This window comes from Bufo gargarizans, chromosome 2 (assembly GCF_014858855.1).
Source record: "Bufo gargarizans isolate SCDJY-AF-19 chromosome 2, ASM1485885v1, whole genome shotgun sequence".
In the NCBI taxonomy this organism is placed as follows: Eukaryota; Metazoa; Chordata; class Amphibia; order Anura; family Bufonidae; genus Bufo; species Bufo gargarizans.
This window is the reverse complement of record NC_058081.1, coordinates 691,326,635-691,470,813: the sequence shown is the minus strand read 5'-3', so window position 1 is coordinate 691,470,813 and position 144,179 is coordinate 691,326,635.

Genomic DNA, 144,179 nt, shown 5'->3' with positions numbered 1-144,179 from the left:
TAGTCTTCTATTTCAGGGTTTCTGTCATGAGAAATAATGTTATGTAGCTGACCCACATTAGCGATGTGCTAATATCAGCAGTACATAACAGTATGCTTTATAACTCCCTGCCTGCCGTCGTTCTCTTAAAATAAAGACTTTTAAAATATGCTAATGAGCCTCTAGGTGCTATTAGGGCGTTGTGTCAGCACCTAGAGGCTCGGTCTACGCACCCTTTGGCACGCTCAGGTCCAGTTGATTGACTTTCGAGTTCTCCTCAGTGTCCCTTAAATCCCGTGCCTGCGCTTTTGTTGCAAATCAAAGTTTTCCTAATACTAGATATAAATAAATGCCCATAAAACTAGACTCCAAAGACCCCATGCCTCCATGACGTCCTACTGTCTCATTGACATTTACAATTTAGAATCATGGACTCAGCTAATTATAAAAAAAACGTTGTAGATGTTGAACTGCCTTCCAACTACAACCACAGAACTGTGACTCATTTGTATGCATCAATGGTAATTTATTACTTACAGTTATGTGATGGGTCCTGACTCCTGATCATAATAACGCCACATGTTATATGCTATCAAAATCAAGGGATCAAGTGATCCAAGTGACTGGAATGTAAAAATAAAATGCCACATTTTATAAGACTGCATAAAACTACATGAGAGTGCATACAGAAAAGAGAACATAAATGAACAAAACAGAATGTCAAGTTCCTCACATCTCATTAATTTTAAATGACAGTAGATAAATCATTATCAGAATTCAATCCCTGAGAATGTAATGCATCAAAACTAATGATCCATCGTAATTCCTTTCTCTTCAATGGTTTTTCTCTGTCACTTCCACAATTTAGCAGAGCTAATCAATCAATAATGCTGTATCTCCACTGTCTCATTTAATGATTTGGATCTTATGTGTAAGTGTCATAATATGGAAGACATACTGTATATAGTTTTGAACATAGTACGTTGGGTTATCCTCCATAAACCTATGTAAACAATGTATGTTGATCATCAGATCAACTTTCCAGTCCATCAGATCCATTCCTATTACAGGGGTTGTCCAACTTCAGATGGTTTTTGAAATATCCCCCTTCCCAGGAGGACCAGTTAAGGGAAGCACACTTGCCATACTTTTCACCCCATAAAATGCATTTTCCCCCCATAATAGAAGCGCTCATTAGCACCGGAGGACCGGGAAGCGGTGAAGCCTCTGTGCTCACCGCTTCCTGGTCCTCAGCTGTTGGCTGTGCTGTGGCTGTGCACAGGAGGAAGAAGATTGCGCTGGAGGTGAGGAGTGGCGGTGTTTGGAGCAGGAGAAGTGTTTTTTTATTTATTTTATTTTATGTCTTCTGAGGCTGGGGGCTGGAGAGAGGCATGGGGGGGGGGGTGATATGAGGCAATGGGGCTGATGAGAGGCATGGGGGCTGATGAGAGGCATGGGGGCTGATGAGAGGCAATGGGGGCTGATATGAGGCAATGGGGGCTGATATGAGGCAATGGGGGCTGATATTAGCACATCGCTAATGTCAGCCAGTTCAATAGGGTTAATTCTGGTGACGGAAACCCTTTAAGTCACTGTTTACAAGCTGAAACTGTGTCTCTTGAATCTCCATTCTCTTACAGTCACAGGAATATGGAGACACAAAGAAAACAGCACCTTGTGCAGAATCATTTACTGAAGTTGGACAATCCCTTTAAGATCATTTTGTGATTAATTCCCTAAGCTTGAGAGCCTAATAGAGGAAACAGGTTCTCCTAATGTTCTCCAGCATGAGCCACGAGTCTCATCCCTTAGTTTAAAAGTAGTGGAAAAACCACAACAGCCAGGTATGGAAATCTTGGGGTTCTCATGTAGGTTCCCAACCCTAATAAATATGAAAACACCACATTCTTCAAAATGTAACACAAGATCTTTTCATTAAACATTGCAAAGGACATTCTTCAGACCATCAAAATTGTCCTTATGTCACACCATGTTTGAAATAGCCTGCTGGAATTCTCCAGATCCGGCAATTTGAGCATGAAGAGTACAACAGCTACTTAAAAAGATTAAAATAGACAAATCAGATGGCATACACCCCAGTATCCTAAGAGAATTAAGTAATGTCATAGCCAGACCCTTATTTCTGATAAGTAATGTCATAGCCAGACCCTTATTTCTGATATTTACAGACTCTTTACTGACAGGGAGTGTTCCACAGGATTGGCGCATAGCAAATGTGGTGCCAGTATTCCAAAAGGGTGCAAAAACAGACCCCGGAAACTATAGGCCGGTAAGTTTAACATCTGTTGTGGGTAAACTGTTTGAAGGTTTTCTAAGAGATGCTATCTTGGAGGATCTCAATGAAAACAAGCAAATAACATCATATCAGCATGGCTTCGTGAGGGATCAGTCATGTCAAACTAATTTAATCAGTTTCTATGAGGAGGTAAGTTCTAGACTTGACACCGGCGAATCAATGGATGTCGTGTATCTGGACTTCTCCAAAACATTTGACACTGTACCACATAAAAGGTTAGTATATAAAATGAGAATGCTCGGACTGGGAGAAAACGTCTGTATGTGGGTAAGTAACTGGCTCAGTGATAGAAAACAGAGGGTGGTTATTAAAGGGATTCTGTCACCAGGATTAACGAAATAGCGATATTTATATGTGCCCATTAGTCTACATGCAGTGTTTAAAATGATCCCACTGTTTATGCTCTGTGTGTGTTAGATTCTTATAAAAATCTTATTGATATGTAAATTACCTCTGTCAGGAGCCCAAGTGGTTGTCTCACGATATGTTGGAGCCCAGCCGCGCCCATCGATCCAGAAACCCTATTCACTCCACTATCCCTGACATCATGTCATGCCCTGCTCTGACTATGTGCGGAGGTCGGCCAGAATAGCAGCACGTGTTTAGTGTTTTGTTTTGGAGTCGTTCTGGATCCGCCTCCCATCAGGTGCACTGGGTGGGGTCATTAGTTTAAATAGCTCTCAATTCCAGTGCTCTGGGCGGGTTATAGAAATCAGTCTGGCCTTGAAAGATAAGTGTGGTTTCAGTTTTGGTTGTTTGCTGTCTAGGTTGTGTTTGTGTCATCTCTCCCATCCAGGTTCTGTGTGAGCAGGCTGCTCCTATTTCCCCTTTTCACCATCTCAGGGAATCTAGGGTGTTTTAGCCCAGGCTCGGGGACACATCATTCCTACCACCAAGGTCTGAATGTGGGCTGAGCAGTGCAGGGAGAGAAGTCAGGGATTATCTAGGAGGTGACCCTTCCCCTGCTTCTCGCCTAGAGCCTGGTTGTCGGTTTATCTGTGTGTCTGAGTGCTCGTCCGTCGTGACACATCAGTTCTTCTCAGTGCCGCAATCTTGCGCAGGTGCAGTGGACACTGTAGTCTGCGCCCGTGCGGACTACTGGCACCGGCTTCGATGAGGGAGCTGGCGCATGCGCAGTTGCGCCTGCACGAGATTACGGCACTGAGAAGAACTGACGTCAGGGATAGTGGAGTGAATAAATTAAGTGGTAGGCGGTGCTGGGCTCCAATATATCGTGGGACAACCCCTTGGGCTCCTGACAGAGGTAATTTACATATCAATAACATAGATTTTTATAAGAATCTAAAACACACAGAGCATAAACAGTGGGATCATTTTAAATACTGCATGGAGACTAATGGGCACATATGAATATCGCTATTTCGTTAATCCTGGTAACAGAATCCCTTTAATGGTACACACTGAGATTGGGTCACTGTCACTAGCGGAGTACCTCAGGGGTCAGTGTTGGGCCTTATCCTCTTCAATATATTTATTAATGATCTTGTAGAAGGCTTGCACAGTAAAATATAAATTTTTGCAGATGACACTAAACTGTGTAAAGTAATTAACACTGAAGAGGACACTATACAGCTACAGATGGATCTGGATAGATTAGAGGCTTGGGCAGAGAAGTGGCAGATGAGGTTTAACACTGACAAATGTAAGGTTATGCACATGGGAAGGAATAATGCAAGTCACCCGTACATACTAAATGGTAAAACACTGGGTAATACTGACATGGAAAAGGACCTAGGAATTTTAATAAACAGCAAACTAAGCAGTAAAAACCAGTGTCAGGCAGCTGCTGCCAAGGCCAATAGATGCCCGTGATGAGAACATAGTCCTACCACTTTACAAATCACTAGTCAGACCACACATGGAGTACTGTGTACAGTTCTGGGCTCCTGTAAACAAGGCAGACATAGCAGAGCTGGAGAGGGTCCAGAGGAGGGCAACTAAAGTAATAACTGTAATGGGGCAACTACAGTACCCTGAAAGATTATCGACATTAGGGTTTTCACTTTAGAAAAAAGACGACTGAGGGGAGATCGAATTAATATGTATAAATATATCAGGGGTCGGTACAGTGATCTCTCCCATCATCTATTTATCTCCAGGACTGTGAATGTGACGAGGGGACACCCTCTGCGTCTTCATAAAAGATGGTTTGTACAAAAACATAGAAGAGGATTCTTTATGGTAAGAGCAGTGAGACTATGGAACTCTCTGCCTGAGGAGGTGGTGATGGTGAGTACAATAAAGGAATTCAAGAGGGGCTTGGATGAATTTCTGGAGTGTAATAATACTACAGGCTATAGCTACTAGAGAGGGGTCGTTGATCCAGGTAGTTATTCTGATTGCCTGATTGGAGTGGGGAAAATTGGCTTGTACCTCACAGGTTTTTTTTGCCTTCCTCTGGATCAACTTGTGTTATGCTATGCTATACTATGTTACTATGTTAAGAGGCCGCCACGGACATCTTGATTTGAAATCCCACGAAAAATCTTGTGCATGCTGGCCAGCGTGGTGACGTCACATGTCACCACGCCCACGATTTTGTGTGGGATTTTCAATCAAATTGGCTGTGGTGGCATCTTTGCGCTCAAATGGATGAAGTGAGTATGGTTTTTTTTACCGCCATTCCAGGGAAAATGTATCACAAGTGATAGAAATTGTCCAGGCTTACTTACTCTCTGGAGCTCAATTTGCCTATTACAGAGCTGCAAATCTCCAGCATATACATAAAGTTAGCGGTTATTACAGGCAAAAATGCATCATGTACAGTACTTTATGGGGGGGGGGGGGGAAGCCATTACTACAGTATTTGGCTGGGATACTAAAGATAGTTCCACCTGAAGCGCCCTGGTGGCAGTTCTGGCAATAAGTGTAAGCAGTGGTAATGTATTTTGTTTTTGTGCCTAAGGCCCATTCAGATGAAGTCTTTTGCCAGAGGCCAGCAGCCAAACTGAATCTGTCTTCCATTGTTTTCATGTTGCCATAATGTCCTTTCTTGGAAAAGTTTCCAGTCACAGTTTTGCTCCATTCAATGGATGATTCCGATTATTGTTCATCGAGCTTGCTCGGCCGAACACCAGTTCGGCTCGAGCGTCCCGATGCTCGGCACATCGCGGTGTTCGGCCGAATACCGCGTGTGCTCGAGCACGATGCTCGAGTCTCCTCCCTGCACGTAGGTAAGTACTACCACTCACTGTAAGGCCGTAGCCATGTTGGTTACTGGCATTATAGTGATTGGCTGTCCGGAACGCGTCAACGGGTGCTATAACGTGCTTCGGCTCAGTCTTAGTCAGGGAGAGCTGTGTTGTAGAAGGGACAGACAGTGTAGGGAATTTTATTTTTTTGTTAGGCAGTGTTGGTGTTAGAGACCCAAAAGTCCTTTTAAGGACTATAGTTTTGACGTCATATCAGTGCGACCAGGTGGTCGGTTGGATTGCAGCAGATAATGCTTCCAATCGGTTAAGCACCACCCTGTCTTCCACAAAGTCCAGTCTCAGTATCCAAGAGTGTGGTCAACAGAATCCTCGCCCTGATCCTCCTTCCTCCCACCATGGAGAGTCTTTGCAAACAAGTGATCCCACACTAGGATATTCAAAAGAACTCTTTTCATGGCCATTCCTTAATTTGGGCCTCTCGACAAGCCCGCTTGAAGAGGGACATGAGGAGATCTTGTGCCCTGATTCCCAAACTCTTGAGCATCCACAGTCAGAAGTATGGCAACGGAGCGAGGCGCAGATGTAGCGCAGTGGAAATTGACTGGAAGGGGGAAGTTTCCAGGCAGGTTAGGGTTAATGTGGTGGGGAAGGGGTGTAGTGTTTCAGGGGAGGGTTTGTGGGGGTGGCAGGGCAGTTCGCGCGCCGTATATAGTCTGGGGTTAGGGGCGGGAACGGCACCAGTGTCCGTTGCGCCTTGACGAGTTGCCCACCCACCCGCCCTGTTTTAAGTTATTTTGGGGGGCTTTTTTCATGTCATAGCAGGGGGCAGGTTAACGGGGGGTCCTGGAAGGCAATTCTACGTTTTATTAGGTGCATGACTCGTTGGAACGTGCATCTTATGTGGTTTGGTAAGCTGAAAGCTGGGGGGCTCCTGTTGGGCTAAAAGGCCTACAGGGGTAGAGAAAGATATTGATTCTGGAGGATTCGGTGCCCTTGGGTCGGAGAGTGCGGCCGAGGGTAAAAGATAAGATGTGTGGAGTGAAGATAGCAGCTTGCTTGGGTTGCCTTCTAGGATCCTTCCGCAAAGTGATTGTTGGGACATTGTATTGTTGATGTTTGCATGTATGTATATCTCATGTTTGCATTATAATGATGTTGGATAATAATATTGTTGTTATTTAATAAACGGCTGCTATGGCCTTTCCACCAAGAATTCGGGTTTTGTGTGTTTACTGGGGGTAGGGAGGAGTGGTTGGTGGGAAGGGTCTGGAATGATCTTACCTCCTTAACTCAGAAGTTGACGGTGGGGAATGGCAATTAGTGTTTCACGAGGTGGATGATGATGATGATGAGATACAGTTGCCAATAAGTCAACCGCAATTAGTGTCTCAAGAGGTTCATGATAAGGATGAGTTGTCAATAAGTGAGGTTGTTAGGTCAACAAGTCAGGAGGATGACCAGAGTGAGGAAGCGGAGGTGGTGGACGGTGAAATCACTGACCCAACCTGGGAAGGTGGCAAGCTGAGTAAGGACAACAGTACAGAAGTGTAGTGATCCGCAGCACTTTAACAGGCTGAAAGAGGCAGTGGGGTGGCAAAAGGGAGAAGGCGGGCTACAACTTGCAGAATAACAGGCCGAACTGGAAGGACAAATGTCTTTTTTAGGCCTTATATACTATGTTACTATGTTACACCAAACAGGCCACACCTGTTCCCCGCCCCGGAGCACCCCCTTGCAGAAATCTCCATTGCCAAGGGATAGGTGTTCCGCAGTCTGGCACTTTTTTGATGAAAGTGCGGACGATAAAAGTATTGTCATTTGCAACCTGTGCCGTACCAAAATTAGCAGGGGCGTGAACACTAGCAGCCTCACCACCACCAGTATGATCCGCCACATGGCATCAAAGCACCCTAATAGGTGGGCCGAACGCCTGGTTCCACAATCAGTGTCTGCGGGTCACACCACTGCCTCCTCTTCCCCTGTGTTACGTGCTGGCCAATCCCCTGTCCAAGACGAAGGCCCGGATGCCTCCCGCCCTGCACCTGGACCTTCGCAAGCACCATCAGCTAGCACATCCACTTCTGTGTTCTAGCGCAGCGTACAAATGTCCATACCCCAGGCCTTTGAACGAAAGCACAAATACCCAGCCACTCTCCCACAGGCCATAGCACTAAATGCGCACCTTTCCAAATTGCTGGCCCTGGAAATTTTCCCCTTTATTCTTGTGGACACTGAGGCTTTCCGCAGCCTGATGGCGGCAGCTGTCCCTCGTTACTCAGTCCCCATCCGCCACTATTTTGCCCAGTGTGCCATCCCCGCCTTACACCAGCATGTGTCCTGTAAGGGTACTTTCACACTTGCATTGTGAAGATCTAGCAGGCAGTTCCAGCGACGGAAATCCGTGTGCAAACGGATAGCATTTGTAGACAGATGTGGATGCAGATCCGTCTAAGAAATGCATGTATACACTGGATCCGTCTCTCCGGTGTCATACTGAAAAACAGATCGGGTTTTTGTTTTTTTTTGCATTTTTAAAGGTCTGCGCATGTGCAGAGCGGAAAACCGGATCCGTTTTGCCAAAACACTTGGTGTTGGATCCGGCATTAATGCATTTCAAAGGGAAATAATGCAGGCAAGTGTTCCGGAATTTTCTCCAGCCAAATACCGTAAGAGTGACTGAACTGAAGATTGCTCTCCATTCAGAATGCCTTAGTATAAATACCGGAAAACAATAACTTTAGTGTGAAAGTACCCTAACATCTTCAATGCCATGACCAGCGCAGTTATTGGGAAAGTCTACTTAACGACTGACACATGGACAAGTGCTTGTAACCAGGGACGCTGCATTTCACTGACAGCCCACTGGGTGAACGTTTTGGAGGCCGGGAGCGATTCGTACCCTGGGATGGCACAGGTGCTACCGACGCCAAGGATTGCGGGCTCTAATTCCATCAGGATTTCTGCCACCACCTACTTTAGTGGCTGCAACTTCCCCCCTTCTCCTTCTCCAACTTCTCCTCCACTTCCACCTCTGAATTGTCATCTTGCAGCACCAGTTAGCCATCAGTCAGTAGTTGGAAGCAGTGTAGCACTGCAGTGGGGAAGCTGCAATAGGCCATGCTGAAACTTATTTGCTTAGGGGACAAACAGCACACCGCTGCAGAGCTGTGGCAGGGTATAAGGGACCAGACTGAGCTGTGGCTCCCTCCACTCAACCTACAACCAGGCATGGTTGTGTCTGATAATGGCCGTAAGTTGGTGGCGGCTTTGGAGCTCGGCAAGCTCACACATATACCATGCCTAGCCCACGTGTTCAACTTAGTGGTTCAGCGGTTTCTCAAAACTTACCCCAATTTTCCTGAGCTACTGGTGAAGGTGAGCCGCGTGTGTGCCCATTTCCAAAAGTCATCTACAGCTGCTGCCGGTCTGGCAGCGCTGCAGCTGCGCTTGCAATTGCCAGCTCACCGACTGTTGTGCGACGTGAGCATGCGCTAGAACTCCACGTTTCACATGTTGGCCAGGCTTTGTGAGGAGCAGAGGGAAAAAGCAGAATACCAGCTGCAACATGGTCGTCGCCTTTCCAGTCAGCTTTTGCTCTTCACAAGCGACAAGTGGGCATGGGTGTCTGACCGCTGAGGTTTTACGCATGTCTGAGGAATCAACACAGATGGTGAGCAGCGATGCCGCTATTTTCAGCGTAACCATCCTGGCTGAACATAAAGGCACTTTAAATGTGGCTTTTATGGTGTATTGAATACACTGTATTCCCATGCACCCCTTCCACCACAAAAAAGGGTATATGGTTCAATCTTCATTTTCTCGTTCTCCTCCTTCATCATATCAACATGCTTATTAGGCTGCCCTCGCTCCTAATGTTTTAGAGGGTCAGCTCAGCAGAAGACCCTCAGCCATAATGTTTTATGGTCAGCTCAGCACCAGGCCCTCGCCTATAATTTTTTCCATGGTCAGATCAGCAGCAGCCACTCGCCCCTGAAATCTGTAGGAGGAAATTGCAAATGTATATTCCAGATTTTAAAAAGCCAGTGAAGCTGACCATGCGGTTCAGATAACTGTACTATTCCTTCCTGTCCTACATACATGTTTAGCTCAGTCTGTGTTCTGAATGAGGAGAGGGCAGTAAGCTGATGCCACACTCCTCTGAGGAAACTGCTCAGTAAGGGCTCATGCCCACGGCCGTTGCTCCACTGTGGCCGTATTGCGGCCCGCATACGGTGGGTCTGCAATACATGGGGCACGGGTCGTGTGCATTCCGCATCACAGGTGCGGACCCATTCACTTGAATGGGTCCGCAAATATGGAGATGCGGTGCGGAACGGAACCACGTCAAGTGAATGGGTCTGCGATCCGCATGCGGCTGCCCCACAGTCATGTTGTGCATTGTGGACCACAATTTGCAGTCCGCAGCACGGGTGCTGAGCGCTTACTCTCGTGAGCATGAGCCCTAAATGCGACAGACTTTCCGGAAGGGGAATTGCGTGCAGAAAATCCACAATGTTTATAGTAAGAGCAAAGTGGAGGAGATTTTCTATTCCATACCGGAATCTGCACATAACGTGACTTTATGTTGCAGGTACCGTATCTGCTGTGGATTGCACCCTTTGCAATGCAGCAGGAGATATCCAGGGGCGGACTGGCTATAGACCTTACAGGGAAATTTGCCGGTGGGGCCGATGACCAGGGGGCCACTTGATCCCTCCTCACCCCCATCAGCTGAGTAAATATGGATCTGATGCTCAGAATTAATTAATGCTAGGAGCATCAGATACTTATGCACATAGTGGTGGCTGCAGGTGCCCTCCTGAATTCAACTGTATCACTGCCCTCAGGATGGTAGTAACGTTGAATACTGCAGCAGGGGTGGCAGTACTTTGTGTTGCACTGTGGTATTTGGTTTTGCTAAAGCAGTACTTTATGCTTCACTGTGGTATTTGGTTCTGCTTGGGCATTGGTGCCCCTCACTTCTGTTGTCCCGCCATCTGTCAACTTGAGTCTACAGCATGGGGACACTTTTAGGTTATTTTTCCAGGGCCACTTTAAGTTCCTGGTCTGCCCCTGGTGATATCTGTGGTAACCCTACAACGTATTGGCAATACGTTTTGCAACAAAGTCCCCACGCTTTGGTGAGGATATTTCTGCTGCAGATTTTCCGCAACAGACTCTACGTGTGGCCTAACTCCCTTCAAAACAAAGCCCAAGTTTTGATGACATTCAACATGGCCGACCCACCTTTACCCTGTTATTTGCTCTTAGGGCCGTAAGGAGGCCCCAATGCACATCAGATGGTTGGGAGGTTCCATGGAAATGAATGGGTTCTGCCAACATGAATCTAATGTGTATGGTCACCTTTAATATGATATTCCTTTAATGTGTCACTTTGCTTGAAAGTAGGCTAGGCTGACATTATCAATTATTCAGCTGTAGACATAATCAAGATTTCACATTCTCCTTCACATCTTCCTTAAATGTCTATGCAAATGCCTCATTACTCTAAGTAACATCTTGGGATTGTTCCAGGTGGCGCAGGTTATATACCTTCATAGGCTCTTTTGTTTTTCTTTTGTGTCCCTGTCAGTGGTCTGTGCTCTCATGTTCATGTGTGGATGAAACAAACGAATAGGAAAAACGGAACAATCATTTATTAGACTGGTTATCAAATGAATGCGTCCATTGTCATTTCATTATAAATACTGATAATCAGAACTAGAGATGAGTGAATTTCATATTTTGAAATTTGCTAACACTTTGTTTAGTGGTAAAAGCAGAATTGCATTAAAGATTCCGTTACCACGGACCATAACGCAATTCTATGGCGGAATCCATAACGGAATGCCTTTAGATGCATTCAGTTATTCATTCTGTCATAATAGAAGTCTAATGGCTGCAAAATGGATCCGTCCCGTTTCCGTTATGAAGGGGAGTCCTCTCCTGCATAACGGAAACGGGATCGATCCGTTATGCAGCCATTAGACTTCTATTATGACGGAATAAATAACGGAATGCCTCTAAAGGCATTCCACTATGCATTCCGTCATAGAATTGCGTTATGGTCCGTGGTAACGGAATCCATAACACAATTCTGCTTTTACCACCAAACGAAGCGTGAACGAATTTCATAACATGAAATTCGCTCATCTCTAGTCCTCACCACAGGCCAAGGTAGCGCATTATTCCATGATTGGAAAACTATTGATGTGTGAACAAACACATTAAAGTCAATGGCTACATGTGCTGTCCATGGAAAATGCGGATAGCACACTTCCGTGAAAAACGGAAATATGAAAGGGTTCTAAAGATCTAATGAAGTCTTACTGGTGATGAAGACCACTGTGTTTGCACATGAACACATAGAAGGATCTCTAAGCAGAGTTGTTTACGTGCATACTTCAATTTCTCAGCTCTCTGATGTGTTACTGTACATTTTGAAAGGGCACAAAAAGTCACACTACAGTGTTTAAAATGTAAAATATGAGGTGACATGGATTAATGCGTGTGATCACACCTTTTCATCCTCAATTTTCATCTTCTCTGATATCACACGGACAGAATGCGGTGGCCCCACTTCTGACAGGCATTGCTTAACCGTGAGATAAAACTCTGTCAAGGCTTAATTGTTCGATTCTTTGAGCTTTTCATAAAACATCAAATAAAATAATCATCCTAGGGTGTTGTTGCATGAAGAATTTGAGGCAAATTGCAAATTTGAGCGCCGTAATCTAATTATAAGTATGGCTAATAGGCATCCAAAGGAAAGTGCACCGCTAATTATTTGGTCTCCTTAGATAATCTCAAATCAGGGTTTTTCAACACTTTTGCAATATTATGTTTGAAGTAGCCTCTTCAAGTCCTCTATGTAATTTATTGTTTTCTGTTCTAAAGAAAAATTGTGTTTATGTGTGTTATTAAATATAATAACTAAGTGAATTGGGGAATAGCTGCATTTTTTCTTATAGGGTTTGCACATCCATTTGAATGGCGTATATTAGAGATGAGCGAATTTCTCAAAAATTCGATTCTGCCGGTTCGCTGAATTTTTCGAAAAAATTTGGTTTGATCCAAACTTATTTGTGGTGAATAGTGTTAAAAAACTGCTTTTTCCTGGATGCAGAAAGCCTTTATAGTGATGTAGAACACCGTGTCTTGCAGTAACATGCATAGGGAATTCTGCTGTGGTAGTGAAACAATACTGTGAGTCAGTATCGGTGAGCATTTGGTGAGTAGTCCATCAGTATTGCTAGTAAAGACAAAAAAAACAGGAGTAGATCCAAAACAGAAATGACAAGTAAATGAAATATTTGCATGTCTTCTGTGTTTTGCAACCACTCCTGCTTTTGGCTACCAAATCATAAGGCAATTCTGATGCAAAATAGGGACCATATAATGCAGGCCTTACAGCTGTTACATAGACAGGATTCATTGTGCGTCTCATTTTTCCTTCCTTCTGACAGATCAGAAGGGTCACATAAATGATGATGTCAGTCAGGCTGAAAGGCATAATAGTGGTCCAGTCATGAAGTGGGGAGGATGGGAACAGCATCAGAAGTCCACTGAGTGGCTCTATGACATAGTGGTGTGGTGGAAGTAGCATGAGGAGACCACAGAGTGGCCCAATGACAGAGTCTGGAGGTTGCAGCAGCATCAGGAGGAGGCCACAGAGTGGAACAATGACAATGTGGAGGTGGCAGCAGCAGCATCAGGAGGCCACAGAATGGCACAATGACAGAGTGTGGAGGTGGCGGCAGCAGTAGCATCAGGAGGAGGCCAGAGAGTGGCACAATGACAGTGTGGAGGTGGCGGCAGCATCAGGAGGCCACAGAGTGGCACAATGACAGTGTGGAGGTGGCATCAGCATCAGGAGTCCACCAAGTGGCACAATTACAGAGTGTGGAGATGGCAGCAGCAGCAGAAGGAGGCCACAGGGTGGCACAATGACAGTGTGGAGGTGGCAGCAGCAGCATGAGTAGACCACAGAGTGGCACAAAATTAAAGTGTGGAGGTGGCAGCAGTAGCAGCATCAGGTGGAGGCCACAGGGTGGCACAATGACAGAGTGTGGAGGTAGCGGCAGCAGCATCAGGAGGCTACAAAGTGGCAAAGTGACATAGTGTGGAGGTGGCAGCAGCATTAGGAGACCACAGAGTGGCAAGGTGACATAGTGTGGAGGTGTCAGCAGCATCAGGAGACCACAGAGTGACCAGGTGACAGAGTGTGGAGGTGGGTGGCAATACCTGTACCAGTTGATGATGGTGGGTAAAAGAAGGACCACTTGGCATCAGATTTGTGGCATCAAGCGGGTGGCAGCTTCAGAATAGTAGGCTGAGGCAGGTAGCCAGAAGAAACCGGTCTCTTTTGTCAAAGTGTTGGTGTGGCACCATGGATGATCTAGTCTGATGCATCAGGCATTGGTGGGTGGAATTCCAGGCTTGATAAAGGTCAGTCTCTCCACATTTTTGGGTGGACAGACAAATTCTTCTTGGGATAACTATGGCCCCTGCCACACTAAACACCCGCTCTGATGCCACACTAAGGAACAGACAGGACAGCTTTTCAAGGTAAAACTCTGCCAGTTCAGTCCAGCGGATCTTCAATGTGGGGTGGCAGGGTGCTGTCCAAGTATGCCGCCACCTGCTGGTTCAGGTCCTGCTCCAGGTCTAGCTGCTGCTGGTGAGTAGTTTCTTCACTAGGCTCATCAGCTGCTCATCAGTGACTCTAGACTCAAGTTGCTGCTTATAGAGCTGGAACTGCTCCTACCTCACCACGCTGCCACAGCAGCCATGGCAGAGGAACGTGAGCACAGAGGGCGCCCTCGGTCAGACTTGCGAGAGGATGGACAATGGCCAAGATAGGCAGCGGCCAACTGACTACATAGGATACACAAAATTCGCAAAAAACAATAAAGGAATGGCTCACTGTGGACAATCACGCCTGGTGCTCTGGACAGGAAGAGCCACGCCTTGCTCTCATTAAGGTGAATGTGAATATAAAGATTGGACTGGCACTCAAAACATTAAGAGAGATGTGGAACCAAACACATTTATTTGAACACAATAAAATAAATCTAGGTACTAACATCGATTATACAGTCTATCGATAGAATACATGGAATAAAAATCTACATAAAATACAATATTCTAAATCGATTACTGATGAATTTCTTCTGGAAACCTATGTATATCGGTGGAAGTCCGAGTACAAAAGACCCATATATATCGGTAAGTCCCAGTGGCAAATATCGAGATATATAGGGCTCTCAATCCTTGTATAAAGGGCACAATTTTGCCTAAGTTTCAGGCCTGCACAGTTAATATCATCAGCTTTCAAAAGTGAATATATATTTTTGGGTTACTCACAACCCTTTGCGCTGATCAAGAGATTATTTTTCTGCGTGTGGAAGTTATTTCAGGTGGCATACCACCATTCACATCCCAATCCAGCAGTGTTGGTTTCTCTTTGCAGCGACTCTCAGGATCTCGTCTCAAATCTCGTGGGACTTGGTCCATCTGTAGGTTTTCATTAGTCAAGCGAAGTTTTTATCCTTGGTAATAGAGTTTAATACATGGCCACTTATAGTTCGTAGTCGAATTCACGCACAGGTATTCCGCCCAGACGTGTTTCGAGATAACTTATCTCTTCCTCAATGGGTAACCTGTGATCTGAACCTCTCGACTTTTAAACTCTCCTCATCCTTCCTTAATTATCCACATTGGGTTTCAACATGTGTTAGTCATTTCATTGAGTGGTTGTAGTACCCGATTTTTTCAAAGCGAGGGTCTCCGAATTTTCAAAGATATACGATTTTTTATTTATTCATTCTCTGTACTTACAGGTAAATAAAAAATCGTATATCTTTGAAAATTCAGAGACCCTCGCTTTGAAAAAAATCGGGTACTACAACCACTCAACGAAATGACTAACACATGTTGAAACCCGATGTGGATAATTAAGGAAGGATGAGGAGAGTTTAAAAGTCGAGAGGTTCAGATCACAGGTTACCCACTGAGGAAGAGATAAGTTATCTCGAAACGCATCTGGCTGGAATACCTGTGCGTGAATTCGACTACAAACTATACGTGGCCATGTATTAAACTCTATTACCAAGGAAAAAAACTTCGCTTGACTCATGAAAACCTACAGATGCACCAAGTCCCACGAGATTTGAGACGAGATCCTGAGAGTCGCTGCAAAAAGAAACCAACACTGCTGGATTGGGATGTGAATGGTGGAACGCCACCTAAAATAAATTCCACACGCAGAAAAAAAATCTCTTGATCAGCGCAAAGGGTTGTGAGTAACCAAAAAAATATATTCACTTTTGAAAGCTGGTGATATTAACTGTGCAAGCCTGAAACTTAGGTGAAATTGTGCCCTTTTATACAAGGATTGAGGGCCCTATATATCTCGATATTTGCCACTGGGACTTTCCCATATACAGGTCCTTCTCAAAAAATTAGCATATTGTGATAAAGTTCATTATTTTCTGTAATGTACTGATAAACATTAGACTTTCATATATTTTAGGTTCATTACACACCAACTGAAGTAGTTCAAGCCTTTTATTGTTTTAATATTGATGATTTTGGCATACAGCTCATGAAAACCCCAAATTCCTATCTCAAAAAATTAGCATATCATGAAAAGGTTCTCTAAACGAGCTATTAACCTAATCATCTGAATCAACTAATTAACTCTAAACACCTGCAAAAGATTCCTGAGGCTTTTAAAAACTCCCAGCCTGGTTCATTACTCAAAACCGCAATCATGGGTAAGACTGCCGACCTGACTGCTGTCCAGAAGGCCATCATTGACACCCTCAAGCAAGAGGGTAAGACACAGAAAGAAATTTCTGAAGGAATAGGCTGTTCCCAGAGTGCTGCATCAAGGCACCTCAGTGGGAAGTCTGTGGGAAGGAAAAAGTGTGTCAGAAAACGCTGCACAACGAGAAGAGGTGACCGGACCCTGAGGAAGATTGTGGAGAAGGACCGATTCCAGACCTTGGGGGACCTGCGGAAGCAGTGGACTGAGTCTGGAGTAGAAACATCCAGAGCCACCGTGTACAGGCGTGTGCAGGACATGGGCTACAGGTGCTGCATTCCCCAGGTCAAGCCACTTTTGAACCAGAAACAGCGGCAGAAGCGCCTGACCTGGGCTACAGAGAAGCAGCACTGGACTGTTGCATGTCATTCGGAAATCAAGGTGTCAGAGTCTGGAGGAAGACTGGGGAGAGGGAAATGCCAAAATGCCTGAAGTCCAGTGTCAAGTACCCACAGTCAGTGATGGTCTGGAGTGCCATGTCAGCTGCTGGTGTTGGTCCACTGTGTTTTATCAAGGGCAGGGTCAATGCAGCTAGCTATCCGGAGATTTTGGAGCACTTCATGCTTCCATCTGATGAAAAGCTTTATGGAGATGAAGATTTCATTTTTCAGCACGACCTGGCACCTGCTCACAGTGCCAAAACCACTGGTAAATGGTTTACTGACCATGGTATTACTGTGCTCAATTGGCCTGCCAACTCTCCTGACCTGAACCCCATAGAGAATCTGTGGGATATTGGGAAGAGAAAGTTGAGAGACGCAAGACCCAACACTCTGGATGAGCTTAAGGCCGCTATCGAAGCATCCTGGGCCTCCATAACACCTCAGCAGTGCCACAGGCTGATTGCCTCCATGCCACGCCGCATTGAAGCAGTCATTTCTGCAAAAGGATTCCCGACCAAGTATTGAGTGCAGAACTGAACATAATTATTTGACGGTTGACTTTTTTTTGTATTAAAAACACTTTTCTTTTATTGGTCGGATGAAATATGCTAATTTTTTTAGATAGGAAATTTGGGTTTTCATGAGCTGTATGCCAAAATCATCAATATTAAAACAATAAAAGGCTTGAACTACTTCAGTTGGTGTGTAATGAATCTAAAATATATGAAAGTCTAATGTTTATCAGTACATTACAGAAAATAATGAACTTTATCACAATATGCTATTTTTTTTTAGAAGGACCTGTACACTACGTGCAGAATTATTAGGCAAATGAGTATTTTGACCACATCATCCTCTTTATGCATGTTGTCTTACTCCAAGCTGTATAGGATCGAAAGCCTACTACCAATTAAGCATATTAGGTGATGTGCATCTCTGTAATGAGAAGGGGTGTGGTCTAATGACATCAACACCCTATATCAGGTGTGCATAATTATTAGGCAACTTCCTTTCCTTTGGCAAAATGGGTCAAAAGAAGGACTTGACAGGCTCAGAAAAGTCAAAAATAGTGAGATATCTTGCAGAGGGATGCAGCACTCTTAAAATTGCAAAGCTTCTGAAGCGTGATCATCGAACAATCAAGCGTTTCATTCAAAATAGTCAACAGGGTCGCAAGAAGCGTGTGGAAAAACCAAGGCGCAAAATAACTGCCCATGAACTGAGAAAAGTCAAGCGTGCAGCTGCCAAGATGCCACTTGCCACCAGTTTGGCCATATTTCAGAGCTGCAACATCACTGGAGTGCCCAAAAGCACAAGGTGTGCAATACTCAGAGACATGGCCAAGGTAAGAAAGGCTGAAAGACGACCACCACTGAACAAGACACACAAGCTGAAACGTCAAGACTGGGCCAAGAAATAGCTCAAGACTGATTTTTCTAAGGTTTTATGGACTGATGAAATGAGAGTGAGTCTTGATGGGCCAGATGGCTGGATTGGTAAAGGGCAGAGAGCTCCAGTCCGACTCAGACGCCAGCAAGGTGGAGGTGGAGTACTGGTTTGGGCTGGTATCATCAAAGATGAGCTTGTCGGGCCTTTTTGGGTTGAGGATGGAGTCAAGCTCAACTCCCAGTCCTACTGCCAGTTTCTGGAAGACACCTTCTTCAAGCAGTGGTACAGGAAGAAGTCTGCAAGGTAAGAAAAACATGATTTTCATGCAGGACAATGCTCCATCACACGCGTCCAAGTACTCCACAGCGTGGCTGGCAAGAAAGGGTATAAAAGAAGAAAATCTAATGACATGGCCTCCTTGTTCACCTGATCTGAACCCCATTGAGAACCTGTGGTCCATTATCAAATGTGAGATTTACAAGGAGGGAAAACAGTACACCTCTCTGAACAGTGTCTGGGAGGCTGTGGTTGCTGCTGCACGCAATGTTGATGGTGAACAGATCAAAACACTGACAGAATCCATGGATGGCAGGCTTTTGAGTGTCCTTGCAAAGAAAGGTGGCTATATTGGTCACTGATTTTGTTTTTGTTTTGTTTTTGAATGTCAGAAATGTATATTTATGAATGTTGAGATGTTATATTGGTTTCACTGGTAAAAATAAATAATTGAAATGGGTATATATTTGTTTTTTGTTAAGTTGCCTAATAATTATGTACAGTAATAGTCACCTGCACACACAGATATCCCCCTAAAATAGCTAAAACTAAAAACAAACTAAAAACTACTTCCAAAAATATTCAGCTTTGGTATTAATGAGTTTTTTGGGTTCATTGAGAACATGGTTGTTGTTCAATAATAAAATTTATCCTCAAAAATACAACTTGCCTAATAATTCTGCACTCCCTGTATATGGGTCTTTTGTACTGGGACTTCCACCGATATACATAGGTTTCCAGAAGAAATTCAGCAGTAATCGATTTAGAATATTGTATTTTATGTAGATTTTTATTCCATGTATTTTATTTGATTTTATTTGATCGATTCATCACAATCGATTTTTTATAATCGATATTCTATCAATAGACTGTATAATCGATGTTAGTACCTAGATTTATTTTATTGTGTTCAAATAAATGTGTTTGGTTCCATATCTCTCTTAGTGTTTTGAGTGCCAGTCCAACCTTTATATTGACTACATAGGATGTCTCTATATTAGCTCAGTTTGTCCTCCCTCTCAGCAGGTGTAAAAAAAGGCCCTCATTTTGGACCGGTAGCGAGGGTCCAACAAGGTGGAGAGCCCAAAGTCATCCCTCTGCCTAATGGTGACAATTCAGCTGTCACTACACAAGCAAGTGAGCATGCATCGGGCCATTTGTGCAAGTGACTCAGAGGGACTCCCTGCCTCCATCTCTACTGCATACTGCCACGGTGTGTCTGTGTCCTCTGCATCCTCTTCCTCATCGCCCTGTAGGTCCTCTGGCTGCTCTTGCTCCTCCTCTCCTGTCACCTGTGTAGAAAAACTACCCATTTATCTACACGTTGCTTGTGCTTCAATGTCCTCCTCCTCCTTCTTATCCAGTTCAGCCCCCACAGGTCTCATGTGACTGTGAGATCTAGGTGCCACGTCTCCAGTCCCCTGACCAGCCAGATTTACCAGCATCTGTTCCAGGACATGAAGCGGTGGAATGACGTTCTTAATCCCGTAGTCCTGGCGACTGACAAATTACGCAGCCTCCTCAAAGGGAATGAGCAAACGGCAGGTGTCACGCATGAGCTTCCACTGGCTGACATCGAAGTTACACAGGGGAGTACTCTGTCCGCTTGGATCATGAAGAAATCATTTATAGCCTTTCTCTGTTCGTATAGTTTGTCCAACATATGGAGGGTGGAATTCCAATGGGTGGAAATGTAGCATATCAGTCTATGTTGGGGGATGCCGTTCTCCCCCTGCAGCTCAAGGAGAGTGTGCTTTGCGGTGTACGAGTGGCTGAAATGCATGCAAAGTTTCCTGCCCATTTTTAGGATGTCTTGGAGATGGGTGGAAGACTTGGATGGAACCGCTTGACAACCAGATTGAACACGTGTGCAATGCAGGGCACATGGCTCAGCCCTCCTTGCCGCAATGCTGACACCATGCTCTTCCCGTTGTCAGTCACCATGGTTGCGATTTTGAGTTGTCGCGGAGAAAGCCAGGATTCGATTTCCTAATGAAGGACGCGGAGCAGTTCCTCCCCTGTGTGACACTACCATGCCATGCACATGTGGTATGCTGGAGGCGCACTGTGAATTGTCCCTGCAGTGGAGGCTGAGGACACGGTGGAGGATGAGGAGGCAGAGGCGGACATTGTCGCAGGACCAATGGCATGAGAACGTGGAGGCGTCACCTGGCTAAGTTGCTGGTGTGTCTGTGCAGGAACTACATTCACCCAGTAGACAGTAAAGGACATGTATTGTCCCTGGCCATAGTTAATACTCCACACATCGGCGCTGCTGCGCATTTTGGCAGACACCAACAGGCTCAAGGATTGGCCCACCTTTTGTTCTACATACATGTGCAGGGGTGGTACTGCCTTTTTAGCAAAGAAATGACGGCTTGGGACTCTGTACCTTTCAGAGAAATGATGGCATGTGCCGAGCTGAGGTGGAGAGTCCACCACTTGGAAAGGGAGGGACTGCAGCACCAGCAACTTGGACAGGAGCACATTCAGCTTCTGCGCCGTTGGATGAGTGCATGCATACTGTTGTCTTTTGGCAATTGCTTCAGTGATCGATTGGTGATGGAATGACTGGCAAGGAGTAGGAGGGCGAGGAGAAAAAGCATCAAGACTAGCAGATGATGGGGAGGACAGACAGCTCCCTTGACTGCCTGAAACCAGTTGCGTGCCACCACATCGGAGCCACGGTTCTCCCAGGCCAGTTTATGGTGACGCTGCATATGTTGACGCAGGGCCGTGGTGCCAACATGGCAACCTGGCCTGTCTTCACCTTCTGCCCGCAGATTCTACAAAATGTTCACCTCATCCGGCAGCTTAACAAAAACGGCCATACCACAGAGTAGGTGATTTTACCCCCAACACTCCGCACTGACTGACTGCTACCGCCACTTCTTTCGTGAACTCCTGCACCACTACTTTCCTGGCAGGTAGGCTCCTGCGAAGCAGGTGGTCTACCCGGGCATGTTCGGCTCCCAACCTCCCACTGCTGCCACCCTGCTGGCTCCGCCGCTGCCTCACAGGCAAGCTGCCACCCTCTTCTCCCGATAATGATTAAGCCCCTAATTCACCCGTATCCCAAGTGCGATCAGCTACATCATCATCATCGAGTACTGTCTGCACGTCACTGATGTCCTCTTCAACGGTCTCTGGTTAGAAGCCTGACTGCTCGGAACACATCACTCTCCTCATCACTACTTGCCCGCCTAGTGGAGGAAGCGGCGGATGTCTACTCCACATCTTGGCTGACCAGTAGCTGCTGACTGTCCTCTAGTAGCTCGTTCTCACTGTATAGTGGAGCTGAGCCCCCAGCATATAATTATTTTCTGGCTGAGGGAACGGAAAAGGACAGAGGCAGGTTGAGGACACCTGAGGGCACTGGCCTGCTTCCGGGCTTTGCCAACTAAGGGTCGCATCTGACGAACCCACCGACCCTTGGCTGGTGGTGTCTGATGTGACTTGGGACAAAGTGGATGACTGAGTCAACCATTCAAGAACTGCTAGGTTGCTCGTCAAGACACGACCGCTAGATGACCCCGGGAGTTCAGGCCTCTCGCTGCAACTCCTGCTGCCACGCTACCTTACTCTGCTGCGACCTGTGCCTGCATCAGAAACATTTAGGCCTCTGCCACTCCCCTGTGCAGATCCTGGCACTTCTCTGTCTGACATACGGTTAGATCAAATAAATAAATAAAAAGGAAATTAAAACAACCCAAAAAGTCTATAATTTTCTCACTTCACCACACAACGGCTAATAAGCCCTTTTTATCTACTTATACACGCCAAAAAGGGCTTTAGAACTTATAACTGCACCGCTGAACGGCAAATAATATATTTTTTTCCTCTAATACACGCCAAAAAGGGCTGTCATTTTCTCACTTCACCACACAACGGCTAATAAGCCCTTTTTCCCCACTAATTCAAGCTAAAAATGCTTTAGAACATATCACTACACCGCATAAGGGCAAATAAGACGTATAAATATTTCCTTGTAATACAGCACTTGCACCCCACTTTGCTGGAATTACAGAGCTGTATAATGTTAATTTGGATCCCCAGTCAGTGCAGCAAGATGTAATAGGATGGTTCCTATTACCCAGGCTGTAACCTCCCCTACTGAACCCTGTCTGCTTCAATACTGTGGAATTATTCCTCCCTATCCTTTCCCTGAACTACTATACAGCAAAATAAAAGATTTAAAGTATTTTCTACCACTATCCCTAGCGCCTGCTGACATCTCTCCCTGCACTAAGTACACTGGAAAATGGCTGAATCCAAGATGGCTGAGGGTATTTATCGAGCTGTGACATCACATGGCTTCCTGGCTACTGATTGGCTGCATGCATGGCATTGTGGGTGATCCCTTGTTTCCAGAGTTCCTTGCTCCATTTCCTAACACGTGCAGCAGCCATTTTAAAATGTGATTTGTTACCATGAAGCGTGTGGAAATTCGGATTCGGTGCAAATCGAATTTTTCATGAAATTCGGATTGAACTCTACTTGGTAAACTTCGATTTGCTCATCTCTAGTATAAGCCATTAAAATATTAATAAAAATTTCATGGGCACTGATCTCGATTATGGAAAAAAATTAAACACATGACTTTTTGTCAAAGTCCCCCTACCATAAATTTGAATAACAGTGATCAAAAAGTCGTATGTACCACAAAAATGGTCCTAATAAAACCTAAATTTCATTCCACAAAGACCAAGTCCTCAAATAGTTCTAAAAAAGTTATGGATGTCAAAAAATGGTGAAGCAAAGAAAGTTTTAATTTTTTCAAAGGTTTAAGTAGTACACAAAAAAAATGCAAGTTTTGTATCGCCAAATTCATATTGAGCCGCAGAATAAGGACGTAATGACATTTTTAGAGCACATCATAGTAACATAGTAACATAGTACATAAGGCCGAAAAAATACATTTGTCCATCCAGTTCGGCCTGTCATCCTGCAAGTTGATCCAGAGGAAGGCAAAAAAAAACCTGTGAGGTAGAAGCCAATTTTCCCCACTTTAGGGGAATAAAAATTCCTTCCAGACTCCATTCAGGCAATCAGACTAACTCCCTGGATCAACGACCCCTCTCTAGTAGCTATAGCCTGTAATATTATTATGCTACAGAAATACATTCAGGCCCCTCTTGAATTCCTTTATTGTACTCACCACCACCACCTCCTCCTCAGGCAGAGAGTTCCATAGTCTCACTGCTCTTACTGTAAAGAATCCTCTTCTATGTTTGTGTACAAACCTTCTTTCCTCCAGACGCAGAGGATGTCCCCTCGTCACAGTCACAGTCCTGGGGATAAATAGATGATGGGAGAGATCTCTGTACTGACCCCTGATATATTTATACATAGTAATTAGATCTCCCCTCAGTCGTCTTTTTTCTAAAGTGAATAACCCTAATTTTGATAATCTTTCAGGGTACTGTAGTTGCCCCATTCCAGTTATTACTTTAGTTGCCCTCCTCTGGACTCTCTCCAGCTCTGCTATGCCTGCCTTGTTTACAGGAGCCCAGAACTGTACACAGTACTCCATGTGTGGTCTGACTAGCGATTTGTAAAGTAGTAGGACTATGTTCTTATCACGGGCATCTATGCCCCTTTTGATGCAACCCATTATCTTATTGGCCTTGGCAGCAGCTGCCTGACACTGGTTTTTGCAGCTTAGTTTGCTGTTTATTAAAATTCCTAGATCCTTTTCCATGTCAGTGTTACCGAGTGTTTTACCATTTAGTATGTACGGGTGACTTGCATTATTCCTTCCCAAGTGCATAACTTTACATTTGTCAGTTTTAAACCTTATCTGCCCAAGCCTTCAATCTATCCAGATCCCTCTGTAGTAGTATACTGTCCTCTTCAATACAGTGAGCACTGTATTGTCAAAACTACAGAAACTTGCGGAATTTACATGGTAAATTGAATGGTGCCCTTAAATAGTACAACTCCCCCCCCCCCCAAAAAAAAAAATAAAAAAAAAATAAGCCCTCCTATGCCTATATGAATGGAAAATAAAAAAGTTATGGCTATTGGAACATTGGGAGGAAAAAACTAAAATGCAGGATCAAAAATGGACCCTGTACTATATGCTCTGAAAACAATACAAGCAATGAAGAACTTTCAAAAAGGGACTGAGAATAAATATAAAAATGTACACATTGAAATTATAAATGTCTCTGACTTCTCTCAAATAGAAAACTACTGAAAGAACCGATTTTTTTTTAACACTGTAGACATGAACATGAATCCTTTTAAAAAAATAATGATTTACATATTCCAAGTGTAAAATAGAAAACTATACAAATATACACCATGAACCGGATGGTATTTCATTTTAAACATGTATTACAGTTAATACCAAATAGGCCAAACATGGTGGATAGATCGAACAAGGCCGCAAGATTATTGCCGTAAGAGACCGGAGCCTGAAAACTAGTAGCTGCCGTATAATATTTTGGCCAAACTGAGGCTGTTGCTGTTAAGGGGTTTGGCACAATATGCAAATTTTTGCTGTTGTGGCCTGCAATCTCCTGAAAATGCCCCTTTTGTATGAGAATTACATAAAGGGGCCACATGGGGCCAATTGTTGACCACTATATACATTTTACCTAAAAATGAAAATTATACTTACCTTTAAACCAGCACCGGGAAACTACATATGAAAAGTACCTTGCGGCATAGTAGGTGACCGCCAGTTGGATCAAATGAACTGGAGTGACACAAAAATAAAGCAAAGAGCCACTACCACCCCACCCAGTTGCAAACCACTTCTCCAAACCTAACCGATCTCCTGACCTATATGCGAAAGAAGCCTTTTTCTGCCATCTGCTTTTCCTTCTTTTCCACATAATCTAATACCGATGATATGTCATTAGGAACATCTAGCTCCTCACTCTGCATTCTGGAGACTTTTCTAGAACATGGGGACTTGGAAGGATGATTTTGAAGAAGTAAAGCAAGAAAAAGATGAGGATGGTCATCATTAAGACCTGCCCACCAAGGGGTGCGTAAAAAAGATTGATTTCCATATGCTACTACATACTACTTCCATAGTCAACTACATGGAAAGTGAGGGACTGTATTACCAGTACCTTGGCAAGGTGCACCTTTAGTTTCTGCGCCATTGAATGAGTGCATGCGTACTGTTGTCTTTTTGCAATCACCTCAGTGATCGATTGCTGTAAAAACAAGTAACAAGCATCATGAGCAACAGACAACATTAAAGTCAATGTGAAGGAATTACAGCGTTCTTCTGCTGCCAGCCCTGACTGCTGGATAGGGGATGTGGGCCGGTGGGAGATGTAGCGTTTTCTTTGCATGGCCAAGGCAGCTTTCTGTTGGCTAAAGTTTACAGTAACTGTACCACTAATATAACGGATTAACTATGAATGTCACAGCAGTTAAACAAGATGCACGCGGTGATATATTAGACCACCCTTTAATACTGAGGCACTCTAATTTTATATATAAACTTAGAGATGTGCCAGCAGTTCAACAAGATGAAGACTGTGATATATTAGAATGGCCTTTAATACTGAGACACAGTCAGTCTATATATAAACTAACAGAGTAAATGAGATTGTGTCAGCAGTTTAACAAGATACAGACAACAATATATTAGACTGTCCTTTATTACTGAGGCACAGTATTTCTTTATAAAGACTAACAGAGTAATGAGATTGTGGCAGAAGTTATACAAGATGCACACAACGATTTCACTCAACCTTCACTGTCCCTGTAGTATCCCTTTGCTCTCCCTACAGTGTCTAAAAACTTTCCCCACGATCTCCGTGCACTTCCTCTGCACTGTCCCTGCACTCTCCATGTCTGATTTTCTACAAATGTCCCTAGTGCATAAGCGTTTGTCACGTCTCTCCCTAAGCTTAGATCACGGTGAAATGGCGGAGACCACACAGGATGAGGCTTTGTATTGGGCTGTTATATCATTATATATCATTTTAGAAAAAAAATCATATTCGTTACCACAAAGCACGAGGAAATCGAATTCCGCTTCGTATTTTTCAATTCGCTTAACGGTAATTGCAACCATTCCCGTAGAAACATCGGTATCAAATTTGATAACTGAGTAGGGAAGCCAACAGCTTGTGTTTTCTGAACTATAGAGAAGATACAGGTTGTCCTACTTGGTACTTTGAAGATTTATGTGTATTACCGATCTGTATTACCATACTCGGAGAACTCTGTGAGGTCTAATTTTCTATTTTATACACATGAATATGAAACTGTTTTTCTGTCAGATTCATGTGGAATGATCATTTGGTTGCCATATTATTCAGCTATTTTCTAACAGTGGTTATGTTTGAGAATATCTGCAATATGGTGCTATAAGGAGACATCACACAGTGACACACACAGTGCCTATAGTTTTTTAATAAAGACTAGAGTTGAGCGAACACCTGGATGTTCGGGTTCGAGAAGTTCGGCCGAACATCCCGGAAATGTTCGGGTTCGGGATCCGAACCCGATCCGAACTTCGTCCCGAACCCGAACCCCATTGAAGTCAATGGGGACCCGAACTTTTCGGCACTAAAAAGGCTGTAAAACAGCCCAGGAAAGAGCTAGAGGGCTGCAAAAGGCAGCAACATGTAGGTAAATCCCCTGCAAACAAATGTGGATAGGGAAATGAATTAAAATAAAAATTAAATAAATAAAAATTAACCAAAATCAATTGGAGAGAGGTTCCATAGCAGAGAATCTGGCTTCCCGTCACCCACCACTGGAACAGTCCATTCTCAGATATTTAGGCCCCGGCACCCAGGCAGAGGAGAGAGGTCCCGTAACAGAGAATCTGTCTTCATGTCAGCAGAGAATTAGTCTGCATGTCATAGCAGAGAATGAGGCTTCACGTCAGCCACCACTGCAACAGTCCATTGGCATATATTTAGGCCCAGCACCCAGGCAGAGGAGGGAGGTCCCGTAACAGAGAATCTGTCTTCATGTCAGCAGAGAATTAGTCTGCATGTCATAGCAGAGAATGAGGCTTCACGTCAGCCACCACTGCAACAGTCCATTGGCATATATTTAGGCCCAGCACACACACAGGCAGAGGAGAGAGGTCCCGTAACAGAGAATCTGGCTTCATGTCAGCAGAGAATCAGTCTGCATGTCATAGCAGAGAATGAGGCTTCACGTCAGCCACCACTGCAACAGTCCATTGGCATATATTTAGGCCCAGCACACACACAGGCAGAGGAGAGAGGTCCCGTAACAGAGGATCTGGCTTCATGTCAGCAGAGAATCAGTCTGCATGTCATAGCAGAGAATCAGGCTTCACGTCAGCCACCACTGCAACAGTCCATTGTCATAAATTTAGGCCCAGCACCCAGGCAGAGGAGAGAGGTCCCGTAACAGACAATCTGGCTTCATGTCAGCAGAGAATTAGTCTGCATGTCATAGCAGAGAATGAGGCTTCACGTCAGCCACCACTGCAACAGTCCATTGGCATATATTTAGGCCTAGCACACAGGCAGAGGAGAGAGGTCCCGTAACAGACAATCTGGCTTCATGTCAGCAGAGAATCAGTCTGCATGTCATAGCAGAGAATGAGGCTTCACGTCACCCACCACTGCAACAGTCCATTGGCATATATTTAGGCCTAGCACACAGGCAGAGCAGAGAGGTCCCGTAACAGACAATCTGGCTTCATGACAGCAGAGAATCAGTCTGCATGTCATAGCAGAGAATGAGGCTTCACGTCACCCACCACTGCAACAGTCCATTGGCATATATTTAGGCCTAGCACACAGGCAGAGCAGAGAGGTCCCGTAACAGACGATCTGGCTTCATGTCAGCAGAGAATCAGTCTGCATGTCATAGCAGAGAATGAGGCTTCACGTCAGCCACCACTGCAACAGTCCATTGGCATATATTTAGGCCCAGCACCCAGGCAGAGGAGGGAGGTCCCGTAACAGAGAATCTGTCTTCATGTCAGCAGAGAATTAGTCTGCATGTCATAGCAGAGAATGAGGCTTCACGTCAGCCACCACTGCAACAGTCCATTGGCATATATTTAGGCCTAGCACACAGGCAGAGCAGAGAGGTCCCGTAACAGACAATCTGGCTTCATGACAGCAGAGAATCAGTCTGCATGTCATAGCAGAGAATGAGGCTTCACGTCACCCACCATGTCCGACCATGTCCACGACCATGTCCACGTCCGCGTCCCTTACTAGATGTTTTTCTCATTGTTATGGTTCACCACAACAACAAATATATTATTTGGCCCAATGTATTGTATTCAAATTCAGCGGGATATAAATTTGAGGCCTAGTATTTAGGCGCTGGGTGACCGGTATGGATTTAGTGACAGAATTAGACTTGGAAATGCACAGAAGCGTGTGTGTGTGAAGTTATTCTGAATGACCCAATGTGCACCTTGAATATTATATACCCTTTTAGGGATAGATTTCAAATAGCTCTGATATAGCAGAAACCACTAAATTATGAAATTGCTAAATTGGGAATTGTATTTCAACCCAGAACAAAAAATGTGCTTTGACGGACACTAAATAACTTTCCCAGCCACAACAGGACAGCGGTAACGAGAGATTTAGCAGGATATAAATTTGAGGCCTAGTATTTAGGCGCTGGGTGACAGGTATGGGTTTAGTGCCAGAATTAGACTTGGAAATACACAGTAGCGGGTGTGTGTGAAGTTATTCTGAATGACCCAATGTGCACCTTGAATATTATATACCCTTTTAGGGATAGATTTCAAATAGCTCTGATATAGCAGAAACCACTAAATTATGAAATTGCTAAATTGGGAATTGTATTTCAACCCAGAACAAGAAATGTGCTTGAACGGACACTAAATAACTCGCCCAGCTACAGCACTAAGGACAGATTTAGCGGGATATAAATTTGAGGCCTAGTATTTAGGCGCTGGGTGACAGGTATGGGTTTAGTGCCAGAATTAGACTTGGAAATACACAGTAGCGGGTGTGTGTGAAGTTATTCTGAATGACCCAATGTGCACCTTGAATATTATATACCCTTTTAGGGATAGATTTCAAATAGCTCTGATATAGCAGAAACCACTAAATTATGAAATTGCTAAATTGGGAATTGTATTTCAACCCAGAACAAGAAATGTGCTTGAACGGACACTAAATAACTCGCCCAGCTACAGCACTAGGGACAGATTTAGCGGGATATAAATTTGAGGCCTAGTATTTAGGCGCTGGGTGACAGGTATGGGTTTAGTGCCAGAATTAGACTTGGAAATACACAGTAGCGGGTGTGTGTGAAGTTATTCTGAATGACCCAATGTGCACCTTGAATATTATATACCCTTTTAGGGATAGATTTCAAATAGCTCTGATATAGCAGAAACCACTAAATTATGAAATTGCTAAATTGGGAATTGTATTTCAACCCAGAACAAGAAATGTGCTTGAACGGACACTAAATAACTCGCCCAGCTACAGCACTAGGGACAGATTTAGCGGGATATAAATTTGAGGCCTAGTATTTAGGCGCTGGGTGACAGGTATGGGTTTAGTGCCAGAATTAGACTTGGAAATACACAGTAGCGGGTGTGTGTGAAGTTATTCTGAATGACCCAATGTGCACCTTGAATATTATATACCCTTTTAGGGATAGATTTCAAATAGCTCTGATATAGCAGAAACCACTAAATTATGAAATTGCTAAATTGGGAATTGTATTTCAACCCAGAACAAGAAATGTGCTTGAACGGACACTAAATAACTCGCCCAGCTACAGCACTAAGGACAGATTTAGCGGGATATAAATTTGAGGCCTAGTATTTAGGCGCTGGGTGACAGGTATGGGTTTAGTGCCAGAATTAGACTTGGAAATACACAGTAGCGGGTGTGTGTGAAGTTATTCTGAATGACCCAATGTGCACCTTGAATATTATATACCCTTTTAGGGATAGATTTCAAATAGCTCTGATATAGCAGAAACCACTAAATTATGAAATTGCTAAATTGGGAATTGTATTTCAACCCAGAACAAGAAATGTGCTTGAACGGACACTAAATAACTCGCCCAGCTACAGCACTAGGGACAGATTTAGCGGGATATAAATTTGAGGCCTAGTATTTAGGCGCTGGGTGACAGGTATGGGTTTAGTGCCAGAATTAGACTTGGAAATACACAGTAGCGGGTGTGTGTGAAGTTATTCTGAATGACCCAATGTGCACCTTGAATATTATATACCCTTTTAGGGATAGATTTCAAATAGCTCTGATATAGCAGAAACCACTAAATTATGAAATTGCTAAATTGGGAATTGTATTTCAACCCAGAACAAGAAATGTGCTTGAACGGACACTAAATAACTCGCCCAGCTACAGCACTAAGGACAGATTTAGCGGGATATAAATTTGAGGCCTAGTATTTAGGCGCTGGGTGACCGGTATGGATTTAGTGACAGAATTAGACTGGGATATGGCCAAAAAATAAACAGACTATTGCTGGTTAAATGCACTTGGTGTGACAGCTTCACCCTGATGTAGGCTTTAGCCAAAAAACAACCACACCATTGAGGGTTAAATGCACTTGGTGACAGGCGCAGCTTGCCCCTGATTTAGTATATGGCCAAAAAATGAACAGACTATTGCTGGTTAAATGCACTTGGTGTGACAGCTTCACCCTGATGTAGGCTTTAGCCAAAAAACAACCACACCATTGAGGGTTAAATGCACTTGGTGACAGGCGCAGCTTGCCCCTGATTTTGTATATGGCCAAAAAATGAACAGACTATTGCTGGTTAAATGCACTTGGTGTGACAGCTTCACCCTGATGTAGGCTTTAGCCAAAAAACAACCACACCATTGAGGGTTAAATGCACTTGGTCGCAGCTTGTGCTGGCGCACCACAAGACACAAAATGGCCGCCGATCACCCCAGAAAAATGTGACTGACAAACGGTCTGTGCAGCCTAAAAACAGTGAGCAATTGAGGATCAGCAGCTCAATGATCCACAGCTGCAGATCGATCAGTTAATCAAGTCCTTTGGAGGAGTTAATCTGCCTAATCTCGCCCTACTGTCGCAGCCGCAACCTCTCCCTACGCTAATCAGAGCAGAGTGACGGGCGGCGCTATGTGACTCCAGCTTAAATAGAGGCTGGGTCACATGGTGCTCTGGCCAATCACAGCCATGCCAATAGTAGGCATGGCTGTGATGGCCTCTTGGGGCAAGTAGTATGACGCTTGTTGATTGGCTGCTTTGCAGCCTTTCAAAAAGCGCCAAGAAAGCGTCACAAAAGCGCGAAGAAAGCGACGAACACCGAACCCGAACCCGGACTTTTACGAAAATGTCCGGGTTCGGGTCCGTGTCACGGACACCCCAAAATTCGGTACGAACCCGAACTATACAGTTCGAGTTCGCTCATCCCTAATAAAGACTCTTAGAAGCATCATTTGCTGGAAAACAGGATGCATGTTCTATTTTACAGGATCTGTTCACCTAACACTGCCTTGGAGCTCCAACTTGCTTCACCTTTGCTTTATTATCTCTCTGTGCAGTCTGACTTTATGTTTGGCACCTTGACTTTACGTTTGTTTTGGCTGGCTTGCAGCAGTTTGATTTGCAGGTCCAGATTCTTTTAGTTTCATATGCCAAGAATTGTTTTCTAATTTCTTGCAATACTCTAAATGTATCCCACTTCTGACACCATATGTGAAGCATGGGATTTTTCAAACTATAATAGACTTGATGAAAATGATGCACACTTTATTCATACTAAAACACAACCCCTAAAATCTATAAAACTTACAAAGGGCTCAAATTTCATTTATCGACACTCCGATCTCCCCTCCCTGTCGGACAGCTCCCCCTGTACGGCATTCACCGCATACATTCATCCATCATACCCGGGGACCCAGGGTCTCCATATCTTGTGGGCACCAGAGACATCATATCAGTTGACCTGGGGGTCTAGCCATGTTAAAGGATAAGTACAGGCACAAATCGCATAGAAAACGCATATGCGTTTTCGATGCGTTTTTTGTGCGTTTCCCTGATTGGGGACAGCATGACCTTGCAGTTTTCTCCACATTCTATGTTTTATGAACGTAATCACTGTTGCACGTATTTTATGTCATTATGATTTTAATATGTGGGAATATTTATGGTTTTAAAGATTTAGGTAGGAAAACATTGGGACTCTATATATAGGATGACCATGTAAAAGAGGAGTCAACAAGAGCCTATCCCACTCCAGAAATTAGGGAATACACTCCAGAAATTAGGGAATACACAATAGTGTGAAGCACCATGGGAATAGGGGTCCCATTTATAAGTGGTGAGGACACGCTCACTCAGTTGGCCACTGAGGAAGGGGTACAGCACCTCAAAACGCGTCTGGCGTACAGAGTGAGCGTTATATGCACATCCGTGACAAAGAAAAAGGAATAAAACATCTCCCAGGTCACAAGCAACAAGCAGAAAGACTAAGGGTCCATTTACACGTCCGTTGTTTCTTTCCTGATCTGTTCCGCAAAATACGGAACAGATCTGGACCAGTTCTGTACCCATTCATTTTCAATGGGTCCTGAAAAAAATCGGACAGCTCAATGTCAGATTTTTTTTCAGGACCCATTGAAAATTTATGGGTACAGAACTGGTCCAGATCTGTTCCTCAAAAAAGGGAACAGATCAGGAAAGAAACAACGGACGTGTGAATGGACCCTAAAGGGAATTATCTGGATCATGTGCCGGAGGAAGCAGTCGCCTACCAGTGACGTCAGTACAGCTTCCAGTCGGTCTCCCAAGCAACCAGGTCACGTGGGACGCCACACTGAGGTCGAGCACACCACGTGGGACGCCACACTGTGGTCGAGCACACCACGTGGGACGCAACGCTGCATTCAGGCAGTGAAGACGGGTAAGACCCGACTCCTGTGGAGTCTACATTAACATACCAGGAGATTTTTCTGCTGTGCAGTCAAAGGTGGAGCAGTGCTATACAATTGAGCTAAGCTCCCTGACAGCTACGATTGTTACAAACATACGAAATCTACTGTGGCATACTGCGTTATCCCTAGTAGTATATTACTGATGTACAGTATATGGACTAAGAACTTTATTCCAAGTACTATACCATTGATGTGGATGGACTAATGGCTTTGTGAATTAACGTGGCAAGTGCCAGCATTGAAGGTGTAGCCATCATCATTTTGGGATAGGAGTATCTGCATCTGTATATTGGACTTGCGCATTACACAGAACTGTGCGGCTTTTATCGAGTTGTAGCAATCACCATGGCAAAGGTGTTTTGATATATGGGATTCCTTTCTCACAGTATTAGAGGGCATCTATGTCATTTGAGCCCTTTGTAAGTTTTATAGATTTTAGGGGTTGTGTTTTAGTATAAATAAAGTGTGCATCATTTTCATCAAGTGTATCTCTTTTGAGTGTGCCCCTTCTTTTCCGTTTGGCATTTACGTGGTGATTTTGGTCCTGAGGGTGGGACCTGAAGGTGAGCACCTTATCCATACGGTGAAAGGGTGAGCCGCTGAGTCTTTCAGATTTATAATAGACTTTGGCTGATGAAAAATTACCCAGAGAAGTTTATTTTGTGCATGAAGAACAGGTGGTTTTCAGGATACATTTTTTTTTAAAGTCACTCCATGTATTTAACTTCCTGTCCTATCTCTTTAACGTCTTCTTTGTTTGGACCTTTAGCATGGCTGTCATGCCTCCAACAGCTATCTGTATGGTAAATCTATTGTGGCAGTATTCGTGTTGATTTAGCTCCATCTAATGGCCATGCAAGCAAACTGGTTCTAGCTATCTAACATTTAATCATTGGAGTGGCCTAACCTTGCCACTGTATTTTAATACCTACTAGCTAAAGGACCCGGCTTCGCTTGGGTATATTTCATCTATTTCATTTAATGTTTGTGTGTGTCATTAAAATATATCGGCAGTATCCACTATAACAGCGACATCTACAGCACCCCACCGCCTTAACAGTGACCTCCTCAGCCCCCCACCACTTAACACTGACCCCCTCCACAGTGCCCCGTCTCCTTAAAATGGGACCTCCACAGCAGCCCAACCCCTTCACTTTGACCTTCATAGCAGCCTTCCGCTTTAACAGTGAGTTTCACAGCACACCACCCCCTTGACAGTGACCTCCACAGGGGCCCGCCCCCTTAACAGTGGCCTTTACAGCAATCTGCCCCTTAACACTGACCTCCATAGCGGACCATCCCCTTAACTGTGTCCTGCACAACAGCCTGCCCCTAGGGTAGCCAGAAGTACAGTTTTAGGCCGGACAGTCCTGCTTTCAGAATCCCTGTCCTCCGTCTGGAGCAGGGTCTGGACGGACACACGGATGGCCTTTTGAACAGCTCACTCTCAGACAGCAGCACTGTGCTGTCTGAGCATGAGCTGTAGGGAGTCACCCTAACTCCCACCCCTACAGCTGACAGAAGTTGATTTTTAAACTAATTTTTTCAATCCCTGTCGGCTGAGGAGTGAGAGGGGCGTGGCCTAACCGGATCGGAGGCATGACTTAGTTGGACCTGGGGGCGGGGTTTTAAGTCTGTCTTTTCAGGGTGGCCTCAATAGCCACCCTACCTGCCCCCTAAACTGTGACCTCCACAGCACTCCGCTCCTTTAACAGTGTCATCCACAGCTATTAGGCCATGGCTTTACTTCAATAGCGATTATACTGGTGCCAGATTTCCTTTAAAGCTGACCTACACCAGTGAAGAAAAATGTCTGGGTTGTTATGGAAACCTGGAGTAAAACTGTGTATGTGGAGGCCAACGTCCTGCGAGATTCTATTGGCTGATAAGGGTCATGTGACCAAGCTTCAATTGGCTAATGCATTTTTGGGGGGAATATCTCAGGAACAGTATGTCATAGAGAGCTAAGACCTGTTCTAAAACCTTCCCAGACACCTGATGTACCTGTATGCCAAATTTCGTGATTGTAAATGCGACCGTGCAGAATCTTTTAGCGGACATTAGTGTTGAGCGCGAATATTCGAATTGCGAAATTTTTTCTCGAATATCGCAATTTCGAGATTTCGCGAATATTTAGAATATCGTTCTATATATTTGCGAATTCGAATATTCGTCTTTTTTTTTTTTTATTATTATAATTTTTTCCTTTCCCACTTCCCTAAAGTTGTTCTTACCTGTCCTTTGGATTCCTGGCTTCCTGGCTGCTCCAGTCAGTGGCGTTTTCAACTTAGCACTGCTATTTTCAATATTAGCTAAATTACAATCTAATCTATATGTGTATTTTACGAAATTTCGCAAAAGCCGAAATTGCGATGCGAGTAATATAATACGAAATAATCGCATGAAGATTTCAACTTAGCACTGCTATATTCCATATTCTAGCCTAATATGGAATATAGCTGTGCTAAGTTAGCACTGCTATATTCCATACTAGGCTAGAATATGGAATATAGCAGTGCTAAGTTGAAATCTTCATGCGATTATTTCGTATTATATTACTCGCATCGCAATTTCGACTTTTTCAAATGTTCTTATTATTGCACTAACTTTGTCTTTTAGAATATTCGTAATATTCTGAAAGACGAAGTTAGAGCAATATTACAAATATTCTAAAAGACGAAGTTAGAGCAATATTACGAAATTTCGTAAAATACACATATAGATTGTAATTTAGCTTATATACTGCTATAATCCCTTTTTTTTCCTCTAATTTTTTTTTGCCTCTTCTGAACTTAAGTTTTGTAAAATATGTACACTATTAAAAAATATTACTATAGCAGTATATTAGCTTAAATACAATCTATGTGTATTTTACGAAATTTCGTAATATTGCTCTAACTTAGTCTTTTCGAAATTTCGTAATATTGCTCTAACTTCGTCTTTTAGAATATTCGTAATATTCTAAAAGACGAAGTTAGAGCAATATTAAGAACATTTGCAAAAGCCGAAATTGCGATGCGAGTAATATAATACGAAATAATCGCATGAAGATTTCAACTTAGCACTGCTTTATTCCATATTCTAGCCTAATATGGAATATAGCAGTGCTAACTTAGCACAGCTATATTCCATATTAGGCTAGAATATGGAATATAGCAGTGCTAAGTTGAAATCTTCATGCGATTATTTCGTATTATATTACTCGCATCGCAATTTCGGCTTTTGCAAATGTTCTTAATATTGCTCTAACTTCGTCTTTTAGAATATTCGTAATATTCTAAGAGACGAAGTTAGAGCAAATCACGAAATTTCGTAAAATACACATATTAGCCTAGCCATTGTCAATTAGCATAGGAACGTTGCCTTATACTATCAAGATAAATAATCGCAATACGCGAAAAATTTTATTCGTATATTATTCGCGATAATTGGAATAATTACGAATATTCGATTTCGACGAATATAACACGAATATTCAATCGAATATTCGCGAAATATCGCGAAATCAAATATGGCACCTCCCGCTCATCACTAGCGGACATACATACATACACACATACACTCAGCTTTATATATTCGATGACCAGGGTGAGATCATCACCTCAGCTTATAGTAACCATCTTTTCCAGGATCAGCTAAAGGACAAACCTTCATCAATTATCATCCTCCACATCCAGACATTAGTGATGAGCAGCAGGGGCAATATTTGAATTTGTGATATTTTGCAAATATTTTGGCGAACATTCGTCATAAATTAGCGAATTCGAGAATTCGCCATTATTTTCTTGATTGCGAAAATCGGCCATGTAATATGCGTGTATTGCGCACGCTTTTGGTACATTTTTCAAGCAGCTATAAGTTTCCTGAGACTGGAGAAAATGGTTGGCACGGCAGAACATCACAATAGCTTTATATGCAGATAGAGTGCGCCAATATATTTGCGATGGCGCAAATCGGCAATTAATGATTAGCATATTTTGGTGCAATATGTGCTTCTTCACATTTTAGCAGGTCTGACTACTTATTAGTGATTGGTGCACTAAGTATTGTTGTGACTTGTGACATCACAGCACTATGTCTGTAGCATGTACGTATGGACAGCAGAACCTATCACACTACCTAACACCCTGCACAGCTACACTATATCAGGATCTAACCTACACTGACTATCTCCCACTGACTATCTGTATTATATATATAAGCTAACTAACTAACTAACTAACTATCTAATGTAATGACACTGCAAAGCACAGAGTACAGCGGTGACACTGCGGTCTCTCTCAGAACTCCATAAAACTACAGAAAATGGCTGCTGGGGAGGTTTTTATATAGTAAGGGGTAGGCAACTTTCCTATTGGTTGCTAGGGATGTTGCTGAAGTGGCGATATTCGGCATTAAAATTTGCGATTCAAATATTCGCGCCCAACACTACCAGACACAATATGGCATCACAGGTACATTTAGACTGGTATCATTGCCGGATTATACATTCATACATATTGATATTCTGTACTCAATGTATCCGGTATTCATGCTCATGTTTACAGTGAGAAACAGAAGTATTTGAACACCCTGCAATTTTGTTAGTTCCCTCACTTAGAAATCATGGAGGGGTCTGACAGTCACATTGTAGGTGCATTCCCACTCTGAGAGACAGAATAAAAAAAAAAAATCAGGAAATCACATTGTACGAATTTTAAAGAATGTATTTGTCTTGCACTGCTGAACATAAGTATCTGAACACCTGAGAAAATCTGTGTTAATATTTTGTACAAAAGCCTTTTTTTGCAATTACATAGGTCAAATGTTCCCTGTAGTTCTTGCCCAGGTTTGCACACACTGCACCAGGGATGTTGTCCCACTCCTTCACATAGATCCCCTCTAGATCTGTCAGGTTTCGGGGCTGTCGCTGAGCAACATAGAGTTTCAGCTCCCTCCAAAGATGTTCTATTGGATTTAGGTCTGGAGACTGGCTAGGCCACTCCAGAACCTTGATATGCTTCTTACGGAGCCACTCCTTCGTTATGCTGGCTGTGTGCTTCGGGTCGTTGTCATGTTGGAAGACCCAGCCACCACCCATCTCAAAATCTCACAATAAATGGCCCCATTCATTCTCTCCTTAATACAGTGCAGTCGTCCAGTCCCCTTCGCAGAAATGCACCCCCATAGCATGATGTTACCACCCCCATGCTTCACAGTAGGGATGGTGTTCTTCTTTTTCCTCCAAACACGACGAGTGAAGTTTACACCAAAAAGTTCTACTTTGGTCTCATCTGACCACATGACTTTCTCCTATGCCTCCTCTGAATCATCCAGATGGTTATTGGCAAACTTCAGACGGGACTGGACATGTGACGACTTGAGCAGGGGAACCTTCCGTGCAATGCATGTTTTGAAACCATGACGTCGTAGTATTCTACCGACAGTGACCTTTGAAACTGTGGTCCCAGCTCTCTTCATGTCATTGACCAGCTCCTCCCTTGTAGTTCTGGGCTGATTCCTCACCTTTCTTATCATCAGTGATACCCCACGAGGTGAGATCTTGCATGGAGCCCCAGTCAGAGTGGAGACTGACAGTCGTCTTTAGCCTCTTCCATTTTCTAACAATTGCTCCAACAGTTGATCTATTTTCACGAAGCTGCTTGGCAATTGCCCCGTAGCCCTTTCCAGCCTTGTGGAGGTCCACAATTTTGTCTCTGGTGTCTTTTGACAGCTCTTTGGTCTTGCCCATGGTAGTAGTTGGTGTCTGACTGACTGTGGGGTAGACAGGTGTCTTTAAAGAGCTCAGACAGATGCTACTAAGTTAGATTCATGAGTGGAGTAGAGGTGGACTTTTTTAAAGGCACAGGAACAGGTCTTTGAGAGCCAGAATTCTTGCTGTTTCTCAGGTGTTCAAATATTTATATTCAGTAGTGCAAGACAAATAAATTCTTTAAAAATCATACAATCGCATTTCCTGATTTTTTATTTATTTATTCTGTCTCTCAGAGTGGGAATGCACGACAATGTGAATTTCAGACCCCTCCATGATTTCTAAGTGGGAGAACTTGCAAAATCACAGGGTGTTCACATACTTCTGTTCCTCACTGTATGTTTGCATACAGTAACTTTGTATTATAAAGTGTCATGGTATATTTCCACATGCTTATTTACTACATTAAGTACATCTTTGTGTTCTCAGTTTCACCCTATCCTTGCAATAAAAGTGGAAGTTGGATTTACTCCTGTAACAATGAGTTGCTAGGGCTCATTGATACAGCTGCCTGAGCTGCAATTTATGCCCCACTCACACATAAGGAGGAAAGAACAATAGCAGACAGTTCTGATTAACTTCATCAGTCAGGCCATCACTGCAGTCAGAGAGAAAAGAGAGGTGAGCATTGCATATTACACTAATCAATGCAATGCTTTTCCATGGGCATCTTTATCTAGAGCTATCAACAGAACAAAGGAGCTATTATACTGTCATCCCAAGTCTATATCTAATATTATCATGAGCACTGCCCTTCTGATATATGCCCCTTGTAACAGGAGTAAAGTGATAATGGATTACCTATCTATAAAGGAAATTTATATTTCTGTGCTGATTGCTACATAAGGACAATATTTTCTATTTATAGGCTATGTACACCTTCAGGGAATTTTTTTTATGATTTCATTTTACTAATTTTGGGCTTAAATATATTTTTCAATAGGTCTTTATTAAAAAATATTCAGCAGCTTTGTCATAAAGGGTTAAATTATGCCTAGTTGGGAGAATCATGCTTTCATTTTGTGCCGGTAATCTAAAAAAAAACCTTATCTCTAAATTACTAATAGCTCAAAACCACTTATTTAAGCAACACTTATCAGTAAGATAAGAACTGAGATATAATGAGCATTTATAAGGTCACAGATAAGGAGCTGTCATGGAGCTGCCTGACAGAACACAGTAAAAACATAGAGCATACTACTAGAGAACCTCAAGGTTGTACAGAGAAAGAGACTTAACATTTTTAATGAAGACCATTTAAAAAAAAGATTTTTAGTTTACAAAAAAATCCCCTTTCTGACGGAAGTGTCCCTTTAAGGTCTGCTGTTGCTGTTGTACAGAAAAGTTAAATATTTACACAGAGACACTAATATCATAACATATTGTTTTGCGCATGTCCTCAGTTTTGGTACATTGGGACATATATATTAATTGTTTGTGCATTTTCAGCCCCCCAAAAAGTTGTGTATACTTCACATTTAATAACTGTTTTACAGATTTCTCTAAGCTTTATACACCTTCCCCAGCCATGGGCCAGGCTTTGTGTGAAAGAGTCATGACTTAATAGGAAAGGGGTATGGCCCAAATTTGCCCCAGGCACAAAAAAAATGTGCCAAAATTTGGGAATATTTCTGGAGTAAAACAGCTCAACTAACAGGTGGTATAAACTTAGAGTAGACAGTTTTTGTTTTGGCCCACAGATTTTTTATGGTGCACAGACAGGTTTTTTGGTGCATAGACAGAATTTTTAGTGCACAGACAAAATTCTGACACATGGACACATTTTTGCCACCCAGACAGACTTTTAGCATAAATCCGGCACAGGATTTACACTACTCCTAATTTACAAAGGTCCGTGCACTAGAATAGTACATTTGTTAATATTAAGACTTGGCTTTGTATTTCTAGACAGTGTAAAGTCTGACACTATTAGTAAATCTGCCCGAATGTGTCACAAAAGATCCCTGTTTGCAACACAAGGCACCATAGGGCTTTATACTATCAAACTGTTATACCACTTTTTATACAACCATAGAGCAGATATAGTGCCAAAATTATGCCAAAAGAAGGTGCAAAATAGGACTAAACAAACATTTTGCACAAACACATCTAGCATGTCGTAAGTGAAACAAAATTTGTGTTGCAGACAATTCATGTATTTGGTGCAGCTAGTGTGTGTATATAACAGTATAGATAACAATTCTAGACCACCTGAGTCATACAGAAAATTGAGGTAAGTGATGAATTATTTAAAACTTAACTTCTAATAATCTAATCATAGAAAATTGGTCCCAAGATAAATAGATAACAATATAGAAAATACAAAAAAAGGAGGCAATGCGGAAGGTCACCACACAAATAGTTGTGGCACTCAGTGACCAGAACACACTTAGATAACAAGAGGTGCTCAGCGGCACCAAAAAAATAACCAGGTGGTCCTACTGCTCTGATGAGATGCTCCTTGGTACAACGAATGCCTCACCAGTGTTGGATGATGTACATACACCGTTGCTGGAGGCAGTTGTCAAACGCAGAGTTAGGGATGCTAGGCTAACTGGCCCTAGTGATGCCCTAGGGACCTACACTGGCCTAAGTGACCTGATCACGGATCCCCGTGACCAGGCATAGTCAGGAACCTAACCCTGGAATTAGTGCGCCCATTTTAAAGCCCTCTCCTGCCTAGTCCCTACACGCATGTTTCGCGTGTTGGGCTACATTAGCCCATGCGCCAGTACTTTGGTAGTAGGAGAGGGGTCCAGCATCAGGGGTCCTCTTCCTTTTCTACTGTTAGTCTGTCCACTCAAATCTACATCAGGATCTTGGACATACTTTGTTTCTGTTCAGGGGACACGGCTGATATCTTTGTCAGTGTACCCGGTTCAGTTTAATAGCCTAAGCTCTCTTGTTTCCCCTGATGAGCTTTACACTCATCTTTATAGCGAAACATGCGTGTAGGGACTAGGCAGGAGAGGGCTTTATAGGGCGCACTAATTCCAGGGTTAGGTTCCTGACTGTGCCCGGTCACGGAGATCCGTGATCAGGTCACTTAGGCCAGTGTAGGTCCCTAGGGCAGCTAGTGTGTGCCACACATTCTGCTCCAAATCAATACACTTTCCAGATGCAATGAAATTGATATATCTGCCTCATTGTTTTGGGAATAAATAGAGCATTAGTGTCCATACACGTTGCAACCAAATGGCGGTGGCTTACCACAACTTATACTTGCGGATTTGCGGAAAGTACAGATGAAGCACTTGCTTTGTAGATGCATCACCTGTAGGTTTGGCCTCTTCATGTACAGGCACCGTTAGATGGCCAGCCTAATGAGAAAAGCCAGGAATAAAAAGCATTTGCAGACATTGACAAATGAGTTTTGTCTGGAGAACTTAAGTACTATAACCAAGGTTGCAAACATAAAGCAAAACATTTTACTTCTCCACAAGACTATTATGTGTATCTGTGATTAAATAATGACTTTTATCTTCTAATTACAGTATATCCACAGTCAGTGGCTTATGGCAACACAAAGACATTTATAAAGTATGTTGCTGAGAACTTGAATACAATGTTTGTTTGTTTTTCTACATTGTTACGATGTAGAAACTATTGAGGGTATAATGACTTCTATATTCGCAACAGGGGTCAATTATTGTATTTTGTGGCATATAATTGCAATGAATATTGAACGCTTTGCAGAGATTTGCTTACATTCTTGCATTCAAATGTCAACATCTGTTAACTAAACCTACATAATCATTGGGACTTTATAGGTGCTAGATTATCAGATATTCTGGAATATCAGGTGCAACAAGTAAACTATCACTGAAAATCAGGTTTAAAAATTACCTTATGTAACATTTGTTAAAAACTTCCAGGGTATAAATCTGATCAACATTGACAAAAAATAGAAACAAAAGTGAGTATACGGTATATTACAAGGAAAAGATAAACATTCACAATTAGGGTGGGTTCACATATGCATTGTATATTCCATTATACCGTTCCATTATAACAGGCGTATAACAGAATATGTGGGGGGATTCAGCCCGCACAACTCTGTATGCAGGTGCTCATTGCTATGGCGAAATACAGATACAAACGCAAAAGCACAAAATGCAATCACACTCTGCAACCAGCACTCTGCCCTGCCTTTATGCTGGATGTTGAATAAGGCATTGGTGTACATTTTGGCCAAAGCGTAATAAGCCACTCACCACGTCAAGGTCGCCTTAATGAGTGGTCCCTAACACTAGTTCCTACCTGTTGTGGGCCACGGCAGCCACACAAAGTCCAGGGAGTGTAGGTACAGCATGCACGCCAAGCACACTCTGCTTTTAACCCCGTCCGGTGCCATTACAGCTTTCATCGGATCCAGGGATGCAAGTACCAACATGCATGCTGAGCCCACTATATACTTCTCCTGGATCCAAGATGGCTAGTGGTAGGTGCTGTATAAGCAGACTCAGTTTTATACTGACTTTAAAACCAGCCGCCAGGGCAAATTAACTGGTCAGGTGTGCATGGCTGCATGGAGATCGCCACGCCTCCAATATATACTACAAAGAAAAAAATGTGATGGGTTTCAGCCCGCACAACCCCTAGCAGGTGCAGATTGCTATGGCAAAATACAGATACAAACGCAAAAACACAAATGCAATCGCACTCTGCAAACCAGCACTCTGCCCTGCCTCTATGCTGGATGTTGAATAAGGCATTGGTGTACATTTATAGAATATAACAGAATTTCAGGGAATGCAAAACGGAACCCATTTTGTTTTGATCCGTTCAAATAGAGTTCTACGGGCACAAATAACGTATACGTCTTGTTCTGTTATGTAAGACGGAAAAAACAACAACTCCTGTCGACACTGCTGGGTTCCCCACTAATCAAGAGAATATGGACCCTGTAAACTGTTGGCCCTCCAAAATAAACTGAACAGCAGGTTAAGCTTGCAAACAGCCACACTATTCATCTCTATGGGAGTTCTGGATATATTTCTGGAACTCCCATAGAGAGGAATAGCGTAGCAGTGCGCATGCTCAACCTTCTGTTTTCTTCATTTTAGGGTGGACCTGCAGTGTACAGGGTCCCTGTTCTTATGATCTGTTTGGGTCCTGTGGATAGGGGATAATTTGCTACAGTCATAATACCCATTTAAAGCACCCATATACAGGGCAAGGATAGAACCGGGAACAATTGTCCTAATATTCCTTTTGCTATTCTATAATTAGCCAAAATATTACCAAAATAGGTGGTCCTGTCCGAGACGCCTCTCCTTGCTATGCCCTAGTATACCTTAATAACAAGTGAATGAGGAATGAGCATAGACAATATGAAACACAAGGCAATCACTAACCTTGCAATATAGAGTCAGGATAGCAATAAACGTAAGCCGTATGAAAAAACAACAACTATGTAGTAGTTTAATTAGAACTAGATATGAGTGAACTTCTTGAATTTAGTTTCATGTCTGCTTTATCGACGTTTAGAAAAAAAAAATCAATTGTGACTAAATCAATTCTACATGCATCAAAATTACTCTAATTGACCTGAAAATTGGCATATGACACTCTGAGATCTCTTATCATATGTTGCCATTCTCTGCTTTTCAATTTTTTTTTATGAATTTGTGCTTTCTCCCCCCGCCCCTTTTTAAACTCTTGAATGTAAAGAGCAATAGTAAATAATGTCAGAGTTACACTGACATATGCAGAGCTATGGGTCAACCCACAGTTGATGATGTTAACAAACAGCATATTTAAAAATACTCTGTTGCATGTGCTATGCTTTTTCATATTAGAAAGCTTCTAAAAATAGTCCCTTAATGGAGAAAGATGGTGGTTAGGCACATAGTATTATGGGAAGAAGAGAAAGGCTTGTTGGGACCAAGCATCCCAAAATTAACCCTTAAGGGGGGCAGATCCCACACACATACACATGTTACTGTAATGAAAAAACTGTGACTTGTTCTGCACAAGCACCCAAAAGTTATACATTAATAGGGTCAGAATGCCTGCCCGTGTTTCTATGTGGACAAGTGTTAATTTTCAGTAGGAACAGTGGCTTGTTCTAAAGTTGAACAAGCCTGGAAAAATTCTCCCTTTTACTTGGGAGCAGCAGCAGAATGGAGTGGATGTAGAAAGGGTAAGGTGTGTAGAGGTAATAACTGACAGCAAAATTAGCACCAGAGGTAGCAGCGCAGCATGGAACAGACAAAACAAGAAATGTGTGTGCGTCTGTGTTGTGGTAGTCATTGTAGTAGTGGTGGCTGTGTAGGGGAAACGGTAGCGGCAGTAGGAGTAATGGAAGTGTCAGTAGGGGGTTTAGCTGTGACAGTTGCTGCAGCCATACTAAAATGAACATGATGGCAAGCAGGCAAACAGCAGCAGAGGCAACATGGAGCTGGTGATAAATAGCCACTGTCAGCAATGCCTCATTCATTTTGACAAAGGTGATGCCATGTTGAAAACCATCTCTGAGATGGCACTGTAGGTTGGACAAGACAGTACAGAGACCAAACTGCGCTTGCTCTGGCCACTGACTGTTCCAATGTGGTTTCCCATAAGTCTAGGGGTTAATCAACATGGTATGTGTCAGAGAAAGGCCACAGCCCAGGGAACCTGTCAATTTTATGCTCTCAGAGCAGCGGTAGTGACAGACACGCTGATTTCAGCTGTGTGTCACTCATGAGCTAAAAGTAAGTGGCTGTGGAGAACCAGCATCATAATCATTGTAGTAGAAGCCTTAAAAAGAGTCAAATCTACCTGAGAAGAGTCAGAAGAGTTATTCATAAGCTCCTGCTGTCCCCACCCATCTGCTGCTTATTAGCGTTTTTTCCTTACTGTTCTCCCTAGAAGAGAACTGCCAATCATCAGCAGATGGGTAGGGATAGCAGGAGCTTATGAATAACTCTGACTCTTCTCAGGTAGATTTGCCTCTTTTCAAGGCCTGTGCTGCAATGATTATTATGCTGGTTCTCGGCAACCACTGACTTTTAGCTGAGTGATACACTGCTGAAATCACCGAGTTCAGCATAAAATTTATGACAGTTTCCCTTTAATCTGGTTGTTCAGGTGGTACATCTAAATATGCTAATTTATATCAGCCTGGTCTGAAAAAAAAAAAATGCTCCATTACGCTCATAAGCCAGAACGAGTTGCTACAACTTCTACTGCTTGTTGTAGCGGAGACGGTGTGAAGTCTATGACTCGGTGGGGGGTTGGAGAAGGCTTCCTGGTAAAACACAAGGGAGGCAGGCCTCAGCTCGCTGAAAGCTATGGCAAACTGCATATACAGTGTCTTCTGGTAATAAAGCAATTTGGTGTCTCTTTCGGCAACAGGAAAACATTCCCCCATTTTATTTTGATAGAGAGAGTCTAAAAGCATGGCTATCCAGTAATCATAAGATTGCATCTTGCTAATGATACGCCTGTTAGTACATAAGCAAGAAAGCATACAGCTTGTCATGCGCCAGTGTGCCTGAGGATCTGGAAATTCTTTCCAGTTCCGCCTCCACTGAGATGATTGGTCATCATGGCCAGTGTTATTTTCATTCTCATCCTCAGCCTCGTCCTCCTGAACAAGTGACTCCTCATTCTCCCTTTCTTCTTCCTCAAGTGGTAGCTCTTCATCCTTGACTCCTCCATGAGACTTTGTCAGTGTGGGTCCAATGTTCTCTGCCATGGGACATCACAAAGTAGGGATTGCTTTTTGAAGAAATAATGATGTCTAGGTATTCTCCAGCAATACTGAACACACACCATCAGTTCCTTAAAGGCAGCAGAATCCACTAACTTTTTCTGCAGCTACTATGGCACCTATTGGAAGCCAGGGAGGACTGTGGTCTACTATTTCTACTACTGGTTGGACGGTGGGTGCTGCTACTGCAGGTTTGTACTACCACCCACATTCTGACCCTTAGATGATAAGGCATATTTTTTTCATTTTGCACTCTTTCATTTAACAATTACCAGGCCTATAAATGAAAAGTGAAGGGTTTGGTACACAGATTATTAAATGGTACTAGCAAAAAAAAGTTTGGCGTAAATTTAATGTCAAAGGCACATTTAAATGTCCATCCGTTTTACATACACACTGCACACTGGTATTGACAATATACAATGGTAATAATACAGTTTTTAACATAACATGCTTTTGCTGTAAATGAATGGTAATGTGAAGTAATATAACACACTTACTAATGTGGGTACTGTAATGCAGTTTTTGCAGTAAAATGCTTTTTTTGTAACTGAACGATATCCTGAAGTAATCTAACACATTTACTAACAGGTATAGTAATGCAATTGTTGCAGTAACATGCTTCCATTGTAACAGAACAGTATCTTGAAGTAATACAACACATTCAATAACATTTTTTTAGAAGAAAAAAAAAAAGAGGGCAACTGCTCAGCGTTTGCAGCAAATGTATGTTATTGAGCTGCTGGCAATAAGGCTATGAACAGTAGAAACTTGAGATTTTAGGTTTTACAAAAAAATATAAAAAAAAAATAGCTGGCTGTTCATACCGTATACAGAAAAAAAGATATTTTACAGGAAAGAACTTGTATGAAACTATATAACTAGATATGAGCGACATTTTAGAAAATTTGATTGGTCTGCTTTGCTGAATTTTACAAAAAAATCATCACAAAGCAAATTTTTTTTTGTAAGGAGTCGGTGCAATGACAGGGAGCTGTGATAGCGCCGCTCCCCATCATTGTACCCCTCAGATGCAGCATTCATACATGATTGCGACATCTGAGTGTAAAAACTGTGTAAAATGAACATTAAAATTTTTTAATCAAAATGACTGCCTCCATTTACCCGTGATGGGCTGGCCTCCGCCATCTTGCTTGAAGATCTGGCACGAAATCTTGCTCGCTCAAAGATGACATCATCAAGCAGACCATCATGATGTTGTCATATGTCACCACGTGCGGGATTTCGGACGAGATCTTTAGTCAAGATGGCGGCAGCGGCCAGCCCATCGCAAGCAAATGGAGGAGGTAAATATGATTTTTTTTTTGTTTTTTAGACTAGTTCAGGTTAAATTGATTCGCTACCACAAAGCATGAGGAAATTTGGCTTCGAGGCAAATCGAATTTATCCTGAAATTCGGATCGAATTCCACTTCAGTGGATTTGATTCGCATATACAGGTCCTTCTAAAAAAATTAGCATATTGTGATAAAGTTCATTATTTTCTGTAATGTACTGATAAACATTAGACTTTCATATATTTTAGATTCATTACACACAACTGAAGTAGTTCAAGCCTTTTATTGTTTTAATGTTGATGATTTTGGCATACAGCTCATGAAAACCCCAAATTCCTATCTAAAAAAATTAGCATATCATGAAAAGGTTCTCTAAACGAGCTATTAACCTAATCATCTGAATCAACTAATTAACTCTAAACACCTGCAAAAGATTCCTGAGGCTTTTAAAAACTCCCAGCCTGGTTCATTACTCAAAACCGCAATCATGGGTAAGACTGCCGACCTGACTGCTGTCCAGAAGGCCATCATTGACACCCTCAAGCAAGAGGGTAAGACACAGAAAGAAATTTCTGAACGAATAGGCTGTTCCCAGAGTGCTGTATCAAGGCACCTCAGTGGGACGTCTGTGGGAAGGAAAAAGTGTGGCAGAAAACGCTGCACAACGAGAAGAGGTGACCGGACCCTGAGGAAGATTGTGGAGAAGGACCGATTCCAGACCTTGAGGGACCTGCGGAAGCAGTGGACTGAGTCTGGAGTAGAAACATCCAGAGCCACCGTGTACAGGTGTGTGCAGGAAATGGGCTACAGGTGCCGCATTCCCCAGGTCAAGCCACTTTTGAACCAGAAACAGCGGCAGAAGCGCCTGACCTGGGCTACAGAGAAGCAGCACTGGACTGTTGCTCAGTGGTCCAAAGTACTTTTTTCGGATGAAAGCAAATTTTGCATGTCATTCGGAAATCAAGGTGCCAGAGTCTGCAGGAAGACTAGGGAGAGGGAAAAGCCAAAATGCCTGAAGTCCAGTGTCAAGTACCCACAGTCAGTCATGGTCTGGGGTGCAATGTCAGCTGCTGGTGTTGGTCCACTGTGTTTTATCAAGGGCAGGGTCAATGCAGCTAGCTATCAGGAGATTTTGGAGCACTTCATGCTTCCATCTGCTGAAAAGCTTTATGGAGATGAAGATTTAATTTTTCAGCACGACCTGGCACCTGCTCACAGCGCCAAAACCACTGGTAAATGGTTTACTGACCATGGTATTACTGTGCTCAATTGGCCTGCCAACTCTCCTGACCTGAACCCCATAGAGAATCTGTGGGATATTGGGAAGAGAAAGTTGAGAGACGCAAGACCCAACACTCTGGATGAGCTTAAGGCCGCTATCGAAGCATCCTGGGCCTCCATAACACCTCAGCAGTGCCACAGGCTGATTGCCTCCATGCCACGCCGCATTGAAGAAGTCATTTCTGCAAAAGGATTCCCGACCAAGTATTGAGTGCATAACTGAACATAATTATTTGAAGGTTGACTTTTTTTGTATTAAAAACACTTTTCTTTTATTGGTCGGATGAAATATGCTAATTTTTTTAGATAGGAATTTTGGGTTTTCATGAGCTGTATGCCAAAATCATCAATATTAAAACAATAAAAGGCTTGAACTACTTCAGTTATGTGTAATGAATCTAAAATATATGAAAGTCTAATGTTTATCGCATACATTACAGAAAATAATGAACTTTATCACAATATGCTAATTTTTTTAGAAGGACCTGTATATATAACAACACACAGCTACCAGTCCCTCACTTTCTTTGCTATGCTTTCCTTTTCACCTTAAAATCTACTCATTTATATCAACCTATAGTGTCCCTAATACAGCTAGAGTACCTGCTTTCATCTTTAAAGGGTATGTACACCTCATAAACACTCATTATAGCTCTCAATTCTTATCAAATTACTAAGAATATGGCATAAATATGTTCATGATGTCAGGAGATCAGAGATAAGAGCTACACATGGAACCATCAGATAGCGAGATTTAAAGAAAACAGATTCCAAATAAACTGTATTTTAACCCATGTTAAGGCAGGTTCGCATTGCATTACTGAATTCCATCATAGGTTCCGTTATAACAGAGTTATAACTGAATTTTAGGCCAGAATTCAAAACTGAAGCCTTTAAGACGCATTCCATTTTGCTCCATCCTAATACATGTCTATGGGGCCAAATAATGGCTCATAAAGGTTTCTTTTTTGCATTACGGTCTAAAATTTCATTATATTCTGTTATAACTTTTATAACAGAACCTATAACGGAATTCAGTAACACCAATGTGAACCCGACCTTAACGGCTGATTTGATTTTTAATCAAGACCAATTGAAAATAAATATTTTTAATTCCAAATAGTAAAAAGCAATCATCGTTTAGCCTGTGAGCCAATTAGGAGCCACCCTTCTCCTCCCTTACAGTGTCATGTGATCCTCTATTTTCATCCTACCTGTCATTTTCCCCACTTTTCACAGTAAAATGACACTGGCACTATTTTAGCGCGAGTCGACCAAAAAGAGTCAGCAATATTTCATATACATTTGGAAGATAATTTTTTGTGAATTTGCTTAGAATCTATTTGCTTGTCTCCATTAAAAAAAATTATGGCTATCTATCTATCTATCTATCTATCTATCTATCTAACTAATATCTATCTATCTAATATCTATCTATCTCTATTTATCTATCACAGGCATGCTTATTCTACTGAATTTGCTTCTCATTGAGGCAGCTGGTTTTGCAAAATAAATCAAATAACAGGAAGGGCCGCCATATTGCTTGTAACCCGCTTAAAATTTTTGCAACCTAGAAAATTCTTTGAAGGTGCCATTAACTACTCCCCTGTCTTGGAAACACAAACAAGTAAATTACTGTGCCATCCTTAAAGGGGTTGTCCATGTTTTTTAATTGAATTCCTAACACACACACACACATAGCAGTACCTGTGAAAACAATCTAGAATTACTTGCTCCTCATCGCGCCATTTCAGCTCCGTGGATCCATTGTAGACTTCACTGGATTTTTGGTTCCTGCCTATAAAACTCTGAACAGATGGTTAGCCAGTGAATGGCCTCAGTAGTGGCATGTCCCAAAGTGGCACATGCCCCAGACTTAACTTGCCACTTGGGGACAATTCATACCGGAGGTCATTCATTGGCTGAAGCAGCACGTGACTCTGTCCGTTTATACATTGACAAGCGGGGACAGGAAGTGCAAGGAAGACAACCGTGGAGCCAAAGTGGAGTGGCAGGGAGCAGGTAAGTGATCAGCACTTTTAATAGGTAAACACTATGGAGCTTATTTATGAACTTATATGTCACTTTTGGGCGTAAATCAGTTGCAGATTTTGTTTCACGCCATTTTGCTGCAAAAATCTGAGACCTTTTCCGTTCACACCACTTTTCCGACAGATGGCACGGCGTGGGTGGGGAAGAGGGCTGGTGGCAGACCTGCCTCATTCATTTTGGCTTAGGAAATTGCCTAAACCTACCCCAGCAAAGAAGCATAGAACAAAAATCTACACCAGCAAGAGAGCATAGAAGAACCTATGAATGTAAAAAAAAAGTAATCAAATTATTTAATATGGTGCCAAAGTTTTATGTTTCCAATTTCATACCATAGGTGAGACACATTAGCCTCACCATCAGATTAGATATTTAGTTATGGACCATGTCACAATTGCAAGACAAGAAGATAATAGAACAAAACATCTTAAACATTGCAAATCCTATTAGATTCACATTATACAGTCTCTTTGAATAAGGTGTAACAGCGGGGAAATCCACTTTTGTAATTTTTGATATACCATTCTCAACTTCACTGGATTCGAGCTAACTCTAAGGTCGTTATCCTGGTGGTCTCCTGGTTTTCACCCTTTAACCCTTATACGGGGATCTGGTCTTTGCTACAGGGGAGCCACCAGACCTCTACCTCTTGATATAGTCCTGAATAGTTGGCAGCTGACCCGTGGGGTCAGACACACTGATGCAGAGCACAGAGGGGTCAGGCAATATATCTAGTCTGGATGAGGTCAGAGCAGGTGGCTAGAGGTCAAAGTTAGGAGTCAGGTAGTCAGAAGGAGAGAATAACACCTTAGCTGGTTACTAGATACTAGGAAACCTGAAGCTCAAACACCTTCAATCTGGGAAAAGACATTGAATACACACTAATGTCCAGCCATCGGCTGGAAGTAACTATGTTTGTGCGCTGGCCTTTTAATAGTTGGGAAGTGAGTATGTGATAGAGACAGGCCATGGGGTCTTGACTGAGAAGCGCAGGGCACAGGCTACAGAAAACACATGGGACGCCAGTAGCTTGGATCGTCGCTGGTGAGTAGCAGAGGGTTGGCTGGTCCCGGCTGCTAGCCCAAGGAGAAAGGGGTGATTAACATGGTGCCCATGTCCACCCGGTGACATGGCGCCCATGCCCACTCGGTGACATGGCGCCCATGCCCAACTGGAGAAGTGAGGCCATGACGATTACGGTCCGCAATTATAGCACAAACAATAGAGTGATGAGGTCTACAGTGTGTAATTTGAGGTTACTTTCCGGTAACACTGTGCAGGTTACTTATTATACAGCTGTCATTTTCATGCCCTTTTACTGTTAAACATTTCAGGCAGATGTAATATACATGTAAGATTTTTTTTGAATTGAGAAGGCTTAAATTAAGTCCAAGAAAACGGATTTAAAAATACAATCGACTGAATTTTAATATTAATATTAACATATTCAGAGCAGCAGATTTGAATGATTCTCTTGAGGCTGCGCAAACCAATATAGGTTCATCCAACTGTAACAAAGAGTTCTTAGTGTTCTAGAAGGGTATTAAACAATGTACGGTAGTCTCGCATACATGAAACTTTTCTCTTAATGGGAGCCTGTCACAGGCTGCAGGTTATAGAGCAGAGGGAACTGAGTAGATTGATGCAGGGGCAGACTGGGAACTTAAAGTGGCCCTGGTAAAAAAAAAAAAAACTGAAAGTGGCCCCATGTTGTAGGTGGGTCCAAATTGACAGGGCAGGGCAACACAAGTAGACGGGGCATACAATACCATATTGTGCCGCAAAATACCGCCCCCGCAGTGCCAAAGGTCCTTTTGCAGGTCCTGAAAGAAGAAGAAAGAAGACGATGCCGGCTGCGCGAACAAGAGGATGAGGTAAGTTATACATGGTGATGGATTATGTGACGGACCATGTGATGAGTGCAGTGACGTCACCACAGGTCATTTTCCTCCTGCACAGCAAAGAAGAAGACAGAAGAGATGCCGGCTGCGCGAACAAGTGGAATAAGGTGAGTTCATTTTTATTTTTATTTTTTTTATCCCCTCCAGTCCTATTTTGCTAAGCATTCTGTATTAAGAATGCTATTATTTTCCCTTATAACCATGTTATAAGGGAAAATAATATACTGATCGGGTCCCCATCTCGATCATCTCCTAGCAACCATGCGTAAAAATCGCACCGCATCCGCACTTGCTTGCGGATGCTTGCGATTTTCACGCAGCCCCATTAATTTCTATGCGTGAAAAAATGCACAAAGTAGAGCATGCTGCGATTTTCACGCAACGCACTAGTGATGCATGAAAATCACCGCTCATGTGCACAGCCCATAGAAATGAATAGGTCCGGATTCAGTTCACCTCACGCATTGCACCCGTGCGGAAATCTCGCCCGTGTGAAAGAGGCCTTAGTGTCTCCATAGTCTGAGAGCCATAGCTTTTTTATTTTTTGACCGATTAGAATCTAATTTTTTGCAGTATGAGATAACGGTTTGATTGGTACTATATTGGGGGGCATACTTTTTTTTTTAAACGCTTGGTGATGCACTTTATTTGATGTTAGGTGACAAAAAATTGCTTTTTTGGCACTGTTCATGTGATATTTTTATAGAGCTGGTTATTACAGATGTGGCAATAACTAATATGTATACTTTTTTTATTTCACTTTAACACAATAATAGCATTTTTGAAACAAAAAATGATTTTTTAATGTCTCCATGTTCTGAGAGCTATAGTTTTTTATTTTTATTTTTTTGCGATTTTCTTATGTGGGGCTCATTTTTGGGGGATTTTTTTGTGTCGGGGGGTGGCTCAGTGGGTAGAGGCATGTATGTTATTTATATTACCCATATTTTGTTTCTTTAACCCCTCACGTTCCGCCACACGACTATATACATTGGGGCGGTAGCCAGTGGCGTAACTACCGGGAAAGCAGGGGAGGCGGCTGCTTCGGGGCCCAGCACTTGGCAGCGTGTCAGTCAGATTATTTAAAGAGGACCTTTCATGGGTCCGGACTTTGTTAACTAAGTAGCAGGACATGTAGAGCGGCACCAAGGGATCTCTCTGCACTTACTATTATATCTGGCGCCGCTCTGTTCACCCGCTGTGGCCCCCCGTTACCCTCTCCTGGACTGTATGATAATTACTACTATCGGAGCAGGGAGGAGGAGACTGCCCTTTTTCTCAATGGGCATTCCTTCTCCCTGGCTGTAGCGCTGTCTAGTCGCAGCGCAGAGCGTCACATTTTTTGCGGGCTTTATTGGTACCATTTTGTGGGACATACGCCTTTTTGATCACTTGGTATTGTACTTTTTGTGATGTAAGGTGACAAAAATGGCTTTTTTGACAGTTATTATTTTTATTTTTTATGGTGTTTAACAGACAGGGTGGATCATTACGGACGCAGTAACACCAAATATGTCTATTTTATATTTTTTTCTATTTTTAACATTTTATTTTTAATTACTTTTATTTACTTTATTTTTTTACATGTGAAACCTTTTTTTTTTTTAACACTTTATTTTTTATTTTTTTTTATTTTACACTTTGCATCCCCCATAAGGTCATACAAGACCTCTGGGGGACATTTAACTTCACTTTTTTTTTTCGCTATTGATTTCTCCTGTAACTGGGGCTGACATAGTAGCCCCAGTTACAGGAGAAATACAGCCCCCAGAGAGGCTGTACAGCAGGATACTGTGCATAGCGTTTCCTGATCTGTATACACAGCGCTTGTTGAGCACTGTGTATACAGTGATCTAGAAGGCAAGGACACCTGGGAACTGTCCCTGCTTTCTCGCTGGGGTGCCCTGCTGAAGCTCAAAAACAAGCAAATTACTGTATGCTGCAAATATGATCTGCTCTATAATTTGCAACTTTTTTGCCATTCTTTTTTGGCATAAAACATTTAATAAATGTGCCCTTTCTAGTTAATTCAATGCTACACCTTCAGATAAGAATACTATTTTTATAAACAACAAACCTGCACCTACCTAGTCCTTTTCTCAGCTGAGAAGTGGATACAATAGCATCCAGTCAAGGTCTGTAAGCTAAACACATCAGCAAAACATCTCTCTGCTAGTTGACTACCATGTATCAGTCTTTCACCTAGGCTGTGTAGCTTACAGAGCATTGTCTAGCCTGTATACAATCATATTCACCACTCAGATGAGATTACGAAGCCAAAGCCAGGAGTGAATTAAAAAAAGAGGGGACATTGTATCTGTCCTTTATACTTTCTCTCCTTTTATGACCCACTCCTGAATTCGGATTCCAAAACTACATGCAGAAAACTGTCTGTGTGCCAGTTGCAGAACTTTCATTTATAGGCCTCATGCACACGACCGTTTTTTTTAATGTCCGCAAAAACGGGGTCCGTAGGTCCGTGATCCGTGACCGTTTTTTCGTCCGTGGGTCTTCCTTGTTTTTTGGAGGATCCACGGACATGAAAAATGAAAAAAAAATCTAAGTCAAGTTTGCCATTGAAATGATAGGAAAAAACGGACACGGATCACGGACACGGATCACGGACACGGATGACAATCTTGTGTGCATCCGTGATTTTTCACGGCCCCATTGACTTGAATGGGTCCGTGAACCGTTGGCCGTGAAAAAAATAGGACAGGTCATATTTTTTTCACGGCCAGGAAACACGGATCACTGATGCGGCTGCCAAACGGTGCATTTTCCGATTTTTCCACGGACCCATTGAAAGTCAATGGGTCCGCGAAAAAAAACGGAAAACGGCACAACGGCCACGGATGCACACAACGGTCGTGTGCATGAGGCCATACACCGAGTAGATGTTACACTAAGGATACTTTCACATCTGCATTTTTGCTGGATCCATCGGGGGATTAGCATAAACACATCTGATATATAATACAACTGTCTGCATCCGTTCAGAACAGATCCATTTGTATTATCTCCCAAATGAACAAGACTGATTTGGCACTAAATCCATTGTAAGTCAGAGCGAACCGGATCAGTTTTTTTTTCCATGTCCGAAAAAATGGATCTGGCCCTATAGACTTACATTGTGTTCCATGCCAGATCCGTTTTGATCAGTATCCCATGTCATGGAAACGCAAAGAAACGGAACGGAATGCATTCTGGTGCACTCCGTTCAGTTTTGACTCCATTGACAATGAATGGGGACAAAACTGTTTTCCCTCTTATTACAGATCTCAATACTGGAAAGGGAAATACAGATGTGAAAGTAGCCTAATGAAGCTGAAAGAAATCTTCTAAAAAAATTTTGCAAAAGTATACATACAGTTAGGTCCATATATATTTGGACACTGACACAAACTTTGTTTTTTTTTACCTGTTTACTAAAACATATTTAAGTTATAGTTATATAATGGACATGGACATAAAGTTCATACTTTTAGTTTTTATTTCAGGGTATCTGTCACAAACCATCTGGGGTGAACCCACTGTGCCACGTGTCCTACTGTCACACCGGTGACAGGTTTGAGAAGGTCTGAAAGATTATCTGCTCATTAGTGATCTGACAGCAGCTTTTAGTTTCACTTTGTCTGTGTGTTGCTTGTATGTCCACACCTCCTGTTCAGGTGTGGATCATGTGACCTTTACCTCCCCCTATTTAGTTTGACTTCACCCATCACTCCTTGCTCTGGATAGCTTCATTTGGTGTTGGAAGAGCTGGAGTGTGGTTCTAGTTGAAGTCCTGATCATCCATAGAAGTTAAGTGTTCCGCTTGTTGTGTTTCGTATCCCCCCCCCTCTGTTGTTTACTAGGCCTCAGTGAGACCCTGGTTCCTTCACCAGGGAAGGAGCGGGTTGTCTCTGCCCTGTCATTAAGTCTAGGGCATCTGAGGGCCACCAGGGTTTTCTAGGTTCCTGTGTATGGGCATCTCCACCATCGAGAGGTGCCCATACCGATAGGAGTTAGGGCCAGGAGCAGGGTTTCGTAGGTGGTGACCCTTTTCCTTCCCTAGCGGTGAGGCCTAGTGTCTTTTCCCTTCCGTCTTGTTGTCTTTTGGTGTCCTCCCCTGCTACATCCGTGACATTATCCATAGCCAATACCGCCATTTTTTGTTCTCATCTGTGCAGCTATAGATGCTATGACTGCACTGGTCGAACAGATGCAGAATCTGACTTTGGAGGTAGCAGACCTCCGTGCGATGGTTTTGCAGATTCAGAGCCCATCGGCTGCTGGTTCCGGTGGTGGGTTCCAGGCCTGCCCTGAACCGAAGGTAGCTCTCCCGGACAGGTTTTCTGGGGGTAGTGACAATTTCATCCGGTTCAGGGAGTCATGTAAATTATACTTTAGGCTTCGTCTATACTCTTCTGGTAATGAGTGTTAACGTGTAGGTATGATTATTTCATTACTTAAAGAGGACGCCCAATCTTGGGCTTTTTCTCTGCCGACTGGATCACTGTCCCTACGGTCGGTAGATGAATTCTTTAGAGCCTTAGGTCTTATCTATGATGACCCGGATCAGATCTCTCAGGCCGAGACCAAGTTACGGGGTTTGCGGCAGGGAGAACGTTCTGCTGAGACCTTTTGCTCTGAATTTAGGAGATGGGCTACGGATGCAGAGTTGAACGATTCTGCTCTACGTAGCCAATTCTGCCAGAGTCTCTCTGAGAGACTGCAGGACGCATTGGCTTTTCATGAAAATCCTGAGTCATTGGAAGCAGCTATGTCCCTTGCTGTACGTCTTGATAGACGCCTGAGGGAGAGATCTAGGGGTCCTCACCTTCAGAACGTACTGTCCAATAAGGGTACTGCTTCCTTTGGCACTTATGGTGGAGAGACTTGGGTGGTTGTGCCTTGTGATGAGCCTATGCAGTTAGAAGGAGCTACTCCTGGAACTACTGGCAAAAGCTTGGGTCATGTGAAAGGAGTCTGCTTTTGTTGTGGCAAGAAGGGACATTTTGTGAATATTTGTCCGTACTTGCAGCATTAAGGTGTAAACTAAAGGAGAAAAAAGTTTAATCCCCAAATTACTATTGGTAGTGTGGGTGGGCAGCAAGAAAACCTACTTTTGTCTTTTACTGGTAGTACCAGATTTCTTCTGTCAGCCGAGGTGGCGCTAGAGTCCAAAACTGTGAAAATCGAAGCTTTTATCGACAGTGGGGCAGGAGTTAACTTGAATGATGAACAGTTTGTACGCATTCACAGGTTGACTACTAATGCATTAGAGAATAGTATTTCTGTCTTTGCAATTGACTCAGCACTAGAGTTGAGCGAACACCTGGATGTTCGGGTTCGAGAAGTTCGGCCGAACATCCCGGAAATGTTCGGGTTCGGGATCCGAACCCGATCCGAACTTCGTCCCGAACCCGAACCCCATTGAAGTCAATGGGGACCCAAACTTTTCGGCACTAAAAAGGCTGTAAAACAGCCCAGGAAAGAGCTAGAGGGCTGCAAAAGGCAGCAACATGTAGGTAAATCCCCTGCAAACAAATGTGGATAGGGAAATGAATTAAATTAAAAATTAAATAAATAAAAATTAACCAAAATCAATTGGAGAGAGGTTCCATAGCAGAGAATCTGGCTTCCCGTCACCCACCACTGGAACAGTCCATTCTCAGATATTTAGGCCCCGGCACCCAGGCAGAGGAGAGAGGTCCCGTAACAGAGAATCTGTCTTCATGTCAGCAGAGAATTAGTCTGCATGTCATAGCAGAGAATGAGGCTTCACGTCAGCCACCACTGCAACAGTCCATTGGCATATATTTAGGCCCAGCACACACACAGGCAGAGGAGAGAGGTCCCGTAACAGAGAATCTGTCTTCATGTCAGCAGAGAATTAGTCTGCATGTCATAGCAGAGAATGAGGCTTCACGTCAGCCACCACTGCAACAGTCCATTGGCATATATTTAGGCCCAGCACACACACAGGCAGAGGAGAGAGGTCCCGTAACAGAGAATCTGGCTTCATGTCAGCAGAGAATCAGTCTGCATGTCATAGCAGAGAATGAGGCTTCACGTCAGCCACCACTGCAACAGTCCATTGGCATATATTTAGGCCCAGCACACACACAGGCAGAGGAGAGAGGTCCCGTAACAGAGGATCTGGCTTCATGTCAGCAGAGAATCAGTCTGCATGTCATAGCAGAGAATCAGGCTTCACGTCAGCCACCACTGCAACAGTCCATTGTCATAAATTTAGTCCCAGCACCCAGGCAGAGGAGAGAGGTCCCGTAACAGACAATCTGGCTTCATGTCAGCAGAGAATTAGTCTGCATGTCATAGCAGAGAATGAGGCTTCACGTCAGCCACCACTGCAACAGTCCATTGGCATATATTTAGGCCTAGCACACAGGCAGAGGAGAGAGGTCCCGTAACAGACAATCTGGCTTCATGTCAGCAGAGAATCAGTCTGCATGTCATAGCAGAGAATGAGGCTTCACGTCACCCACCACTGCAACAGTCCATTGGCATATATTTAGGCCTAGCACACAGGCAGAGCAGAGAGGTCCCGTAACAGACAATCTGGCTTCATGACAGCAGAGAATCAGTCTGCATGTCATAGCAGAGAATGAGGCTTCACGTCACCCACCACTGCAACAGTCCATTGGCATATATTTAGGCCTAGCACACAGGCAGAGCAGAGAGGTCCCGTAACAGACAATCTGGCTTCATGACAGCAGAGAATCAGTCTGCATGTCATAGCAGAGAATGAGGCTTCACGTCACCCACCACTGCAACAGTCCATTGGCATATATTTAGGCCTAGCACACAGGCAGAGCAGAGAGGTCCCGTAACAGACGATCTGGCTTCATGTCAGCAGAGAATCAGTCTGCATGTCATAGCAGAGAATGAGGCTTCACGTCAGCCACCACTGCAACAGTCCATTGGCATATATTTAGGCCCAGCACCCAGGCAGAGGAGGGAGGTCCCGTAACAGAGAATCTGTCTTCATGTCAGCAGAGAATTAGTCTGCATGTCATAGCAGAGAATGAGGCTTCACGTCAGCCACCACTGCAACAGTCCATTGGCATATATTTAGGCCCAGCACACACACAGGCAGAGGAGAGAGGTCCCGTAACAGAGAATCTGTCTTCATGTCAGCAGAGAATTAGTCTGCATGTCATAGCAGAGAATGAGGCTTCACGTCAGCCACCACTGCAACAGTCCATTGGCATATATTTAGGCCCAGCACACACACAGGCAGAGGAGAGAGGTCCCGTAACAGAGAATCTGTCTTCATGTCAGCAGAGAATTAGTCTGCATGTCATAGCAGAGAATGAGGCTTCACGTCAGCCACCACTGCAACAGTCCATTGGCATATATTTAGGCCCAGCACACACACAGGCAGAGGAGAGAGGTCCCGTAACAGAGGATCTGGCTTCATGTCAGCAGAGAATCAGTCTGCATGTCATAGCAGAGAATCAGGCTTCACGTCAGCCACCACTGCAACAGTCCATTGGCATATATTTAGGCCTAGCACACAGGCAGAGGAGAGAGGTCCCGTAACAGACAATCTGGCTTCATGTCAGCAGAGAATCAGTCTGCATGTCATAGCAGAGAATGAGGCTTCACGTCAGCCACCACTGCAACAGTCCATTGTCATAAATTTAGGCCCAGCACCCAGGCAGAGGAGAGAGGTCCCGTAACAGACAATCTGGCTTCATGTCAGCAGAGAATTAGTCTGCATGTCATAGCAGAGAATCAGGCTTCATGTCAGCCACCACTGCAACAGTCCATTGGCATATATTTAGGCCTAGCACACAGGCAGAGGAGAGGTTCATTCAACTTTGGGTAGCATCGCAATATAATGGTAAAATGAAAATAAAAATAGGATTGAATGAGGAAGTGCCCTGGAGTCCAATAATATATGGTTATGGGGAGGTAGTTAATGTCTAATCTGGACAAGGGACGGACAGGTCCTGTGGGATCCATGCCTGGTTCATTTTTATGAACGTCAGCTTGTCCACATTGGCTGTAGACAGGCGGCTGCGTTTGTCTGTAATGACGCCCCCTGCCGTGCTGAATACACGTTCAGACAAAACGCTGGCTGCCGGGCAGGCCAGCACCTCCAAGGCATAAAAGGCTAGCTCTGGCCACGTGGACAATTTAGAGACCCAGAAGTTGAATGGGGCCGAACCATCAGTCAGTACGTGGAGGGGTGTGCACACGTACTGTTCCACCATGTTAGTGAAATGTTGCCTCCTGCTAACACGTTGCGTATCAGGTGGTGGTGCAGTTAGCTGTGGCGTGTTGACAAAAGTTTTCCACATCTCTGCCATGCTAACCCTGCCCTCAGAGGAGCTGGCCGTGACACAGCTGCCTTGGCGACCTCTTGCTCCTCCTCTGCCTTGGCCTTGGGCTTCCACTTGTTCCCCTGTGACATTTGGGAATGCTCTCAGTAGCGCGTCTACCAACGTGCGCTTGTACTCGCGCATCTTCCTATCACGCTCCAGTGCAGGAAGTAAGGTGGGCACATTGTCTTTGTAGCGTGGATCCAGCAGGGTGGCAACCCAGTAGTCCGCACAGGTTAAAATGTGGGCAACTCTGCTGTCGTTGCGCAGGCACTGCAGCATGTAGTCGCTCATGTGTGCCAGGCTGCCCAGGGATAAGGACAAGCTGTCCTCTGTGGGAGGCGTATCGTCATCGTCCTGCCTTTCCCCCCAGCCACGCACCAGTGATGGACCCGAGCTGCGTTGGGTGCCACCCCGCTGTGACCATGCTTCATCCTCATCCTCCTCCACCTCCTCCTCATCCTCGTCCTCCTCGTCCTCCAGTAGTGGGCCCTGGCTGGCCACATTTGTACCTGGCCTCTGCTGTTGCCAAAAACCTCCCTCTGAGTCACTTCGAAGAGACTGGCCTGAAAGTGCTAAAAATGACCCCTCTTCCTCCTCCTCCTCCTCCTGGGCCACCTCCTCTTCCATCATCGCCCTAAGTGTTTTCTCAAGGAGACATAGAAGTGGTATTGTAACGCTGATAACGGTGTCATCGCCACTGGCCATGTTGGTGGAGTACTCGAAACAGCGCAACAGGGCACACAGGTCTCGCATGGAGGCCCAGTCATTGGTGGTGAAGTGGTGCTGTTCTGTAGTGCGACTGACCCGTGCGTGCTGCAGCTGAAACTCCACTATGGCCTGCTGCTGCTCGCACAGTCTGTCCAGCATGTGCAAGGTGGAGTTCCACCTGGTGGGCACGTCGCATATGAGGCGGTGAGCGGGAAGGCCGAAGTTACGCTGTAGCGCAGACAGGCGAGCAGCAGCAGGATGTGAACGCCGGAAGCGCGAACAGACGGCCCGCACTTTATGCAGCAGCTCTGACATGTCGGGGTAGTTGTGAATGAACTTCTGCACCACCAAATTCAGCACATGCGCCAAGCAAGGGATGTGCGTCAAATTGGCTAGTCCCAGAGCTGCAACGAGATTTCGCCCATTATCACACACCACCAGGCCGGGCTTGAGGCTCACCGGCAGCAACCACTCGTCGGTCTGTTGTTCTATACCCCGCCACAACTCCTGTGCGGTGTGGGGCCTGTCCCCCAAACATATGAGTTTCAGAATGGCCTGCTGACGTTTACCCCGGGCTGTGCTGAAGTTGGTGGTGAAGGTGTGTGGCTGACTGGATGAGCAGGTGGAAGAAGAGGAGGAGGAAGCCGAGAAGGAGGAGGTGGCAACAGGAGGCAAAGAATGTTGCCCTGCGATCCTTGGCGGCGGAAGGACGTGCGCCAAACAGCTCTCCGCCTGGGGCCCAGCTGCCACTACATTTACCCAGTGTGCAGTTAGGGAGATATAGCGTCCCTGGCCGTGCTTACTGGTCCACGTATCTGTGGTTAGGTGGACCTTGCCACAGATGGCGTTGCGCAGTGCACACTTGATTTTATCGGATACTTGGTTGTGCAGGGAAGGCACGGCTCTCTTGGAGAAGTAGTGCCGGCTGGGAACAACATACTGTGGGACAGCAAGCGACATGAGCTGTTTGAAGCTGTCTGTGTCCACCAGCCTAAATGACAGCATTTCATAGGCCAGTAGTTTAGAAATGCTGGCATTCAGGGCCAGGGATCGAGGGTGGCTAGGTGGGAATTTACGCTTTCTATCAAATGTTTGTGAGATGGAGAGCTGAACGCTGGCGTGTGACATGGTTGAGACGCTTGGTGACGGAGGTGGTGGTGGTGGTGTTGGTGGTACATCCCCTGTTTGCTGGGCGGCAGGTGCCAACGTTCCTCCAGAGGCGGAGGAAGAGGCCGAGGCGGCAGCAGCAGAATAGGCCGAGGCGGCAGCAGCAGAAGAGGTAGCAGGGGGAGCCTGAGTGACTTCCTTGGTTTTAAGGTGTTTACTCCACTGCAGTTCATGCTTTGCATGCAGGTGCCTGGTCATGCAGGTTGTGCTCAGGTTCAGAACGTTAATGCCTCGCTTCAGGCTCTGATGGCACAGCGTGCAAACCACTCGGGTCTTGTCGTCAGCACATTGTTTGAAGAAGTGCCATGCCAGGGAACTCCTTGAAGCTGCCTTTGGGGTGCTCGGTCCCAGATGGCGGCGGTCAGTAGCAGGCGGAGTCTCTTGGCGGCGGGTGTTCTGCTTTTGCCCACTGCTCCCTCTTTTGCTACGCTGTTGGCTCGGTCTCACCACTGCCTCTTCCTCCGAACTGTGAAAGTCAGTGGCACGACCTTCATTCCATGTGGGGTCTAGGACCTCATCGTCCCCTGCATCGTCTTCCACCCAGTCTTGATCCCTGACCTCCTGTTCAGTCTGCACACTGCAGAAAGACGCAGCAGTTGGCACCTGTGTTTCGTCATCATCAGAGACATGCTGAGGTGGTATTCCCATGTCCTCATCATCAGGAAACATAAGTGGTTGTGCGTCAGTGCATTCTATGTCTTTCACCGCTGGGGAAGGGCTAGGTGGATGCCCTTGGGAAACCCTGCCAGCGGAGTCTTCAAACAGCATAAGAGACTGCTGCATAACTTGAGGCTGAGACAGTTTCCCTGGTATGCATGGGGGTGATGTGACAGACTGATGGGGTTGGTTTTCAGGCGCCATCTGTGCGCTTTCTGCAGAAGACTGGGTGGGAGATAATGTGAACGTGCTGGATCCACTGTCGGCCACCCAATTGACTAATGCCTGTACCTGCTCAGGCCTTACCATCCTTAGAACGGCATTGGGCCCCACCATATATCGCTGTAAATTCTGGCGGCTACTGGGACCTGAGGTAGTTGGTACACTAGGACGTGTGGATGTGGCAGAACGGCCACGTCCTCTCCCAGCACCAGAGGGTCCACTAACACCACCACGACCATGTCCACGTCCGCGTCCCTTACTAGATGTTTTTCTCATTGTTATGGTTCACCACAACAACAAATATATTATTTGGCCCAATGTATTGTATTCAAATTCAGCGGGATATAAATTTGAGGCCTAGTATTTAGGCGCTGGGTGACCGGTATGGATTTAGTGACAGAATTAGACTTGGAAATGCACAGAAGCGTGTGTGTGAAGTTATTCTGAATGACCCTATGTGCACCTTCAATATGATCTACCCTTTTAGGGATAGATTTCAAATAGCTCTGATATAGCAGAAACGACTAAATTATGAAATTGCTAAATTGGGAATTGTATTTCAACCCAGAACAAAAAATGTGCTTTGACGGACACTAAATAACTTTCCCAGCCACAACAGGACAGCGGTAACGAGAGATTTAGCGGGATATAAATTTGAGGCCTAGTATTTAGGCGCTGGGTGACAGGTATGGGTTTAGTGACAGAATTAGATTTGGAAATGCACAGTAGCGGGTGTGTGAAGTTATTCTGAATGACCCTATGTGCACCTTGAATATTATATACCCTTTTAGGGATAGATTTCAAATAGCTCTGATATAGCAGAAACCACTAAATTATGAAATTGCTAAATTGGGAATTGTATTTCAACCCAGAACAAGAAATGTGCTTGAACGGACACTAAATAACTCGCCCAGCTACAGCACTAGGGACAGATTTAGCTGGATATAAATTTGAGGCCTAGTATTTAGGCGCTGGGTGACCGGTATGGATTTAGTGACAGAATTAGACTTGGAAATGCACAGAAGCGTGTGTGTGAAGTTATTCTGAATGACCCTATGTGCACCTTGAATATTATATACCCTTTTAGGGATAGATTTCAAATAGCTCTGATATAGCAGAAACCACTAAATTATGAAATTGCTAAATTGGGAATTGTATTTCAACCCAGAACAAGAAATGTGCTTGAACGGACACTAAATAACTCGCCCAGCTACAGCACTAAGGACAGATTTAGCGGGATATAAATTTGAGGCCTAGTATTTAGGCGCTGGGTGACAGGTATGGGTTTAGTGCCAGAATTAGACTTGGAAATACACAGTAGCGGGTGTGTGTGAAGTTATTCTGAATGACCCAATGTGCACCTTGAATATTATATACCCTTTTAGGGATAGATTTCAAATAGCTCTGATATAGCAGAAACCACTAAATTATGAAATTGCTAAATTGGGAATTGTATTTCAACCCAGAACAAGAAATGTGCTTGAACGGACACTAAATAACTCGCCCAGCTACAGCACTAAGGACAGATTTAGCGGGATATAAATTTGAGACCTAGTATTTAGGCGCTGGGTGACAGGTATGGGTTTAGTGCCAGAATTAGACTTGGAAATACACAGTAGCGGGTGTGTGTGAAGTTATTCTGAATGACCCAATGTGCACCTTGAATATTATATACCCTTTTAGGGATAGATTTCAAATAGCTCTGATATAGCAGAAACCACTAAATTATGAAATTGCTAAATTGGGAATTGTATTTCAACCCAGAACAAGAAATGTGCTTGAACGGACACTAAATAACTCGCCCAGCTACAGCACTAAGGACAGATTTAGCGGGATATAAATTTGAGGCCTAGTATTTAGGCGCTGGGTGACAGGTATGGGTTTAGTGCCAGAATTAGACTTGGAAATACACAGTAGCGGGTGTGTGTGAAGTTATTCTGAATGACCCAATGTGCACCTTGAATATTATATACCCTTTTAGGGATAGATTTCAAATAGCTCTGATATAGCAGAAACCACTAAATTATGAAATTGCTAAATTGGGAATTGTATTTCAACCCAGAACAAGAAATGTGCTTGAACGGACACTAAATAACTCGCCCAGCTACAGCACTAAGGACAGATTTAGCGGGATATAAATTTGAGGCCTAGCATTTAGGCGCTGGGTGACAGGTATGGGTTTAGTGCCAGAATTAGACTTGGAAATACACAGTAGCGGGTGTGTGTGAAGTTATTCTGAATGACCCAATGTGCACCTTGAATATTATATACCCTTTTAGGGATAGATTTCAAATAGCTCTGATATAGCAGAAACCACTAAATTATGAAATTGCTAAATTGGGAATTGTATTTCAACCCAGAACAAGAAATGTGCTTGAACGGACACTAAATAACTCGCCCAGCTACAGCACTAAGGACAGATTTAGCGGGATATAAATTTGAGGCCTAGTATTTAGGCGCTGGGTGACAGGTATGGGTTTAGTGCCAGAATTAGACTTGGAAATACACAGTAGCGGGTGTGTGTGAAGTTATTCTGAATGACCCAATGTGCACCTTGAATATTATATACCCTTTTAGGGATAGATTTCAAATAGCTCTGATATAGCAGAAACCACTAAATTATGAAATTGCTAAATTGGGAATTGTATTTCAACCCAGAACAAGAAATGTGCTTGAACGGACACTAAATAACTCGCCCAGCTACAGCACTAGGGACAGATTTAGCTGGATATAAATTTGAGGCCTAGTATTTAGGCGCTGGGTGACCGGTATGGATTTAGTGACAGAATTAGACTGGGATATGGCCAAAAAATAAACAGACTATTGCTGGTTAAATGCACTTGGTGTGACAGCTTCACCCTGATGTAGGCTTTAGCCAAAAAACAACCACACCATTGAGGGTTAAATGCACTTGGTGACAGGCGCAGCTTGCCCCTGATTTAGTATATGGCCAAAAAATGAACAGACTATTGCTGGTTAAATGCACTTGGTGTGACAGCTTCACCCTGATGTAGGCTTTAGCCAAAAAACAACCACACCATTGAGGGTTAAATGCACTTGGTCGCAGCTTGTGCTGGCGCACCACAAGACACGAAATGGCCGCCGATCACCCCAGAAAAATGTGACTGACAAACGGTCTGTGCAGCCTAAAAACAGTGAGCAATTGAGGATCAGCAGCTCAATGATCCACAGCTGCAGATCGATCAGTTAATCAAGTCCTTTGGAGGAGTTAATCTGCCTAATCTCGCCCTACTGTCGCAGCCGCAACCTCTCCCTACGCTAATCAGAGCAGAGTGACGGGCGGCGCTATGTGACTCCAGCTTAAATAGAGGCTGGGTCACATGGTGCTCTGGCCAATCACAGCCATGCCAATAGTAGGCATGGCTGTGATGGCCTCTTGGGGCAAGTAGTATGACGCTTGTTGATTGGCTGCTTTGCAGCCTTTCAAAAAGCGCCAAGAAAGCGTCACAAAAGCGCGAAGAAAGCGACGAACACCGAACCCGAACCCGGACTTTTACGAAAATGTCCGGGTTCGGGTCCGTGTCACGGACACCCCAAAATTCGGTACGAACCCGAACTATACAGTTCGAGTTCGCTCATCCCTACTCAGCACCTCTCGCCCAAAAATGCCTGTCGCAGGTAGTGAATGACATTAATTTAAGAGTGGGTGATTTGCATCAGGAATCTATCTCCTGTTATGTGTTGGAGGGTCTGCCTGCTCCGTTGGTGTTGGGCTTACCATGGTTAAGCAAACATAACCCTAACATCAATTGGCAAGCGAGACAGGTTCTCCAGTGGAGTGATTTTTGCATGGACAACTGTCTTAATGCATCGTTCTCTATGGTTACCACTAAAACTGTACCCTCGTTCATTTCTAAATTTTCTGATGTGTTTTCTGAGAGTGGTAATCAGGAGTTGCCTCCGCATCGGGAGTATGACTGTCCCGTCAATCTTATTCCCGGAGCTAAATTGCCCAAATCTCGGTTGTATAATCTTTCGGAACCCCAAAGAAAGGCTATGCGAGAGTATATCACCGAGAGTTTGGCAAAGGGACATATTAGACCATCCAAGTCCCCAGTGGCTGCTGGATTTTTCTTTGTAAGGAAAAAGGATGGTACTCTGAGACCATGTCTGGACTTCCGTGAGCTCAATCGTATTACCGTCCGTGATCCTTACCCCCTTCTTTTGATTCCAGATTTGTTTAGTCAGATTGTTGGTGCCAAGGTGTTCTCTAAATTGGATCTGAGGGGGGCATATAATCTGGTAAGGATCAAGGAGGGGGATGAGTAGAGGACCGCATTTAATACCCCTGAGGGTCATTTTGAAAACCTGGTCATGCCCTTTGGGTTAACCAATGCTCCTGCGGTTTTTCAACACTTTGTCAATTACATCTTTCATCATCTGGTGGGGAGGTTTGTCGTTGTATACCTTGATGACATACTAATTTATTCGCCTAATATGGAGACTCATCAGGATCATGTGAGACAGGTATTACAGATCCTAAGAGAGAATAAGTTGTATGCTAAGATGGAAAAGTGTGTATTTGCTGTACAGGAAGTGCAATTTCTGGGTTACCTGCTCTCATCCTCAGGTTTTCGTATGGATCCTGAGAAGGTCCGTGCAGTGTTGGTCTGGGATCGACCAGAAAATCTGAAAGCACTTATGCGGTTTTTGGGGTTTGCCAACTACTACCGCAAAATTATCTTGAACTATTCATCGGTGGTTAAACCTTTAACAGACATGACTAGGAAGGGTGCTGATATTTCTACCTGGTCTGATGCGGCATTACAGGCCTTTTCTGCTGTGAAAGAATGTTTTGCTTCGGCCCCTATTCTGGTGCAACCGGACGTGTCTCAGCCATTTATTGTTGAGGTTGACGCGTCAGAGGTTGGGGTGGGAGCAATATTGTCACAGGGTCCTTCACCCAGTAAATGGCGCCCATGTGCATTTTTCTCTAAAAAACTTTTGACTGCTGAAAGGAATTATGATGTGGGTAATAGGGAATTGCTGGCCATTAAGTTGGCGTTCGAGGAATGGCGGCATTGGTTGGAAGGAGCAATTCATTCTATTACGGTAATTACGGATCACAAGAATCTGGCCTACTTGGAGTCGGCTAAGCGACTAAACCCAATGCAGGCCAGATGGTCATTGTTTTTCACCAGATTTAACTTCATCGTCACTTACTGCCTTGGGGTTAAGAACGTCAAGGCGGATGCTTTGTCACGTAGCTTTCCTGGGGAGGGGGGGGGGGGGTGAGTCTAATGTCCCTAGTCCCATTTTATCTGAAGGGGTAGTTATTTCCACTCTTTATCCTGATCTCGAGGCCAGGGTGTTGGAGTCACAGGAGGATGCTCCGGACTCTTGTCCTCAGGGGAAATTGTTTGTTCCCCCTGAATTACGTCACAAGGTGTTCGAGCAACATCACTGTACGGTGCTTGCTGGGCACCCTGGGAGCAGATCGACTATCGATCTCCTCTCTCGCAGATTCTGGTGGCCGGGGTTGCGTAAGTGTATTGAGGACTATGTGTCAGCCTGTGGTACCTGTGCACGTGCTAAGGTGACACATACTCGGCCTTCCAGATCTCTGCTTCCCTTGCCCATCCCGTCCAGACCTTGGACCCTTGGTCCATGGATTTTATCACAGATTTACCGAATTCTTCAGGAAAGACCGTGATTCTGGTGGTTGTCGATCGTTCTAGTAAAATGGCACACTTTATTGCATTACCTAGTCTACCCAATGCTAAAACTCTTGCTCAGGTGTTTGTCGACAACATCGTGAAACTACATGGCATTCACTCTGATGTGGTGTCCGATAGAGGGACTCAGTTTGTTTCCAGATTCTGGAGAGCGTTCTGTACTCATCTGGGTGTACAATTGTCCTTCTCTTCGGCTTTTCATCCTCAGTCGAATGGACAGACGGAGCGCACTAATCAGAATCTGGAGACTTACTTGAGATGTTTTGTTTCAGAGAATCAGGAAGAGTGGTCTTCATTTTTGTCGTTAGCTGAGTTTGCTATAAATAACCATAGACAGGAATCAACTAATAAGTCGCCGTTTTTGGGGGCATATCGGTTCCATCCACAGTTTGGTACATATTCTGGTGCTCATAATTCCGGCATCCCCGAGGAGGAACGATTTTTCTCTTATTTGTCTTCTATTTGGCGGAAAATCCAAAATAACCTGGAAAAGATGGGCAACAGGTATAAGCGTGCGGCTGACAGGAGATGTATGAGTGGTCCGGACCTGAGAGTGGGTGATTCTGTGTGGCTGTCTACAAGAAACATTAAACTTAAGGTACCTTCTTGGAAGTCGGGACCAAGATTTATTGGTCCATATAAGATCACTGCCATTGTTAACCCTGTAGCCTTCGGTCTTGAACTTCCTCAGGCATTAAAAATCCATAATGTATTTCATAAATCGTTGTTAAAGAAATGTGTTGAACCTGTTGAGTCGTCCTGCTTGCCTCCCGCTCCTGTCATGGTGGACGGCAATTTGGAATTTCAGATCAGCAGGATTGTGGACTCCCGAGTTCTCCGGAGATCCCTCCAGTATCTCGTTCATTGGAGAGGGTACGGACCAGAGGAGAGGATGTGGGTTCCAGCGACCAATGTTAATGCTAGTCATCTGGTGAGAGCATTCCACAGAGCTCATCCTGATAAGGTTGGTCCTGGGTGCCCGGAGGTCACCCGTTGAAGGGGGTTACTGTCACACTGGTGACAGGTTTGAGAAGGTCTGAAAGATTATCTGCTCATTAGTGATCTGACAGCAGCATTTGGTTTCACTTTGTCTGTGTGTTGCTTGTATGTCCACACCTCCTGTTCAGGTGTGGCTCATGTGACCTTTACCTCCCCCTATTTAGTTTGACTTCACCCATCACTCCTTGATCTGGATAGCTTAATTTGGTGTTGGAAGAGCTGGAGTGTGGTTCTAGTTGAAGTCCTCATCATCCATCATCCATCATCCTTAGAAGTTAAGTGTTCCGCTTGTTGTGTTTTGTATTCCTCACCCCCTCTATTGTTTACTAGGCCTCAGTGAGACCCTGGTTCCTTCACCAGGGAAGGAGCGGGTTGTCTCTGCCCTGTCATTAAGTCTAGGGCATCTGAGGGCCACTAGGGTTTTCTAGGTTCCTGTGTATGGGCATCTCTACCATCGAGAGGTGCCCATACGGATAGGAGTTAGGACCAGGAGCAGGGTTTCATAGGTGGTGACCCTTTTTCTTCCCTAGCGGTGAGGCCTAGTGTATTTTCCCTTCCGTCTTGTTGTCTTTTGGTGTCCTCCCCTACTACATCTGTGACACCTACCTCCTCTAAGGGCGTTGTCTAAGTGAACCCCTCGATCTTCACAAAACCCCAGATGGTTGGGATAGACTTTCCCGAGGGGGACACCAGGTCACTACCTCTTGAGGAGGATTGGCACACGAGGCAGCTGGTCCAGGAGGCATTGTCAGGCATTGTAACCAGGAACAACAGTGCAGGACCGAAGGATGAGGCAGAAGTGAAGTCAAACAGGCAATAGGTCATGGCAGGCGGCACAGGTACAGTTCAGGCAATCGGCAACAGGAGAGTCAAGGAAATCAGGCAGGGATCAAACAGGTAGCAGCGTCACGGAATACATGACCTAACCCATAAAGCACAGGAAGTGATGAATGAGAGCTGGCCCTTACAGAAGTGTTGCAGGGAACAAGAGGGCTGAGAGGAAACTGTGGAGCGGATCCCAGAACAACAGTGCCTACACAGACAGAGCCCAGGACTGCAGTGGTGAATTGATAGCACTGGCAGCAGATCACTACTGAACACGGCATCTGGGACCGCGGCTGTAAGCAGGGGAACAGCGGCGCACAGCAGATACTGTTTCAGCTCCCTTACATGTGGCACCCTGTTTTTAAAGGGACCAAAAGTAATTGGGCAATTGGCTCAAAGGCTGTTTCGTGGTCAGGTGTGGGCAATTCCTTCATTATTTCATTCTCAAGCACATAAAAGGGCTGGAGTTGATTTGAGGTGTGGTGCTTGCATTTTGAAGAAATCATCCGAGAAATTGCTACACTACTAGGAGTGGCAAAATCTACAGTTTGGTACATCCTGAGAAAGAAAGAAATCACTGGTGACCTCAACAATGCAAAAAGACCTGGACGCCTACAGAAGACAACAGTGGTGGATGATTGCAGAATAATTACCATGGTGAAGAGAAACCCCTTCACAACAGCCAACCAAGTGAACAACACTCTCTAGGATATAGGTGTATCAATATCCAAATCTACCATAAAGAGAAGACTGCATGAAAGTGAATACAGAAGGTTCACTGCACGGTGCAAGCTACTCATAAGCCTCAGGAATAAGAAGGCTAGATTGGACTTTGCTAAAAAAAAAAATCTTAAAAAAACAGCACACTTCTGGAAGAACTGTCACAGACATTTCCGTGACAGGTGAAAGGAGATCGGTGAGACTGGCAACACGGGGTTTGATCTCACATGTTTTCCATTTGGATCAAATGATGTCTGTGCTGTTTCCTATGCTTGGTGTGGTGTTTCCCTCCCACACTGAAGCGTGACATTATAAACCGCACAGCATTGTGCGAGAAGCAACTATAAATAAAGAAGGTTAAATTACCCTAATAGCCACACCTGGGGAGAGAAGGTATGGCAAGCACCAGAAACAACACAGACGTCATTTGATCCAAACGGAAAACATGTCAAATCAAACCACGTGTTGCCAGTCTCACTAATCTCCTGCCACCTGTTGCGGGAACGTCCGTGACAAGAACATTCTTTGGACAGATAAAACCAAGATCAACCTCTACTAGAATGATGGAAAGAAAAAATTACGGCGAAGGCACGGTACATCTCATGATCCAATACATACCACATCATCTGTAAAACATAGCGGAGGTAGTGTGAGGGCCAGGGCATGCATGGCTGCCAGTGGCACTGGGTCCCTAGTGTTTATTGATGATGTGACACAGGACAGAAGCAGCCGGATGAATTCTGGGGTTTTCAGAGACATACTGTGTGCTCAAATCCAGCCGAATGCAGCCAAACTGATTGGTCGGCGTGTCATAATACAGATGGACAATGACCCAAAACATAAAGCCAAAGTAACCCAGGAGTTTATTAAAGCAAAGAAGTGGAATATTCCTGAATAGCCTGATCTGAACCCAATAGAGCATGCATTTCACTAGTTAAAGACTAAACTTCAGAGAGAAAGGCCCACAAACAAACAGCAACTGAAAACCGCTGCATTAAAAAGGAGGAAACACAGCCTGGTGATGTCCATGAGTTCAAGACTTCAGGCAGCCATTGCCAACAAAGGGCTTTCAACCAACTATTAGAAATTAACATTTTATTTACAATTATTTGTCCAATCACTTTTAAGCCCCTGAAATGAACAGATTGAGTTTCAAAAATACTTTAATTTTGTTCAACCCACTGAATTAAAGCTGAACGTCTTAACTTTAACTCCATCTGAATTATTTTGTTAAAAATCCATTGTGGTAATGTGCAGAACAAAAATTTTAAAAATGTTGTCTCTGTCCAAATATATATGGATATAACTGTAAATTCAACACTTGTCCATGCATCAATAGAGACACTTTACTAATTTATACTCTGTGGCTTTCCTAAGACAATACTTGTTTGATACCATATGTATGCCCTAGCGGATGCCTGTGTATTTTATAAAATATTCCAAGGTACAAAAATTAATAATAAGTGTGCTGTGGTGGCATAACAACTATGAAATAAAATAAAGTTAAACAAATTAAATGAAAATATAGTAAATATAAGTAAAAAAACTAAATAAAACACAGGTTAGTTCTTCTTCCTTTCCCGGTAGCTAGTACTGCTATGCACAGCAGGCATTTTAATAGCTATGATGCTCACAGTTTCTTTACAGAAAGATGGATTTTTCTCTTTTCTTCATCCTCACCTTTCTCAGTGCCATCTCTCGTAAGATTTTTATGCTGAATTCACCACAGTGCCTTGTATCTGGCAGTGTCAGAAAGAAAAGCTGAAAAAAAGGCATATATTTTCCATAACACTGTACTACAATTTTATATGAAACAATCTACATTTTTTGTAGTAAAAATGAAAGGAAAAGCACAAAATACACCAATGGGGTCAAATTAGCTGCAAAAAGACTAAACTGGGTTTTGTAAAAAAAAAAAATATTATGTCATGTCATAAAACAAATTTTCACAAAATTTGGATTTGTGTCACAAAAACAAATCCTGTGATATTTTGTGCTACAACAAATCTTTCATTAGTTAATGAGGTAGCCCAGTAAGTTTAACATCCATTGTGGGAAAAATGTTTGAGGGACTTTTGAGGGACTATATACAGGAGTATGTGACTGTAAATAATATCATGAGTGATTGCCAGCATGGGTTTACCAAGGACAGAAGTTATCAGACTAAACTAAATTGTTTCCATGGAGAATACAAGCTCAGACAGAGGGGTTTCTATGGATATAGTATCTTCAAACCTGATGCATCCTCCAGGTGACAGATGGGCAGAGAGTCAGCTGTCATATGTTTTTTTTTTTTTTTTTACTTTTCTAAGGATTTTGACACTGTCCCACATAGAATGGTTAGAATCATGTCTATAGACTTAGAAAGAATAGTTTGAAACTGGAGTGAAAACTGGCTGAAGGACCATGTCCAGAGAGTTGTGGTTGAGTTGTGGTTGATTTCTATTCTGAATGGTCCCTATTATAAGTGGTGTACCTCAAGGTTCAGTGCTGGGGACTTAACTTATTCATTAATAATATAGATGATTAATAGCACTATTTCTGTTTTTGCAGATGACACCAAGCTACACAGCAGGAAGATGTCCATAATCTACAAGCTGACTTGGACACTCTGAATACTTGGGCATCCTGTAACAAGGGGCCGGCGACGTGTGCTTCCTTCGCAGCACCGCTGGCACCCTGTGCGTCCTCGTCTCCAGGTGAGCTGCAGGAGAGCCGAGTGCCAATAATGATGATTGGTGCTCGGCTGACTTGGGCTGCTGCGAGTCTCGTGACGTCGGCCACGCCATGTGACTCACCAGCCAGGCCTATTTAAACAGTCAGCCGGCTGGCCACAGGTTGACTGTGAATAAGGTCTTTTCATTTACCAAGTTCTCTGTATTGGTTTGTACCTTGACCTTGGCTCTGTTTCCTTGCCCCCGCTTCTGCTGTTTCATCTGTATTGACTTGACCTCCTGGCATTCGGACCTCAGCTTGTGTTTGTTGTGATTTGGTTATTCCTTTGTACTGACGTGAGCTCCTGGTACTGACCTTGGCTTGTTTTGACCTTGCTTACTCTTTTATATGTATCTTTCGTCCTGTATTTTGACCGCTGCTTATATTTGCATTGTGTGTATATTTACCCCTCTGTGCCTGCCTGTCACTTTGTTTATTATTTTCCTCCAGTTTCATTGTTCCCTTTAAGGCCCAGCACGTACTCAGTTTAGGGAACGTCGTCCAGTTGTACACTGTCGCCTAGGGCGGACCGTGCAAGTAGGCAGGGACAGAGGTGTGGGTTGAGCTTAGGGCTGTGCCCCCTCTCCCCATTCGTGACACATCCATTTGGCAATTGAGATTCAGTTGGATAAATATACATCTGGGTGCTAATATCTATTCTAAGTCCATCATATGTTCTAGGGCAGTGATGGCGAACCTATGGCACGGGTGCCAGAGGCGGCACTCAGAGACCTCCCTGTGGGAACCCGCGCCTTGGAAAAAGTCTATGGCGTACCAATATGCTTTAGACTTTTCCTGCCATTCATTAGCACAGGACGCACTATGAACAGCACAGGCAGCACACTGAATGTAGGCTATTAAGCTATTATAGCTAAATGATAAAGTACATGGAAGATATACTATATTCAGGTTAAATTGCCGTGTTGGCACTTTGCGATAAATAAGTGGGTATTTGGTTGCAGTTTGGGCACTCGGTCTCTAAAAGGTTCACCATCACTGTTCTAGGGTAAGTAACACTGGGAAAGTCCCTTGTAGAGAAGGATTTAGGTGTACTTATAGACTACAGTAAATAACAGCATTCAATATCAGTCAGCTGCTTCAGAGGCCAGCAGAATATTGTCATATGTTAAAATAGGCATGGACTTGCTAGACAGAAATGGAATATTGTCACTTTACAATGCATTGGTGCGGCCTCATCTGGAATATGCAGCTCAGTTCAGGGCACCAGTCCATAGAAAGGATGTCCTGGAGCTGGAAAGAGTACAAACGAGAGCAACTAAACTGATAAGGGCCCTGGAGGGTCTTAGTTATGAGGAAATATTAAAATAATTACATTTATTTAGTCTTGAGAAGAGATGTCTAAGGGGGGACATGATTAACCTATACAAATATATAAATGGGCTATACATAAATATGGTGGAAAGCTGTTCCATGTTGAATCCCCACAAAAGACAAGGGGGCACTGCCTCCGACTGAAGAAGAAAAAGTTTAGTCGCCAGAGGCGACAAAGCTTCTTTACTATAATAACTTTAAATCTGTCGAATAGTCACCTCAGTACATGGTAATGGCATGAACAGGTGATGACTTCTGAAAAAAGGCTTACATGATTTCTTAGAACAAAATAACATCAAAACTTATGTGAATGTGTAAAATTATATATTCCCACTTCTCTTCATGCATATCCCATCTCATCCCTTGGCTGAACTATGAGCTTCCATACATCTTCAATAGCGTTGGCCCAATAATCATTTGGCAAACAGTATTGTTACTTTACTGACATCAAGCAGATGATAGACGATAAAGCAAGTTTAATGATACATTAACATGTTTGAAGATTTGTATTCTGGATTTTTGGACTCCAACCAGGTTGGAGCCAGATTCAGCAGTGATAATAGAACAGAAACATGAAATTAACACAGAAAAACCAGTAAGACAAAAAGGCACTCCAGGAACAAGCAGGAAAGCCTCAGTAAAGTCATATCTGTGGAGTAACAAAGTTTTTTCCGTAACTGTTCAATAGTAAATTTTAGTTTGGAACATTGTAATTGTGGAGTAGCGGAGTAACAGGACACAGGCTGGTATTGGGTAGCAGTACACAGACTGGAAGCAAATAAAAAGGATAATGGCTGGAAGCGGGTATCAAAGTTGGAAGTGGGCTTTTGGACACCGTCATGGCTTACAGATGTAGCCAAGCTAAACTTGACTCTAATAATACATGGCACAGTGTTATATTGGTTAATAGAGATGGCCTTGCGGTTCGCCCGGCGGTTGTTTCGCGGCAAACTTTGCTCGTTCGCGATTCGCCAAACATGCAAACATATTGCGATATTCGCACGCGCCATATTTTTTTTGCATAGCACCAAACTTTGACCCATGACACATCCATCAGGTGCGAGAGGACAGCCAATTGAGATGTTTCAGCACATGGACACTCCCCCAACCCTATAACAGAACCAGATCTGGCAGCCATTTTACATTATGTGTTTTGGGACAGTTAGGGACACCAAATGCTAACTAACAGGGCCACAAAAGTCCTTTTAAGGACTGGTGTAGGTGTGCTATTGATAGGTGTGATATAGAGGGGGGTAATATACTTATAATATACTTTCTAAAATAGAAATTATACTATAGTGTATTTGTATTGTGCAGCAGTTGTGTGCGGTTCTGCTGCCATACCTCAGCTAGATAGAGGGACAAACGCTATTGGAGTAACTAATTGCAACGGGTGTGATATACCTGTTGCAAAAAAAAAAAAAAAGTAGCTTGAGGGCTGCGATATACCTTCTTCCACAAAATCCTGTTTGAGGGGTGCTATATACCTGTTTCAGCCAAATACTGATTGAGGGGTGCTATATACCAGTTTCCGCCAAATACTGATTGAGGGGTGCTATATACCTGTTTCTGCCAAATACTGATTGAGGGGTGCCATATACCTTCTTCCACAAAATACTGATTGAGGGGTTCTATTGCTATATATCTTCTTCACCAAATACTGATTGAGGGCTGCGATATACCTGCTTCCACAAAATACTGATTGAGGGGTGCTATATACCTGTTTCTGCCAAATACTGATTGAGCGTTTGCCATATACCAGTTTCCACCAAATACTGATTGAGGGGTGCTATGTACCTTCTTCCACCAAATACTGATTGAGGGGTGCTATATACCTTCTTCCACAAAATTGTGATTGAGGGCTGCGATACACCTGCTTCCACAAAATACTGATTGAGGGGTGCTATATACCTATTTCCGCCAAATACTGATTGACGGTTTGCCATATACCAGTTTCCACCAAATATTGATTGAGGGGTGCTATGTACCTTCTTCCACAAAATCCTGATTGAGCGGTGCTATATACCAGTTTCCACCAAATACTGATTGAGGGGTGCTATATACCTGTTTTCGCCAAATACTGATTGGGGTGTGCCATATACCTGTTTCCGCCAAATACTGATTGAGGGGTGCTATATACCTGTTTCCGCCAAATACCGATTGAATGGTGCTATATACCTGTTTCCACCAAACACTGATTGAGGAGTGCCATATACTGTACCTTCTTACACTAAATACTGATTGAGGGGTGCTATTGCTATATACCTTCTTCCACCAAATACTGATTGAGGGCTGCGATACACCTGCTTCCACAAAATGATTGAGGGTGCCATATACTGGTTTCCGACAAATACTGATTGAGAAGTGCTATATATTTAGTTCAGCCAAATACTGATTGAGGGGTGCCATATACCTTCTTCAACTGAATACTGATTGAGGGGTGACATTGCTATACAGGGAGTGCAGAATTATTAGGCAAGTTGTATTTTTGAGGATTAATTTTATTATTGAACAACAACCATGTTCTCAATGAACCCAAAAAACTCATTAATATCAAAGCTGAATATTTTTGGAAGTAGTTTTTAGTTTGTTTTTAGTTTTAGCTATTTTAGGGGGATATCTGTGTGTGCAGGTGACTATTACTGTACATAATTATTAGGCAACTTAACAAAAACAAATATATACCCATTTCAATTATTTATTTTTACCAGTGAAACCAATATAACATCTCAACATTCACAAATATACATTTCTTACATTCAAAAACAAATCAGTGACCAATATAGCCACCTTTCTTTGCAAGGACACTCAAAAGCCTGCCATCCATGGATTCTGTCAGTGTTTTGATCTGTTCACCATCAACATTGCGTGCAGCAGCAACCACAGCCTCCCAGACACTGTTCAGAGAGGTGTACTGTTTTCCCTCCTTGTAAATCTCACATTTGATGATGGACCACAGGTTCTCAATGGGGTTCAGATCAGGTGAACAAGGAGGCCATGTCATTAGATTTTCTTCTTTTATACCCTTTCTTGCCAGCCACGTTGTGGAGTACTTGGACGCGTGTGATGGAGCATTGTCCTGCATGAAAATCATGTTTTTCTTACCTTGCAGACTTCTTCCTGTACCACTGCTTGAAGAAGGTGTCTTCCAGAAACTGGCAGTAGGACTGGGAGTTGAGCTTGACTCCATCCTCAACCCAAAAAGGCCCCACAAGCTCATCTTTGATGATACCAGCCCAAACCAGTACTCCACCTCCACCTTGCTGGCGTCTGAGTCGGACTGGAGCTCTCTGCCCTTTACCAATCCAGCCATCTGGCCCATCAAGACTCACTCTCATTTCATCAGTCCATAAAACCTTAGAAAAATCAGTCTTGAGATATTTCTTGGCCCAGTCTTGACGTTTCAGCTTGTGTGTCTTGTTCAGTGGTGGTCGTCTTTCAGCCTTTCTTACCTTGGCCATGTCTCTGAGTATTGCACCCCTTGTGCTTTTGGGCACTCCAGTGATGTTGCAGCTCTGAAATATGGCCAAACTGGTGGCAAGTGGCATCTTGGCAGCTGCACGCTTGACTTTTCTCAGTTCATGGGCAGTTATTTTGCGCCTTGGTTTTTCTACACGCTTCTTGCGACCCTGTTGACTATTTTGAATGAAACGCTTGATTGTTCGATGATCACACTTCAGAAGCTTTGCAATTTTAAGAGTGCTGCATCCCTCTGCAAGATATCTCACTATTTTTGACTTTTCTGAGCCTGTCAAGTCCTTCTTTTGACCCATTTTGCCAAAGGAAAGGAAGTTACCTAATAATTATGCACACCTGATATAGGGTGTTGATGTCATTAGACCACACCCCTTCTCATTACAGAGATGCACATCACCTAATATGCTTAATTGGTAGTAGGCTTTGAGCCTATACAGCTTGGAGTAAGACAACATGCATAAAGAGGATGATGTGGTCAAAATACTCATTTGCCTAATAATTCTGCACTGTAGTGTATACCTTCTTCCACCAAATACTGATCGAGGGCTGCGATACACCTGCTTCCACAAAATACTGATTGAGGCGTGCCTATACCGGTTTCTGCCAAATACTGATTATGGGGTGCTATTGTTATATACCTTTTTCCACCAAATACTGATTGAGGGCTGCGATATACCTTCTTCCACAAATACTGCTCTTCTCTGCGGACATTTAGAAAATGACAGGCAGAGGAAGAGGCAGACCGTTCCGCAGGGATAGTAGGGGTCGGGCAGGTGCACCAGGCCTGAGCCTAAGTGGGAAGTTGGAGAAGGCATGTGCAATAACTTCAAAGGGCACACCAGAGTTGGTTGAGTGGCTCACTCAGCCTTCCGCTTCTGCACCCTCATCATCCTCTGTATCTGCACCCTCCTCACTCTCTGCTGTGTGCACCCCCAAAGACACCACCACCACCATAGTCCCTCCACTCGAGTCAGAGGAATTATTTCCCATCCATTCCCAGACCTTACCAATGCGCAGCTATTTTTGGCATCGGATGAAGAAGGGGAGGTAGCAACGGCCGCCACCCAGCGGTCTGACGACAGTACCCAGTTCAGCCCAAGGAGGGTGGTCCACTCTGTTGCTGCCTACTCTGAGATCTCTAATGTCAGTGGTGGTGAAGTTGACGATGATGATGTGTCGATGGACGTCAAGTGAGTTTTCACAAGAGGAAGAGGAGGGAAGGAGGAGAAGCAGGCAGAACTTGCAGTGCACAGGAGGAAAAAAGCAGACTGCAAATGTATCTGGAGTGAGCCATCCACCATGCACGGTCACATCTTGCGCTCCCAGGACGCCGGCACATGGCTCTGCAGTGTGGGCTTTTTTTAACTTGTCAGCTGCTGATAATAGTGTTGCCATCTGCAGCCTGTGCTGTCAACGCATAAATCGCAGTAAGCCCAACACTCACCTAGGGACTACTGCCTTAAGAAGGCACCTGGGCTCCCATCACTGAGCCGAGTGGGAGCAACACCGTCAGACCCCACACTCCCGGTGCTCCACGTCCTGCCTCTTCTCCTCTCTCCTCCCATTTGTCCTCCACTCCACCTTCCACCGTGCTGTCATCGCGTTCATCTGGCACAAGGCAGTCTTCCGTGGCCCAAATGTTCGAGCATAAAAAAATGATGACGCTGGATAATCCTCTTGCCCAACGGTGGACCGCTGGCTTGTCGGAACTTTAGAAAATTTGTGCCCATTGGCACACCGCAATGGAAGGTCCCCCGGAAGGAAATATTTCTCCCAGAAGGTCATCCAAGAGCTATATGGCCACGTTCTGCGGCAAGTTAATATATCTCTGGCACACAGTCTCGATGCCAAGATACATCTGACCAGACACGTGGTCTAGCAAACACGGGCAGGGAAGTTACATAACTTTTACTGACCACTCGGTGAACCTTCTGATGGCCATCAAGCATGTAACCCGTGGGACCCGTGTGGATTTGGTGTTACCGCTACAGATTTCATGCAGGCCTGCCTCTTCTTCTCCTCCTACTCAATCCTCTGTCTCCTCCTCAGCTGACTCCTCCTTCTCCACTGCTAACACCTCTTCTGCTGCACCCCCAAGGTCCCTAGAACCTATTCGACGTACCAAGTGAGATGTTGCCATGCTGTGCTGCAGCTGTTGTGCCTGGAAGCTAAGAGCCACGCCTGTCCTGCATTACTTTCATCTCTGCAGTCACAGGCCAATCAGTGTCTAACCCCGCTCAATTTGACAGTTGGTAAAGTGGTGTGCGACAATGGTGCCAATCTGCTGAGCGTGCTAAAACAGGACAAAATTACACACGTGCCGTGCATGGCACACGTGACTCCTGAATTTAGTCATGCAGCGATTTGTTGCCAAATGCCCCGGGGTCCAGGACGTTTTGCGGCAGGCCAGGAAAATCTCTGACCCTTTTAGAGGATCTTACACGGTCATGGCTCGTCTTGCTGACTTTCAGTGGCGACACCACTTGCAGTCAGACGTCTGATTTGTGACTGCCTGACACGCTAGAACTCCACCTTGTATATGCTTGATAGGCTGATCCAGGAGAAATGTGCCGCTAACGATTTTCTGTACGAACTCTGCGGCAGGACAGGTTCTGGGGAGCTTGTTTTTTTTCACTGTGCCAGTGGCTGCTGAGGCGTGACGCATGCAGACTTCTGCGGCCATTTGATGAGATCACCAAACTGGTCAGTCTCAGCCAGGGCGCCATCAGTGACATCGTACCTTACGCCTTCTTTCTGGAGCAGGCATTGCGTTGTGTCATTGATCAAGCTGTCGAGGAGCAGGAGCTGGAAGATGAGGAAGTCGCAAAGCTGAATGAATTCCCAGGGGGGGCTACTCCATCTGAGACAAGTCTGCAGTTGTCTGAAGAGGAGTCAGAGGAGGATGGTGGCTGGGGGGAGGAGGAGGATCAAGAATAGCAGGCTTTAAACTTTTCGGCGATCCCTGGTGTTGTCCGTGGCTGGGGGATGGAGACCGAGGACAACATTCTCCTGGGTGATGAGCAGGAGCCAGGGCGCTCCACCACTTCCAATTTAGTGTAAATGGGGGCCTTCATGCTCTAGTGTTTGACGAGGGACCCCTGTATAAAAAGCATAAAGGTCAAGGACCTCTACTGGGTGGCAACGTGTGGTACAAACACAAAATGGCGGACATGTTACCAGCATCACAGAGGGCTGTCAGAATGCAGCATTTCCAGGCCTTTCTGCGAGAGATGCTGCATTCTGCTGTTGCAGGCACTGGCAGAGGAATTTCCACCCACAGCGAAACAGGTGCTGATACCAATCCTACCACGCCTGCAAAAAGACGGCGGTTTGATGATGCGTTGGTTACTTCGGAAATGAGATAATTCTTGCAGCCAACCCATCGACAGCGGCCCTCCAGATCCAGCCTCAGGGAACGACTAGACTGACAGGTGTCCGACTATATCGTGTTAACGGCCGATGTGGGCGCTCTGAGAAGCGAGGAACCCCTGGACTACTGGGTGTGCAGGCTTGACCTGTGGCCAGAGCTGGCACAATTTGCCATGGAACTCTTGGCTTTCCCCTCGTCGAGTATCCTGTCCGAAAGGACTTTCAGTGCAGCAGGGGGGATCGTGATCGATAAGCGCACTTGCCTAGCTCATGACAGTGTGGACTACCTCACATTTTTTAAAATGAATAAGGCATGTATCTCGGAGGAATTCAACACCTGTGATGACCACGTGTAATTAAATTTACTGATACCAGCCCACACATATCCGCCACCACCCAGAACAAAGAATGGTCCTTGCCTTATGTATATACAGCGGCATAAAAGGCCTTTTATGTCAGGTGAATGCCTAATTTTTGGGGCCCGTACTGACCGGCAGTTACATATTTATCCGGTGACCGCCTAATTTACCTCCAGCCACAGAATCCAAAGTTCTTTGCTGTCAGGTGAATGCCTATTGGCTAATTTTTGGGGCCTGTACTGGCCAACAGTTAAATTTTTATCCTGTGACTGCCTAATGTACCTCCAGCCACAGAATCCAAAGTTCTTTGCTGTCAGGTGGATGCCTCTTCCCTAATTTTTGGGGCCTGTACTGACCGACAGTTACATATTTATCCTGTGACCACCTAATTTACCTCCAGCCACAGAATCCAAAGTTCTTTGCTGTCAAGTGAATGCCTCACAAGTCATGAGTAAGAACAGTTTTGTTTGAAACACGTTGACTTTAAGATGGATGTTACTGGATGTCATTGAATTGCTGCCTGAATTTTATGCAATTACTGCAATAAAGGAACGCACAGCTTTATATTTTCCCCGTGCTGGATTCATTTCATTAGGCTAGTTTCACACTTGCGGCAGGACGGATCCGACAGGCTGTTCACCATGTCGGATCCGTCCTGCGGCTATTTCGCCGTGCCCGCGGACCGCCGCTCCGTCCCCATTGACTATAATGGGGACGGGGGCGGAGCTCCGGCGCAGCACGGCGGTGCACGGAGAAAGCCGCCGGACTAAAAAGCCTGACATGCAGTAATTTTAGTCCGGCGGCCTTTCTCCGTGCACCGCCGTGCTGCGCCGGAGCTCCGCCCCCGTCCCCATTATAGTCAATGGGGACGGAGCGGCGGTCCGCGGGCACGGCGAAATAGCCGCAGGACGGATCCGACATGGTGAACAGCCTGTCGGATCCGTCCTGCCGCAAGTGTGAAAGTACCCTTAGACAGTTACATGTTTATCCTGTGAGAGCCTAATGTACCTCCAGCCACAGAATCCAAAGTTCTTTGCTGTCAGATGAATGCCTATTGGCTAATTTTTGGGGCCTTTACTGGCCGACAGTTAAATTTGTTATCTCTAGCCATATAATCACACCCCTGTCTCACTCCTCTGCCTCTCATTATGGTGGCATATGAACCGCATTTACCATAAGGACCTTCCAATGTCACAGGGTCATGTGACTGTGCCCCCTTATACCTTGCATTGTGCCCTCTTACCACACCCTGTGCAGTGCCCCTAGTCATTCCCTGTACTGTGCCCTCTTATACCCTTTTATCTGGTCACGGTATGGCGGTGTTATCCGGTCAATGTATGGCGGTGGTATACAATAACTGGATGGCCATAACTGTATCCCTTTCTCTGCCCACGCCATCCTTTTATAGACCTGGCATGAGCGGGAAAAATATGCAGATTGCGGTTCTAAGGACCTTTTGCGCCACAATCTGTGTCAGAAATAGGCCTAACATAGACGTATTTCTATATAATAAATGACCACCTAATTGTTTTATTATTTGTGGGTAGGGCTAATATCTTTATATTATATAGATTATAGTGTATTATACTGTGCCCTGTATTTCCCAGTAGAAAATGATCCTTGAGAAACACAGTCCTCAGCCCTGACCACCAGGACCAGTTAGCGCTCTGTCAGTACATGGCGGCCTCCCCTCTCCGCCACACTGCTCCGATGTGTACTGGTGCTTATTCTGACACTAGGGCTGGGTCCACATCCTATTTTTGCCATCCATTTAATGCATACCAAAAATGTATGCGTTAACAGATGCCTCAGACTGATGCCGTACAGTGGCGTCCGTTCACCATACAGTTCCATGGGAGAAATAAATTTGTGTTAACGTATGCATTTTTTTTATAGACTCTGCAGGATACAAAAAACGTGGAGTGCTGAACATTTGTATACATCAAACCGACAGGCAGGGCCGGTGCTACCATAAGGCAGACCAAGCGGCCGCCTTAGGGCGCGCCCTGCGCAGGGCGGAAGAATGGAAGAATGAATGAATGCTTTTTTTTTTTTGCACTTGACTTATTGAACCCGCCCTGCGTGTGCCGGCCGCGGCGATCGTCTAGTCTAGAGTAGTCAGGGACTCAGGGCAACAGATATCAAAGGCCTGCCCCCCCCGAGCCTGCGTGTGCCGGGCCGCCCGGCCGGACTCGTAGTCAGGGCAACATAGCTAGCTAGGCACCTAGGCAGAGATAGATGATCATAGATAGATGAATGATATTCATTCATTGGCTCAGCGCGCCGCTCTGGCTGCCACTAGTGACAACTGACAAGTCACCTGCAGGAGGGACGTGAGTAGACACAGGCAGCCGCGGCCTGCGCCCGCCAAGAAATTGAATCCGAGGTGTGGGACCAAGAAATTGAAGCAGGGACTAGAGGTGAGGCGAGCTGACTGTGTCTGTGTTGTGTTTGCGCTCACCGTCCGGCGTCCTGGGTTCATTAAGAAAGGAGCTGAGCACTGCAGGAAGTCATCACCTGCAGGGGAGAATCCCAGTAATGCATTTGAGGTCCCGTCAGATAATTAGTGACTGTGAGGGGTCCTCATGTGAGAACGCTATACAGTAGGCCACGTGTTACGTCCCTTGTGGCCCCTTATTTCATACACCGAAGGAGTCAATAGTAGAGATATAATTGCAATGTTGCTTTCTGGGTTCATTGCTGTAAATCAGTGTTTCCCAATCAGTGTGCCTCCAGCTGTTGCAAAACTACAACTCCCAGCATGCCTGGACAGCCTTTGGCTGTGCGGGCATGCTGGGAGTTGTAGTTTTGCAACAGCTGGAGGCACACTGGTTGGGAAACACTGCTGTAAATGAATATGTAATATTTCATCTTCCTGTAACAGGGATGAGAATATTCATGATCTGTTGCATCAGCCCCATGGTGTGGTTAGTACTTTATTAATGGAATTAAATTAAGGGGAAAGGTTTGACCGTCTGAGTCACGCTCCGTGTGGAGAGGCAGATATGGAAGCTGCAGCATTCAGAGTTGTGGGATGAGTGATAATACTTACGGGGGAGGAAGGTGAGATCACTAATGTCCATTTATAAGTGTCATCAGTAAACATCATCATACTTAGCGTCTATGATGGCAGCTAGAGGTCTATACAACCCCGGAGAAACTCATCTCGGCCATCTTCTTAAGATTCAGAAAAGACCGGAAGATGTCAATGATTCCTTGATTTGTTTTATTCTGCTTCTATTCTCATTCTATTGGGCCATCACCTAGGCATATCTGTTCCTGGGAAAGCTGAGTGGCAATCTATATGGCAAGAGTGAACGTACCATAACTTGTGTCTCGTCTGACTAACAGACACAGCCGTCAGCCAGACTGAAGACGCAGCCAGCAGCAGAAGTCAGACAGTCACAGCACCACTCAGGTGTTAACATGGAGGCCTTGAGGGGGAGAAATGTGACATGGGGGGCTGATCTGAGGCATTGGGGGTCTGATTGCTGGCTGGTCTGACCTGAGGTGTAATGGAATATATTTTTTTCATATTATCCTCCTCTAAAACCTAGGTGCGTCTTATGGGCCAGTGGACCGGTGCGCGGGGGGGGGGGGGGGGGCGCCAAAATGTAGCTTCGCTTGTGTTGGCAAAAATCCTTGCACCGGCCCTGCCGACAGGTTTTCTAGGCTCCAGCAGGGCACATTTTTGAGAGTTTCCCCTTAAGACACATAAAAATGGCCCCTGATTAAAATACATATTTTTTGTGGGAATTTTTGCCAATGATCCCCCTCTGGTATATCACTGTCCATGTTGTGGTACTATTTGTGTACTACTAGTAAGTGTTTACTGACTGCAAATAAGACCTTCATTAAAGTGAATGAGGCCTGCTGCGAACAAGCGGTTCGCGAACATTTGATGGATGGATTGCAGCCAGATTAGCAGAGTTGAATTGGTAGATCAGACTGAAACAAGCTACCCTTGGTGCATGCGGTCATCAGAGAAGAGATAACAGTGTAATTCATGACAGCTATTCCTCCTGTACTCCCCATACACATGCAAGATCAGCTCCACCGAGTGTGCATGTATTGAGTGTGCATGTATTGAGTGTGCATGTATTGAGTGTGCATGTATTGCTGCCATATACCTTTTGACTGTGGCTTATCTCCTGCGAGAACAATACCAGACATGCTGAAATGTAAGACATTCACTGGATCCATCTAACATCAATGAGTTCAATTGACTTTGCTCTTATGTGTATTCTACAGAAATTAGCTGCTGTCCTGTAGGTGTATTGTTGTTGAACAACAGTCTATACAAATGATTCTCAATTTAAATAAAAGGGGTCTTGTATTTGGAAGATTAAAAATCAGTTCGAGCAGAAATGTAATTGGGAGAACCTCAATTAGGAAAAGCATTTGGACATAGCTCTCCTCAGCTGTTTGTCAACTGCAAGACAAGTTATCGCGTCCCATCATCAAAAGCTTCAGCGCATTTCGTAACAAATTATCAATGTTTCTCTTGATAATAAAAAAAAAATCTAAAATACTCATGCTATAAGGGGACTGAAGAGAAAAAAAAGTAAAACAATAAAAAAGATACAAATATACTGTATATACAGTACAGTATATAAAGCAACCAGTATTTTTCCATCTGTATGAGCACAGATGAACTGAAGCTTGATAACAACGAATTCTTCTGAGAGATCTGATGCAAGCTGGAAAGCTAATGCCACAAGGCACGTGTAATAAGTGACATGCTGGGATTCAGCATACATGATACACTTCCCCCTGACATTACCTGACACTTGTGAGATATCACCAATGACAGGTGGCAGATTCTCAGTATCTCAACATTTATGGAGAAGCCAGTGAATTGTTGGCAAGACAAGAAATAAAAAAAAGATATAAAGTTACATAAATATGCACATATAGACAATGGAAAAGGAAGTACATGCCACGCACAAAATTTATTTAGATACTTTTAGCACCAAAAAGGTTTGAAAATTTACACAGATAAAAGAACTCTTAGAATTTGCCAGATTCATTGAAGGCATTTTTCGAGGCAAAATCCTGGCATGAAGTAAGGCAGCCATGAAGTGACGTAAGAAAGAGCAAAGTGTCTAGCGTATGGCGCCAAATTTGTTACATGCAGTGTAAAGGGAAAAAAAACTGAATTATGCCCCAGAAATGCTAAAAAAATCATATTACTAGCCCTTCATAGAAAAATATTATAGTCATTAAAATGAAGTGTGCTGAAAATGGCTAAACTGTGTCTGATCCAAAGACCGGAATTACCTTGGTCCTGACCTGATAAAATGTATTAACCTTTTTGTAATGCAATTTGTCTTTTGTGCTGGGGGTCGTCGTGGTTAACTCAGCATTCGCTTGTTTGCTGGCTTTTTTCCTATTTCATGATTATGCATACATTTCCTTTCTTTAAATGTAAAGACTCTCTCCAGAGGTGTTACCTGTGTGGACTGAACATTATAACTCATGACTTGTGGGCATTTGTCCTCTTGTTGTACAATTCAAATTGCTAAGCATTTCCTGTGTTCTGAAACCTAGATGTATTGATTTTCCTCTGTAGCCTTCGAGTATTATACACTTGTACATTCCTTGTACCTGTTTTGAAAACCAAATCAAATATTAATTAAAAGTGAAAGTTATATTCCTTAGACCTTTTTTGTGTTGTTCATTTTTGTTGCCTTTTATCCCAAACATGAGTATAAAGAAAATACATACACTTGTCTTCGTTTTTGGATCCAATTCCAGTTTTGGTTGAACGAAAAATGACATAAAAACTGTGCTGTGTAAACAAGACCTTGACTCAACAGATTGATAATAACCTCTCGTATCTGTTTGTTTAGATGCCTATATTGATTTATGTGCATTCTGTATTTTTATTTTTATTTTTTACAATAGAGAAACGTCATGGCATTGAGCAAAGTTTTCAGTTGGCAGAGTGAAGTGTAGGCAAAAAAAATAAAAAATATTGTTGATCTCTGTATGAAGTGCAGGAGATGAAGGATTTGCCATCTGTGAGCATTCATTTCAACTGAATTAGTGGCATTTAACATTTCCAGATTATTGGTAACAGATGGACGCTGAGAAGAGGCCATGTCAGAGTAGTGTCATCTACAACACGCTAAGAAATTCTCTGTTTAATATTTTGCCCATCAAGTTTAACTGAAGACCAGGATAGACCCAATTTAATGCACCTCCATTATGGATCAAAGCAAATGTTTTGGAAAAATTTGGCGAAGCGACCAAATCAAATTTTTGAAAACTTTGCTCATCTCTATTTATTAGTTTAATGTTCCTGTGTTCCGCATTGAACATAACGGGAGTCAAATATCGACTAGTCCACAACATTTAGGCCTCATGCACACGACCGTTGTTGTGTCCCATGTCCGTTGTTCCGTTTTCTGTGATTTCCTGCGGACCCATTGAAAGTCCGTGGAAAACTCAGCTAATGCACCGTTTGTCATCCGCGTCCGTGATCCGTGTTTCCAGTCCGTGAAAAAAAATTATGACCTGTCCTATTTTTTTCACGGACAATGGTTTGCGGACCCATTCAAGTCAATGGATCCATGAAAAAACACGGAGGCACAAGATTGTCATCCGCGTCCACGTCCGTTTTTTTTCCTATCATTTGCAAACTTGACTTAGATTTTTTTTTACTTTCCTTCATGTCTGGAGATCCTCCAAAAATAAAGGAAAACACACGGAAACAAAAAACGGACACAGATCACGGAACAACGGAAGCCCTTTTTGCGGACCGCAAAAAAATACTGTCGTGTGCATGAGGCCTTACAATGATCAGCCGTAACACTAAAACTAGAGATGAGTGATGTTCTCTAAAATTTGATTCAACTGTTTTGCCAAATTCTATTAACAAAAAAAAATTTGCTTCATGATGAATGACTTCGTCGCTAAGCGCATTTCTTTGTAAATAGTGGGTGCAATGACAGGGAACGGTGATTGGGCCACCACCTGTCATCTTGCTTGAAGATCCAGTGCAAAATCTTGCGTGGCGCTTGATGACATCACATTGGCTGGCATGGTGACGTCATATGTTAGCTCACATGGATTTTGCACGGGATCTTTAATCAAGATGGCCACGGCAGCCTCTTTGCGCTCAAATAGATGAGGAAAGTAGGATTTATTTTTATTTTTTTACCGCCATTCCAGGGAAAATCGATTCATTACTAAGAAACACAAGGAAATTTGGCTCAGCTGCTAATTAAATTTTCCCTGAAATTCGAATTAAATTCCAGAAAATTGATGCAGCTTAGGAGAAGTCTTGGAGACAGGGTGAAGGGTACAGATTATAGAAGATGTCAGTTTTAAGTCATTGGCTGAGCGGAGGGCTTGGGTATGGTAGTAGACAGAAATGAGGGAAGAAATGTAAGGGGGTGCAGCATTGTGGAGAGCTTTGTTGGTGAGAACAAGCAGCTTTAATGGAATCCTACATTGTATGGACAACCAGTGCAATGACTGGCACAGGACGGAGGCATCGGAGTAGTGATTAGACAGATAGGTTACCCTGGCTGCTGCATTAAGGATAAATTGGATAGGGGAAAGTCTGCTGAGGGGGAGGCCAATTAGTAATGAGTTATTTACAATGATCAAGATCAGAATAGGCTAGGGCAACAATGAGAGTGTCACGGTGCGGTTCACTTTGAGAGTTGTGGCCATGAAGGCTGGCTGCATGCCCTCTCGCGTACTGGCTGCAGTTTTGTTGACACCTGTGCATGCTGGTTACTTGGGGCTGCATGCTGGCTGCAATTTTGTTGTTAAATGTTGCCTGCGTTTGTGTATCCCCTCATCCATATCATTGTGGTTCCTATCTCCGGTGCCATGCAGGCTGACTGCATGTGCTTTGTGTACTGGCTGTGGGTGTTCCCATGCTTGCTGGTCCTGTGATGTGTGCTGGCTGTGGTCTTGGTCCTGTGTGGTTCTGTCACTCCTAGCTGTTGTGTAGGCTGGCTGGCTGCCTGTAATCTCGTACTGGCTACAGTTATCCTGTGTATGCTGGTTGTCGTTTGGGGCCTGCTGGTTGCTGAATTCTGTGACTGGTGTGAAGTGACAATTCTGATTGTATGTTCTGTGCTTTTGGTATTCTTGGTTCTAGTGGGGTTAACATTCCCTGGTCTCTTCCTGGGTGTGGCTTATCAGGTGCCCTTGTTATTGCAGCTATTTCTATATATGAGGTGTGGGGCTTGGGGTCATTCTATCTTTTGCCTTGCTGGGTGTAGCCCCTTGCTGCTGGCCCAGGGCCATCTGCCCTTTTATGTGGTGTCGCCTGGTAAAGCATTGTTGTTGATGTATCCTTGTCCATTCCTTGCCTGGTCTTCTATACCTGTTCTGTGTCATTGATGTTATATCCTGTCTGTTCCATGTATAGCTTGGCAGTGTAACTGCTTATGATCCTGTCTGTCCTGTCTGTTCCATGTATAGCCTGGCAGTGCTAAACTGCTTATGATCCTGTCTGTTCCAGGTATAGCCTGGCAGTGCTAAACTGCTTCTGTTCGAATCTTGTGTATGTCCTGCCTTTATGAGAGGGGCCCTGGGTTCTCCGGAGGGAGGATCTCTAGTCAGCGTGCAGCTCTGCCTGAAACCGCCATGCTTCCATTCCGCTTGGGGTCCAGGCATCTGCTTGTGTGTTGGTTTCCGTTTGTCTTGTCGTCTGATCCATGTCCTGTGTCTGTTCCGCTGGTGCTTGCACCAGCATGGTTCTCTGCAGGTAGTGGCCAAATGTACTGGGACCTTCATGAAGGTGTAACCAGTGAGCCCTCGTCCCAGTTCATCCCCACCACCAGGGGCTCTGTAAAGAACGGGGCTCTCTGGTTCTGCGCCCTCTGGGGTTTGCCTCTAGTGTACTAGTGCACTTGGTTCAGTTGTAGTGCTACCACTATTGCCTAACCTGCTTTTCCTGTTACTGTCATGTTCATTTATTACATGTGTAATAAACTATTCCTTGGGTCCCTGGTCTGTTTCTGTCTGTGTCCTGTTTGCACAACATGACAGAGTTTTTTCTGTTTCCTTAGTAAGAAAAAGGGGTGGATTCTAGAGATGTTTTGAGGTGAAGTTGGCATGAGCGGGCACAAGATTGAATATAGGGGGCGAATGAAAGATCAGTGTCAAACATAACACAGAGGCTGCGGGGGTGCTGCCTAGGCATTATGGTAGTACCACACACAGAGAGGGAAATATCAGGATTAGGTAGTTTAGTAGATGGAGAAAACACAAGAAGTTCAGTTTTTGAAAGATTCATTTTCAGCAGATAGACAGTCACTGGTGTTCTGAAGTACGGCAGGGGTGATATTATAAGTGTATGTTTTAACATGATAGTCTGTGGCAGGGATCAGCAACCTTCATCACTCCAGCTGCTGTTAAACTACAACTCCCAGCATGCAAACTTTCTTGGTTGTTCTTGTAACTCCAATGGAAGTGGAAGGAGGATTTTGAAAGTTGTAGTTTCAGAACAGCTGGAGTGCCAGAGGTTGCTGATCCCTGGTCTATAGTAATGGCTATCACCTGTTAAGCAATAAACCTACAGTATATGTCTATCTTGTGCAAAGTTATGGGGAGTAAAATATTGATGTCCTATCCTCAAGACTGGTCATCAATACCTGATTGGCATCCTGCCGATCAGCTGTTTGAAGAGACAGCTGCACTCCGATGAGGGATGCTTCCTCTTTCTAGGCCAGTGACGTCATGTTCATCGACCACAAGGCCTAAGTGCAGCTCAATCCCATTGTATGCCATGTATGTCACTGCAATTGGTATATTATGAGGAAACTTCAATGCTCACCAGAGCTTAGGGTGTGATCTGTCACAAATAAGAGAAACAATCGGGGTCATTTATACCCCTTGCATTGGCTAAGTTATGTAGAGGGACCAGCCCCTACACAACTTAGGCGCATCCAACCGTCCGCCTAAATGTACACCAGCTGCCTTGCTGGCGCAGATTTAAATAATTTTCTACGCCTAAAACAGGCATAGAAAATAATAAATGAGACGGCCTGCCCCCTTCCCCAACCACGCCTCGTTTTTTAGACGAATCTGCGACAGATGTACTAAAAAAACTGTCGTATATCTAATAATAAATGACCCCCAATGTGTGTATTAAAGGCATTTATTCCTTGATATAATTCAAAAAGTAACAAAACATACGATACATGAAAACAATGATTAGTAAAAATCCAGTCCAATCCTTGTGTCTGATGTATATATCCAGAAGGCTTCTCTGGCTAACAGCAACTGCAGTCTATCACCTCCTCTGATAGTTTTTTTTTAACCTTTTCAATGCCAACAAAAGAAAAACGACATAAGTGGCCATTATGCATCTCTATGAAATGATTTGCCATGCCCAAAGCTGTAGCTTGGTTCTTATTCACATACCCAGTGTGATCCGCAATGCGTGTTTTCATTTTCCTAATGATGCAGCGGACATAGAAAGAAACATTTGGTACAGCACACCACAAATACTACAAATGTAGAATCACAATGAAAGTTTTGATATTTTGATACTGAGTTTATTTGCGGTTGCTGAACCAAAATGTAGCTTTTTTGTGTATATTTGCTAGTGTTAAGCGCGGAAATTTGAATTGCGAATTTTTATTGTGAATATCGCCACTTCAAGAATTCACGAATATTTAGATTATAGTGCTATATATTGGTATTCGCAGATATTCTAATTGCGAATTTGTTGCGAATTTCAGCACTTAGCAACCTCCCTAGCAACCAATAGTAAAGTTGCCTATAGGAGTAGTGTTGATCGCAAATTTTCTTATCGCTAATTTTTCGATTGCCGATTTTCGCAATCAAGAAAATAATGACTAAAGATCACGAATTATAGAATTTGCGAATATATGACGAATATTCGCCCCAAGATTTGCAAAATATTGCAAATTCGAATATTGCCACCACAAGCAAAAGAACCTGTCTGAGAAAACGAGATTTTATTTTTGGCATGTTGGGATTGGAAAAAGCTGGGAGAGAGAAGACTCCACAGAGATTTTTCTCTTTTTGGTACACAATTGCATACTGTTTCTAGGAACTGCCACAATTTACTGCCCCAACATCAAATCAGAAGATATTTTTATAAATATGTTTTATTTGTTTAAAATTGTTACTATAAGCTGTAGAAAAAAAATGGTTTCTGAAATTTTTGTTTTATTGAAAGAACAAAAAAATGAGATCATATCTAGAATTCCGAGAGGCAATATGTGAGGCCCTATCAATCATCCATTTTTAATAATTCCTCTCTTTAACTTTTTGTTCATATTTCATACTCTCCGAGCACGCCCTTTTGATCCTAGTAAACTCACCGACCGGTAACGCCTTGATAGTGTGACTAGGATGATTAGCTCTAGCATGGAAAACAGTATTGCACGACTGGGGTTTTCTACAAATGAAAGTGTTAGCGCAATACCCCACTGTATCTCCAGTCAAAACTAGATCCAAAAATTGTACTTCATTTGCAAATTCATTACCCAGAAACCTCAAGTTCAGATAATTATTATTAACATAATGTAAAAAATCTGGTATGGGTGTGCCAAATGATAAGCAAATCGTCAATGTAGCATCCATACAAGATAATAGCCTCCCAAAAAACATTAGAAGCTGGGGGGAAAAAACGGATTCCTCCCAATATGACACATAGATGTTAGCTAAAGATGGTGGAAATTTTTGACCCCATTGTGCCATCAAATATAAAATAATTAAGGGTTAAAAATTCCACAGCCATATTTAGCCAGATGATGATAGATAGCTCAAAAGGCCAGATTGTGAGGGATATAAGAACATAACCTAGCAACATCTAGTCCCACCCAAATATAATCCTTTTGCCATCCTAAATAAAACATTTGTTGCCAAAGTTGCTTGCTATCCGGTAAATATCTTGAGTCTTCTGAACTGATGGTTGCAAATAAAATTTACCCATTCAATTATTTTTTTCCCTAGTGAACAGATACTGGCAATGATCTGTCACAAGGATGGAGGAAAAATATTTTTGTGCAGTTTTAGTTTTTGTTTCAGGAACAAACAGCTATTTCTACACTTCATAGTTTACAACCAGAAAGTGGAAGTGATTATATTCAATCAATGTCTATTCTACCTAAAATCCTAAATTCTTATCCTATTAGTTCTAGAGTACCAGCACTTAATGACTTTCAGTCTTTAATTGAGGAGGATCTAAAACAATTATATATCAAAGTGTACAATCTCTAAGGCTGCTTTCACATCTGCATTTTCCTTTCTGGTATTGAGATCCGTCATAGGAACTGAACAGAATAGAACAGAATGCATTCTGTTCCATTGAGCTGCATTCCCATGTCAGACAGAAAAAAACACTGCAAGCAGTGTTTTTGTGTGCATCGTGCCCGGCATAAAACTGTCACGACCATGTTATGGCCGTGACTCCTTGGGAGCCGCATACAGTTGCCCGCGGTTTGGGTTGTAGTGTCAACCGCAGCTGGAGGCATATGTAGTTGGCCTCGAGTGCGGTTGCCGCGGACAACAGCTATGTGTGCGGTTCCCTTGGAGTTGTGTGCTCGTTTGTATGCACTTTGGTATGTCTGTGTGCACTCTCTGTTATGTGTGGTGTGCACTGACATCTTTCCTGCACTGTGGTTGCCCGTGGCAACGTTTGGTTGTCTGTACATGTGGTGGCAGTGTCCCAGCCTTCGGGCTGACTCCCAGGACACGGTTGCCACCCATGTCATTGCCTGCGGCAACAGCCACAGTGTGTTTGTTGTTTGGACACTTCCCCTTTAAGTTGTGTTTTCCCTTCTGTGGTTTTGGAAGGCTTAACTCCCTTTCTGTGTGTGTGAGTCACGGGGTGTGTCTGACTGTTGGGTGTGGCCTCTTGGCCCTATAAAGCCTCAGTTGTAGACAGTAGCCAGAGAGGGTGCTTCAGCCATGCTTGCTGGAGACATCCTCCTGGTTACTTACCAACTGCCAGTGGGGGCCATCCTTCTGGTCATAGCAAATACAATGTTGTTTGGTGTCTAGAAGATGTGTTTGGTTTTATGCTTGTTTATTGCACCTATGGTCCTGGGTTCCTGTGTGATGTGTGTTGTGTGCTGAATCCTTGAGTTTGTGGATAGCAGTACTTCCACATGGGTTCCAGGCTTTGTGTCTGTGGCAGGTGAGTGTTATGTTTGTGGCAAGTGCCTGCCATTGCCATAGGTTGTACTTGTTCTCCCTTCCTTGCAGCTTGGCCAGTGAGACTCCTGTTCCTCCGTATCCAGAAGGAACAGGTTGTCTTACCATGACTCCTAGTCCAGGGACCGGTCGTAGGGTGAGTTAGGGCTCCGAGGTTCCTGAGCATGGGTCCTCCTACCTTAAAGGTCGGCCCATGCAGCTAGGAGTTAGGGTCAGGTTAGGGACGCGATAGGAGGTGACCTGCTGCCTAATCCTGTCGTCCTGGTCAAGCAGCGACCATCTCCCATCACCGCACGGCTGAGGGTTTCCCCCATCCTCAGCCGTGACTAAATCAATGGTGCCAGATCTGTTTTCTCGACACATGTCCAAAATAGTCAAAAAATATAAATCTATTTTATTGCATAAAAAATCCATACACAAAGCATATCACAATATGAAAATAAAAATGAAGAGGAAACAACAGACGTATAAGGATGCCAGAATAACCTAACCTCTGCTGCTGCTACTCTCAAACAGATGTTACACATGTCCCGCGTAGTCACAAATATAAATATGTGCTTTTATAAAACATAAGTAGCACATGGTGACCAACCTTATATGCCCCTGGGTATATCCCACAATATAGATATATTCCCATACAGATCACATACCTGGCTAGGCATGGCTGTGATGGTTTCTAAGTGCCCACAGCTTAAAAGCTTGTTGATTGGCTGCCCTGCAGCCTTTCAACAAGCTTTATTAAATGCCCGAACACTGAACTCAAACCCGAACTTTTGCTGCAAAGTTCGGGTTCGGGTCCAGGTACCTGTACTTTCAAAGTTCGATATGGACCCGAACTTTGCAGTTCGGTATGGACACGAACTTTGCAGTTCGGGTTCGCTCAACACTACCCATGACCAATTGGTGCACCTATTGCCTTTTTCTCTAGGAAGGCCACTTTCATTCACTATAGATTTGATCAGTGTTTTATGTTAGCATTTTGAAGCCAAAACCAGAAGCAGATCCTAAATACAGTTAAGGTGCAATGGAAGAATTTATCTTCTTCCTTTTTCTGCAAGTACATTTGGTTTGGACTTGGAAATACTAATGCAAAATATTGGCTAAAATACTCCTGGGTGAATATGCCTAGCCCCTCTGACAGGTACCATTTAAAGCTTTCTATGATTAGTTATTAATATTAAGTGCGGCTGCTTGTAAGACATTTATATCAATATGATATTATTAAAAACTTCTATTTACTTTAGCTAAAATGCTTCTTTTTTTCTACTGAAATAAAGGAGGTGCAGAATATGCCATCTGTTCAAACACAAATGGAAAAACTGCTGAGAAGGTCATTCGTGAGCTACAGAATAGCCAGGGAATATTATCAAAACCTGCTCTGCTCCGGCCGGGACCGTACATTGCTAAAGTGGAAAAGTTATGTCCATATGGCGTTGTTTATAGAGAGGCAACGTTTGTACAAGCTAAAAGCAAAGAAAACAGCAAAGTATACAGAAAGGAGAATAAAGATATATCTAGAGGGAGTTGTAGAAGGAGTTAATATAAAAAGTATTTTTTTTACCAGGCAGTTTTTTTACTTTCTCTCTTACAGGACTGTTGATTGGGTGTTGTTTAAATGTTCATTATGCCTGCTAGATGAAGGCATGCATGATTTGTGCAATTAACAGGCCTCTAACAGGGCCGAATACTGGGACTTCGAGAGGCTGGATGGTCCATCTGTTAAATCTTGGAAAGAGTTAGATGGGAAGTTTCTGTACAGCATTGGTGGTGTCGACAGTGATTAGAGGAGAGCACTCAGGCATGTAAGGAAGGTTCTGGATGGTCAAGACAGACAGATGGTGCCAAGAGCTGTTGAGTTTCATAGGATACCCATGGCATCACAAATTGGTTTTGCAGTAGCCTCTGCAGTGACCGCCCAGACCATAAGGAACCATGTACTTGCAGCAAGACTGCATTCATGCATTTCACTAGCTTCTTTGCTACTGACCTCTCATCATCGCCAAGAACGTCTACACTGCTGTTGCGAGAGAGCCCATTGGAGGCATGAATGGCAATGAATGTATTCAGTGATGACAGTAGGTTCTGCCTTGCTACTGATGATGACCGCATCAGAGCTTGTAGGAGTGGCTGGAGAGTGTCTACTGTCCTAATGCATAGCATGAGACACACAGGACCAGCACCAGCTGTCATAATGTACAGAAATAAAGGAGGTGCGCCCTTTAACACCACACAAGACCAGAACCAGGTGTTGTTACAATGGCGTTTTACCAATGGAAGTGTTCACCACAGTTCCGAGTGCACAGGCTCTGGCTTCTTGTGGGTTCGAATTAGGACCATCGGGTCCAATGGCAGTTCATGTTGACACTGTTCCATGCGCTCTGGTGTTGGCTTCTTGTGGGTGTGTAGCTCCTCAGGTTGGTACTGCTAGAGTTAACCTTCCATGGCTCTGTGTGTACACCTCTTTGACTGATGTGTTCATTTTCCCTGATATATATATTTTTGGAGCTGCATGTCATTCCTTTGGTAGTGCAACAAATTCTGTTTGGATCTGTTCAGATTCTGCCTGTTTATCTTTGTCTGCCTCCTCTTTCCAGATTGTGTTTGAATCTGTTCAGGTTATGCCTGTGTGTGAATTCTGACCTAGTTGCATTTGCTATTACCCTGTGTCTGTTCCGTAGATTAGTATGTAGTCTGTTTGCCTGACCTTATCGGATTCACTCTGTATTTGCCTTGGATTCATGTACTCTGCCACCTGCTCTCTATCTGTTTCTGTCTGTGTGCTTTGCCTGTGTCTCTGAACCCTGTATGTCAGCTGCCAACTACACCAGGACTATTTCTAGAGTTAGCAGCCTGGTAGCTTCCCTGCAGCAAGGATGAGTTCCCTGTATAGGAGTTAAAGGGTGAGAAACAGGGGACTACCAGGACAACACCATCAAGATTAGCCAAATGTCCAACCGGTTAGTTGGCACGGTGGTTCCACAACCATTGTCCGTAACAGGCGCCAGCAGATACCTTGGCTGTTCCCATCTGGTATTCGTGGAGGGGACATTGACTAGCCTTTGATATGATCAGGATATTGAGGAACCAGTCCTACTGTTATGGCAGAGGGTGTGGACCACTATGTTAACCAACAGATTTGGCTTTGGACTAAACTTAAAGTACAGGGCCCCCGCTTAGTAATCATGAGGGTCTGTCTAAGTGGTAGGACCTCCACAGATCTAATAGTTATGCCCTATCCTGTGAATAGGGCATAACTTCAAACAACCGAAATACCCCTTTAAGGAAGTTATCCTGGCAGTCCACTGGAATTCACCCTTTAACCCCTATACTGGGATTTAGACTTCACTGCAGAGGAGCCACGGCTGCTATCTCTTGGAGTAGTCTCTGTGTGGTAAACAGCTGGGCCAGAGAAACTGGTGCAGGGCAGAGTGGTGAGGCAGAATAGTAGTTAGAGACAGGCTGAGGTAACCAGGTAACTAGCCAGTGGCTGGTAAGAATTAAGGTGCATGCCCCCTACGGACCTTGAAAAAAAGGCTGAGCCTGCAAGCAGGCCTCAGCTTGCATGGAGGAACAGAGTTACTCCAGCGGCCAGACCCGCAGGGAAGTGAAGGAGAGCGGGAAGCCGGTCCGGACCAGGTTAGCCAAGCAGCAGTGGCCTCGAGCCACCACTCTAACACCTACTGCCTGAAAGGAAGAATCTGATTCGTTGCTATGGACAACTAAGCTAGTTCTACTTTACACACAGTATCAATGTGACCCTGCTTCCACATATTGCCTGCTGCAGAACCTAAAATAAAGGTAACACCACCTTGGCTGTATGATCATCGACCAAGTACCACTAATGTTATAGTATTACTAGAGATGAGCGAAGTTATCAAAAATTTGATATGGCTGCCTCGCCGAAGTTCACAAAGAAATTTGATTTGTTAACTTCAATTCGCTCAACACTAATTATTGCTTAAATGAGTTGTCCCATGTGGAGTGTTGTAGGAGAAACTTTTTGCATCAGCTCTCCACTCTGACTTAAAGAGGGAGTCATAAGTGTAGAACCCTCCCCCTTTATGTTATCCTTGTGTACTAATAGGTCATACTGTATAGAAAGAGGTTGTCCTAATGGTACAGGTTGTTTATGGAGACTTTTTGACTCTTGTCTTTTGTATTATATATGGAGGTTAGCTGGAATTAATTTCACATTATTGTGTCTTATCTGTAATAAAAATCAGCTCTCCATGCACTGACTTTCTTGTGTCTATGCACATCTGAAGAGATAGAGCTGCAAAGGAAGGGAGAGAGCCGCATCCTAATACAAAGACAGGAGGTGTATCTTTGACTACATCAGACTCCCTGCAGGCGCTATAGCCAAACTATAGTCACATATCACAGGTCTTATCTAATGGAGTGGAAAAAAAAAGGCAGTGAATCAGTCAGATGATATAGGGTCAATACAGTGATCAGGCAGAGGTCAGGACAGGCAGCACAGAGTCATCTGGGAAACATGTAGAGGTTAGGCACAAGAGGTCAGGACAATACAATAGTGTACCTTTGCTAGGAACCTATAGCTCAGGCACCTTACCATAAGGAACGGTGGCCTATATAACCCAGGGAATGCTGCCATTGGCTGGGGACCGATTAGCCTGAGCACATGCTGGCCTTTTAAGAGCCAAAAGAATACATGTGCTTGCTGTAAAGGAACAAGCACCAGGAGTCAGGTTGGGAAGGCATTGAGTGTCCTACAATGTGTAGCAGCGGGTAGGGTAAGTGCAGTGTTCCCCTTTGTGTTAAAAGTGGGACCTTAAAAGCTTTTGTATATTTCATGTCTAGAGTTGAGCGAACCTGAACTGTAAAGTTCGGGTTCGTACCGAACTTTAGGTTTTTCGGCACCCGGACCCGAACATTTACGTAAAAGTTCGGGTTCGGTGTTGAGCAATTTTTATGGCACTTTTTGAAAGGCTGCAAAGCAGCCAATCAACAAGCGTCATACTACTTGCCCCAAGAGGCCATCACAGCCATGCCTACTATTGGCATGGCTGTGATTGGCCAGAGCAGCATATGACCCAGCCTCTATTTAAGCTGGAGTCACATAGCGCCGCCCGTCACTCTGCTCTGATCAGTGTAGGGAGAGGTTGCAGCTGCTGTGAGGGAGAGATCAGGGAGGAATCTTATGAAGAACTGCTTCTTTACTCAGCGATCTACAGCAAATCTGTTTTGTGGGTGCAGTGCACAATTGTTTTAAGCCTGCCCTGAGCCAACTACTGCTGAAAACGAGCTTTTTTTCCTTCAATTAGACAATATCAATACATAATCAGCAGCTATTTTATGCAATGATAGTGCACCAGCATAGGATATCTGCATGTCTCCAAGTCCAGAAATACTCTTTGAGACACTGGGGTTGTTTCATATAGTGCACATCTAGGATTATCGCTGCATAAGTGACTACTCAATTTTGGCCAGAAATACGGATTTCTCATACTGCGGCATACTGGGCTGAAAAAAAAAAACCATCTGTTTCATATAGTGCACATCTAGGATTATAGGTGCATAAGTGAGTGTCACATTTAGGCCAGAAATACGGCTTTGGCATACTGGGGCATACTGGGTGGAAAAAAAAAAAAAACTCTGTTTCATATAGTGCACATCTAGGATTATAGGTGCATAAGTGAGTGTCACATTTAGGCCAGAAATACGGCTTTGGCATACTGGGGCATACTGGGTGGAAAAAAAAAAAAAACTCTGTTTCATATAGTGCACATCTAGGATTATAGGTGCATAAGGGACTGTTCCTTTTAGGCCAGAAATATGGCTTTCGCGTAACGGGGTGGAAAAAACACTGTGTTTTATATACTGCACATCTGTGATTATAGGTGCATAAGTTACTGTGAAATTTAAGCCACAAATACGGCTTTTGCTTACTGGGGTTAAAAAAAAAAACCTCTGATATAGTGCACATCTGGGATTAGAGGTGCATAAGTGAGTGTCACATTTAGGCCAGAAATACGGCTTTCTCATACTGGGGCATACTGGGTCAAAAAAAACAACTCTGTTTCATATAGTGCACATCTAGGATTATAGGTGCATATGAGTGTTACATTTAGGCCAGAAATATGGCTTTCGCATAACGGGGTGGAAAAACACAGTTTTATATACTGCACATCTGTGATTATAGGTGCATAAGGTACGGTGAAATTTAGGCCTCAAATATGGCTTTTGCTTACTGAGGTTAAAAAAAAAAAAAAACTCTAATATACTGCACATCTGGGATTAGACGTGCATAAGTTACTGTGAAATTTAGGCCACAAATACCGCTGTCCTATAGAGTAAAAAATTAATAAATTGAGTGCAATGCCCTACCCATGCCCATCAGTCTGTCACATCACCCCCATGCATATCGGGGAACCTGTCTGAGCCTCAAGTTATGCAGCAGTCTCTTATGCTGTTTGAAGACTCTGCTGGCAGGGTTTCCCAAGGGCATCCACCCAGCCCTTCCCCAGCGGTGGAAGACATAGAATGCACTGACGCACAACCACTTATGTTTCCTGATGAGGACATGGGAATACCACCTCAGCACGAGGCAGTGGTAAGACCGAGCCAACAGCGTAGCAAAAGAGGGAGCAGTGGGCAAAAGCAGAACACCCGCCGGCAAAAGACTCCGCCTGCTACTGACCGCCGCCATCTGGGACCGAGCACCCCAAAGGCAGCTTCAAGGAGTTCCCTGGAGTGGCACTTCTTCACACAATGTGCTGACGACAAGACCCGAGTGGTTTGCACGCTGTGCCATCAGAGCCTGAAGCGAGGCATTAACGTTCTGAACCTTAGCACAACCTGCATGACCAGGCATCTACATGCGAGACACGGACTGCAGTGGAGTAAGCACCTTCAAAACCATCATTTGCCATGCTCTTAAGCACATTTTGCTCCCTTTTGCAGCCCTCTAGCTCTTTCCAGGGCTACTTTAGAGCCATTTTAGTGGCCCAAAGTTCGGATCCCCATTGACTTCAATGGGGTTCGGGTTCAAGTTCGGGTCAAGTTCGGGTTCCGAAACCAAACTTTTTTTTCAAGTTCGGCTGAACCTGCCGAACCCGAACATCCAGGTGTCCGCTCAACTCTATTCATGTCATAATAATGTCAACTATCTCTGTAATAGCTGCAAATTAATTTCAACGGGCTGGTTATTGCATTTCATCCACACGTCACTAGGTGGTGCTATCACACCACATATAAATTAGCAGGCTCAGTTAACAGGAAGTGAGAAGATTAGAGATTAATGGAGAAGGGAGAACATGTAGCTGCTGACTTGTGCCCCCTGGGTATTTTCAAGAAGAGCAAATAAGTAGGAGACCAAATCCAAAGTGACTTGATTCTTCTTCTATATGAAAGCAACCTGTACAAATAATGGAGCAGAAGACTGATGCTTGCCTCTTGGGAGACCGCCCTGTTGGTTGCCAAGTTGTGACAAGGATCCAGATGAAGAAAAAGCTGTTAAAAAGCTGGAATACCCCTTTAAGAGATGTTTTTGTCTGATAGGGGAGCGGCCATAGCTAAAGAGATTACAATTTTCCATTAGTTTGGTTGACAACCTTGTAGGATATATATTGTGTGACTATATGGAGGGTTATGCCTTGACATTTTTCAGCTTTGAGTTTGTAAAAAGGTTTATGTTTGTATTATACAAGGACACCGCCTTATGTCATAAATGCAGGAAATGTGTCATTATCATAAATGGCCACAAATGCATTATACGTCTCATAGTAAGATTTACATTTACAATTTATGACCTTCAAAATCTTATTTCATTCTACAGTGATCCAGTTTATGGTTTCACTTAAAAACATGAAATGCTCACAAATCAAAGCAAAAATATAAAAATGAGTGTTGCTGTTTGTTCACATGGCAAAATCCACAACAGAGAATCAGTGGTAGATACATAGTAGAAATGAGCGAATTTTTCAAAAGTTCGCAGAATTTTTCGGAAAAATTAGATTCGATCCGAATTTATTTGCGGCGAATCGCATTAAAAAAACTGCTATTTCCTGGCTGCTGAGAGCCTTTAGAGTGGTGTAGAACACTGTGCCTTGTAGTAACACGCATAGGGAGTCTGTTTTGGTAGTGAAATAATACTGTGAGTCAGTATGACATGCAGATGCCAGGCGTCGCTCTTAGAATCACTGCACACTTCACTTATTAGGGCAGTCACGGTGCCAAAACTGACCAAACAACTCAAGTGTGAACTCAGCCTTATAGGTCGATGTAAGCGTCAAGAAGAAGCGCACCCCTTTTACACTGTCGTCAGCTGATTCAACATAGATGTTATCAGAACCTGTTCTATTAAACGCTGGGGGGGGGGTTAGCTCTTCTCCGGGGGTCATTCTAACAGATACGGCTTCAGAACACCAGGTTTCAGGTCCAAACAGTGCATTTATTGTGCCACACCAGCAAAAACAAAACAATAAACACTCGCCCGTCCAGGCTCTAGCTAAACACAAAATTCCTGACTCACCTACGGTAAGTCACCATTCACACCCTGTGATCACATGCAGCTTTTTCAGCCAATGTCCCACAGCCTCCTGGCTGTACAGGGCACAGTATGCCCACTGTCTCCAATCCAGTGTCTCTTGTGTGGGATTGGGGCTCAATAGTCTGCCTGACTATGGCCCTGCGACCCTCCCAGGCATCGTTTTGTCACCCAACTCCAGGCTATCTCCCAGCCTTGTGGTCCCTCAGCCTTGCCCAGCTGAGACCACACAGACAGAGCCTCCAGGCCTTTGTCCACAGGTAACACACTCCCCCCTTGCTGACACCCTGGGAGGTGCTTTATGCCAGCCTGAGTACCTCCAGCTGGTCTCACCTGTGGTGGAATAGGGGTGTGGACCGCAGTATCCCCCCTTTCCTTGCCTCTAACCTGTGTAAGTCCTGTTACTGTCTCACATATGCCCCCCCCCCCTTTGTTCAAGCCTGTGAGGGGGAACACATGCATAACCACAGGAGGCTGGTGAGAGGGCATCCACCTGGCCTATAACCTTCCCTTTGTTCTGCCAGACCCACACCAGCAGAGCTTGGTTTATCACCAAATCTGACGTCTTGCCCAATAGAAACTGCCTAAAGGCCTCATGTGCCCATCTCATGGCCAGATACTCTTTTGCTACTTTTTCCCTGGTGATGATAATGTACATTTTGATCTCTCTCTCTTTTTCGATCCTCTGGCTCCCGCACATGCGCCTCATGTCCTTTCTTGGACTGCTGCAGCTCTTGACGGAACTGTTCCAAGTCATGGTCATGTCCAGACACTTCCTCGTTTGCTTTGTGGGGCTCCTTCAGCAGAGCATGCCTGCCCCTGCTCGCTTCTTTTACGTGCATTTGGGTCACTTCTTCCTCCTTTCCAGCAGCAGTTTCCCCAGCTACGGTGGCAGTTTCAGAGACCTCTGCTTCTTTAGTGACTTTTTCTACTTCGGCTGCCACTCCCTTTGTCTTAACTTTGGTCTCTGCAGGACCTGGGGACTTCACATTAGCCAACACATCGGCCTTAACTTCTTCAGCATTTGTCTTCTTGGAGTCTCTAGTCTTTTTCCGGACGGTTACTCCAGCCGCACACTTTAGGACTCTGTACCCACTGAGAGGGAATACCAGAACTTCTGAAAGTCGCACCGCTCTCAATCTTGCTTTCTTTCCGTTTGTTGCCCATGGCAACGGCATACATTTTTTTCTCTAGCACTACCCTCTCAGGCAAGTTCAGAGAAGCCTCTCCAAGCGCAGCATTTGGCTTCCTGCACCAGCTGCTTTATTACTTTCTCTGTGGCCTCGGTTTTCCGCCAAACCAGGCCACTTTTCCCAGAGGACATTACCTCCGGTATGAGAACTTTCCACCACACCGGACCATCTTTCATCAAGGTCACCATTTTGACCAAAAAAAAACTTCCACGGGTCATTCTCTCTCATTGGCTTCTGGCCCTTTAAATCCTGCACAGTTTGCACCACAGAAAGGAAAAAAAGTCCAGATTGACACCAGCAGTTTTCTAGAAGCCCCTACTCCTGCAAACTAGCAGGCTTCCAGCACTTTTACTTTTCAGCAGGGACGCGTGCCCGCATCCTCCATCAATTGTGGGGGGTTAGAGCTTCTCCGGGGGTCATTTTCACAGATACGGCTTCAGGACACCAGGTTTCAGGTCCAAACAGTGTATTTATTGTGCCACACCAGCAAAAACAAAACAATAAACACTCACCCGTCCAGGCTCTAACTAAACACAAAATTCCTGACTCACCTAAGTCACCGTTCACACCCTGTGATCACATGCGGCTTTTTCAGCCAATGTCCCACAGCCTCCTGTACAGGGCACAGTACCCCCACTATCTCCAGTCCAGTGTCTCTTGTGGTTGATTGGGGCTCAATAGTCCGCCTGACTATGGCCCTGCGACCCTCCCAGGCGTCGCTTTGTCACCCAACTCCAGGCTATCTCCCAGGCTTGGGGTCCCTCAGCCTTGCCCAGCTGAGACCACACAGACAGAGCCTCCAGGCCTCTGTCCACAGGTTACACACTCCACACTTGCTGACAACCTGGGAGGTGCTTTTATGCCAGGCTGAGTACCTCCAGCTGGTCTAACCTGTGGTGGAATAGGGGCGTGGACCGCACTATCCACCACTTCCTTGCCTCTAACCTGTGTGAGACCTGTCACTGTCTCACAACGCATATACAAGTAGAGCCCCCAGGACAGAATCACTGAATAATTTGCCCTTAATCTGGTCCATCAGAACAATAACCCACAAAAAACGGATCCTGTCTGTGGAGCATATGTGTCACGGATGGTGTTGCAGAAAGCGGGAACTTATAAATAAACATCCTACTGGCTTGATCCCAAACTAAGGAGCATATGGGTGAGCCCTATAAAACCCCTAGAGCTCTCCCTGACTGCTATGCCCATGCAAAGGTCTTAATGGTAGACGATTGCATGCCCTCGTACCTTTTACTATGTGACACCTAAAAACCCTATAATAGTGAGGGGACACGACCACCGGCTCCCTGCACTTAATAAGGACGGAGTCAGGGTCACCTACAATCAAGCCAGGAAGGAAACACAAATAAAGGAAACAGACTTATCTGAGGAATCAGGAGAAGCAGCCTCCAGCAGTGAACACAATACAGGAAGAAGTATAAACTGCAAAGTGAGGCAGTATTGGAGGGAATATAAAGGGAGACAATCAGTGCAAATAGGTGACAGCTGGGAAAAGGAAAAGAGATGAGAAAGTGAAACCAAAACAAAGAACATCATACAACAGGTAGAGAAGAACGTCTGCCAGATCTTCTCACAGAGCTGGCGGTGACAATATGCCTTCACTTGGTCAGCATTTGCTCAATAATCCATCAGTATTGCTAATTCCCCCCAAAAAACAGGAGTGACTGAAATACTTCAATAAAGATTTTACAACATATAACCACTGACTGCTACCACCGCTACCTCTATGAACCCCTGCTACTTGCCGGGTAGGTAGGCTGCTGTGAAGCAGGTGCTCTACCTGGGCACGTTTGGCTCCTGACCTCCCATTGCTGCCACCATGTTGACTCCCAGCCATGCTTTCAACACATATAACCGCCAACGTAAACTGAGAATGCATTTTTCTGTTTGTACTGAAATAGGCCACTAAACGCTTTCAACACATCTAACCGGCGCCGACGTGAACAGTGAATGCATTTTTCTGTCTGTACTGAAATAGGCCACTAAACGCTTTCAACACATCTAACCGCTGACGACATGAACTTAAAATGCATTTTTCTGTTTGTACTGAATAACACATATAACCGCTGCACTGACTGACTGCTACAGCCGCTACTTCCATGAACCCCTGCACCACTACTTCCCAGGCAGGTAGGCTGCTGTGAAGCAGGTGCTCTTCCCCGGGCAAGTTTGGCTCCTGACCTCCCACTGGTGCCACCCTGCTGACTCCCAGCCATGCTTTCAACACATATAACCGCCAAATTGAACTGAGAATATATATATTTTTTGTACTGAAATAGGCCAGTAAACACTTTCAGCAGAAATAAATGCACCAGTGAAGTGCATATATATTTTTCTTTCTGTACTGAAATAGGCCACTGAACGCTTTTGCCGCAAATAAATGCACCAGTGAAATGCGTATATATTTTTATTTTTTTACTGTAATATGCGCCTATACGCTTTCAACAAAAAACTAAATGGCTGCACACCATTATATATACAAGCAATAGAGCTAAGAAATGGGGGTCATTCCAGAGAAAAGTGGTACAATACCATCTATAAATGAATAATGGAAGCTCTTAGCGCACATACGTGTCGGGCCCATCTACCAGGCGTCAAGATGGCTTCCGCAGATGGGTCCCTATCACTAAATATACTGCCTCACTTTGGACTTACTTAAGCCTACAATATTCAGGGCAGTGTAGGAACCAGCTACAAACGTACTCTGCTCAGAAGTCCCAGGTAGATGGGCGTGTTTAGTCTAAAAGAGGTGCTACCCTCAATATATTGCAAGAAAATTTAGACTAGAACCTTCAGAATCACAGGTGCATATCCCTAAAGCAAACATAATTACAAAAAACAAAATGGCTACACACCGTTTTATATACAAAAAAATAGAGCTAAGAAATGGGGGCATTCAAGATAAAAGTGGTACAATACCGGCTATAAATGAATAATGGAAGCTATTAGCGCACATACATGTCGGGCCCATCTACCAGGCGTCAAGATGGCTTCCGCAGATGGGTCCCTATCATTAAATATACTGCCTCACTTTGGACTTACTTAAGCCTACAATATTCAGGGCAGTGTAGGAACCAGCTGCAAACATACTCTGCTCAGAAGCTTTCAACAGAAATAACTGCAGAAGTGAACTGACCATATATATTTCTTGTTAGACTGAAATAGGCCACTATAAGCTTTCACCAGAATGAACTGCAGAAATGCACTGAGAATATAATTTTATTTTTTTACTGCAATACGCCCCTATACGCTTTTACCAGAAATAGCTGCAACAGTGCAGTGCGTATATATTTTTCTTATTTTACTGAAATACGCCCCTATACACTTTCGCCAGAAATAACTGCAACAGTGCAGTGTGTATTTATTTTTCTTTTTTTACTGAAATACGCCCCTATACGCTTTCAACAGAAATAACTGCAGAAGTGACCTGAGAATATATATTTCTTGTTGGAATGAAAAAATAGGCCACTATACGCTTTAACCAGAAAACAATTAATTAGTGTAGTGCGTATATATTTTTCTTATTTTACTGAAATACGCCCCTATACGCTTTCACCAAAATTAACTTCAGAAATGCACTGAGAATATATTTTTCTTTTTTTACTGTAATATTCCCCTATACACTTTCAACAGAAATAACTGCAGAAGTGACTTGAGAATATATATTTCTAGATATGGCCTAGCGGTTCGCCCGGCGCTCGTTTTGCGGCAAAATTTGCTCATTCACGATTCGCCAAGCATGCGAACATATGGCGATATTCGCACGCGCCATATTTTTTTGCATTGCAAACTTTGACCCATGACACATCCATCAGGTGGGACAGGACAGTCAATTGAGATGTTTCAGCACATGGACACACCCCCTACCCTGTAAATAAACCCAATCTGGCCGCCATTTTACATTCACTCTTTTGCCAGTGTAGGGAGAGGTTGCTGTGTGGAGCAGAGACAAACTGTTAGGGACACCAAAGTCTAGCTAATAGGGCCACAAAAGTCATTTTATGGACTGGTATAGGTGTGCTATCAATAGGTGTGACATACTGAAGGGTGTGATATACTTATAATATATTGTGGGGATTTACTCCGGTAAACAGGGATGCGGGTGCAGTATAGAGGCAAATGGAGTCCAGGTAATGAAGCAAAAGAGCGTTTATTTCACACTTGCTCAAAAAGAAAAAGCAAAACAGTCACATGGTGTTCGTTCACACAAAAAATAACAGAGGGCTTCACCTGGTTCCTTTACTTGAATAAGTCCTGTCCTGGCCGATCGCACAGCCACATAAAGTATTCTCACAGGATGCTGGGCGCTTTGTACGCCTGTGTCGGGGTCCAGGCCTCAGCTCCACACACTGCAGAAACCACTCAGAGTCACAGTGATTTCCCTTCATTCTCCTCCCAGCTGAGGTTGCTGCCTGGGAATTTAAATCCCAGCTCCAAAACCTGGTTCTGGAATGTGGGGAGTAGGCAACTGCCCAACTCTTTACCTACTCCCAATAAAAGCCAGCCCGGATTGGCTTTGCAGCCATACTAAGTATTAAAGGTGTCAACAGCTTCTGCTGTTAACACACAAACCCGGCTCTTACCTCACTGAGGCCAGGAACCTCGGTGACACGTATCTGCCATTCATTATTGTACCCTGCACCTTACCACAAACCCCCTTCCCCCTTTATTCAACCCTGAGGGGGTGGACACCCGAAAAACAGTGTACCCGGGAGAGGGCGTCCGCATTTCTCAGTAATCGGCCAGCTTTGTGCTCCACTATAAATTTGTAATTCTGTAGAGACAGAAACCACCTGGTGACTCGAGCATTGCTTTCGTTGGCCTGGCTCATCCACTTGAGACGGGAGTGGTCAGTCACCAGGCGGAAGCTTCTGCCCAACAGGTAGTAACGGAGAGCCTCGAGTGCCCATTTGATGGAGAGGCACTCCCTCTCCACTATACACTATACTGTACCTGGTCTCAGCTGGGGTGAGTTTACGGCAGTGAAAGACAATAGGATGCTCCTCCCCATTGACTTCCTGAGACAGTACAGCCCCAAGGCCAACCTCAGTGGCATCGGTCTGAACTATGAACTCCTTCTTGAAATCGGGGGTGTAACGGATCTCCTGGCACCCCGACCGGGTAGCTCCGCTGATAGATGCTCCTAGTGCTTTCCGAGGACTCAAAGCACTCCACTTGACACCGTACGCACTGCAGACTCCACGAACCGCCGAAGCTTGGTTGAGGTCTCACAGTCTCCTACCCATCCTGGACCTACGACAAGGCTCCAGGCTCCAGTGGGTGAACCTCTCCTAAAACCAGAGAGCAGGAACAGCTCTTACAAGAGCTAGTAGTAAAGCCAGGGGAGTATAGCAAATCTTCAGCGTATAGCAATCCCCCAGTGTTGATCAGTTACCCCAAACACCAGCCTGATGAAGGATAAAACAGGCACACTTTATTGAGGGCTACCCGCCCATATTTATGCAGGTCCCCATCTGGTGGACACGCCCCTAGGGGACCAGATGGAAGACTGTGACACAGGACAGATATGCAGCAATTCAGGATACACAGACACAATACATCCCCACAATGCATCATGGTTTCCTCCTCTCTGCCCTGGAGACACCAGAGGAGTATCTCAATTATCTCTCAGGACAAAGGGAAATCGCCAATACACATGTGAGGACAACAAGACAGAAATCACCATTTAAACATACAATGTCACAACCCTTACAGTAAACACAGACATTTAACATATCCCCAGATGTTAGCCATGCCCCTCCAAAACCCAGTGGCGAGGTTGGTTTCGCCACAGGGGGTTACCAAAACCGGGGACCCACACAGGGCCGACTTCAAGGAGGAGAAAGTCTTTTCCGCTTGTTCATTCCAGCGAACCGTCCCTGACTTACGCCCCTTTAATAACCCTGTCAGTGGTGCAGCTATAGTGGAAAAGTGGGGCACAAACCTCATGTAATATACCACAATTCCCAGGAATGATTTTACCTCCCGAGTAGTGACGGGCCGGGGCCAATTTCTGATTGCCTCAATTTTGTGCACCTGAGGTTTTATAACTCCGCGACCAATTACATATCCCAGATACTTGGCCTCCTCTAACCCTACTGCGCATTTTTTCAAATTCACAGTTAAGCCTGCTATCCTAGGGAAGTCAGCTACAGCCTGCACCTTGGGTAAATGACTCTCCCAGTCGGTACTGTGGACGAGGATATCGTCCTTGTAGGCTGAGGCGTACTAATGATGGGGTCACAGCACAATATCCATTAACCTTTGGAAAGCGGCAGGGGCTCCATGCAGACCAAAGGGTAATACCTTATACTGATACAGGCCTTGCGGTGTAACAAAAGCCATTTTTTCTTTGGCAGACTCTGTTAAGGATACCTGCCAGTACCTTTTTAGCACAGAAAAATACAGGGCTTGTCCTAGTCTCTCAATCATCTCATCCACATGGGGCATAGGGTACACGTCAAATTTGGAGACTTCATTTAGTCTGCGGAAGTCGTTACAGAAGCGTAGGGTCCTGTCCGGCTTGGGCACCAAGACTATTGGACTAGCCCACTCGCTTTTCGATTCCTCAATGACACCTAATTGTAACAGCCATTGCACCTCTTCCAAAATGGCTTGTTGGCGGGCCTCAGGTTTTCTGCTCAAACAGAAAAAGCAAAACAGTCACTTGGTGTTCGTTCACACACAAAATAACAGAGGGCTTCACCTGGCTCCTTTACTTAAATAAGTCCTGTCCTGGCCGATCGCACAGCCACATAAAGTATTCTCACAGGATGCTGGGCACTCTGTACGCCTGTGTCGGGGTCCAGGCCTCAGCTCCACACACTGCAGAAACCACCCAGAGTCACAGTGATTTCCCTTCATTCTCCTCCCAGCTGAGGTTGCTGCCTGGGAATTTAAATCCTAGCTGCAAAACCTGGTTCTGGAACGTGGGGAGTAGGCACCCACCCAACTCTTTACTTACTCCCAATAAAGGCCGGCCCGGATTTGGCTTTGTAGACATACTAAGTATTAAAGGTGTCAACAGCTTCTGCTGTTAACACACAAAACCCGGCTCTTACCTCACCGAGGCCAGGAACCTCGGTGACACATATCTGCTATCTATTACAGTACCCTGCACCTTACCACAATATATAAAAAATAAAAGAAAATAAATGATTCGCACATCCAGCTGCTATGCTTTGATCTCATCCCTGCTTATTTTGCAGAAACAGCACTAAATAGCGCATGTGGTCACCGTGCAGCGCTGCGTCAATTTAGAGTAGGATTCACTCATAGAGACAAACTTGGCGTGGTGAGTGGGCTTAAGCCTTTTGATCAAAATGTACACTAATGCCTCATTTAGCATGTAGCATAGGAGGCGGTACACATGCGCTATTTAGTGCTGTTTCTGCAAAATAAGCAGGGATGAGATCAAAGCATAACAGCTTGATGTGCGATTAATTTCTTTTCTTTTCTTTTTTATATACTTAGAATATACTTTCTAACATAGAAAGTATATTATAGTGCATTTGTATTCTAAGGCAGTGCAGCAGTTGTGTGCGGTTCTACTGAGATACCACAGCTATAAAGAGGGTCAAACGCTATTGGAACAAATAATTTCAACTGGTGTGATATACCAGTTGCCCCCCAAAAAAACTGATTGAGGCAGGGGTGTGATATTTGTACCTATAATATACTTTCCCTATAGTACATTTGTATTTTTCAGGAGTTGTGTGCAATTCTGCTGAGATATCCCAGCTATACAGAGTGACAAACGCTATTTGAACAAATAGTTTCAACTAGTGTGATGTAACATTTGCCCGCCAAAAAACTGATTGAGGGAAGGGTGTGATATACCTATAATATAATTTCTGTATAGTGCGTTTGTATTTTGCAGGAGTTGTGTGCGGTTCAGCTGATACCGCAGCTATACAGAGTGACAAATGCTATTTGAACAAATAATTTCAACTGGTGTGATATACCAGTTGCCCTCCAAAAAACTGATTAAGGGGTTTGATATACCTGCTTCCAACAAATAATCATTAAGCAGTGTAGGGATTTGCTCTGGTAGGCGGGTAAGCGGACGCAATACAGAGGCAAGACCACGGTTGAAAAGCAAAAGTTCCGTGTTTATTCACACAAAAAGGCAGAAAAGAAAAACAATACTTTACAGGGTTCTGGTGTTAATTCACACAGCAAGAGTCCACAGAACAAAACATGTCACCTGGCATTCCACAGCAGGCTTTAGGGCGCCTGACTCCCAGCAGGCTGCTCTCATGCGGCTCTCAGCCTGGCAGAACTCCTCAGCTCCCAAACACAGAGCTTCCACAGCTCCACTATCACCTGGAGGATCATTCCACACCCAGCTGAGCTGCTGGCTGAGTTTTTAAATCCCAGCCCAAAACCTGGCCTGGAACGTGGGGAACAGCCACCCACCCCGCTCTTTGGCTGCTCCCAATAAGAACCGGCCTGGATCGGCTTTACAGCCACACTAAGTAAAAACAGTGTCAGCAAGTACTAGCTGCCGCTGACACACAAAATTACCGGTTCCTATCTCAACGAGGCCAGCAACCTCGGTGACAAAAACCTTCCATCAATGACCGACCCTTGCGCCTTTCTACAGCGGTTAAATATACCTGGTTCCACAAATACTGGTCTTCTATAGGGACTTTGTCACAGGGTTCTTTTGAAAATAACAGGCAGAGGATGAGGCCAGCCATTTCGCAGGGGTGGTAGGGGTCGGGCAGGTGCACCAGGCAGGAGCCTAAGTGTGAAGTTGGAGAAGGTGCGTGCGATTACGTAGACGCACCAGAGTTGGTTGAGTGGCTCACTCAGCCTTCCGCTTCTGCACTCTCCTCATCCTCTGTATCTGCACCCTCCTCACTCTCTGCTGTGTGCATCCCCAAAGACACCACCACCACCACCATAGCCCCTCCACTCGAGTCAGAGGAATTATTTTTACATCGATTCATGGCATACGTCCTGAACTTGGTCGTGCAGCGATTCATTGCCAAATACCCCGGGGTCGAGGACCTCTGCGGCCTTTTGATGATATCCCCAAACTGGTCAGTCGCAGCCAGGGCGCCATCAGTGACATCGTACCTTACGCCTTCTTTCTGGAGCGTGCATTGCGTCGTGTCATTGATCAAGCCATCAAGGAGCAGGAAGATGAGAAATTAGCAAGGCTGAATAAATTCCCAGAGGGGCTACTCCATCTGAGACAAGTCAGCAGGACTGTATAGAGATCCAGCTCACCTTAATCTTTATCACATGCACGGAACAAACCAGGTAAATCCTTTGATTTTAGAGAAATGAAAAGAAGGGTTCACCCTATATAAACCCTGAAGGCGATTCCAGCCTGTGAATTTATTAGGGCACAAAGAAACTGTAGCACTACAACAGCATTCAACAAAGAATGTATCCAAATTAAATCTAGATTAAAAACCGGGGTTACCCGGATTGGATGCTGATAAGGGCATTTAGTATTGCATCCAAAAAAATCGAGGGAGGAATTGTTATTTAAAGGAAACCTGTCACCGAGATTTTGTGTATACAGTAGAGCTGAGTACACTGGTTGCTAGATGGCCGCTAGGACATCCGCAATACCCAGTCCCCATAGCTCGGTGTGCTATTGCAAGAGTGGTGGTTCCTATTAGGGGAGGGGATATGAGATAACGTATTTTACAAAGGGAAGCATACTGGATGTTCAGATTGAACACCAGACAGCCCATGGGCTTATATAAAAGAAAATAATTGATTAATATTTATTAAACACTTTCATGGACAGAATTAGATAAAAAGTAAATTGCAACTGCCATTTGTCTTATGTACAAGTTAAAAGTAGGAAGACTATGGTGCCTCCTACTTTACCTCTGTTCACACCGTGCAATAAGCTGAAAGCCAATGGGCATAGAAATGATGGTATTTATTTTCAGTCTTTGATAAAGTAATGCTTAAATATGCTTATTCACATGGTGTGATCAACATATATATACGATTTTATGTATTATTATATTTTAATTGTGGATGTCTGTTGATTATATATGTAGCACTGAACAGGGTGTGAGCTCTTTGTTTTGATGGGACAGGTGTGGTTTTCCCTCCTCTCGTTCCTCCCCCTTTCCAGGGGGGAGGGGAGGGAGAACCATATTTAAACCTGGGAACTTGGAGTTATACACGATTACGACTAAGAACACAAAGTTCGAAATCCGTCAATTGTTCGGGATAGCAGGGATGTGTTCATACATGTAAAGCTGTTTTTGAAAATAAAGACTATGCAACGAAATCGCATTCAAGTGCTGGAACCCTTATTTTCGTTTCTCTACAAGTCAGCAGGAGTCTGAAGAGGAGTAAGAAGAGGATGGTGCCTGGGGGGAGGAGGAGGAGGAGCAAGAAGAGCAGGCTTAAACTTTTCTGGGATCCCTGGTGTCGTCCGTGGATGGGGGAGGAGACCGAGGACGACATTCTCCTGGGCGATGAGCAGGAGCCAGGCCGCTCCACCGCTTCCAATTTAATGCAAATGGGGGCCTTCATGCTCCAGTGTTTGAAGAGGGACCCCCGAATAAAAAGCATAAAGGGCAAGGACCAGTACTGGGTAGGAATGTACTTAGAACCCCGGTACAAACACAAAATGGAGGACATGTTACCAGCATCACAGAGGGCTGTCAGAATGCAGTATTTACAGGCCTTGCTGCGAGAGATGCTGCATTCTGCTGTTGCGGGTTCTGGCAAAGAAATTTTCACCCACAGAGAAACAGTTGCGAGTACCAATCCTACAGCGCATGCAAGAAGAGGGCCGTTTGAAGATGTGTTGGTCACTTCGGATATGAGTTCATTCTTGCAACCAACCCATCGACAGCCACCCTTTGGATCCAGCCTCAGGGAAAGCCTTGACCAACAGGTGTCTGACTACATCGGGTTAACGACCAATGTGGAAGCTCTGAGAAGCAAGGAACCCCTGGACTACTGGGTGTGCAGGCTTGACCTGTGGCCAGAGCTGGCACAATTTGCCATGGAACTTTTTGCTTGCCCCTCGGCGAGTGTCCTGTCCGAAAGGACGTTCAGCGCAGTAGGGGGGATCGTGACAGATAAGCGTACTCGCCTAGCTCACGACAGTGTGGACTACCTCACATTTCAAAAAATGAATGAGGCATGGATCTCGGAGGAATTCAACACCTGTGACGGCCACGTTTAATTGAATTTCCCACAAATATCCGCCACCACCCAGAACAAATAATGGTCCCTGTCTTAGGTAAATACAGTGGCATAAAAGGCCTTTTCTGTCCGGTGAATGCCTAATGTTTGAGACCTCGGAGGAATTCAACACCTATGACGACCATTTCAACTATTATCATTTATTTATTTATTTTCAAAAGGGGGGATTTTGTTAACCATGTTTTTAATCCAATTTAATATTTTTAGTTCTTTTAAACATAAGGATTTGACATCTATTTGTACTAGCCTGCAGTAAAAATAATATCTAATGACCGTCTAATATACCTCCAGCCACATAATTACTTGTTCTTTACTGTCCTGTGAATGCCTAATGTTTGGGGCCTGTACTACACTGCCCTGCAGTAAAATTGATAATTATTGACCGTCTACTATACCTCCAGCCACATAATCACTTGATAATTTATGTAAATTGAATGCATAATTTTGGGGCCTATAATCTAACTGGCCAACAGTAAAATTGTTATACAGTGACCGCCTAATGTACCTCCATCCACATTATCAATTGTTCTTTTCTGTCTGGTGAATGCCTAATGTTTGGGGCCTGTACTACACTGGCCTTCAGTAAAATTTATATTGAATGACCTTCTAATATACCTCTATCTACATAATTACTTGTTATTTTCTGTTCGGTGAATGCCTAATGTTTGGGACCTCGGAAGAATTCAACACCTGTTGACGAAGACCACATGTTATAGAATTTCAACGATTATTATTATTTTTTTCAAGAGGGAGGATTTTGTTTGCCATGTTTTTAATCCAATTTAATATTTTCTGTTCTCTTCTTGTATTTGACATCTATTTGTACTGGCCTAATATACCTCCAGCCACATAATCACTTGATGTTTTCTGTCAGGTGAATGACTAATTTTTGGGGCCTGTACTCCCGTGGCCTAAAATAAAAAATTTCTAGGCTCCAGCAGGGCACATTTCTGCGAATTTCTCTTTAAGACACATAAAAATGACCCCTGATTAGAATACATATTTTTGGGGGGAATTTTTGCCATTGATCCCCCTATGGTATGTCACTGTCCATGTTTGCGGGACGATTTGTGCACTTCTAGTAAGTATTTGGTGGCTGCAAATATGACCTGAAGGTTTTTCAGGTTAACCTGTCATTAAAATGGAGAATGGGGCCCGCCGATGCTTGTTTATCACTATATGTTTCTTGTTGGAATGAAATAAGCCACTATACGCTTTACCCAGAAAACAATTCAATAGTGCAATGCATATATATCTTTCTTATTTTACTGAAATATGCCCCTATACGCTTTCAACAGAATTAACTGCAGAAATGCACTGAGAATATATGTTTCTTTTTTTACTGTAATACGCCCCTATATCTTTTCACCAGAAATAACTGCAACAGACAGTGTGTATATATTTATCTTTTTTTGCTGAAATACGCCCCTATACACTTTCAACATAAATAACTGCAGAAGTAAAATGCGTATATATTTTTCTTGTCGTACTGAATTAGATACTAAGATATAAGCCACAAATGGATTTCCAACATAACACTTGCAGCAAATAATAAAAAGCTGGAATGACAGAGCTATCTAATGGCTATTTGGATCCCCACATAATCGTTCCCTGCACTTGTAAATCACTTTCCTATCAATGTCCCTAGTGCCTTCTAACATCTCTCCCTGCACTAAGATGCTGTGTAATGATTTCTTCCTATCTTTTTCCTGCATTTATAAATCCTTTTTTCATTTCATTTTTAAACAGAGAGGTTTTTCCAATAGCTGTCCCTAGCGCCTTCACACGTCTGTCCCTGCACACTGAACGTTGGAAAATGGCAGAATCTAAAATGGCTGCTGCATTTATAGGGCTGTGACATCAAAGGGCGGGCTGGCTGCTGATTGGCTGCATACAGACATGTCAATGTGGGTGATCCCGCCTTCCCAGAGTTCCATGCCCCATGCCCTCAGTCCTCACACGTGTAGCTGCAATTTTAGGAAAATTGCGGTTCGTTACCACGAAGGACGAGGAAATTCGCATTCATTGCAAATCTAATTTTTCCTGAAATTCTAAACGAATTACACTTCGTCAGCTTCGATTCGCTCATCTCTAATCCATAGAGTAACCGGCAGCTGTAAGCAAGTCATTTTTGGTGGCATAAATGCCACCAAATGTGCCTCCTACTCAATGTATTTTAACCCTTTTCCATACACGTCAATGGGAAGGCAGTCTCATAAACGCTTTAAAGAAATAACACGCCGCTTCTGAAGCAGTTTTTAAAACAGCTGCATAAAAATACATTCCCATGTGCACTAAGGAGTGTATTTCCCAATGAAATCCATGGGACGCTGTTTATTTGCATATTGAATGCATATTATACAGCATAAACATAGCCTATTATGTAGCATTTTATCAATCTGCCACGTTGATCAATCATTAACATACAGTATACTGGTAAATGGAATAGCTGAGTGATGTCACCGCCAGTGTTAAGTATTAGAGACCAGGAATAGCAGAGTGATGTAGCAGGGTTGATGAAGTGTACTGGTGAATGGAATAGCTGAGTGATGTAGCAGGTTTGATGCAGCAGGTACTACTATAGATTACTGAGTTAGAGCTGAGGAAGCCACTGATGGAGACTGGTGTATTGATGAAGCAAAGTTAAAGATCAAATGTAGCAGAAAACTGTTATAGCCAAAGTGGTAGAAGAAACATGATAAACGAATGTAGGCATCTAAGCAGGGAAGGGAATACTGGACATGTATTATTGAATTGCATAGTGTATTTGATAGTTTTTTTTTTCTTGCTGTAGCTACCAGAAGAGACTGGGTGGCTAAGGTTGGCAAGGAACAGAGCTAGCCCATCCGTTCTTCCCCTCTTGGTAGGAGTGGGCTGGTCCTGCTCTCTGCCAAGAGGTAAGTTCCTGTCCAGAGACAGAGTGGAGAGGAAGCAACCTGCCAAGCTCCTGCTCCTAGAGAGATTCTCCAGACAAAGCAATCAGCAATTTCCCGAAAGTGAAATCTTGAGCAGCTCGACAGCAGAGTGAACAGTTATAACCAGCTTCTACAGACACCGCTGTAAGGAGAAGGACTATAGCTGAACATCCATCACCCAGAACGTTACTAGACCAGTATGAGCTAAACGCTAAACTCCAGATTCCTTGCTGGTGCCAGAGAGAATTGCCCTTAGAAATTGCTGCTATTGAATATATTTGTACTTCCATATTGCACTTTGTTATGTTCAACTCTGGCCTTCTTCTTCAGTGGTACATTTTCACTGCATCAATCCCCAGGGGGCAATGGCCTGTGGGAGTACACCATGATACCACACTTCATCAGGGCCACTACCATTCCTATCCTCTACACTGGCTCCTCAGGGGGGGGAAGGGGGGGGGGAACTGCACACGTGAGTAGTATTTCTTTGCTATATGTAAGGGTGGGTTTGCATTAGCGTCCCTAATTCCACTTCAGCAAATGAGATTTATCATGTAGAGAAAGTTAATACAAGGCACTTAATAATGTATTGTGATTGGCCATATTGCCTCCTTTGCTGGCTGGATTCATTTTTCCATCTCATTATGCACTGCTCATATCCAGGGGTTACGGCCACCACTGCAGCGCAGATACGATGGAATACATGCGTGCCTATGCGCACTACCCCTTCCCAGCCACCATAGAGGCCAACACCCTTTACTATAGTGTGTAAGCACGACCACTGCTGCTGGATTGCAGGGTGGTTGTAAACCCTGGGTAAGAGCAGTGCATAATGTGATGGAAAAATGAATCCAGCCAGCAAAGTAGGCAATATGGACAATCACAATACATTAGTAAGTGCCTTGTATTAACTTTCTCTACATGATAAATGACATTTTCTGAAGACAAGCCCCTTCTACTGCCACTGAAACTGAACTGTCCTGGGGAACTTTATTTAGTATTAAAGCATTAGTCTCCGCAATAATGAAGGGAGTACCAAGTTGAGCCTATTTATGAATGTAGAATTGCATATCAGTTGTATATTCTCCTTTGTGTCCTCCATAAAATATAAACTACAATGGGATCATAAAATATCAATTTAATCTAGTATCATGTATGGATACTTTTTGCCATTTTTATTATTTTTTTGGAACATAAACCAAACTCTAAATCATTCTCTATAGACTATAGCTATGTCATCGAACTAATTATGAAAGCTTATAATATGTTATGGCACTGGAAGAGGTTTATATTAATATAGCAAATTGCCAATCTGCTGCTATATAACAACATTTCCATATTTAGTGAAGAAAATATGCACGTCCTAAACTTTTATGCAGGAAATCTCATTGTGTTTAACAACTCGAATTTAATTTCCAACCTGATTTAATATTTTTCATGCAGCAAATCAAATACCATGTACGATTAGGAAATAATTTGAAACATTGTAGCATTTTGTATATTTGCTTAAAAACATAAATCCTGTATGAAACCCATAACTCATGCAGTTTTTTCTTTTTCTTCTTCTTTTTTTTTTTTTTTCATGCACAAATGTTTCAGGGAATGATGAAGAGAAGAGATAACTTCCAAAGCTCTCTCACATATCCATGTGAGCATCATTACCCCAGCTTCAGGGCCTCAACGCCTGCTTAACGCACTGTATTTACGATGCCTTCCTTCCCTGACATGCTGTAATGGGGATAATTGAAGTCAGTTGGCTCCAACTGGCTGCATAAGATATGGCTTTGTGCTGATGTCTGGGTCAGTGGACAACACACAGATTACAGCACTCAGTGGCATTTGAGATGTTTGTGTGTGCGTGTTTAGCTAATCATGTCCCTAGGGTGCAACATGACTAGAATTTCAAATGTCCAAATCAATATAGGCATTGTCTGTATGCACCAATCTCTGCCCAAATTTACAGTGTGATGAAGGTGTCATCAGCAAGTGGGTTGCAAAAAGCTCTCTTGTCACTGTGCATCCATAATAGGTTTTCTTGTTTTCCTCCACAGAATGTAATCAATTCCACTGAAAGAATTGGTGACTATTTTATATAAAAATGAAATAAAAGGTAAATGTACAATGTACTTGCTAAGTAATATTAAATTAAATACTACTACTACTATTATTACTAGTACTACTACTACTGTACTTCTATTACTACTACTATTACTATTATGGCTATGACTACTACTACTATTATTGCTACTACTACTATTACTACTACTACTATAATTATTACTACTACTACTGCTACTACTACTGTACTTCTATTACTGCTACTATTGCTGCTGCTACTACTACTACTACCAATGACCTAACTAGAAAAAGTTTAGCCCCATAGTTAATTTTTGAAGCCCCCCCAGCAGCAACCTCCTGTAGCTAGTCAAGATGTCCACTCTTACTATACCACCCACTCAGTCATGTAAAAAAAAAAAATATATGCAAAAAAATGCTTGCTAGCACTGGAGAGTAGAAGTAGTCAAGAGTTTACTTTACAGTTTGCCGTCCATTATTATTCCTCCCTAGTGCCTCCTTCACACTAATCATTCCCCCTTAGTGCCCCAACACAGCAGAATGCTCCTTTAATGTCCCGCTTACAGAAGTGCTGTCCCCTAAGTGCCCCTCTTAGAGTAGCGCTGGACCCTTAGTTCCCCTTTTAGAGTCGTGCTGGCCCCTTAGTTTCCCTCTTAGAGTCATGCTGGCCCTTTAGGTCCCCTCTTACAGTAGTGCTGTCTCCTTATTGCCCCTCTTAGAGTAGTTCTGTCCCCTTAGTTCCCCTCTTAGAGTCGTGCTGGCCCCTTAGGTCCCCTCTTACAGTAATGCTGTCCCCTTAGTTCCCCTTTTACAGTAGTGCTGTCCCCTTAGTTCCCTTCTTACAGTAGTGCTGTCCCCTTAGTTTCCCTCTTATAGTAGTGCTGTCCCCTTAGTTTCCTTCTTACAGTAATGCTGTCCCCTTAGTTCCCCACTTACAATAGTGCTGTCCCCTTAGTCCCCCTCTTACAGTAGGGATGTCCCCTTAGTTCCCCTCTTACAGTAGTGCTTTCCCCTTAGTTATCTACTTACAGTAATGCTGGCCCCTTAGTGCCCCTCTTAGAGTAATTATGGAACCTTAGTTCCCATATTAGAGTAGGGCTGTCCCCTTAGTTTCGTTCTAACAGTAGTGCTGTCCCCTTAGTTCCCTTCTTACAGTAGTGCTGTCCCCTTAGTTATCCTCTTACAGTAGTGCTGTCCCCTTAGTTCCTTTCTTACAGTAGTGCTGTCCCCTTAGTTCCCCTCTTACAGTAGTGCTGTCCCCTTAGTTCCCCTCTTACAATAGTGCTATCCCTTTAGTTCCTATCTTACAGTAGTGCTGTCCCCTTAGCTATCCTCTTACAGTAATGCTGTCCCCTTAGTTCCCCTTTTACAGTAGTGCTGTCCCCTTAGTTCTCATCTTACAACAGAGCTCTCCCCTTAGTTCCCCTCTTACAGTAGTGCTGTCTCCTTAGTTCCCATCTTACAGTAGTGCTGTCCCCTTAGTTATCCTCTTACAGTAATGCTGTCCCCTTAGTTCCCATCTTACAGTAGTGCTGTCCCCTTAGTTATCCTCTTACAGTAATGCTGTCCCCTTAGTTCTCCTCTTACAGTAGTACTGTCCCCTTAGTTCCCCTCTTACAATAGAGCTCTCCCCTTAGTTCCCCTCTTACAGTAGTGCTGTCCCCTCAGTTCCCGTCTTACAGTAGTGTTGTCCCCTTAGTTCCCCTCTTACAATAGAGCTCTCCCCTTAGTTCCCCTCTTACAGTAGTGCTGTCTTCTTAGTTCCCATCTTACAGTAGTGCTGTCCCCTTAGTTCCCCTCTTACAGTAGTGCTGTCCCCTCAGTTCCCGTCTTACAGTAGTGTTGTCCCCTTAGTTCCCCTCTTACAATAGAGCTCTCCCCTTAGTTCCCCTCTTACAGTAGTGCTGTCTTCTTAGTTCCCATCTTACAGTAGTGCTGTCCCCTTAGTTCCCCTCTTACAGTAGTGCTGTCCCCTTAGTTTCCCTCTTACAATAGAGCTCTCCCCTTAGTTCCCCTCTTACAGTAGTGCTGTCTCCTTAGTTCCCATCTTACAGTAGTGCTGCCCCCTTAGTTATCCTCTTACAGTAATGCTGTCCCCTTAGTTCTCCTCTTACAGTAGTGCTGTCCCCTTAGTTCCCCTCTTACAATAGAGCTCTCCCCTTAGTTCCCCTCTTACAGTAGTGCTGTCCCCTCAGTTCCCGTCTTACAGTAGTGTTGTCCCCTTAGTTCCCCTCTTACAATAGAGCTCTCCCCTTAGTTCCCCTCTTACAGTAGTGCTGTTCCCTTAGTTCCCTTCTTACAGTAGTGCTGTCCCCTTAGTTCCTCTCTTACAGTAGTGCTGTCCCCTTAGTTCCCTTCTTACAGTAGTGCTGTCCCCTTAGTTATCCTCTTACAGTAATGCTGTCCCCTTAGTTCCCATCTTACAACAGAGCTCTCCCCTTAGTTCCCCTCTTACAGTAGTGCTGTCCCCTTAGTTCCCCTCTTACAATAGTGCTGTCCCCTTAGTTATCCTCTTACGGTAATGCTGGCCCCTTTTAGAGTTGTGCTGTCCACTTAGTGCCTCTACACAGTAGTTATGACCAGCGGAGTCCCCAGAGTTTGGGCTTCTGCCAGTCAGACACCTTTTCCCTATCCTGTGTATAGGGGATAAGTTGTTGTAATGGGACTGTTGGATTGTTAAATGTGTCTAAATCTGTGATGTTTAAGAAAGTGGTGAAGGGAAGATGCGACACAATGCGCCATAAAATCCGACAAAGTGCTATAAAGCGTTATACTTTCAGAATATTACTCCGCTTTTTATACTATCTTGGAGCTAGGCGAATTTTTGTCTACATGGTGTGTCTAATGCCTTGTTCACAGAGTCAGTGTTTGGTCAGTGATTTCCATCAGTGATTTTGAGCCAAAACCAGGATTGGAGTTTATACATACATAAGGTATAAGGGAAAGATCTGCACCTGTTCTGTGTTTAGAGCCGCACCTGGTTTTGCCTCAAATTCACAGAAATAAATCACCGACTGAACACTGTGTGATAAGGCATAAGGCTATGCAACATGTCCAGGAAAAGAGAGCGAAGAAGAGGATAATATTATAAGATTAGTCGTAGCAAGGATGGTGGTATTAGTTATTACATACCCTGACAATCCCCTGGACCATGCAGTAATGTCAAAGGTGCACATTTTTTCCCTCTTTAGCACACCTTGGTCTTGGGGTTCTTCTGTCTGATGGTGGCATGGTGCCCTTTATAGCGAGGAATTGTGAGGTTCAAGTCACGGTCCATCGGCAGCTGGAGATGTTGGTTCAGTGTAGCTGTGCGGGAAATGATGAGGCCAAGTTAACTGCAAAATGGTTCTTGAATGAAGGATTACGTTTCAGGCACATCAGTTACACGACGACAGTAGTAATTAACAGGTCTCTGAAGCAATTTTCCTCACATTGCACTTGTTTTTTCTCACACTTCAGCATAACCATCCAGAAATAGGGGTGCAACACTTCTCTTGAACCATGAAACCTACAGGTCAACCCCCTGCATCAGACTTTTCTTGACATGTTGTTTGCAGGTTGCTGTACTTACGGTTAAATGTTTCCACAGTGTCTACGGCAGAAAGCTGATCTTTTAGCAACTTCCACAGTTTGTTAAGTATGTCCAGGCCCAATAACAGGTAAAAGGGTCGTCTTACTTCAGCAAATGGCATTTATCAAGTAGAGAAAGTTAATACAAGGCACTTACTAATGTATTGTGATTGTCCATATTGCCTCCTTTGCTGGCTGGATTCATTTTTCCATCACATTATACACTGCTTATTTCCAGGGATTATGACCACCTTGTAATCCAGCAGCAGTGGCCACCTTGTACCGTACTCTATAGGAAAATGCTTTGGTGCTTTTTCTTATAGTGTGTATGCATGGCAACCACTGCAGGATTGCATGATAGTCATAATCTCTGGAAACGAGCAGTGTATAATACGATGAAAAAATGAATCCAGCCAGAAAAGGAGGCAATATGGACTCCAAATAGTTTATTGTTATGCATTGCATTTTACTGTTTGTTTCCTGGCTATTGCTACCAGCAAGAAAGGTATGGCAAACTCTGTTTCTCCCCTCTTGGTAGGAGTGGGATGGTCCTGCTTCCTGCCAAGAGCGGGGGTTCCTGTGTACATTGTAGAGCGGACACAGCCTGCAGTGCTCCTTCTCCTACAGAGAATTCTACGAAGATAACCATCACTAAATTGCCCCAAATGCTTTGAGAACATAAAGACAGCAGAGTGACCTGCTAAATTGAGGTTCTACAGACCCTCTATGATTTGTGGCCATGGGCAGGGAAGCACATAGCCTTTGTGCTGCCTGAGGCAACAATTAAAATGGCACCCCCTATGCCAAATTCTTGACCTAACCCCTTCCCTCCAGCCAGAGGAGTAACTTGACCCAGTGGCGTACCAAGGGGGGGGGGGCGGGCCGCCCCGGGTGCCACTCACAAGGGGGGTGCCAGGCCGCATGTCTTTAAAAAAAAAAATTATATTTTTTATTCTTCAGGGCCGCACCGCGGCCCTGGATGTAATTGCGGCCGTGCTGTGGGGCAGGGGAGGGAGAGGCGTGTCCCTCCCCTGTTCTTCTGATAGGCCGCAGGCACTAATGCCTGCAGCCTATCAGAGGCCGGCTCAGGCAGCGCGATGATGTCATTATCATCGCGACGCCTGACTCCGGCAGCACACAGCAGGGACACAGGCCGGAAAAGGCTTGCATCGCTGCTGAGCTGATGGAGGTAAGTATTCTTTTTTTGGTTTTTTTTTCCTCTTTGCGGGGGGGGGGGGGCTGGCACTATGGGGGGGAGATCTGGCACTATGGGGGGGGGGAGATCTGGCACTATGGGGGGGGAGCTGGCACTATGGGGGAACTAGCACTATGGAGGGGCACTATGGGGGAACTAGCACTATGGGGGGGCACTATAGGGGGAGCTGGCACTATAGGGGGAGCTGGCACTATAGGGGGAGCTGGCACTATGGGGGGAGATCTGGCACTATGGGGGGAGATCTGGCACTATGGGGGGAGATCTGGCACTATGGGGGGAAGCTGGCACTATGGGGGGGAGCTGGCACTATGGGGGGAGATCTGGCACTATGGGGGAACTAGCACTATGGGGGGGCACTATAGGGACAGCTGGCACTATAGGGACAGCTGGCACTATAGGGGGGGCTGGCACTATGGGGGAGATCTGGCACTATGGGGGGGCTGGCACTATGGGGGGGCTGGCACTATGGGGGAACTAGCACTAGGGGGAGCTGGCACTATAGGGGGGCTGGCACTATAGGGGGGCTGGCACTATGGGGGAGGGGGGAGCTGGCACTATGGGGGCATTTCTTACTGGCACATTATGGGGGGCACCATGGGGGAGAGGAGCAGTATGGGGGTATCTGTGGGCTTTTTTTAATTATTGGCACATTCTGGGGGGCACTATAGGGGAGAGCAGCACTATGGGGCATCTGGTGTTACTATAGGGGCATTATTTGGGGGCACTATGGGGAAGTGGGGGCTCTAAAGTGGTCTTTTGTATTGGAACATTATGGGGGGCACTGGCATTTGGTGGCACTAAGGGGGCATTTTTTACTGGCACATTATGGGAGGCACTATAGGGGAGAGCGGCACTATGGGGGAGTGGAGCACTATTGAGGCATATGGTGGCACTAAGAAGGGGCATTTTTTTACTGGCACATTGTGGGGGAGGCGCACTATAGGGGCATCTGCTGGGGGCACTAAGGGGCATTTTTTTACTGGCATATTATGGGGGACACTATGGGGAAGGGGGAGAGGAGCAGTATGAGGGCATTTACTGGGGCACTATATAGGGGTATTTTATACTGGCATACATTATGGGGACATTAGCTCAACTGCGGGCACTAAGTGGGGGTATTTCATGTACTGTCATATTATAGGGAAAATTAGTACCACTAGGGGGTATTATGGGGAGCTTTACTACTACTAGGGGATATGAGGAACATGATTACTAGGGCACTATAGTAGTATTCCCAGGGGGACTGTTTCTGCAGTATAGTATTGGGGGTGGCAGGAAACTAATGTCTGTTTCTCAATCTCTGCAGAGACGGGAGATGGCAGAAAAATCATCATGGCGGTCTGGTCTGAATGGAGAAGATGAGGAAAGAGAACGTCTACATCAAAGGTGACATCACTGGATGTAAGAGGTATGTGGCGCTGTGTAGGAGAGGAGATGCCCCTTATGAACCACTGATCACCCCATATAGACTCCCTGATCACCCCCCTGTCATTGATCACCCCCCTGTAAGGCTCCATTCAGAGGTCCGTATGATTTTTACGGATCCACTGATACATGGATCGGATCCGCAAAACACATGCGAATGTCTGAATGGAGCCTTACAGGGGGGTGATCAATGACAGAGGGGTGATCACCCATATAGACTCCCTGATCACCTCCGTCATTGATCACCCCCCTGTAAGGCTCCATTCAGACGTCCGTATGATTTTTACGGATCCACTGATACATGGATCGGATCCGCAAAACACATGCGGATGTCTGAATGTTTTGTAATAAATATTATTGAAAACATTGAAAAAAGTTTGTGCATGTTTTCTTAACTTTCTTGGGGGGGGGGGGGGGGTGCCAAACAAAGGGTTCGCCCCGGGTGCCAAATGCTCTAGGTACGCCCCTGACTTGACCAGCATGCACTTTCTATAATACCGGTGTCTTCTTATGTGGCACAAGGATCTTTGGGCCCCCTTAGGCTCCTGGGCCCGGTAGCGACTTTAAAGTAACATCTGTACTATCTATATTGTATAAAACTGACCAAAGCAAGAAAGAAACCTGTGCAAAACACAAATCCTTTCAATACACCCATGGGAAGGCTATGAGCTGAATTTATTCAGAGGGAGATTGAAAATCTAAATGAATGAAGTGCGGGCAGTAAAACAAGAGTGCATAACATAGATTTAAATAAGCAACATAGGAGAGATAAGGTTCATTTACGTTTCTGTCTAGGATTTAATGTACCAGTTCAGTAATGTTTATGGGTTTTTTAAAAACCTTCTGCAATGTCATTACCTCCGTGTTTGTGTACACCATACCCCTCATGCTGTTTAAGGCACTCTCCATCAGAAGATATTGTGCACACCATGACTCATAGATTATACCAGTATTATGTACAAGTTACCCTATATTATTTTATAGATTTCAGATTTTCATGTTAAAATTAATGCGTCACCAGAAAATAACCTATTGTTTAAATTAAAGGGGTTATCCAATATCACAAACAGCTCCCACCCCCCCTAGTGCTGGGCCCCTCACAGGGAAAATACTTACCCCTCTCCCTGCACCGTTCCTGGTCCCCACACCGCCGTTGCTGCTTCTTCCTGTACACAGCCAATGGCAGGCGGGGACGAGCCTCTAGTTAGGGGTCACTAAAGTGAACAAGGGCACATCGTCCACGCACGACCACTCAACATTCATTTCTTGTGACAAAAATACCTGAGCTAGCTTAGCTATTTCTAAAACTTCCCTAAAGGTGTGCAGTGCTCTTTCCTTCGTTTTGGGGACCCCGTTCTAGAAATAGGGGCAGGTACCACACCTATCGAACACTGGGTGCTGGAAAAGTGAGATGCCAAAGATGTCTGGGTAGCAAATTATACAGAAATGAGTTGTGATCAAAAGAAGTTGTCATGGCGGTCTGGGCCAGATGCAAAACTTAGGAAAGTTTAACTACTCCAATCACAGAAGATTTCACCTGTAAGTCATGGTGTGGCAATATTATTAGGACATTTCACAGAGGTATTATTAGTAATATTGGTCTTTATATAGTGTTTTTTATAAAGTAAAAGTATGGTGGTATTATTGAATCACAATGTAGTTGTCATGATGTACTGGTATTATTTGGGCCTCCTATGGTGGTACTGGATCTTTGGTAATATCAGTCTTGGATTTTTTTTTTATAACAGTATAGAAGTAATATTTAGCCATTGTATGGCGGTAACATTGGTCTTTGAAGAGTGCTTTATATCAAGAGACAGAATGAAAATATTATGCTGTCAATATGGAGTGGCAAGTTTAGAGGTCATGGTGTCTGGGCTTTATATCGGTGGTATTATCAGTAATTTTAGTCTTTGTATCATGCGTTTTGTTCAGTACCGATGTGAAGGCAATAGTTGTTCCTGGTATAGTGACAAGTGCCATGTACCAATATAGTATATCCATGTAATGTGTGGGTGCATGTGTGTGCGGAGATCTTGGGGCAGCCCTGCAGCTCTCTGAATATAATCATCTAAATTGACTGAATGTGACTGTGTTATTAGTATGATAGTTCACCATTTGGGGCCCCACTTTTACTAAAAAAAAAATTAAAAGGTATTTCTGGCACGTAGACATTGACAGGGCATCAATATCAGATCGGTTCGGGTCCAACACATTGTCTCCCCCACCGATGGAACCAAAAACTATACAGTAGCTGGGAGCAAAAGGTTCTGTCCACTATGTAGTGGCCATCAGGGGTGTACCCAGGCCTTCAAGGGCTCCATAGCAAAACCCACCCAGTTTCCCAATATACATGCTTTAAATACTTTCAGGCAACATGCAATGGAAAGCATAACTCTCCAGATTTCTGGGGAATTTACTATTTTTGGAAGTAACTTTTAATAAAACACAATGATTCTTTTTTTTTTTTATAGTCATCTCCACCTCATTCACTTCATAAATATGGTGCTCATGCTGAGCAGAGAAAATAAGGGGATAAGACATCACTACGCACTGAGACCTCTCAGATGGACCATTTGTTGGTGGTGCCGCAGTGCTGAGCTTTGGCCTGCTGGGCTCCCAATACCAAGAAGATAAGAAGAAACCGCCGCACTCTGTGTCTTCAAGAAGTTGCTGTATTTATTTTTCACCAAACAAGTGACGTTTCGACTCTATGAGTCTTTTTCAAGCTTGAAAAAGACTCATTGAGTCGAAACGTCACTTGTTTGGTGAAAAATAAATACAGCAACTTCTTGAAGACACAGAGTGCGGCGGTTTCTTCTTATGCTCATTAGTGATGAGCGGCAGAGGCAATATTCGAATTCGCGATATTTCGTGAATATTTGGGCGAATATTCACCATATATTCGAGAATTCGCGAATTTGTGATCTGCAGGCATTATTTTCTTGATTGCGAAAATTCGCATAAAAAAAAAAACCGCATACACTGTTATTTAAGAAAAAAACAAATATTCGCGATTACGGATATATTTTGCGATATTCTAAATATTTGCAAATTCTTGAAATGCCGATGTTCGCGATTAAAATTCGCAATTTGAATATTCGTGATCAACACTGATGCTCATAATGTTTCTCAATCTACTTACACCACATTGATAAATCTTCTGCTTGCATTCACACAGTGGGGGTCATTTAACACACCAGCCTTAGTGAATACCCAGCTGGAAGAAGATCTGGCTTAGGGCGAGTTCGCATTGGCGTCATTGAATTCCGTTATAGGTTTTGTTATAACGTAACTCTAGGACACTTTTTCCGTCATGCATAATGTGCCCCCATAGACATGTATTAGGACGGAGTAAAACAGAGTGTCTTGTAAAGGGTTCCGTTTTGCACACCCATTAATACATGTGTTGCATTTTCTCACATCCGTGCGCCAGAACTGAAATCTGTTTCAGCAGGAAGTGGAGTACAGATGTAGCAGAGTTAACAGTCACGGTCATAAAGCGTTAAAGGGGTTTTCTGACCTTTTAATACTGGATAGGTCCTCAGGATCTGATCGGTAGGGGGTCCGACATCCGGGACCGCCTTTGATCAGCTGTTTGAGAAGGTACCAGTGCTCCTGTGAAAGACGCGGCCTTCTCTCTGCTTAGGCCATTGACAACACGTTCATTAGTCGTTTTAGCCTAGGAGCAGCTCAGCCCAATAGAAGTGAATGGGCCTGAGCTGTGATACCAAGCACAGCCACTATACAATGTCTGGCACTGTGCTTGGTCAGCTTAGAAAAGTCAGCTGGGCTCACAGGATCTCCAGTACGCTCTCAAACAGCTGATAAGAGGTGGTCCCGGGTGTCATATACCCACCGATCACATACTGATGACCTATACAGAGGGTAAGTCATCTGTATTAAAATGGCAGAAAACCCTTTTAACCCTGCTACATCTATGCATTTATGTTGCAATGTGCCCAAGTTTTCAGGTGCACGTGTTGTTAAGTGAGTTGGCCCACAGAAGTCTTGCAAGCAGCCCGTCTCCTCCCTTCCATGCCCCTCCTACTCTTTGAAATGTGGCATGAGCGTCAGAATTAAAGCAAAAAAATCACACATTTTGTCAAACACCAGTCTGACACATGGTTTTAATAAATGACCCTTGATATATTATGTCTGCCTGAAGCCACCACTAAGGTGAGCTAACTGCATTGGACTGTATACAGTTACCATTGATTTTAATAGGAAGCTGTAAATAAGCACTTTGCACGGTGCTCCCCCTAGTGGCATCTGATGGAAAATGCAATGAGATTCAGTTCCAGGTCAGGACCCTCCTCCCACTATTCTAATAGCAGTTGCGTGGTTTGCCTCTATGGCAGGTACACCCCTGGTGGCTCTGCTGGGGTACTGCAGCTGAGATGCCATGCAAGCGAATGAGAGCTGAGACTGAAACTTCATTTGCGGGCGGGTAGGCTTTTTCTCTCAGGGCTGTTTTTACAAGAGTTTTCCCCCCTCCCCTAGTTCAGCCAATGGTCCTGGAAGTGACAGAGACAGAATGATACAATAAAGGGTCAAAGTTATGTCACAATCAGTGTTAGAAATGTGTGTGCCGTGTTTTCAGCTATTTTCCCATAGGAATATAGAAAATTATATTGGAAAGTATTTGCATAGGATATGATTACATTATGCAGCATTGGCCATTATTAGAGGTAATTTCCTTCTTCAGAAGGATTTACCATAGGGACTGGAGGATAGAAGATAATCTTTTTTTTTTTTTATATTCGTAACTAAAGAAATTTGTGTTTGATCATGAATAAGTTTGGTTTTTGTAGGGAGTGTTGTAGTTTTCATTGGCATCAGTTTAGGATACTTACAGCATTTTAATTTCTTTTTATTGTTTAGCCAAAAACATCAGTTCTAGTATCCGTGTGAGACGAACAACACGTTTATTTTATAGTGTCTATCGTGCTAAAGTTGAAATGATACCAATTTTGCATTTTTTTAAATTTTATTTAAAGGGGGAATCCCATCTGAGACATTTATGACACCATAAATGTCCGATGGATGGTGGTCCCTCCTCTGGGATCTGCTTCTATCTTGAGACCAAGACCCTGAAGTAGATAGAGATTAAAAGGGCTATGCCTTGATTGATAGAAATCAGACACCATATAGTACATGACAGTCTGTTTCTAACAAAGCTAGAACCAGCCCCGTACATCACATGGATTCAGAGATCTCTCCAGTCATTGCTTCGATTGTTCTGCTAGATTTAATTCAGGCTGGCAGCTCAGGGAGTGACCTTTCTGCTGTAGCTCTTTCCCTGTAAATGCAACAAATTCCAACAGAAGCCTGGTGACAGCTGAAGATTTATAATGAGCACGTGCGACCACCTCAGTGAGGTGGACTATCTGCAATTAAAATAACAAACAGCAGGTGGTGCTATACAGATACAAATCTATTGTATAACTCAGCGGCTATACTATATTTTTAGTTACATGCAATCACAAAAGTATTCAGATCCAGGTGCTGGTTTGAAAACTTTAGAATATAGTGTTAGGCGAGCATGCTCGGCCGAACACCATTTTGACTTGTGCATCACGATGCTCGGCACATTGTAGTGTTCGGTCGAACACCGCGTGTGCTCGAGCGCAATGCTCAAGTCTCCTCCCCGCACGTTTGTTTGCTGCTACGCAACCAATAAACGTGCAGGGAAGTACTGGCACCCACTGTAATGCAGTAGCCATGTTTGTTACTGGCATTACAGTGATTGGCTGGCCGGAACGCGTGATTCGGCTCAGTCTTAGTCAGGAAGAGCTGAAGCAGAAGGGAGAGCTAGTGTAGGGACAGGAATTGTTTTGTGTTGAAAGATGTTATAGACCCATAATTCCTTTTAAGGGCTATTGTTTTATCTGGGTTCTATATATATTATTAGCGCAACCTGCCCTAAATTGCGAGCAATTGTTTGGCTGCTGCTGACAGTGACACAACCTCTGCTACATCTGTTGTGTTACATTAGCGCATCCTAAATATCTGTGACATTCAGCGCAATTGTTTGGCCGCTGGTGACAGCGACATTACCTGCGCTACATCTCCTGTATAACGTTTGCGCATCCTAAATATCTGTCACATTCAGTCTAATTTTTCCCCCCACCGGTGACAGCTAAATTACCTGCGCTACATCTCCTGTATAACGTTTGCACATCCTAAATATCTGTCACATTCAGTCAAATTTTTTCCCTGCTGCTGACAGTGAAATTACCTGCGCTACATCTCTTATATAACCTTTGCGCATCCTAAATATTTGTCACATTCAGCCAAATTTTTTCACTACTGGTGACAGTCACATTACCTGCGCTACATCTTCTGTATAACGTTTGCGCATCCTAAATATCTGTGACATTCAGTCTTATTTACTTGCACATACACTTACAAAACCTGCGCTACGTGTGACATACTTGCAGGCATATATGCCATTTAATATGCTCAAGGCAAGCAGTAAGGGATGAGGAAGTGGCCGTGCTGCTGATGGTGCATGCAGAGGCCATGCCTGCTGTGCCTGCTGTCAGAGCACAAGAAACACACTCATCCACGATATCTAGCTTCAGGTCCCAGTTTGCAGGGTGGCGCAGGACACCACTCTCGATGTCACACCTGTGCGACCAGGTAGTCGTTTTGATTGCAGCAGATAATGCTTCCAGTTGGTTAAGCACCACCCTGTCTTCCACAAAGTCCAGTCTCAGTAGCCAAGAGTCTGATGCTCCTTCTTCCCACCATGGAGAGTCTTGGCAAACAAGTGATCCCACACTTGAATATTTCGAGTAGCTCTTTTCATCGCCATTCCTTGATTTGGGCCTCTCGCCAAGCCCGCTTGAATGACGGTGGGGAACGGCAATTAGTGTTTCACAAGGTGGATGATGATGAGACACTGTTGCCAATAAGTGAGGTTGTTGTTAGGTCAACAAGTCAGGTGGATGACCAGAGTGAGGAAGTGGAAGAGGAGGTGGTGGACGATGAAATCCCTGACCCAACCTGGGAAGGTAGCGAGCCGAGCGAGGACAGCAGTACAGAGGGAGAGGCATTTGCAGCACCGCAACAGGCTGGAAGAGGCAGTGGGGTGACAAAAGGTTGAAGGCAGGCCACACAAAACAGGCCCACAACTGTTCCCCGGAGCACCCCCTTGCGGCAACCTCCCTTGCCAAGGGGTAGGTGTTCTGCAGTCTGGCGCTTTTTTGAGGAAAGTGCAGATGATAAAAGAATTGTCATTTGCAACCTGTGCTGTTCCAAAATGAGCAGGGGTGTGAACACTACGAACCTCACCACCACCAGCATGATCCGCCACATGGCATCAAAGCACCCTAATAGGTGGGCCGAACGCCTGGGTCCACAATCAGCGTCTGCGGGTAACACCACTGCCTCCTCTTCCCCTGTGTTATGTGCTGGCCAATTCCCTGTCCAAGACGCAGGCTCCGATTCCTCCCGCCCTGCACCTGGACCTTTGCATCCACTTCTGTGTCCTTGCGCAGCATACAGATGTCCATACCCCAGGCCTTTGAACAAAAGCGCAAATACCCAGCCACCCACCCACAGGCCATAGCACTAAATGCGCACCTTTCCAAATTGCTGGCCCTGGAAATGTTGCCATTTATGCTTGTGAGGCTTTTCCGCAGTCTGATGGCGGTGGCTGTCCCTCGTTACTCAGTCCACATCGCCACTATTTTTCCATCATTGTGCCGTCCCCACATTACACCAGCATGTGTCCCGTAACATCACCCGTGCCCTGACCAACGCAGTTATTGGCAAGGTCCACTTAACGACTGACACATGGACAAGTGCTTTTGGCCAGGGACCCTACATTTCCCTGACAGCAGACTGGGTGAACATTGTGGAGGCCGGGAGCGAGTCGTACCCTGGGATGGCACAGATGCTACCGACGCCAAGGATTGCGGGCCCTACTACCATCAGGATTTCCACCACCACCTACATTAGTGGCTGAAACCCCCCCTTCTCCTCCTCCACCTCCTCCCCCACTTCCACCTCTGAATTCTCATCTTGCAGCACCAGTCATCCATCAGTCAGTAGCTGGAAGCAGTGTAGCACTGCAGTGGGGAAGCGGCAACAGGCTGTGCTGAAACTAATTTGCTTAGGTGACAAACAGCACACCACCACAGAACTGTGGCAGGGTATAAGGGACTATAATGGCCGTAACTTAGTGGTGGCTTTGGAGCTCAGCAAGCTCACACACATATCATACCTAGCCCACGTGTTCAACTTAGTGGTTCAATTTGCCTGAGCTACTGTTGAAGGTGCACCACATGTGTGCCCATTTCCGAAAGTCATCTACAGCTGCTGCCGGTCTGGCAACGCTGCAGTAGTGCTTGCAATTGCCCACTCACCGACTGTTGTGCGACGTGAGCAATTGCTGGAAACTCCACATTCTAATGTTGGCCAGGCTTTGTGAGCAGCAGAGGGCAGCAGTGAAATACCAGCTGCAACATGATTGTCGCCTTTCCAGTCAGCTTCCGCTCTTCACAAGCGATGAGTGGGCATGGATGTCTGACCTCTGTGAGGTTTTACTCAACTTTGAGGAATCAACACAGATGGTGAGCGGCGTTGCCTCTATTATCAGCGTAACCATCCCACTTCTGTGTCTACTGAAGTGCTCACTGCTCACAATGAAGGCGGACAGTTTGCATGTGGAAGAGGTGGAAACAGGGGAAAACAGTACACAGGGTGATAGCCAGACCACCCTCCGTACGTCTTCTCAGTGCAAATTAGATGATGATGATGATGAGGAGGAGACGGTTGCCTCCGCTACAGAGGGTAGTACCCATAACACGTGTATTCCTTTTGTTCAGCGTGGATGGGCCGAAGAGGAGGAAGAGGATGAGGAGATTGAGAGTCATCCTCCTGATGAAGACAGCAAAGTCTTGTTTGTTGGGACTCTGGCACACATGGCTGACTTTATGTTATGGTGCCTTTCTATGACTGTAACGGGGCACCGAAGGCGCACTCGGTCTCCCATCATCCGCAGCCCTACTGCTTAGCTTCGGGAGCAAGGATCTATGTTTGGCCTCGTTCCCAGGACGGCTTGGCTAGCTGGGAGGCTCCCTGCTCCTAGGTCTGCCTTGAGCGCCGAGCTGATCACTCGGTGCTCGACTTGTTTGTCTGTCGGTCATGTGACTCTGGCCACGTCACATGACCCTCACTCCCTACTATAAATACAGGCGGCCTGCTGGCTACAGGCTGCCTGTGATTTTAGTCTCCTAGGCTGTGTGTATTGTTAGTTACTCTATTGATTGACCTCTGGAATTTGACCTTGACCGTTTCCTGACCTCTCTTTGTCTGCTCCCTTGGTTTTGACGCTACATCTCGGATTCTGACCTCGGCTCATTCTCGGATTTGCCACCTGCCTCTTTCCTTTGTATTGACGTGACCTCCCGGACTGACCTCGGCTAGCTGACCCGCCTTTGCCTTCTCCTTCACAGGGTACTTCTCTCTTGTCCTCTTCCTTGTCCATTTGTCTGCCTGCATCTCGCATACCGTTCTCTGCCTAGCTGTCTGGTACCCTCTCTGTTCCTTTCCTCCTCTACCCGGCACTTACGGAGGTTAGGGACCGTCGCCCAGTTGTGCCCCATCACCTAGGGCGGGTGGTGCAAGTAAGCAGGGACAGGGTTGAGGGTGGCAGTCTAGGGGGTGCACTTCCTTCTACCTTCCCTTACCGTGACAATGATCCTCACGTTATACGCATTTTGACCAACACCGATTACTGGTTGTTCACCCTTCTTGACCCCTGCTACAAAGAGAATTTCTCATCTCTCATTCCTGTGGTGGAGAGGATTAGCAAAAGGGTGCAACACTAGAAGGTCCTTGTGGAAAAATTGCTACAAACATTTCCAGCTGACAATGATGGCGGCAGAGTACGTAGTTCCTTGGGCAACCGAGGAGGGGAGACGAGGACAACATACAGCAGTTCCAACAGAGGCAGGGCAACACTCTCCAAGGTCTGGGAATGATTCATGACACCCCGCCAGCACCCTCAAACTGATGCGCAGCCTAGTGTTGCAAGGAGGGAAAAGTTTTAAAAGATGGTGAAGGAGTGCGTAGCAGACTGTGTCAGCGTCCTCAGTGATCCCTCTGTGCCTTACAACGATTGGGTGTCCAAGCTGGACATGTGGCACGAACTGGCGCTCTACGCCTTGAAGGTGCTGGCCTGCCCTGCCGCCAGCGTTTTGTCAGAGTGGATATTTTCTGCTGCTGGGGGCATAATAACTGATAAGCGCATCCGCCTGTCAACTGAAAATGCTGACAGGTTATTATTGTTCTTATCATAATGAACAAGGCCTGGATTGCCCCTGACTTCTCTACTCTACCAGAGGAAAGCGGCTGAACATAAAGACACTTTAAATGTGGCTTTTATAGTGTATTGAATACACTGTATTCACATGCACCCCTTCCACCGCAAAAAAGGGTATATGGTTCAATCTTCCTTTTCTTGTCCTCCTCCATCATATCAACATGCTTATTAGGCAGCCCTCACTCCTAATGTTTTAGAGGGTCAGCTCAGCAGCAGACCTTCACCCCAAATGTTTTAGATGGTCAGCTCAGCAGCAGATCTTCACCCTTAATGTTTTAGATGGTCAGATCAGCAGCAGACCCTCACCCCTAATGTTTTAGATGGCCAGATCAGCAGCAAGTCCTCGCCCCTAAAGTTTTAGAGGGTCAGCTCAGTAGCAGACCCTCACCCCTAATGTTTTAGATGGTCAGATCAGCAGCAGGCCCTCACCCCTAATGTTTAATAAGGTCACCAGCAGGCCCTTGCTCCTAATGTTTTTGAGGGTCACCAGCAGGCCATCAATCATAATTTTTCAAGGGTGTGTACAATGTCCTTCTTTATGTGTAATAAAGGGTGTATTGGAGTGCTGATTCCTTGTAATTTTTGGCAACCCTTTAACTTAGTGCATAGGCTCTATGAGTGTATGAGTCCCACTACCTGAACAATTGTACCACAATGTGAATGAGGCCCTCCTTTATGTGAAATAAAGGTTGTATCGGAGGCCTCTTCCTTGTAATTTTTGGCAGCACTTTATATACAAGTAAATATACAGGAAAGAATGTTTCCTAACAATTTTTTCCTCTAAAATTGATTTTATCTTCGGTTTTGTGCGTATTATTGTCAGTCTGTAAATATGCCATACTACTCGGACAACATCGTTCCCAGCAGCGACCTGGGAGTCCAAGATGCATCCAGACATCCTCCCCATGCTGTTCCTGAACCATTTCAGGGGTGTTTCCATCAATTTCTGACCTTTTCCTGTGAACCAGACACACTCCCCTCTTCAGAGCAGGGGTGCCTGGTTTAATGCTCTGGTTCTTCCATTGACTTCTATTGTGCTCTGGTCCTCTGTAGAGCAGCCGAGCATCCCAAAGTGTTCTACATCTACACGAGCACCAGAGCACCCGAGCACTTTGGTGCTCGATCAACACTAGTAGAATTTTTTGTGGGTCAATCCCTTTAAGCTGCGCATATGTGGAGTCCTCTCTGTTCACTGCTATTTAACTTCCAAAAATGTCTCACCTAATTATAGGAAGTTCTGGAGCAGTGAACTGAGGGTGACTTTGCAGAAGCTGTTTGCTCTCCATTCTCTGCTATGGGACTTCCGAAAATAGCTGGCTGTGCTGGCTCAGCATTTTTGGACCCTGTTCTTGAGATAGGAGCAAATCCCAGAGGTGGAACCTGCACCCTCTGACATTTGTGACATATCCTATATCCTATCAATGTGCCATACATACCCCAACATCCTTTCAATAGGAAAAATAAAATTATATATATATGCTAGCATAAGAACCCAATATATATTATCTATTTTGATAAATGTTTGTGTGTGTCGTTAAAATATATCGACAGTATCCCCTATAACAGGGACCTCTACAGCACCCCGCCCCCTTAACAGTTAATTCCACAGCCCCCCATTCCTTAACACTGACCCCCCACAGTGCCCCGCTCCTTAAAATGGGATCTCCACAGCAGCCTATCCCCTTAACTTTGACTACACAGCAGCCCGCTTCTTTAACTGTGAGTTTCACATCACCCCACTCCCTTGACCGTGGCCTCCTCATGGGTCCATCCTCTTAACAGTGACCTATTCAGCACCTCGCCCCTTAACACTGACCTCCATAGGGGACCGTCCCCGTATCTGTGACCTCCACTGTTCCCTGCCCCCTTAACAGAAACCTCCACAGCACCCGTCCCTTTAACAGTGACTGCCACAGTACCCCGTTCCCTTAACATTGACCTCCACAGGACCCCGCTCCCTTAACAGTAACCTCACAGTACCCTGCCCTCTTAGCAGTGACCTCCACAGCAGCCTGCCCCCTTAACAGTAACATCCACAGTGAATGCCCCTTTAACAGTGGCCTCCACAATGCTCGCCCAATTAACAGTGAGCTCCACAGCAGCTGCCCCTTTAATATTGGCCTCTGCCCCCTTAACAGTGACCTCCACAGCAGTTGCCCCTTTAATAGTGGCCCCTGCCCTCTTAACAGTGACCTCCACAGTTCCCTCCCCTTTAAGACTAGGGCTACATGACGACATGTGTTGCGCGACATTTTGTCACACCAATGTCGTGCAACAATTTTTATAATGATAGGCTATGGTGTTGCACTGCGACATGCTGCGACTGCGACACGACAGTCGCAAAAAAAACATCCAAGATGGATTTTTCTGTGACTGTCTCGTCACAGTCACAGCATGTCGAAGTGCAATTGCATAGACTATCATCAGTGTCGCAGTGTAGTTGTGCCATACTGTATGTGTCACGCTACACATGTCGTCGTGTAGCCCTAGCCTAAAGCTGGCCTACAGCATTGAAGAAAAATGGCTGGGCTGTCATGGAAACCTGGAGTAAAACTGTGTATGTGGAGACTAAGGGCCTGCGAGCTTCTATTGGCTTATAAGGGACATGTGACCGTATGTATGGCAGTTGGGATATGAAGAGAAAGACTTGCAGAGCTCGTATTGGTTAATACAGGTAATTTTTTGGGAATATCTTAGGAACGATACGTCCTAGACCTTCCTGGACACCTAATGTACCTGTGTTCCAAATTTGGTGAAGATCCGTCCAGTCGTTTGGTCGCGCATAAAGAACAGACAGACAGAAAGACGTCGGGACAGACAAAAAATCATTGTGTACTGGCATGTTACCTCCACAGTATTCTTTCCCAGATAGTAAGTTACAGAGCAATATGTGTGTAGCAAAAACAGTTGGAGCATACAAACTCCATGCAGCTGCTGTGTAGGGGCGTATGACCCCCACAAGATTTCTTTCCAGGTAGCAAGGGATATGTATACCAAGTTTCTTTGAAATCGATGGTTGCATTTTTGAGTGATCGTGGAACATACATACATAAATATATATGTCCTTCTTTATATATATAGATACTAGCAAAAGGATTCGGCTTCGCATTGGTATATTTCATCTATTTCATTTAATGTTACTGTGTGTTGTTAAAAGTTATCGACAGTATCCCCCATAATAGTGACCGCTACAGTACCCCCTTAACAGTAAACTCCACAGCCCTCACCCCTTAACAGTGACCCCTCCACAGTGCTCCGCCTCCTTAAAATGGGACCACCATAGCAGCTTATCCCCTTAACTTTGACCTTTACAGCAGCCTGCCCTTTTAATATTGAGTTTCACAGCACCCCACTACCTTGACATTGACCTCATCAGGGGCCTGCCTGCCCCTTTAACAGTGACCTCCACAGTTACTGCCCCTTTAACAATGACCTCCACAGTGCCCGCCCTTTTAACAGTGACCTCCACAGCCGCCTGCCCCTTTAACAGTAACATCCACAATTAATGCCACCTAAACAGTGAACTCCACAGTGCCCACCCCTTTAACAATGACCTCCACAGTGCGCGCCCCTTTAACAGTAAGTTTCACAGCACTCCACTCCCTTGACATTGATCTTCTCAGGGGCCCGCCCCCTTAACAGTGACCTATACAGCACCCGGCCTCTTAACACTGACCTCCATAGGGGACCATCCAATTATCTGTGACCTCCACTGTTCCCTGACCCCTTAACAGAGACCTCCACAGCACCCGTCCCTTTAACAGTGACTGCCACAGTACCCCGGTCCATTAACAGTGACCTGCACGGTACACTGCTCCCTTAACAGTGACCTCACAGTACCCTTCTGCCTTAACAGTGACCACCACAGCAGTTGCCCCTTTAATAGTGGCCCCTGCCCCCTTAACAAAGACCTCCACAGTGTCCGCCCCTTTTACAGTGACCTCCACAGCGGCCTGCCCCCTTGACAATAACGTCCAGAGTCAATACCTCTTTAACAGTGACCTCCACAATGCCCGCCCCTTTAACAGTGACCTCCACAATGCCCGCCCCTTTAACAGTGACCTCCACAATGCCCGCCCCTTTAACAGTGACCTCCACAATGCCCGCCCCTTTATAGTGACCTCCACAGTACCCACCACTTTAACAGTGACCTCCACAGTGCCCGCCCCTTTAACATTGAGCTCCACAGTATTTGCCCCTTTAACAGTGACCTCCACAGTGCCTGCCCCTTTTAACAGTGACCTCTACAGTGCCCGCCTCTTTAACAATGACCTCCACAGTGCCCGCCCCCTTTAACAAAGACCTCCACAGTTACTGCCTCTTTAACAATGACCTCCATAGTGCCTGCCCTTTTAACAGTGACCTCCACAGCCGCCTGCCCCTTAACAGTAACATCCACAATGAATGCCACCTAAACAGTGAACTCCATAGTGCCCACCCCTTTAACATTGACCTCCACAGCGCCCGCCCCTTTAACAGTGTGTTTCACAGCACCCCACTCCCTTGACATTGATCTCCTCAGGGGCCCCCTTAACATTAACCTATACATCACCCAGCCTCTTAACACTGACCTCCATAGGTGACTGTCCCATTATCTGTGACCTCCACTGTTCCCTGCCCCTTAACAGAGACCTCCACAGCACCTGTCCCTTTAACAGTGACTGCCACAGTACCCCGGTCCATTAACAGTGACCTCCACGGTACACTGCTCCCTTAACAGTGACCTCACAGTACCCTTCTGCCTTAACAGTGACC